Source organism: Ascaphus truei, chromosome 3 (assembly GCF_040206685.1).
Source record: "Ascaphus truei isolate aAscTru1 chromosome 3, aAscTru1.hap1, whole genome shotgun sequence".
Taxonomy (NCBI): Eukaryota; Metazoa; Chordata; class Amphibia; order Anura; family Ascaphidae; genus Ascaphus; species Ascaphus truei.
The window spans coordinates 370,623,208-370,767,386 of NC_134485.1; the positions used below are offsets into that span (position 1 = coordinate 370,623,208).

At 41.4% G+C, this 144,179-nt stretch overlaps 1 protein-coding gene across 2 annotated transcripts; it reads left to right on the forward strand.

Moving 5' to 3' along the window:
• Positions 1–12,276: 12,276 nt before the first annotated feature.
• FLT1 (fms related receptor tyrosine kinase 1) lies at positions 12,277–108,734 on the forward strand. 2 transcript variants are annotated; one of them, XM_075592190.1, is made up of 13 exons: positions 12,277–12,785; positions 29,587–29,683; positions 31,577–31,812; positions 36,297–36,421; positions 42,583–42,757; positions 42,847–42,983; positions 53,286–53,463; positions 53,979–54,096; positions 66,565–66,743; positions 66,906–67,062; positions 93,642–93,765; positions 97,374–97,482; positions 106,171–108,734. In XM_075592190.1, the coding sequence occupies exons 1-13, from the start codon at positions 12,725–12,727 to the stop codon at positions 106,572–106,574; spliced, it is 2,100 nt and encodes a 699-aa protein (XP_075448305.1). In that variant the 5' UTR covers positions 12,277–12,724; the 3' UTR covers positions 106,575–108,734. The 2 variants fall into 2 exon arrangements, with proteins under 2 accessions (XP_075448305.1, XP_075448306.1); XM_075592191.1 differs by having other exon boundaries at positions 12,279–12,785; positions 66,565–66,734.
• The last annotated feature ends 35,445 nt before the right edge of the window (positions 108,735–144,179 follow it).

Here is a 144,179-nt window from a genome sequence, read left to right on the forward strand (position 1 = left end):
TTTACTTGCACATGCACTTTTAAGTTTATACTGTTTCTGATTTACTCACAGTATTGTCACTGATTTAGACATTTGATTTGCCTGTATTTAGGTTTTGTCCATTTCACTTTGGGTGATTAATTCAATCACGTTATGTCAATTATTATATTTATTTTTGCTTTTGCATTTTAGCTGGTATTTTAACCTGTTAGATCAATTGTGATCTTATAAAAAATATTGAATTATACTAATCCCTGGAGCTTTGTGGGCATACCTTTTTTCCGTTTGTCTTGAGATATACCCTTATGGGTTATCTCATGTAGGAGATTGTGGGGAGTGACTCCATTCGCCTAGCAGCAAAGGGATTGGTTTTTACATAGAATTCAAGACAGCACGAGCGCGTATTCTTGAATTTTGTTAAATACTTATACGTTTATCTTCTCATAAGCAAGGGTAATTTAGTTAATTTGTCAAGTTGGATGTACAGTAGCACAAGGTCCTTTTGTTCTATACATGAGGTCGCAATCCTAGTAGCACTCGTCTTGACACGAATATATATATGATGTGAAGGATTTGGGTTCTGAGCTTACAGGGGCTGTGTGTGAATGCGAGGACATCGTAATGCTAAACCCCTTCGGAGATATACATTACAGATATCGATACGTTAAATGGCGATAACGTATCGCTAAAAAATTAACAGAGTTCTGTGGATCTATCCCTTAGTGCCAGTTATATAATAAAAGATGAACAGAATGCTGGGTGATATAGGAACATAATGTAGCTTTGCTACTTATTGTACCACAGACAAGCTGAAAAATATACAAAGTCCTTCCTTTGCCCACTTGTCAACAGTGAAATATGTAATAACACTCAAAATAATACAATCCATTCAAACACAAGCTCTTTTTAACCTCTAATAAGAAATAAGCAAATTTTTCAGCTATAATCGCCACATATTGGCCGATTTCTTTGATCCACGGGTTTCCACGATCTTAAATCCGTAGTCGGATTTTAAGACCTGAAACATAGTTTTTGCGTGGTGGTTGCAGCTCGTCATCCTCTTCCTCCTCCACCACACAGAAAATATATTTCAGGTATTCAATCTGACTTCAGACTTTTCAAAATTTGTAAGGAACGGATTTAGGTAAAATAGTCTGTGGAAATCACATTCAGACAGGTTTGCTCATCTCTAACATACTGCATACTCTGCTAATACTGTATATGTATTGCCATGTACTAATACTATATCTGTCTAAATAGTATACCACTTGCATTGTAAGTTCTTTAGAGAAAAGATTTTTCTCCCATTTTTTTTGTATAATTGCACTTCTTCCCATTTCTGTACAATATATCCTTGAATTATGCCCGCCACTGGTGTGTTTAAAGCACTGTGAACATGGTCAGCAAGTGCTAAATAAATAAAAAGCATACATACCACTTACCATTGTGAACAATGGACTGAGCATAAACACTAGTTCAGGGTATGAGTAAGCAGCATATCCTGTCATAAAAACATCACTGCAGTCTTCTAAATAAATCAAATTATAAACAGAAAATGATAGAAGGCAACATAAGTCTCTGTTTAAATACACACTCTTTGACTGCTTCGGCATCCTTTAATAGAACACCTACTTTGACTGTATACTGTCTGCACATCTACTTGCTTTTTCCTTTTCCAGTGTATTTTATGTTTATGCGTTGGCTTCATCTCAATTTACCCTTATCTGTAAACAAAGAAGCCCCAATACACATCCAATATAGCACATTGTTTGATTCATTTCTATATGTTTTTTCTTCTTATAAGTACAGATTATTTAGTTCAATCTTTTGGCCAGAATATGTTCAGCCTGCAACCACATGAAGGTAGGCCCTTTCACTTGCATCTATATTCTGGAGACACTTCTATGGACATGTCATAAATGTATGGGGTGGCGTGATTGTTGTCTGTTTAGTTAACTTGCTCATAAACTTCGGAAATGTGTCTTGAGTCTACACTGAATGTTAGTTGCCATAGCTCAGTGCAAAAGCATATTTAAACCATGCTCATCCCGCTGCAGTATCTCAGTTCCCTTATACAACCTGAGTGGGGCAGTGAGAGAAGGTTCACCAGGCTTCATCTTATTTATTGCTAAATCTGGTCCTCCTACAGTACATGCTCCATTCCTTCATCTCCCCTCCCCTTTCCATTGTTATATCTAGGTCTCCTACACCCCTTCCTCATAACCCTACCCTACTCTCACAATTAGACACAATAACCAATGAAGATACTGTAACTTCAATATATCACATGAGGTGTGTGTGCATATATACATACATATATATATATATATATATATATATATATATATATTTTTTTTAAATAAGTTACATATTTTGTTGAACATTAATAAAAAATTAAGAAGGATCACACACACACACACACACACACACACACACACACACACACACACACACACACACACACACACACACACACACACACACACACACTAGAGGAACTACCAGTACTGCTGTTACCGGTTTGGCTACGTAGGATAATCAACCTGTACCCAACAGTATATAGCCCACACACACAACCCCAATACACTAGGTGAATGTCCCCAAAGTACATAGGGTACTCGGCACCAATATCCTTGATGTCCTTTCCCCAATGTCAGGGCCAACTGAAAAGTGTATGAAATAGCGCAATCCCGTGAACCGTTGGTGCACTTAGTGTGGTTCCTGTCCAGGCGCTCCAGCACCTGGGTACTGCCAAACAATAAACAGGGCTCCGCTGATCCAGCGACGTCATCATCCGCGAAGGCGTCCGCCTCTGCGTGGAGTGAACTCCGGTTGGAGGGTCTCACCTTTAAGAGACTCTATATGTAGGTGGTATGGTCCCAGACCATAATCACCGCATGGCATCTCAACGGTACTATATGCTAACTATAAGCAGCTACTGAGGAAATGTCCCTAGCTATGGGCTTTCTCTGTAGCAGGCACAATCTGATGTGAGTCGGGGCCTAGCTGTGGCCTAAGGGGTTATCTGGCCTTGTCTAGGAGCCACAGTGGAGGTAACGGGCAAGGGGGACCTGGCTACATCTATATATATATATATATATATATGTGTATATACAGATGCAGCGGCCGTTATTCAAACATTTCACAGGTTGTATACCTCGGAATACCCATGTCATGGCGCCTGATTTCTTCCAACCTTACCGCCTTAAGACGCGTGTTGACTCGTTTTTATCGTGTGCAGAAATTGCATTTTAGTATTCTGGTTTTTAAACACCTGCAAATTGACACAGTACCACAGTACTGTACACATTGCAATTCATTCATTTCTGCCACGGATACGCGAAGAATTGCACCTAAAGAAATCAGAATCCATGAAATTCAAACAAATCAACCGCGGTAAACACAGGCGCGAATGCCGCGTGGAATACAGAAGAGCACACGAAAACGGCTCTGTGAAATGTTCGAATAATGGCCACTGCATCTGTGCATATATATATATTGAAAAAGAAAACAATAAGCGCATCAAAATTAAATTATCAATACTATATATAAGTAAACAGTGACACAATATATACAACTGGAGGAGGTGCCACCAGTGACTACCTGTCCCTGATTCCAATGCTGCCAATTAGGTCCACGACCCCACCACATTCGAAAAAGTAGAATTGGCGTAGATGACCTAGTCGCAAAAGGATAAGACAGGATGGAGAAAAAAATATAATAATGTGATAAACAATTGTATGCCACACTGGAAATTTGAGAATGGAGAAACAGCTGATTTGAATCTCTAATGAGACAAAATGCAACCATATAAAATTTGATCCATGAGAATAATGTCCCATATGTCGAATTGGTTGGTTAATTCAATGGTAGATACAGTTAGTAGAGCTTTGTGTCGTTTTAATCAGTACAGAACTGAGGTGGATAGTGTTCTTCTTGAATTTTATTATAAAATAGTAACCAACATATAGGTGTAACGGGTTTCCCCCCCCCCCCCCAATCGCAGATTATACTGTGGGTGCGGAGAAACATACCATGTTACCATAGGTGTGGTGAAGGGGTGAAGATCATCGGGAAGCGCAAAACCATGTAAAACAGAAGAAAATTCCCTGATGGTGCAGTATTGTGATTGATATGAAAATAAATATCAAGGTGCAGTGTGCTAAATACTCACAAGTGTAGAGTGAGCAATGTTCCCATAAAGGTTTCTTTTGAATGACAGCCTGTTGGATCGGCAGACAGGTAAGTGGAATAGTAAGTGCTGGAGACCTTAAATGAATAACATTAACACGGACAGAGTGCAGACTGTATAAAATCTCTTTAAAAGTAAGTGTATGTGCAATGCACTCACATGGTATAAAAAGGGTAAAAGCGTTTAGATCACACAGGTCGGATCTCAGCAATGTATAAGCTGCTCTCTCAGTCTCCCCTCTGCCTCGGCGGGCGTGCGTGTCACCAGTGCGTCTCACCCAAACCGGAAACCGGAAACCGGAAGTGACGTCATCTGCTCTGGGGGACTCCGATCCTGTGGGAGTTTTCTCTCGTCAGCCTCACTCTACGCGTTTCTCCATAGGTGTGGTGCATTACCTGTTGGCGCTCAGGAGGGCTGAGCTTCCGCCACGGGGAACCTGGGGCAATTATACTAGGGGTACTCACTTACAACGATGCAGCGCCTCCACCTGCGATGGCTCCCACCAGAGGGGGAGTGGTTCCTCGCAGGACAATCACTAATAATCAATACTCACACACAATGATATATAATAATTAATACTATTTACTTTAGAACATGAGATAACACATATCATGACAATACCAACATAACCGGTGTCCCTCTCTAGAGGAGACACTTACCACTGCATCGCGCAGGATGCTTTCCCAACACCAGGTGATCCCACCCAGTGTCCATAGAGTCCCACCCAATGTCCCACACTCTTGTAGAGAGAAGCAATGGGTGACTGCGCAGTCACAATTTCACTAAGGGCCCGTTGGTGCACTTATGACTGTATGATACCTGCCGAGCACTCCGGTGCAACACTTCACAAAAGGTCAGATGTGCGATGAATCCTTCTGATCCCAACCTTGAGTTATTCTCTGTGGCCCCGACTTGGGCCCGAACTCCTTAACTGGAACCGCAGCGTCCGCTGACTACCTAACACTATAACAACGTGACACACACTGTGCTATAGGCCGTCCCTACAGCACAGCATCCTTAGGTGGCTTAAGGAAAACTCCTAGGGCCTGCGGGGTGCCTATCCTATGCAGGTAGGTCCCTGCACCCACCCTACTCGTAACACGGGCCCTGGGCCATGGCTCCCTGGATTGGTTACCGCTATGAACCCCCCAGTTGCCTCATACTACGCGCAACGCAGACCTGGGCTATGGCTCCCCGGACTGGTTACCGCTATGAACCCCCCAGTTGTCTCACGTCGCTTACCTCACTTAATTCCTGCAGCAACGCTCTGCAGACTAACCCTCAGCCCACTTGTCCCTTACTATTCCCCAGCTCAAGTGACAAGGGTCCCTAACACCAAGGGTCCCTAACACAGCAAGTGACAGGGGTCCCTAACCTGAGACTGTCCCTGGCAACACTCACTAACCTAGTGGGGAATCAGGGCTAACTTGGACCTTAGGGCCGCTGGCCTAGTGCAGGGAGTCCCTGACTCCTGCACCCTACCTCCTTCCTTGGGCTGCTCCTCACTCTGACTAGCGTGCTCCTAGCCCGCGAAATGTATCTCTTTCTGGCCCAGTGTAATCCTGCAGCCCTATTGGCTCCTATGAGGCACCTGGTGCCTGTCTTGCTATGCCCCATGGGAGTTGTAGTCCCATGGAGCCTAGAAACACATTGGGGCCGCGTGCGCGCCTCTCCTGCGCTTGCGCGAACTTCTAATGGCCGCCTCGACCTTTCCCTGCCTATTCTCGTGCTCGCGCGACTTCTCCCTGAATCTGGGACGATCACTGCGCATGCGCGATCACTGCGCATGCGCGAGTCCCTCTCTAATGGCGGCGCCCTCTCCGCCCGGCTCCGAGAGCGCCGGGATCCCCGTGACGCGCGTGCGGCCCTGGCAACCGGCCGCACGTGTCCCCAGCAACCCCCGAGCCGGGACCTGACCGCCCTCACCCCTGCAATCGCCGGACGGAGCCGCCATTGGACGCGACGGCCCCCGCGATTGGCAGCTAGGTGAGGGGGGCACTGTCTCGCTGGGGAGACCAGGTTACATCGGTAATAAAATAAAAAATGCAATATATGTGTAGCCATGTGTAAAATTGGTGTACAGATCTCTCATGCTGGCAGTAATCCTGGTAAAAAAGGCAGGGTTGTGATCATGGAGGTTTGCCCTCAACCCCCTGTGATGTGTCATATATGTAGCAAAGGAAGTGACAGCATGCTTTGTGTCCACTGTTAGTGACACAGAGGTGGGTCTTTCTGGAGCCTATATATTGCACAGCACTCCCTAAAGTTAGTAGTTCAGTACAGAAGTACAGAGTGTGTTCATACTGAGCCTGCAGAGTTCAAGGCTGAGTCAAGTGCAGTGAATTGCAGAGACTGACAAGCAGAGTACACACTGTGTCCAGGGCTCTGGCACAGCTGGTAGTCTCCCTTAGGGGAGAGGTGGAAGAACAACTTAATTAGAGGACAGGAGGAATCTTCTGAATGGAGGGCTTCTGCAAGATGCCGGCCGCTGTGATGGGCAGTCTGCCAAAAGACATGTCAATAAAGATGCCTATGAAAAGACCCTTCTTTCCTGTGAGTGGAGTTACTCAGGGAGAAGGTGCACCCAGGAGTTCCCAGTCAGAAACTCCTCCCTGCTACCGTAGGGATCCTGATGGGGTGGAGGCGCTGTACCAAATGTGAGTAGGACTCAGCACACTACCTCAGACGCCTGTCATGGTGATATCCCTAACCACATCAAGCGGGAGACTCAGGAGTCCTGTGAGCCAGCAGGTGCACCACACTACACAGACATGTAATTGGGACAGTTTCTCACATATGGGGGTCAGGATCAGAAGGGCCAAGAGGGAAACATCGTTACATATGCAATACTGAGAGAGGATCACAATCAATATACTGTGTGGAAAACTGTCCAATATAATTATGAAAGTCTTTAAAAAGACTTATTATGTCCTTGATGCACAATGCATGTCACATATATTGACAGATGTGGGTAGATATTAATCTCCGTGTGGCAAGAGAGTGTGGAAAAGACTTCCTAGATCCTTGTAGTACAGTCCATCTCACATATCACATACAGTGACCAATAATGTCAATCCCAGTGAATCTCCTTACCCTTCGTGATGATCTTCTGGATGGTGGGTTAAGGGCAAAAATGCTTGTTTGCAGTGTGATCTCCAGGGAGCTGTTTTGAATATAGGGGGAGGAGGGGAAGGGGCTATCCTGCCTCTCCTTCGCTTGTATTTTTATATTACATACACTCACTCACCCCTCTCCATGTAGTCTGTCTCGGGGTTCCGGATTGGAGTTTCTGGCGTCTCCAGACGCACAGCTTTCCTCTTACCAGCCCAACCTCACTCACCGCTTCCGCATCACGTATATATGTATACAAATCATGCATATCTGGCACTCCTGTAGTGACCTGGTGCTTATGTCATAAAAAATAATAAAGCATACATTACCAGCAAAGGTAAGGAGACAACAGCACTCAGAAGGTATAAGCAGCTATAAACTGTATTAAAGAAACTTGCACATATATCCAACATTTCGGTCCGCTGAATGGGACCTTCCTCAGGGAGGTGAGGACAGTCCGTTCAGTGGACCGAAACGTTGGATATATGTGCAAGTTTCTATAATAGAGTTTATTGCTGCTGTACCTTCTGAGTGTCTCCTTATGTCTCCTTACCTTTGCTGGTAATGTATGCTTTATATATTTCCTTTCCTAATGTCTGATTTTGCTGTGCTTATTGTATTATTATAACTCCCTGTACTGTATTCTTTGTGAAGCGCTGAGTACACTTTTGGCGCTTTATGAATAAAGATATATATATATTTATGTGTGTATGTAAGTAATCCTCCTTAATTGTTTATTAACATCATCAAAATATGTAACTTATTTGAAATGACCTATTTATAGAAGTGGGGCAAAAAATCAGCAGCAGATTTAGAAAGTAAAAGATTCCCATTAAAGACAATTAGATTGGGCTGGGCGGGGGAGGGGAGGGGAGGAGGGATTGCTAAATCTGGTGCAGTTTATTTGTTCTACATTAGCCCCGATTTTGCATATGCCCCAATATGTTTTGTTTTAAAATACTAAATATATAACAATAATAATGAATACCATCTGTTTTGGCTTAACAAGGGGTCATACAGATATTCTATTTACTAATATTAGTAACCTTAGTATTGCAAATCAAACTATTTGAACACTGTGCCACCCTTTCCCACGTCTCTCCCCTCCTTATCTTTTCCTTCCCTCCACCCTTCCCTCTGCCCACCGTGTCACCTTCCTCTTCCTACTTTTTTCCTTCCCATCCCCAGAAGATGTTTTTAACGTCAACTTCCTCTTGCTTGCTATTCCATCAGAAGTGTAACACAGGACTCTTCCTACCACCGCAAAACACTCTCCCACGCCTCCATTCTCCACTGCCACATTCAAAGGAAATGCTAAAATAGCAAAAATGTGTTAACTATACTAATTCTTCTAAGGAAAGGAACCTACTGGAACTGTAGACTGTATCCTAGATTCCTGGACCCTAGTGCTTAAACCAGTAATCACAATAGGAGGGGTGCTGACCATGCTGTATCCTATATGGTTGAATTAATAGGATCACTGAGATGTTGATGATTCTGACTCTTCTGTGTATGTAAATATTGGTATGCTTCTTTGGGATATAAAATATGTATACAGTAAGTCAAACCTCTCACATTGAATGAAGCTTTCTACAATTCGAATAACATATGCTGATTAATTCGAGCTCAGATAAGGTTTTGCTGACGCTGTGAAATGTTTTTATCATGACAGCAAAAGCCTAAATGTCCCAATACTCTTCTGCAAAGTACAAATATTGTGCTTTAACCTGTCAAAAAGACGTTTCACATTACATTTGGTTGAAAATCCTGAACTGCCTGAAATGCACTGACTTAAAATATAGTTTAATCTAAAGTTGCATTTAAAATGGAAACGCTTCTTTAAACCGTTTTACTTGCAACGAAATGGTTAATATCGCCTTACTAAAAGTGGGAGGTTTTGCGTTGCTTTTTCCATGCAATGATCATGATACAGTAAGTGGGTGTGAAGTGCTTCTCAACTGGAACAAACGCCATGCACGGTACTGTATGTGCTGTACTTATTCCCACTAATCGCGGAGGAGATAAGAGAATTTACAGTAATAATAATGTCTGAAACCAAAAGTCTGTTATTGTAGTGATGGCTATTTGTTTTATTCTTATCAGGATCAGAGTGTGATGAAAAAGAACAAAGCAATACATTCAGCAATGGACTCATTTAGACTGGTGCAACCAAACTAATACTCATTGTACGTTAGTTCAAATACAGGAACACAAGATCAGAGAAAAGTCCATGGTTTCAGAGATTGTGTGATTGCATTCAACATGTTATACGCACACATATCTATCTATCTATCTATCTATCTTTCTATCTATCTATCTATCTATCTATCTATCTATCTATCTATCTATCTATCTATCTATCTATCTATCTATCTATCTATCTATATATCTATCTATCTATCTATCTATCTAATCTATGTAATCTATCTATCTATACACACACACACACACACACACACACACACACACACACACACACACACACACACACACACACACACACACACACACACACTTGAATCGTAATAATCCTCCAATTCATGAATCAAATAACAGATCCGTGTGTGTGTGTGTGTGTGTGTGTGTGTGTGTGTACACAATCCCTGTCGCCGCTGACAAATCGCTGACCTCCTTATGTTGCTGTATTTGAACTATCGTACAATGATTATTAGTTTGGTTGCACAATTCTAAATTAGTGAACAAGTTGTAATAATCCTCCAATTCATTAATCAAATAATAGATCTGGTCATGTGTAGAATAATCTCATTAAAAAACAAGAATACCGCACAATCTGTGCCAATATTTACCCATGTTTACTAAACAAAGTTGTTTGTATCTGACAAGCAATTAGACATCCCTGAGTTATTCTGTGTATAATGACATCTCTGTACATAATACAGAGACTCCGGGCATATTAACTTTTTAGTTCTGAATGGGGAGCTTAGCCCCAAACCACAGAAAGGGTTCATCCAGCCTAAAAAGCACTTCCAATTAGAAAACCATGTCGCACTTTAAGCAAGATACCCTGAGCATAATGTACTGATGAGAAAATTCATATTTTCATAGGTCAGGTATCTCTATTCTTCATATCAACTGGACCTGTCTCCAAATGTTACAGCACTGGAGGTTTTCTAGTAACCAGAAAGATATCATGCACTATAATTTAATTGTCACCCTTTTGTGGAGATCAAAAGCCCTCTGCATGAGGAAAGTGTATTTTCTCAGGGATCTTTCCCCAGCACCATGTAATTGTTAAGAGGACAATAGAGTTGTGTGACCGTCGTGTTGGCACCAGATTTGTACAATACAGGAAACAGCATTTCCTTTCTGGGCTGGAAATTAACTTGGATCGTGCTTTTCCCGTTTTACTACTAATCCACACCGGGAAACGGGGATCTTAAAGACCTTTAGAAGTAACTATTGCATGAAGCCCCGTGGAGTAGTAAAAATTAGCAAGTTAGCAAGCACGAGAGCGAAATATTTGCAGATTGATGGGTGGGGCTAAACTATTTATACATTTATTAGCTATTGTCTTATCCCGGCACATACATTTATATGGACTGGCCATGAAGAAAAGGCTGGAAATCTGCTACAGCTATTAATGTTTTAGAGGAATGCAAAATGCAAACCACCACATGTAGGTTGTACAATGATGGGTGTTATGTTTTGTTAATATAATGTATGACATAATGTATATGACATATTTAAGCAACCACCTACTGTAATTATTTGATGTTAACACGGTCTGCATATAGAAAGATGTTGTCTTTTTAATTAATTGGAAAGAGTGGTCAATCAAAACATTTTGTCTGAGACAGTCTCTATTCAGAATATCCCCTCTGCTTTTCCCAATATATATATATATAATACATCCCCTCGTGTTCCTAGTAAAGCCAGACAAGACTGGGGTACAGTATATTCATATTACACAGAGAAAAAGACTATGCTCAAATTCCTTGATAGGAATCCTCTCACATTCATATCGATTATTAGACACTGCAGAGACATCCTTACCGGACTGTGAGTGTACTGTATGCAGCGCGGCATAGGTTTCATGGCAATATAATAATATATACAGCAATCTGGACAAGTAAGAGGGGTTATGAGTTAAACATAACGTAAAATATTCACGAATCCGTTTGTAGTATATTTTATACTAGCAGAAGTCTAGGTTGTGCTCATAGGTTGAACTCGATTTCTCATCATCATCTAATATGTAACGCTGAATAACTTCAAATATACATATATTTACAAGTAATGTAATATATGTCCTGAAAAACGAATGCTATTTATATTATGTCTACGTAATTAAAAACTAGTACCATATATGTGTACTAGTGAGAGACACACACACACACACACACACACACACACACACACACACACACACACACACTGTAACTACAAGATGACGTTATCTATTTACTATGATTAAATATGTTTTTTTTTTCTCGAAAGCCTATCGGTATAATTTGCAGTGACTGAGAGACAGAACCTGTAAAATACACCAGTTGTACAGTTTCCCTCCCCCCCCCCCCTTCATTTTCCCCTAAAAATCACGGAATTACTTGACTATCTAGGATTCTCCTTTATTCTGCCTGCAGTCTCTAGGCTGGTAAATACTGTATGCCCAATAACACATATCGAAGGTGTTTAATGAGCCTTAGAAGTGAATACTTCCACGTGTGAAGCAATAATGAGGACAGTACGCAGATTTCTTTGGTGCTGCTGGGAACTGCAGCCTGTAGCTGACAATGTTGTGTTTTTGTTTTTTTAGGAGAACTGTTCCGATCCCAAAATAGCAACTGTGCTTCTTTCTTTTTCGGTGACCCTTATTTTCAGCGACCCTTCTCCCCAATGGAGTTGAGCAATTCATGTTGCAGTGCAGCCCGTCCCTGATTTGCAGCAGGTCTCGCTCTGCCTGTGCTGAGCACTGCGCGATGGTCCTGCAGGGAGTGTGCACTGAGCGAGCTGCTGGCTGGGAGATGGCTCAGTGACAGCATGTTCTTTTATACCAAGAGCTAGGGACTTACTGCGGAGGGCGGAGCCCCCGGCGGCCACAGGACAGAAGAGGTTATATGAGGGGTGTGAGAATGTGGTTCTGCATAATGAAAGGATATTTCCCAGGAGTTCCAGCACATCATCCCTATCTTCCAGGAACCAGGATACTCATTGCCTCTCGCTCCCAAGAAGACACAGCCTTGTAGCAGAGGAGACATACAGTAAGGGGGCTGCTAAAGAGGACAGTACTGCTGGATGGTGCTCAGCGCAGGATACACTTTTATCATTCACACCTTGGGGACCAGAGAGGAGAGGGAATCCAAAGTCACCGGGAGCGCAGATCATCTTCATTTATTCTTACTAGTATTGACCTTTCCTTGTTGTTGCTCTTGTCTTTTGAATTGTGGGACATAGGGAAGGGTTAGGATTGCCCAGGCAGCAATGATACACAGTGTGACCGTGGCGATGCTGTGTCTGCTCTTTGGATGCTTGCTGCTAACAGGTAGGTGCACTGCTATTTCCAATGGCCACAAGTTTAACTAAGTTTCACTTGTTTTCAATGTTATTAACCCCTTGAGCGCCACAGGGGCCTGCAACACATTTCAATGCAGAAGAAGAGAAATGAGTGATCCTGGAAAACTGTATACAGTAGGTAGTTAATAAGGGCATTATTTGTCTATATATATATATATATATATATATATATATATATATATATATATATATATATACATACACACACACACACACACACACACACACACACACACACACACACACACACACACACACACACACACTATATATATATATATATATATTTGGCAAATTACTGTATGAGCATGATGATATAGACATAGTGTGTATATATATATATAAAAAAAAAAAAAGAGAGAAATTAAGCATTTTGTAAATACTGATATGCTCAACATAGTATGTACATATGGTAACTTCTATTAGTGGCACTCCCCAAATAGCAAATGATATATACTAATGAGATATACTATGTCTACAGTATATCATCATGTATATCATATATATATACACACACACACACACACACACACACACACACACACACACACACACACACACACACACACACACACACACACACAAAAAAATTTTTTTTATTACTGTACTGTAATAATACTGGTTCAAAAAAACACCAGTAAGCAGAAAAATAACATGGCTTTTAATACAGTTGCAAAAACGTAATACGATTTACAAAACAAAAGCATTGTTTTCCTTTTGGATAAGAAGGGTATTTTTTGGTATCAGATGGTTCTCAATAGATCCACTGTAACAGGAAATCATGTTTGATCTGGATCCCACAATTATTCACACACTTGCTCAATTTTCAGTAAATAGATTTGAATTGTGCTGGATTATTCCGTTTTAAAGAAAGCTGCTTTCTGCTTTGGGAATTTATATTAGTTTTCTTATGACTGAATCTGGAGGAAGTTCCATTGACTGGTGAAAACATACACTTGAATTCTGAGAAATTAGTAGTGTTCTGATTGGAGAACTGGATGCTTCTCAGAAATCAGGTGATCACCATAAAGCTGAATCAGAGATTATAAAGGTTAAATATGAATTGGCTGAAAGAGGGAGTCTAGAGTATTATATATCTTATCCTCAAAAAATCCTTAGGGTTTTGTGTGATGCCTTCTATTGTAACTATGGTTCTTGAGTATGTTTTGAGAATTCTACCTAATGAAGGACCCTAAGAGGTTGGAAAAGAATGTAACATATCAACTACTCGTTGGCCCAATAAAAGGTACTCCACTACCTACTACTTCTACCTCCTTTGTTGTTTTACCACATGGAAGAAAGAGTCAACACAGCTACCCATCCTTCTTTGCCTACCAACAGAAAACTGATCTCTTGAAGCCCTTATCCTGGATAAAAAATAGGGTGTTATTTTCCTTTGAGAATGTATGGAAATCTATTCTTTTTTAATGCTAATTACATGGATTGATACATGTACTGTAATTAAATGTGTGGCTGCAGATAGGATGAGATCAGAAATAAAATGTTCTACATTGCAATATTTTGATGAAACAGGTCATTTGTAGACATGGTTTAACCAGTCAAAATCAGTTTCTGACTTTGCCATTCAAAGTCCGTTCTGGGTGTAAAATTTGTCGATGGATTGTTACAGTTTCAATCCATGCGGATGAATCCAAAACCGCACTGGTGGATTTTAACAATCCATCCGTGGATCCCGTAATCCGTTGATGAATTTCCGTTGATGAATTTTAAGAATCCAATCTGCGGGATTCAATAATTCACCTGCAGATTGCTGAAGCCATGGATTGGATTCGTAGGCAAATCCCCATTTTGAGACTGATCTGCTGAAATCTACAGACGAAAGGAATCGGCCAATTTATGGCAGATCCACATCCTCCCCAAAAATGTGCCCATCTTTAGTCATTCGGTTGTATAACATTGTAACTGGTGGATGGCATTAATTAGTGAGCGATCTGTTAGGATGACAGTGTTGCTTATATGATATATCATTATCCACTGTATGTGATATGTTTTAAAAATTACAATTTCAAATCAGTGTACACTGTACTACAAACATAATTATAAACCAGAATGTAGCCTATTATCTATGCTCAGTGACAATAAGAGGGTAATATATCAATGCAAAATAAATTGTGTCTATGTACAGTCACAACAAACTTGTATATAGTAGCAAAGAAGGTTATACCCCCAGAGACCTGAAGGACGTTATGGTGCAATTTAAAAAAAGAGAACTTAAGCATTTTGTAAATACTGATATGCTCAACATAGTATGTACATAAGGTAACTTCTATTATTGACACTCCCCAAATAGCAAATGAATACACATGGGATACAATTGTAGCATGCTCAGATACAAATTATTCTCTATGTCTTCATTTTGCTTCAAAATTGCTGTGTTACATCACCCCTCAAGTGTATGCAAAACATTAAACCCATTCTGTATGAAATAGTAATTCCTGTCTTCTTTGAATAACTGTCCCTACTTTTAAATACGAAGTTACTCTATATTTCTGGTTTTACACATTATGGGTTGATTCGTTATATTCTTACTGCATTCAATGAACCCCCAAGTTAGAAATACAGATGTAGTTGGCTTCACTGGTCTCCCCAATACCCCAGCATACCCAATCCATAGGATTCCAAAGTAATGTTGCTGCAGCATTCTTCAGTATGCAGATGCATACCTGAAAAAATTAACCACCTCTGTAATATTATGTTGGGTCCAGTGAAATTGAATTAGATTTTTGCATTGCTATATTTACGATTGTCTTGTTAAATGCTACCTTAGTAGAATCATATTAAGACACAAAAGAGGAAATTCTAAATAGTTCAAAAAGGCCACGGAGGACATTTTCGTCTAGAAACGGCTTGGTTGGCCACTTCAGAATACAGTATATAGAGTAAGGCCCACAGAGAAAAAATATATATATATTGTAATGTACCCATTGATGTATACTGCACCAATGAGATGTGTGGAGATGTCCAGTTATGTTCTTGCAAAAGTTCCCTCAGTTTTGTTTAGTGACTTGTGAAGCTGCAAAACATTTGAATGTACTGTAGGCTATTGGTTGGTGCGCAAGGTAACAAATATGCATACTTCTCAAATATGTGCTCAACTTACCAGTTTCATAAAATAAAAAAAGCACCAAATGGTCATGAAGGTTAGTGTTAAACGTGTTCTCTAAATAATACATGTGTATTTTTGTATGAAGTTTGAAACTTTGCAAAATTGGTTGTTCAAACTTTGCCTCCTTTGGTGCCTCAAAAGCCATTCCATCACAGAGCAAAGTATTATTGTTTAACTTTTCATTTGCTTCTATCTAAGAAAACACTACCAAACAATATAGGATACTTGCAGATACTGTATACATTACACATCTCTATGTATGTTGTTTTGGTATACGAGAAAGTTGATGAGTTGTAATCTAAGTATCTATATACAGTATATGTACTGTATTAGTAAAATTGACCAGCATTTTCTATTTCTAACCATTTTCATGAAAAACAACCCAGCACTTTCTAAATCACAATAACAGTGGAATTTTAAGTCAGTCAACTAACTGATTTAAGTCAAATTACAGCTCATGTTTTGTTTTATGCATTTTTGGCAAATTATGTTTTTACTGTCAATGCAGTAAGATGGAAAATACCATAATTTTAATGTTAAAAACTAAAACCAACCATATCTGCTATAGATATATCCTCAGAATTTATGTCTAACCTAATTTACTCAGGGGCTTGGGTGCTTTATGACTTAGTAGCACTTAATAAATGCCCCCTAACTCCTCCTTCTTTTAAATGAACTCCCCAACAGCAAACCTGTACTCTCAACCTTCAACTCTAACAACCTCTACCTTTAATACGCAGTGTCTAGATCTTTAATGTTAAAAGCTGTCATGACATGTACTCTCTCCATGCCCCTTCCACACCAATGGATAGCCATGTGTCTCCAAATTGCCTTCCCCTGTTAGTAAATGAATTGACGTTCCCCATATCTTCAACAGTCTGCTTTCCAACTCCAAAGCCCTGAAACAGTTCATCTACAGTACTTCCTCTTACCTGAGATCTTGCCCATTTGTCAAATAAACAGTCTTGTTTTCCTGTAATCTATAACAGCCCTTCTATGACTCCATCAACACCTTCACATTTTTCCTTTTCCCATTTGATTTCCTCTAACATCCCTATGCGGATGATACTGATACCTATCTCCTATTCTTACCCATGTTTCCAGCTCTCCAAATGCGCATCACAAACTCTCTCTGCTTCTATCTTTTGCATGTCTCTTGACTACATTTGACTAGAACTTAAGTATCATAAGACACATTTCACAGTTACATTCTTCCTTCTCAACAACTAAACCGTTTGTCACTATTATTGACCCTATTGTCCTGCCTCACATGTTGTTTATTGTCATGTTGCACAGTTTTTATGCCTACATACTATATATATATTTATATATATATATATATATATATATATATATATATATATATATATATATATATATATCCATATGTACAGTATATGGTGTTGTTCTACTTAAGCTATCTTATTATGCCAACTTAATTTAAATTTCTCTATGCTTCAATAAAGCTTGAATGAGCGTGTGATATGTATATATTTTTACCTTTCTTTTCATTTTTCAGTGCTGTTGTCTTTTGGGTATATTTGATTCCTTCCCTTTGTGCAGCACAGTACACTTGAAGTCCTGTGCGTCTTAAAAAAGTTACATTGGACTCTGTCTATCCTCCCTTCATTGCTTATTCCCATATTGATTCTTAAGACTTTACTTTTTTGGAAATGCCTTCCGTCCCAAGCCTCATTAAAGTTACACCTTTTGCATTGTGTTTCAGATTGGCTTTAAAGAACCACTTCTTATTATCCAAGTCTGATCCTTATCTGATCTATGCATATTCTCCCCTCTAATGGTACTCAGTGGTACTCATCATGTACTCTAGATTTTGTATTAATTTCAGACAGTTTGGAATGTCTCCACCTTCCATTCTCACATTCATTTCCCATGTGTTATTATTTGTGGCCTACTTCCAAATACATTGTAAACTGCTCTAAACAGAACAACCTTACATATTCTATTTGTATATTCTAGTATCTTGTATTTATTGTTTGGAGATGGTATTATAGCTGGTACTATCAAGCCAAAATGTTCCTGCCCTGCAGTATATTTTGACTTCTTTTATGATCCACGAATTCCTTTTTTTGGATAGAAAAATATACCACTTTTTTTCTTTGCAAGGGCAGTAGGCTTTCTAATTTAGCTTAGCTTGAAAACATTATACATTAATTTTTTTTAGATCTTAAGTGCTCTCAGTGCTCTCAGTGCGCTCAGTTCCCTCAGTGCGCTCAGTTCTCTCAGTGTGCTCGGTGCTCTCAGTGCGCTAAGTGCGCTCAGTTCTCTCATTGTTTGGAGATGTTAATATAGCTGGTACTATCTATCCACAATGTTCCTGCCCTGCTGTATATTTTGACTTCTTTTATGATCCACGTGTAGCCATGCCAACTATGGCTACTAACCTGCCCTACTCCTGGCAGTAAGCCCTGTTAAAGCAGTCCTGCCAGCAGTCAATATGGGTTTTCCCCACTCACTGGTGCTGCACTTGAGTCACTCACTGGTGCTGCACTTGAGTGACAGGGGGAGGCGGTGACATCAGGCCTGAACATGTCCAATCATGGGACAGACCTGATGCCCTCTTCCTAGCTGTACTTAAGGGTGGTGCTGCTCCAACTTTAGCAGTGCCTCTACCCCCTTAAGAGAGACAGGTCACACAGCCAAGAGCCTGACTATTGGGCCTTCTCTTCCCTTCGGAGAGAGTGAGTGTGGACCGTACCTCTGTCTCTGCTAGAGGGGCAGGGAAGAGCTGGGACTGCTGCGGGTGCCCTTGGCCTGTTGTGATGGTCCATGGACCATCTTCCAGTGGGTAGCTGAGAGTGGGACTGCATTGGGCAGAAGATTGCTGTGTAATGCTGTTGGTGTACAGACAATAAACCGTTCCTGTTATTGTACCTCCGGCCCTGTGTGTGATCTTACTGGGGGAGAGGTTATCGGTTCTACCATGGAAGATCATCTCCAGTTCCCTGGAGCCTACGGCAGATGGAGATGCTGCACTGCTAAAGATATGTAGGGTATGAACCCCAGAAGCCTAGTCCTGTGTCCCCACATCCATCGGCGGTCGACTCAGCCTCCTGTTACCAGCAGGTATCATGCACTACACGACCAGTAATGGTAGAATCTTCCACCGGGTGAGGGAAATACCGTTACACACGAATACATTCTTTGGATAGAAAAATACACCACTTTTTTTCTTTGCAAGGATTGTAGGCTTTATATTATACATAATTTTTTTTAGATCTTAAGTGCTCTCAGTGCTTTCGGTGCTCTCAGTGCGCTGAGTTCTCTATGTGCGTTCTGTGCTCTCGGTGCGCTCAGTGCTTCTCCTAGTGAGAAGATTTGGGTTGCAGGAAGTAAACTGAAAATTCAAGACCTTTGCTCTGTATAACATTAGTCATATCTGTAATTGATATTGTTTATTCTGTTTACGGCAAGTTTTGTCTGTGTAATGTCTGTGTAATGTCTATGTCATACAATGTAGGACACACTTGGAATTGAAATGTTCACCTTGTATCTTTTGTGGTAAACACATTTTAAATAAATATGTAGACCATCCTCGAAAAATGGATTGCGGTTTAAACCGACAGGGAACACGGACACATTGCTCTGGAACGAACTACAGGCTCCCCTTGTACTGAAGGGGTTAAGGTGTCACATACTTGATTTCTGGTTCAGAATTCTGCACAAATGATAACTGAATGTGGGTGGTGGAGATTCTGAGACACAACGTCACAAAAAGGAATGTGAGTGTAGTTCGATATTATATATAACACTTGTGTTATCTTACGCTATAGGAACAGAAGTGGAGACCAGATTAATTTCTAACAGTGACCACAACAAATAGTCTTAACTAAGGACAAGGAAGGGGATAAGAAGACTATCAAAGGAAATAAAGTCCATGCCTACTGAACTGATGACAGTTCTCAAGATATCATACAGTATCTGCATAGTACCCTTGCACATAGTATGCATATTCATGTTCACTACATTGTTGTAATATAATAACCCCTTAATACCAAAAGCCATTTTTATGGCTGAATGTGCATGTTACATAATTGTTTTTTTTTTATTTACAGGATTTGGGTTAGAAATAGAAAATACCACAACTTTCTGATAAACATTAGCCCTAAAAGGGTGTCTCAAAGAGTGTCCCTGCTTAGAACCCCTGATACATTTTCCTTCAGGAGTGTCTCTGCTTAGAACCCCTGATACATTTTCCCTCAGGAGTGTCTCTGCTTAGACTTATATACTAGAGTTGCAGTAAAGTGAGAGCCAAATATTATATAGCACAGGGAAGTATTCACTGAAAATGACAACACCATTATTTTTTTATAGCAGGGTTGGCTACCTCCAGCCCTCAAGAGCAAGCAACAGGTCAGGTTTTCAGGATATCCCTGCTTCAGCACAGATGGCTCAGTCTTCGATGTATCAGGGGTCTTCGATTGAGCCACCTGTGCTGAAGCAGGGATATCCTTAAAACCTGACCTCAGTAGCTCTTGAGGACTGGAGTTGGCTAACCCTGCTATATAGTGAATGTTTTATTCCCAGATCTAGAACTTCATCAGAAATTTCAACAACAGAGATGAGTGCATGTGTTGAAATTTGCTTTGGGAATTTTATGGCAAAAGAAACTGGGGAATTTTGAGTTTAGCGATCTTTGACAATTGACAAATTTCGCCTCATTCATGAAAAATGTGCACATCTCTGTAATTGCTTCTACGTGTATGTCTCTAGAATTGTCTCTTTCTTGGAATTTGCAATGCACCCTGGGGATTACTTACTAAAGTCTCCCTGCTGCTAAACTGGTGCAAAACGAATGCAAAGTAACAGCACCAAATATATTAAAGGGAATAATCCCATTGTTTGCTATAAGATTAATTTTCCCAAAACATCTGGGCCTCCTTTATGTACTGCGTTTGCCCCAGTTTTGTAGCTCATACACTTAAGTAAATAATGCACATTGAGTCAAGTTGAGTGCATATATTCCAAAATAGTTTGCAATTACATTTTTTCACGGATTTGCAAAATCCCATGAAGTGGTGGAAAAAAACATTTTTTGCAGCATCAATGCATCAGTATCTGAGTATATGTGATGTAATAAATAAACATCTTGATGCATCACCTCTCATGCCTGATAATATCATTACAAATAATGAAGCATTTTGCATGAAGGCTTTAAAGGATAAAGTAAACATGGTCATGTATGAACATGTGTTAAATACAATTATTAGAATGTAACAAATGTAACCCTACTCACCCGCCTCTAAAGGAGGCCACATCAGTTCTACTATATACATTGGAAGTGCTCAGCCTTTCATACTTTTTCATGTTGCTGGGTAGGTAGGTGCAGGCTGGGCGTGAATAAGCATATAGAAAAAGGATGGGCGCAAGGAACTTTTGTAAAACATAAAAGGTGCTTAATTTGACATCAGTCTGTAAGGCTAAGGCCATACAGCCTTCGCCGGTGCGGAGACGTGCGAAGGCTGTGACGTCAACCGCGTGAAGCGAGCGTGTTTTCTGTCCATGGTGGACGTGCCATGGGGGGGCGTGTCTAGGGGTGTCACGGAGCTGGTTTGCCCTCATGGGGCGAACCGCTCACGTGACCTGCCTGTCGCATCAAGAAATAATTTTTCTTGACGCAATGCGCGCCCCTCCTACTTGCGCCCGCGCTGTCTATGGGTGTGATTAATGTCTTTATGTAATATGACCGTGCCCCACGCTGACACCTCAGTTTGGTCTGCGGCAGTATGGACCTGCCCTAAGGCTCCACAGGAATTGACATACATTCCACTTGACAGAAAACTTGTGGAAAAACATATTACTTAGCACTTCATCCCCTGGTAGTTCGCACTAATACACTGGGGAGGTAATATACTTGTTACCTGTAGTAAGGGATACATTGGCAGTCTATTGCATAGAGTTACTGATCCCCTATATCGAATGGGCCTTTCAGAAATACACTTTGGACTTCGAGTTTAGCAACCCACAATTATGTGCTGCATACTTCTTCCATACCAGTGTTATCAGGATTGCATTAGGAACTTCCTTTTCAGTAGTGAGAGCAATCTTGGATCCTTGCTACTGGCTACTGGCGCTTACTTAATGGAGCGTTTCTAACTAAAACAGCAAATGGTGACAGGACACATAATTATACACTTAACTATACACATAAACCTATTTACAGGACTCACAGTGAGGATCTCAGTCAGAACTCTGAAGAACCTGTATCTAGAACATTGGGTAGAGCTATATATAACCTTCTTTCAACCTATGGTGACATCACTGGTCACAATACACACTGAAGAAGGGCAGTACAAGAGTGATCCCATCCAGTTAACCCATTAAGGCAGTTAACCCCTTATAGAATTAGTATTCCCCAGAGGGGGGCTAGACAAACAATACAAATATTATAGTCAAATGCTATATTCTATACATTATGATAGAAGAATATGGGACATGCACCCCAAAACTAGTGCTCAAGTACTGCTGGCATAATAAAGTCTTGAAATCCTTTAAGTCATGGGATATGTGTAGCCGGACAGAGAAAACTGCATTTCATATAAATATCCAGGTCTCATAAAATAACGTAGACAAGCATACAGGCTGGGCTGGGGGGTAATGAATAAGGAGGAGAGCAGAGTTACCAAGTGCCCAACAAAAGTGACTAACCTGGCGCATTATGATAGTTATAATCACCCTTGGTTAGACACACAAAACATCCCTTGTATACCTAAAGCATTTGCTTTACTTACAAAAATAATTGCAACAGCCATGGGTTCTTATTCTGTTGAATGAAGAATTAGGTTCAGGGGTATATGGAATTATGATGTTGTTCTAACTTTTCAGTCTCTAAGTAAAAATAAAACCCAAACTAGCTATAATATTTCAATTCCACAGATCAGTACTGATGATTACGATGTGAAGAACCATGATACCCATGGGACACATAAATATCACTGGGCAGTTGTATTAGAACTACTGATCATACACTGCAAGTGTTACCATGAGTTATTCTGGTTTGAAGTCCAACGGCTTTACTACTGTGTCATTCCCCCCAGTGCAGATGGAATGGCATGTCTGTCAACAAAGCTTTGGAACCTGGAGATTGCAAACTTTGCTTGTTTTGTTTTCTAGATAATATTGGTCCATATAATCCTGGTCACGTCTAGTTGTATGACATGATGATTGGTTAGGACTGAGAACTTATTGATTGTTACATCAGTGAATTGCAAGTTCATCCAACACTGATGACTTATGTTGTCTTTAACATACAAATGTATCTTAAGGGATGTCAAATATAAAGATGAAGGATGGAAGCAAAGATTAAAATTGCTGTTGAAAGATAAAAGGGCTGTCATAGATATTGTATCCTAGGTTTTACACCTTTTTTTGGAGGAACACAAACTATTCTTCATACATGTTGTTACAAAAGATAGCTTACAGTTGATAGAGATAAGAACACTCCTGCAAAAAAAAAATGGAATACTAACCAGTGTGTGTTCTAAAGTTTAATTAGCAAAAACATTGGAACATTGGAAAGATACCAGGGGACAAACAGAGACTTTTTGTTGAACTTATTTTCGGTGCTTACACCATCACAAAACATAATGGGGTGCTATGTATTAAGGCATTTAGATTCCATTCTTGCCTTTTCATGATGCACCTCGGATCATCGGTGTTTCAATGTGTTAAATACTGTACCCTGTGTGTCTCAGCTTGTGTTTTCTTGGAGAAGTTAAAGCTAGAGTTACCTGTCACCCCTCCCCTCCACTCACTTCCTCTTATGCTGGTTATCAAAAACTTAAGCCAACAATTAACTTGACATAAACCCCTCTGTTTAACAATAGGAAAACACACACTTCTTTCTCAGATTCAGGCAAAAATGAATTCTTCGATGTTAACAATTTAATAAACAGATCTCATTCTCTTGTTTAATGAAAGCATTCAACTATAGTCTGAACATTTTGATACTGTAAGGAATACCCCTACATATATGCTTCAGTTTAGACAAACAAACTAAGATTTTAGGACATTTGTATGCAACTGATTGAAATTTGTCCCATATTGACGTTAGAAAAGAAACACTTGGTCCAATTAGTCTGCGCATTATAAGGAAGTTTAGTGAGCCATGAGATGTATGTTTGCTGAAATGGCTGATTGAAAACAATGGGCGTTTCTCCAGCTAGTGCATTTGGTATGTCCTCTGCAACCCACCAGTGGGAATAATAATGGCTAAAAGTGACAGATCCTTTAACAAATAGATCCTTAAAACAAGATGTGAAAATCCAGGTATTAAAATGACATACATGAAAATGTGATCACTAAAGAAATTACTTTTCCAGCACTAAAATATCAAACATGTCTCTCTCTATACACATGTTGCCCTCCTTGCCCGGCTCTAAAGGAGTTTACATCAGATGCACTATAAACATGGCTGGGCTAAGTCTCTCATTCCTTTTCAGGGTGCTGGATCCATCCAGGCTTGGTGTGAATATGCAGATAAAATAATGATTGGCGCCAGGAACTTTTATAGTACAAAGAGGTTTATTCACAGCCTTTGATAATGCTCGCCATACAAAATGTACTTCACTTCAGACATTTTAACTGCTAGTAAATAATATGCTTACTCTGAGCTGCTTCTCCCTTCTACACTAGGTAGGTACTTAGGCCTCTTTAGGCTTCATTCCCATGGCAGCTCTCACCCATATGCTGGGGAGGTCCTTATGCTTGTGTCCTTTAGTATTGGTTAGATTGGAAATATCCTTTATCGCATCAATAGTGCCCAATCTCACGGGGCCACGGTGGTACACTCTGCTTCTCAGGGATCAGTATCCACTTACTGTCTACTGCCCACCTCGTCCATGCATATTGGATAAGGAGTTTACTAAGGACTTGCCGGGGGTACCATTTCGATTATGGTCTGGAGCTACTACTCTGAGAACTCCTACTAAGAACATGCTTTCTCCTCTTACTGAATGTGAATAATCTTGGTCCATTACTATAGGCGCTAACTAAATGGGGCACGTTCCCTAACTGAAAACAATAAAGGTGATAAGACGCCCTTAGAACAGTACATATAGCCAGTGTTCGACAAACCTATACATTTGCTCGCCCCGGGCGAGTGGATTTAACCCCCGGGCGAGTAAATATTGGCCCAAGCAGCACACGTTTGGTACTAGGTGGCGAGTAGATTTTTTTGTGTGGCGAGTAGATTTTTTGGTGATTTGTCAACCACTGCATATAGCGATTCACTTAAGAATATTTACATGACAGTGAGGCTATCCCCCAAGTGCCACTCCTGAGGAACCTGGTTCTAGAATACTCAGGGAAGCTATATGTACCCTTTCATCTCGTTATGATGACATCACTGGTCATGAGAACTACTGGGGGAGTGGCTATCCCTTCTGAAAGTCATTCTTCATCACATGATGGGGAGAGGGGCATTATCCTGCGTGAGCCCATACAGTTATCCCTTTAAGGCTGTTAACCTTTTAACTGAAATAGTAGGCCCTACGTACTTTACATTCTAAATACACAGCATATCATTATTAATGAAAAAACCTAAAGGGCATTGAAAAATACGTTTTAGGATAGATATGGTTTAAGGCACAATTAAAACTGATAACATAAAGAGATGCAAAAATGGTTCAGAAAAAGAGTTTCATAATACTAAAGAAAGTTAAAATGCTCTTAAATGGGAGATGGCTTAGGGGCCTTTATGTAGAGTTCTGATCAAGCTGTTTTCGACTGAAATTCCCAAACGAAGTCAATGAGGGACTTGAATTGGGAGTTTCTTTTCTAGTATTAGAAACCAAAGACCTGCTAGTTGTGATAATCTATGATTAAGGTAAGTGTGCAGTATTATTAACTTTATACAAATGTCAGAAAAAGCCATGCAAGTGAAGGCCACTCATCATCAGTTTAGCAATAGAGATAATCAATTAGATTTAAAGAGAACTGTGATACCTGAAGAATTAACATGCTATTCTATTAACATTCATTTATAGAAAGCTATTGACTAATTAAAATGTGATCAAATCATAATCGGCACTATTGCAGTCTAATGAATAACCCTCCCCCCCCCCAAGAGTTGAACTACTTTTAATGTCTTCTTAAGACATTTGTCCTAAGCTTTATGTATTTTGAATTTTGCTCCAACTTAACTTTAGCTTTTATTTAGAATACATTTTTGTGGTTAGCAAAATGAATGCTGTGATGTTTTTTGCATCAGGCATCTCTGGTTTCATTTGTTTGATTTGTGATCAAAGCAAGCATCATAATAGTTCATAATATCTCAGTCTCTGCTGAAAATCTGGTGCAAAAAATAGAACTAATTTAATCAATTAAAATCCCTTGTTTAATAGAATTGTTTTTCTTTGATCAAACGGGGGCTGTTTTACAGTTTTTGCATCAATGTTGTTGTGCAGGTGAAAGATTCAGAAAAATAGCTTACTAACAACTTATTCCTTTTTGGTTACATCCCACTGGAATGAGCTGTGTGAATTGTACTATACTATATGCATTATACTCACTGGGCGAATGTCTAGGAATACCAATGTTATTGCAATGTACAAGGGTATGGACATCACAGTAGTGTGTGGTGGCTGGAGAACATTATTAATAGTCACCGATCTGCAACCTTTTTGGAGAGACTAATTCTATAGATAGAGTGGTCTGGGTGACCTGCCTCCCTTTCCTTTGGTATTGTAAATACAGGGCCACAGACAGCTTCCCAGGGGCTCGGGACTAGAGTTTCTACTACCACCCCCCCTCCCAGGGTCAGCAGCCTTGCAAGCCCCCCTCTCTATCTCTCACACCTTCATCTCTCTGCTCCCTCTCATCCTCTCTCTCCTCCTTCTCTCCGCTCCCTCACCTCTCTCCCACCCTCCCTCATGCCCCCACCTCTCTCTTTCTATCCCTCACAACCTCACATCTCTCCCTCATTCCCACCTCTCTCCAATGCTCCAAAGTTCTCTCTCTCTCACCTCTCTCTCCCACGCCCCACCTCTATCTCTCATCTCTCTCTCCCATGACCCCACCTCTCTCAACTCCCTCTCCCATACCCCCACCTCTATCTCTCACCTCTCTCACCCTTGCCCCAACCTCTATTTCTCATCTCTCTCTCCCATGACAGCACCTCTCTTCACATCTCTCTCCCACACCCCCACCTCTATATCTCATTTCCCTCTCCCACACTCCACCTTTCTCTGCCATGCCTTACTTCTCTCTCACCTCTCTCTCCCATGCTCCCACCTCTTTTTCCCTCATGCCTGACCTCTCTCTTTCACATCTCTCTCCCACGCCCCACCTCTCTCTCCCACCTCTCTCCCCTGCCCCCAGTTCTCTCCCACCTTTTTCTTCCCCTCCCCATCTCATCTCCCACCTCTTTCTCCCATGCCCCAGCTCTCTCTCCTACCTCCCTCTCCCATGTCCCCACTTCTCTCTCCCTCACACCCTAACCTCCCTTTCCCTCATGCCTCCATCTATCTCTCACATCTTTCTCTCCCAAGGCCCCCTGTCTCCTAAATAGCTCTCCCAGTCCCCCGCCTCTCTCTCCCTCATGCCCACACCTCCCACTCTTTCCAATCCCCACTCCCTCTCGCTCATGCCCCCACTTCCCCACACAACACACCCCATCTCCTGCTCTCCCTCCTATCTAGCTCTCTCAGGCCCCCACTTCTAGATCTCCCACATCCCCACCTGTTTCTCCCACACTCCCACCTCTCCACCAATACACATAATAACTCACTCCCCAATACACATAATAACCCCGCCCTCCCCAATACACATAACCCCTCCTCCCCATACATATAATCTCCCTTCCCCTAATACACCCCTCCCCAAATTCATACAACACCCCTCCCCTAATACAGATGTAGCAGAGTCCTCTTACTCTGCCTCTGGTGCGGGGAACTGCTCCACTGCCAACTGGTCAGCGGACCGGTAGTCGGAGAAACTGTAGGGCACACATGCGCAGTATCAGCAGGAGCAATGGCCATCTTGGAAGTGCGGAACCACAATTCCCAGAAGCCTCTGGACGAAGTTACAGTGGCCACCTTGAATGGCTCCGCATGTATTGTATGGGAAAGTACAAGTCCCAGAATGCTTGCGGAATGGCGCCGGGGGCTTTCAGGAGACTGAACCAGAAAGGAGGGTGCTCAAGAGGAGGAGGATATCCTCTGGGACAAGGAGCTAGCGTGCTCAGTCATGTGGGAACCAGGACAGGAGAAGGTAGTGTCCAGGGAGCAAGTGGCTTCCAGGGCTAGGCCTAGATACTGCCCCTTAGGCCCCAGATAGGCCCTGAGCCAACACAGTACAGTATTGTAGGGAAGGCCCCAGATAGGGACCCTCCCATTAATCTGTAGCAGCACTACTGCGCGGTGGATGGACATCCATGCAGCGGACTGCGGCCTGGGACCAGCACTACACCTGGCAGCAGACAGAGGCACCCTTCCGGCTGAACGTTGCACCGCGGACCGTGCACGGGACAAGGTGTGAGGGTAGTTGTGTTGGAGGCCCCCCGATCCAGCACCCTCCTTTTGCTATTCCCTGGTCACACCTGAGACCAGGAAGGTACCCACGTGCACGACACATCACAGGGGGGGGTAGCGCTACCTCACACTTGGGTGGGATTGCTGGTACTGACACTGGGGATTATTGGTGCCACAGTACCCTCAGTACTTTGCGGGAACCACTCTGGGTGTGGGCTACGGCCTTGTACTGTTATATTGTATTGGTGTGATGTACTGTTATATCCTGTTACAGTAAATATGAGTTATAAGATACATTGGTTGTGATAGTATTCTTGCTATTGTATTGGTTCCTATAAGGAGCAAATCCCGCCTACGCTGGGATCCTCATAGGTGGAGGCGCTGCACTAATTGAGAGAGCTCACCCCATGCTCCCAGGAGTGGAGGCTAAGGCCTCCTGTGAGTGTACAGGTATCAGCAGCACATGTAATCGCCCGCGGTTTCCCTGGGCATAAGGAAAGAGGGTTACATACATAACACATACACAGTGTTGATCAGTTGGGTGTGACTTCCAGTGCGAACATGGAGGTTGGGCCTATACGGGAGGCAAGGCCGCAGCAGCTGAGAAAGGCCTGCTGCAGTGAGGGAAAACTGGGGCCCAGCAGCTGACCTCTGGCCAGTCCCATTATCCAGGTCCAGCCAGGTCCCCCACAGCGGCCAGGCCTGGGACAATTGTTCCAGCCCTCCCCCCCCCTATCAGAGGCCCTTATTGAATCCAATTCATATAGCGTTGTTTTATAAATTATGTAATAGAAGGACTGCTCATTCCAGAATCAAGCAAAGTGGCATTACTTTTTGAGGGTTTTTGGACCACTACAATAATTAAAATACAAACAACTTAGAAGTCCCATCCCTACAGTATATGCGAAGATGGTATAGGAGCACAGTATTCTTTTTAAAATTGGTCCTTGGATGCACAGTATACTGTATGTCACAGAAGGCATGTGAACACATTTCGCACGTTTGATTTACCGTATTGAGGGAATCTATGGAAAGTGTTCCATTGAATCTTAGAAATACCTACTGTAGTAAAGAGTTATTCATTATTTATCAAACTTAACGCATAAGGTTATAGCATGTTACATACATTCAGCTGTTCTCTTTTTCTTTAGGTCATAGTTCTGGATCAAGATTAAAAGCACCTGAGCTGAATATAAAAGGAAAAGAGCTAGTTGTACAAGCAGGCCAAACGATACATCTCACGTGCAGGTAAGACATGGCTTACAGTGTTACTAAGCACTATAGCTACCATATTTAACATATGGAGAGACACCGGTAGTCAAAAAGGAGCCCACCTTAGATACCTTGGAGATATGCTAATGAGATACGCAAAGTATATTTAAATGACTCGCACCCCACACTTCCTAAAATGATTTCCATAAGAACTATATTGACATGTCTAAGGCACCTTGTGAGGAATGGGGTATGGGTTTCAGGCTGACAGGATCAGAACCCACAGCCTTTGCTATCCTGGGTAGCAGCTCTAGTAGTATGAGCTTCGGCTGCTGGGTAGCACCACTATCACAGCACACAGCACACAGCACACAGCACACAGCACACAGCACACAGCACACAGCACACAGCACACAGCACACAGCACAGAGCACAGAGCACACAGCACACAGCACACAGCACACAGCACACAGCACACAGCACAGAGCACACAGCACACAGCACACAGCACACAGCACACAGCACACAGCACACAGCACACAGCACACAGCAGTTGGGAGTCTAGTAAATTTCGTAGCAGATTTGATTTCTGCAAAACTGTTGCCAATCTCTACTTGTTATGCCAATATTGGTGATATTCACCACTTCTCATACAATGATCAACTTTAGAAAGAAAAGCACCTTAATTCTTGACAATATTGGGGTCAAAGGTGGTCTTTCATTAGAATATTTTTGGCTGCCAATTTTTGGCAAACTTTTTATATCTTTTTTTTCTTTTTCACAAGTCTTAAATGTCCAAAATTCAGCATGTTTATGAACGTATGATAGTTTTGCCCATCAGCACTCTTCCTCATGAGAGAATCTTACACTAATGGCCACATTTACTAAATGATGCTAAGCTACCATATTTAGTTAAAGTAGTAATCCACATTTTTATTTTGTCTTTAATTCTATGAACCATGGTTGACACTGTTTCTCAGTGTAGAACCAAGGGTTCTCTCTATGCAGGACCACTGCTGTCTTTCAACTACAGTAGGAACCTCCTGGGTTACATGATATTCAGCTTCAGCATTAACATGTATGCAAGGAAGTCGAGTCAGTTGTTCAATGCAAACCTTTCACCTAAGTCCGCAAGCCTCAGTTTCTCTGTCTCTGTCTCTGTCTCTGTCTCTCTGTCTCTGTCTCTCTGTCTCTGTCTCTGTCTCTCTGTCTCTGTCTCTCTGTCCATGTCTCTCTGTCTCTGTCTCTGTCTCTCTGTCTCTGTCTCTCTGTCTCTGTCTCTGTGTCTCTGTGTCTCTGTGTCTCTGTGTCTCTCTGTCTCTCTGTCTCTCTGTCTCTGTCTCTCTGTCTCTATGTCTCTCTCTCTCTCTCTCTCTCTCTCTCTCTCTCTCTCTCTCTCTCTCTCTCTCTCTCTCTCTCTCTCTCTCTCTCTCCATATTTCAGTGTATGTATGTTGTTTGAATATAGATTCTATCACCCTAAGTTGTCAAAGTTTGAGTGAAAGTGTTGAACTTTGCTTTAACTTTGAGAAATCACAAACTTTTAGCTAATTACTGGAAATTTGAAGAAAAAAAAAACATTGGCGAAATGAATGATGTCAAGTTCACACAAATCTATTCAATGGCCACCTTGAAAGGGTTAAAGCCTTCTTAAATAAAACAAACTTTCAGAACCAGAGGATAACAATAACAATGTAAGGTCCACAGTACAACTATACTATAGCACAAATATATTACTACACAACTAAAGTACAGCACAACTATACTAGAAGACCCATTAGTTCATAAATCATTTTTTTTTAATGTACAGTATGACTGGACAGAGTTGCTGTTTGTAGTATCCCTGCATATTTAACTACTTTTCTGTCAGAAGAGCCTGAAACAAGTTGCAAAATATCGAACAAGTCTCTTACTTGTCTATGTTTTGCAGGGGTGGGAAAAAAAATGTCTGGATTTTACCTGCCACTCTAAGCAAGGACAGCAGAAGGCTGGACATTACAGAGAAAGCGTGCGAACGGCATGGAAAGACAGTTTGCAGTGGGAGCCTGACCTTGAGCGGAGCTCAAGCAAGTGACACTGGATTTTACAGCTGCCAGTATTCCTTCTCATTGCCAACTGCTCCAAAAAAGAAAAATGTAGCGAGTTCTATCTATATATTTATTACAGGTAAGAACGAACCACTTTCTATAGTTTGAAGGGGGACCGATCATTTTAAGACGTACTTCTAAAATACTAAAAAGTATGTGAGGGGTAATTTGGAGTTGAAATCTACACCAGGTCATACAGTACTTGAACTTGGAATATTTTTTGCCGAAAAATGCAGCTCTCACAGCTACTGTGTGATGCTTGATCTTTATTGGATCGGTTTCCTTTAACAGTGAAGTACTTTCTGCGTTGAAAGAGTCACTCAGTAGTAATGTCACTGCCTTTGAAGTGGGTGAATCTAGTTCCTCTCCGAGTGTCAACTGTGCTTGCGTATTTAGGGCAAATTCCCTTTATCTTCCCGCATCTCAGGCAAGGCATTAAAATTAGATCATTAGGTCTTCTGGGCAGGGGATGGTTTGCCTATCAATTCTATATACTACGCTGCGTACACTGTCACTGCTATGGAAGAATACACATATTATTGTTGGTTGCTAATTATATCCCTTTACAAAGTCAACATTTCTGAAATGAACTGTTTGATGTATGGCAATTATTTTCTCTTTTCTGATTGCATCCGTGTGAGATTAAAGAGAGCTGTTAATCGATTATCATACATTTAATAAAGATTGCTAGCTAGATAGGTTTACTCCCACTCAATGATACAAACATTTATAAATAACATGACAAATGTTCTTTCAATCAGATGAAAGAAGTTCTGATCTGTTAAAGTCACTTTGACATATATAGAATGAGGCCCTTTGTTGCAATAGCTTAGAGGTTTTTTTTCTTATTTACAGCTCACCTGAAACTAATAGCAAAGCAACTGAATCAGGCACACAACACTATTGTTCAACACCTACAGTACACGAAGGACCAGAAGCTGGTTAGAAACACATGAGTTTTGAAACTTTGAGTATACAATGATTTATTGATGATTTGTGCAAGAACCATAACACTTTAGAAAAAGGGCATTAGTTTATTTTAGTGTGTTTATATGACTTTGAAATGACTGAAAGCTGGGTAAGAGTCTGATGGTGAGAGGTAGGGAATTCCAGAGAGAGAGTGCAGCACAGGAGAAGTGTTGTGAGAGGAGGTGATAAGGCAAGAGGAAAGGCGGATGTCGTGGGCAGAGCATAGGGGTCATTTAGGTATATAGTTGGGGATGAGTGCTGAGATAAAAGAGGGACAGCATAAAGAGCTTTGTAAGTCAGAGCTAGGGTTTTACATTTGATTCTGGAGGCTATGGGAAGCCAGTGTAGGGATTTGCATAGTGGAGCAGCAGAAGTATAGCGGTGAGGGAGGTAGATGAGTCTGGCGGCAGCATTTTGTATGGATTGGATTTGGGACAGGCAGACATGGGGAATGCCAACTAGGAGAAGGCTGCAGTAGTCAAGGTGGGACAGGATCAGTAAGTGAATTAGAATTTTAGTTGCGGTATGGGTGAGAAAGGGGTGTATCCTGATACTAATTTGGAATGTGTAGATGGCCGGACTTTGTGAGGGACTGAATGCGAGGAAGGAAGGAGAGATCAGCGTCAAAGACGACCCCTACAAAGCAGGCTGAGGTATTGATGAGAATGGGATTTGTGCCGAAAATGTCTAAGATAGTGTACCCGAGTACTCCTTTTATATTGTAAAATATAAACAATGATTGAGATATGAAATAAAAATAACAAAGAATATTGTTCCATTAAATATGAAGTGTATTTAAAGATATTTTATCAGTGAGATACATCAGTTATACTGTAGTAGTATTCTCAATGCAGATAATATGGGTATAGTAAAGCATTTTTTCCTATTTACTGTTCTCCATTTAACCGTGGAATGCATAAGGTTAATGCTCCCCCCCTCAAATTGTGGAGTAATGCTGCAAAGTAAATGAATGCTAACCCTACGGCCCATTATTACTAAGCATTGCTATTTCATAAGACAGGGAGGGAAGACACCTTGTGACTATGACACCTATATGACACAATATGATATTTATGGCTTTAAGGTGTCTTTCAGCTACAGAAGGTATCTTAGGGAATAGAATGGCCTAGTAAATAGAAGCCAATATATTATGTCAAGCAATACACTGCAAATATTAATTATCCCCATACCAAAGCACATACTTCAGTGATCTTTAAAAAGAAACTTGGTGCAATATCCAATATTTTTGTGCTTCCATATAATAAATTACTCCAAATGCATGATTACTAATACATACAGTAATTCATTGATAATTCATTTACACGGAAACTTAGATTCAACAAAGGGAGTTCCTCTTTTCCGAGCTATTGTTTCCTTGTTGAAGTGGTGGCTAAATTACAGTCCTTGGCTGAACTTTTGTACCCCTATTTTATCCCTTGGCACTGTTGTCTTCCTGTGGGCCAGACATCCCCTCTGGAAGTCTCTATGGATAAGGAAGTAAAGAATTGGGGAGGATACGTGTGTGAAGTGTTATCCTACTGGCTTGTATTGGCTAAGCGCATATGCAGGTTTTGATGAACTTTAGGTAAAACTTGATGAGAAAATGCTACTGGAAACCCCACTTGACTTCTGATCATTTGGCTGTTGTAGTGGAAGGATGCAGATTCTTTATATCTTGACATCTTCATATCTGATGGCGTCTACTGTTCCTGCACCAAGTTCTTCTGGTTGTGTGTATTCATTTAAATAAATATAGAATTCTTACTGGATAAAATTATCTCTGTCCCTACACTTGTTTAGATATGGCACAGAACTAACCCAATTTACGAAAGTAGAAGATGAGTTCTTAAGACTCCATTGACATTTTTATGTTAGCATTACTTTAGGGAACATTTCTGATAGACTTTTATGTGATACAGTAAGCCAAAATAAGCATTGACCTAACTTTTCCCCACTCACGTGCACTGACAGTAATAGCTGGCTGCAAATCACTGTATTTATGGCCTACATGTATCTTGAATTTCCCATTGCCAGATTTCAATATGATGTTTCATTACAGTATGGGGCCCTATCTGCAGCTCATTAAGCATCAGGAACGTGTATACGCCAAAGATCCAAGGCTTCAATACTACAATTATTTTGTTTTTTCGATTGATTTATTAATGATGGTCTGAAACTTCATATTAAAAGTATTTTCCCATACTGTCATTAAACAAAGGATATTGAGTTGAGAGCTGAGTGGTCTTTGGAAGAATTGGAATTTGGCATCAGAGAGTGGTGACAGTGTGTCTGCAGGCAGAGACTTCAGAGCAATTCTTCCTCAACCTTGTAGTGATATCTGTGGTTGAATACAGGAAATTTCTCTGCAACACTTGAAACTTTTGGAAATTGTTTCTTAATTTCATGACATGAATGAATATGCCCTAAGGGAGTAGTAATCAGTTTCACAGATGTAAAAAACTAGTGACCTTTTCACGCATCTACAGTACCAGCCCTGTAAAACAAATTGCTTATTTTTCCGTAACACTGCTAAAGTTTATTTCCTCAAAACACATTGGAATTATAATTTTATAAAGAACAACATTTTACTTTGTACGTATTTTGGTGATATTAGTACTGTACCATGGATACTATTGCTTGTGTTATTTGGTAGAGAATTATACACCTTTTTTCATAAGGTCTTGATGTATTTTTGATGGATAATTGATTTAAAAAACAAAACAATTCTCCAGTTGAAAAAGAATGGAACTCTATCATCCTGTTTAATAGCTATGATTAATTTTTGAGGACCATACTGACGAAACATCCCAAAACTTTTTTTCGGAGAGATTTAAAAAGATAATGCGTGACATGCATTGGCGTAACTTTTTTTTGAGGAATGTAAAAACAATACATTGAACTTATTATTTTGTAGTCTTCCCCATAAATACTCCCCATAAATACAATGAGTTTGCTAGTATGGTGAAGAGAAATAGATTAAAAATAGCTATTGTAACTGAGGCCCAGATCAACAAAAGGTTGCTAAACTTCTGCCCACCGCAACTCTCGTTCACATGCATGGGAGTAAGAAGAAAGAAACCCCTAGGGAGGTTTGACTGTGATTTGCTTCTGTTGCACCGAGGATGGACTTTATGTCCCTTTTCTGCTACTTGGGAGTAAAAACATGCTAAAGCTTAGCACCCTTTTGTGGCTCTGGGCTTGATAAGGAGGGAGAGGACAGTGGTGAGTAACAGAGCTGAAGTAATAGAGCCGAGGAAGGGGATCAATCCAGGAGCAACCATATGAAGGTATGGTTGTCATAGGTCCAGTGGAGGGAATCTCTCAATTCCTCCTCCAAATCCCTGATGAATTATCCCCTTAAGCTTCACATGGTTTGCCTGACTCATAATACATGATTGTGAATCAATTTCTTAGTATCTTAAGCCTTCAATACTATTTATTTCTAGCATGATCATACTAATATGTGAATAAACTGTATATTATAAAAGCAATGAATAATTAACAACATTGTCAAATTAGTTTCAGTGGGATTGAAGGTGGTTCTGTTTTGTTTTAACTAAGTGTCAAGCTTTTATAATCTCTCCCTTTTCACAGATGCAGGCCGTCCATTTGTAGAGATGCATAGTGACATACCAGAGATAGTTGTCATATCTGAAGGAAAGGAGCTGGTTATTCCTTGTCGGGTGACATCTCCAAACATTACTGTTACTTTTATAAAGGTAAGCAAAAAACCCAGCACAGATTGCCTACGTTTATTAGAAAGGTTAAAATAGCATTGGTGCACTTAGTAGGGTACTTTCATGGTAATGTTTCACCTGGCCTCCTGATGCATTGTTAAAGCTTGAACGACCACTTGAAAGGTTCCTACGGATCCTAGAAGACACTATCGCCTTTGTTACAGCTAAAATCAGATTCAATTGCCATAAGGAAACACAGAGAGGAGGACATAGGGGAGGGCTCTTGTTAGAGATGTGCAAAATGGTCACACAAGTTTTCAAAACTTTCAAATATTGAGCTTCCGTTGAATTGGACAAAAATGATGGCGAGAAAGACAGGGGGGCAATTTATTCAGCCGAGATATTTTGGGGAATTATTATTTTATTTTCACGTAGATTTGCATCTTGCTACAATCATTACACCCTTATCACATGTTCAAACTCTACTAAATCGTTTTTTCGTGTTTTGACGCTCTTTGTTTTCGGCTCTGCGACGCTGTTCGATATGCAAATGTTTGCATGCAAATGCGACAAACTCCCAAAATGACCTATTTGCAGGCTATTAGTTAACATCTGAGATTGCGTATCACGCCTTATCTTTCTCTCACTCACTCGTTCGTTCGCTCTCCCTCTCCAGATAAATCCCTATTTCCTCTCCCTGAGGGAGTCATATTATGGCCTACATCTTATGTAGAGATAATGTGATTGAAGACAGCGATACTGACAGATTTCTATCCCTTCAAATTGCATGCTGAGTTTGCATTGACAATATTGGAGATGAATGGACAGGGCCCTTAAGATGGTTTCACAGTGGTTAAAATTTTTCTTAAAGTCTCATTGTCAAAGAGGCCAGGAACCCAACGTGCTCGAAACACCGGCAGCAACAAAGAGTTTAGTAAGTTGATAGGCAAATATGACTTCTTTAGCAGTAATATGTGGCCAATACTGAAGATACATTTCTCATCTTCAGTCCCATGGATGCTTTGTGTTGTCCACATAACTTTGATGTAAGAAGCTAATGTTCTTGTTCCTTAAGTGATGAACTCTGCAGCTGGCAGAACAGCTCAGAGTCATTAGGTCTGTATCCTGTGTTGACAGGATTTCAGAAGTTTTCATTTTTAGTCACGTTTCTCACATCCTAGTCACATCAGCTGCATGTTCCGTTCACTTGGTACATCCCTTCAAGGGCTAGATCCACAAAACGCTGTTAAATCAGGACTCATAATGTGTTGTTACCTAAAACAGGAACGGACGTTATGTTCCCTGAGTTAACATGGGATCCTCAAAGCTACTTATATACAAACACAGTGTCTGAACTACATCTCATTTGCAGAGACTTAACGACACATTATTGTAGTGTAACGGGTATTCCCCCCCACCCAATCGCATATAGTGTGTGTGTACGGGGAACCTAATGTTACCTGGTGTGGTGCATTATACCTGTCAAGCTCACAGGAGGCCTGAGCCTCCGCTAGTGAGAACCTGGGGTGAATCTCTGGAACGTTCTCGTCGGTCAGCGCCTCCACCTATGTAGGATTCTATAGGAATGTAGAATGGGCCTAGCATAGGAACCCACCCAGAAACCACATACACCAGGGTTATGGCTAAAAGGTTTACTGAACGAGCAAATAACACCACATCACATCATATTGTATAGCAACACAACACAGAGTATCATACTTTCACAGTGCAAAATCATCAGTATGCACAACGATATATATGCCACCCTCAGCCACTAGCTGGCAGCTATAACCTTGCCCCTAACTGGGCTATAACCTCCTTACACAGTATCCCCAAAGTCCTTGTACCCAAAGTCCCAAGAGTCCCACAACCCCATCCACGTGTGGAACAGCGCTGCCCACTAAGATGAAGTGTATAGGTGGTGCACTTGGTGACTTGGATAATACCTGCCCGGTGCTCCTGCTACCGGGTGCGCAGATGACCTTTGCTTGGAATCCCTTGCTCCAGGAGATGATCCAAGATGCCTCCACCTCAACGGTGGGTGGCTCCCGCATGGAGTGATCCACCTTTATAATGTATCTTATCTCTGCTAACGCAGAGGATGTATTACCTTCACAGCAATTGCCAGGATAGTCACGGTTCCTGGCTGGACCCTCACTTGTCTAGGTTCTACAGGACCCTGTCCCTAGTCTAAGGGGAGTCCCTGTAGTAACCACAAGCTGAGGTGAGTAGGGCCTAGCTGGGGGCTAAAGGGAGACTTCTGGCCTAGTGCAGGAGGCTACTTTCCTCCCTGCACAATCACACCCTCCCCTCTCTGTGTCCCAGCTCCTAACTGACAATCCCTGTCTTCACACAACATTGTTGCAACTTTGCAGCATGAGAATCTGTCAGCCTTATTGGCTGTCTGGCTGCCTGTGACCAGGGTGAAAGTGCAGTCCCCGGAGGCCTTGGTGGCTCTCTTTAACATTGGGGCCTCGTGCGCGCTGTGTAATGGCCGCCGCCGCTGCTAACTGCGCATGTGCGAACTGGGGGATGTCCCTGACTATGGAGCGCCTCTTCTCACTCCCTGTAATGGCTGCCGTAGCGCATCTAGGGCTATACTGCACGTGCACGAGCTTCCGCGTATGCGCAAACGCACACAAAATGGCGGTGCCCTGTAGCTGATGTCGGCGGAAGCCTCCGGTGACGCGATCACCCCTGCAACTGCCCTCACGCTGTCGCAGGTGAGAGAGAGAGGACCGAATGTCTGGGGAGCCAGAGGGGACCTGGCTACATTAGCATAATGTGTTACCTTCACTCTTTTAGTGTGATGTTATGCTAGACTTGGCTTTTGGGGTTTTGCTGAAGTAGAGAGAGGAGAGGGAAATTATGTTGGGAAATAATGCTATGTTATTTTAATCATGGAAGGAAAAAAGCACAGAAGCGCACCAAGGTTGAAGAAACATGTATTCACAAATACAATAATAATGCAAGCTGTAACTTACATGTAAGTAATATTGGTAGTCCAGTAGAAAATAAACAGTCAGGGCTCCGTTTTTATCACTGGTCTGCTCCAAAGGTCTGGGGGTGGGTCCTGGGTTAGTATGTGTCCGTCCCGCGCGCTGGGACACACTGACACTACAATGTTCCTGCACCGCTTCCGGGTGTCGCGTCTCACTGCGTCACTCGTATCTAGCATTCCTCCCTGTTGCCACACCTCCGTAAACCTCTCAATGAAGCTAGCTATGTGTACTAAGTACACAGAGCTTTTCAAAAGCAGCCAAATAACAGATTGCCCATGTTGCGGAGTTAGCTTAGTCTCAAACGGGCAATCTGTTATGAGACGCGACACCCGGAAGCGATGCAGGAACATTGTAGTGTCAGTGTGTCCCAGCGCGCGGGACGGACACATACTAACCCAGGACCCACCCCCAGACCTTTGGAGCAGACCAGTGATAAAAACGGAGCCCTGACTGTTTATTTTCTACTGGACTACCAATATTACATACATGTAAGTTACAGCTTGCGTTTTTATTGTATTTGTGAATACATGTTTCTTCAACCTTGGTGCGCTTCTGTGCTTTTTTCCTTCTGTGGCTGGTCCGCTGGTGGAGTATTCCTTTCGGTGGACGCTGCTGGAGGAGGGTTGCCTCCACGCAACAGGAGCTGCAAGAGGAAGGAGTAAAGATCACTATAGGAAGCTTGAGCGCAGATTGACTATTTTCTGACTTATTTTAATCATGCTTAACTGTGGCGTTACACCCATCCAGACATCGCAAAAGCCCTATCTCATTGTCTAGACAGGAGTAATGCCAAGTTAAGGTACAAATTACATAGCGTAACGTTCAGCTCCCGTGTTCACCTTAACATACACTGGCGACACAGTTTATTACACTGCGGCCAGATCCGCAAGCCGGGAGATTTCCCGGCTTGCTAGTGGCCGCCCCTCGGCGTGCCGCGCGTCATAGACGCGCGGTCACGCGTCTTCGGGAGCGTGCGCCCCCTGCACGCGCGTCCAGGGGCTCCCCGAGGGAGCCCTGGTGTCCCGCGATCGCGGGACAGCGGCAGGGGGTTCCGGGGGACCCGGCGGACCCGGCAGCGGTAGGGAGAGCGCCCCGATCGGAGGGCGCTCTTCCGCTGCTTCGGCGCGCGCCCGTCACTCTCGGCCGCGCGCCAGGCTACTGCTGCGGCACAGAACGGGCAAATGCTCGAATAAACTGTGCCGCAGCAGTACTTTAGTGAACATGAAGTGTTATGATGATACCTCATTTGCATACAATTTGCATATCATTATCACTAATGTCTGTTACAGTTAACCCTACGCTCTTTACTGGAGAAAACACTGTTAGTGTTAACACGACGTTAAGTTAGGTTAATGCCACGTTAAGTGACTTAGCAGAAGTTTTTGAACCTGGGCCCAAGTAAGTTTGGTAATGCAGATGTACTTGTGAATGCAGAGCAACGGAGTAACATTTTCCCAAAATAGTAACACTGGAAAGCAGTGAAATAATTTGTGTAATCTTTGGGTGCGCAACAGCTACAGCGATGACATGATCATAAAGCATCAGATCAGCTGCTTGTTTGTTTGTCCTACATGCGGCAAGCAGTCCATGGGGCAAACTAAAAGGTGGCTGCGAGGTCTGGTCTCTTGAGAGGATGTTGTGGCTTTCTAATGATGATCCGTGGCCATGTTTGTAGCTCTGCTGCCAATATTTTGGGGGGTTTTGTATCAAAACCGGCACAAAAATATGACAAATATCGTAGGTATCGGGAAGGCTCTGGATGTCTGGGGATGATAGAAAAACTCCAAGGAACGCTGCCATTCAGGTAGAACAAATCCCTACTCCCCCCCCCCCCAGAAAATGGGGGAATTGCTGCTTTCATTTTCCAGTAGTAAATACAATCAGTGTTGACATGGTTGATAAAAAAAAGCTCCCCTGTTCAGAACATATGACATACACCTTCATGAAACTGATATCCGCAGCTTCAGGTTTCTTACCTTCTCAATCACTACCAGTCTTAAACTCTGAGTGCCCTGTGCAGAAGATTGCACTTAGAAGTATATACAAGCTCTAAGAATAGAATTTGTTGTTCCTTTTGTGGACATACGTGCAATTGTTTGCATGAAAAGCTTGCTGATTGGAAAGATTAGAGGCAGAGACCAGCAGACGACTCCCTTTAGCTGATGTATATATTTATACATATGGGAAGTGGAGTCCTCTTAGGATATGCTAAATTTATAGCAAGATCTTCAGACTACCATGTCTGCTGAACTCTTGCACTGCTATAGAAACTGCTTTCTGGAGAGAATAAGAGCACATCACTCTTCACTTTTTCTATGAGCAGCTCATTAAGAGCCTATCGTGCATGAACTTCAATGTTTCCCGTTTCTTTTCATTACTCTCTATAGTAGTAGTCACAGCAGAAATATATATTTTGTTCATTCATTGATCAATTCAGTTGTCAATTAAAATATTAATTGATAGTTGTTCTACAAACAGAGAACTTTTCATTATTATTTGTATTGTTATATGTGATATAATTTATATTGGTTTGCATTCATATATTTTTTAAATGTATATGTACGTTAGTATTTATCCACTGAATTGTTGATTAGATAATTGGTAAATTATTCAGAAAAGTATATGTATTAGTTTCCTTAGTTGTATATATTCAATATGCATGTGCACTTTTTTAGTATTTAATGCACTTTAATATTCTTTAGGTTGTTATTATGTGAGTATGCACTTTAGTATTTTATGCACTGTATACAGTAATTAGCTAAGTAATTAGGATTTTTGTATTTCCTAGTACTTTATTGCATCCATGATTAGCATCTAATGGGTTAAACAAGCTGTTTGGGGTTGTTGCTCATCACATCTGCTCTGGCAAAGCGACATGATGTCATGAAATGTACATGTATGTTTTATCCTCACCATATATTTGTGATCCATGAATACACCTACTCTCTACTGAAGACTGCCAGCTTGATCCATAATCTTCTGTTTCGAAGTAGCACAAATGGTCAATCATCTTTAATGAAAGCAACTGACACAGCAGTTATAATACATGGAGAATCCAATACAGTATGTCAATGTAAAAGCTTAAATACACAATGGAGATACCAAGTAGGCGCGTATAAATAAAATGCACTTTCTCTTTATCATTGCATCCCTACTTTTTATTTTTGAGTTTTACTTATCAATTTCTTCCATAAATTTTAGAACTACGTGTACAGCAATGAAATACTTACTCCTGATGGAAAAAACATTATTTGGGACAATAAAAGAGGCTTCATCATTCCAAAACCCACATACAAATTTATTGATTTATTGAGCTGCGAGACCACCATCAATGGATTTGTTCACAGAACAAATTATTTTGCAAACAGACAACAATGTGAGTATCATTTTATCCATATAATATGAAGTTGTTATGTCATTGTTGTTCTCTTTAAAACATCATTGTTGTTTACTTACTATTTGCAGCCAATACAATCCACAATTTGCAGCTAAACGTGTCGAGCACTGTCAGATTGTTGAGGGGAGATGCCCTTTTCATTAACTGCGCTGTTACAACTGAGTTGAATTCAAGAGTTGAAATGCAATGGAAATATCCTGGAGAGGTGAGTTACCACTGGCTTTGTCACAGAGGTACTGTAGTTGTATGATAAGTAGAGATGGGCTGAAGGTGTAGCTCAGTAGTAATATCACTGCCTTTTAATCCTTTAAATCCCAATGTCAGCTGTCCTTGTGACCTTGGGCACGTTCTCTTTATCTCCCTATGCCTCAGGCACCAAATTTAGATTGTAAGCTCTACTGAGCAGGAACTCCCTGTGTCTGAAAACTTCTATGTACAGCGCTTTGTACACTGTTGGTGCTATATAAGGAAAACTATTAATAGGAGATGCGCCTTAGCTCTGGTGTTTTGGTTTTGCCTAAAGTCTTTTGGTTGTAGGTCCTAGCTCTGTATTCTGATGATTTTGCTTTACTTCCTTCAAATGTATACAGTAGCATCAACGTCTGCAGTCCTTGTCGATCCACTGCGGGATGAAGGCCTTTTGTGCATGTGTGACAGCTTCATATTGAATAGGTGTTAACTTATGGGTCTTCCGGAGTCCCGGCCATACAACTGGGGCAAATCTCCAACAAAACCCATCCCAATAAATTTAGCAAAACATTCCATTTAAATCGAATGATGTTTGTCTAATAAAACGTCTAAGAATAGATAATATATATCATTTTATTATCATAATAAGTAAACAAATGATGGCAGTGTAGACTTGTTTCTGAATAGTATTTTGTTAAAAATGTATTATTCAGAGCATGTTTCATTAGGAATTGTATAATGAGATGCAAACCTCATTTATGTACATTGTATATTAAACTTGCTGATATAACCGGCGTTGCCCGGGCGTGGAAGGGCAGGGGGCATGGTAGGGGGAGGGAGGGAAGGGGAAAATTGCAGGGGGAGGGAGGGCAGGGGGCAAAGGGCAGGGGGAGGGAGGGCAGGGGGCAAAGGGCGGGGGGCAAAGGGCAGGGAGGGCAGGGGGCGGGAGGGCAGGGGGCAAAGGGCAGGGGGAGGGAGGGCAGGGGGCAAAGGGCAGGGGAGGGAGGGCAGGGGCAAAGGGCAGGGGGAGGGAGGGCAGGGGGGGCAGGGGGGGCAGGGGGCAAAGGGCAGGAGGGCAGGGGGGCAGGGAGGGTAGGGGGGCAAAGGGCAGGATGAGTCAGGGACGCGTTAAATAAGCCATTCCCCTGCGTTTACTCACCTTGCACACGGTCGCGCTCCTCTTCCTACGGGTACCGGCCGCCCTCCTCTTCCACCTCGGGCTCCTCAGCGGAGAGGCTGAGACGTTCCGGTGAGGAGGTGCTGTGCCTTTCGCGGGGAGAGGCGGAGACAGCCGGAGAAGCGCCCTCGGGGACGGGGAGCGGCCTATGTGAGGGCAGAGCCGCACAGTGCGTGCTCTGTGTGTGTGTGTGGGGGGGGGGGGGGGGAGGACAGGGGGCAAAGAGATCCGTGGGGATGTGAGAGCGCCGGTGTGTGAGTGTGTGAGTGTGTGAGTGTCTGTGTGTGTGTGTGACCTTTGGCCCGTCACTCCGCCTCAGGCCAATGAGAGGTGTGCGGGGGCGGGCGGGCGGGCCAAGGGAGCCATCTCATTGGCCTGAGGCGGAGTGACAGGCCAAAGGTCCAATGTGATTGCCGCTAGGGACACAGGGAGACACATACAGACACAGACACATAGAACACTTTGAGAAATATATAGTAGATTAAAAGCATAAGAAGTCTTAATGACCTCAAATCAGCAGAACTTTTGTAGCAAACAATATTAATATCAGCTGCATTGGGCTTCTGGATCTGGTAGTAAATGTCATCCTAGTCAATGGTATACACTGCATCGTGGCTTGATGAATCCTAATTCATTCCTTTCTTTCCTAGTGATATGTATCATGTTTATTTAACCCTTTGAGTGCCCCAGGACATAGTCACTGCATCATTGGGACTGGCACTCTGGGGGGGCCCCAGGACCAGGGAAAGATTGCAGGCACATAGCGGCCCTGGCATTCCTGCAGTAGCCCTACTCCTGCAGCGTCACGGCATCATTGATGGTGCGGCATCATGTGATATTGTGTTGTCATGGCGATGCATTGCCATGTGACATCACATTGTCATGGCTACGCGTCACTGTGACGTTGCAGCATCATTTGATGGGTTGCCATAACAACGTGACGCTGCAGGAGGAGATGCCACTCCGAAGAAGGTAAGGCCCCATGCTGTCACCCGGCAATCAGTTTAATTCTTGTGAGGAAGAGCGCAGGCCTCTGTTATCAAGACCCCTTACGTGCACCCCTCTCTCTCTTCCCCCCTTACATGCTGCCTTCTCTTCCCCCCCCCCTCTCTCTGTTCTGCTCACTCACTCACTCACACAGACCCCCCCCAACAATCTTACCTTAGGGTGAGAAGGTCTCTTTAATGCTGCTCCGGTCCACTGCTGGTCCGGTGGACTATGCAGCTCCCTCCTCTGGTCAGGGCACTGACAGGAGGAGTGAGAATATGAGACAGTGTCCACCGGGCTGCTGTATGGGGAGCCACAGCACCTGCTCGCCAGAGAAACCCTGATCGCCTATAACCCTGATATGCCCAGAACGTAGTGACGATGTTATGCTCAAAGAGCTTTTTTTCCTGAGTTTGATAGTGTCCTGTGTTCCCATGGAGCAGAAGGAGGATTCTTGCTCTTCCATTTCTTCCAAAATGGCCACCACTGTCACGTGACCACACTGTGCCAGAGGGGCCGTGGCACTTGGGCAAAAATACCCCTCTGACTCTCAATGGGTTCATGCAGGAATTGAATCCATTTTTCCAACAGATTTTGTTACAGAATTTAATCTGGGAGTTGACCTGTGTTACTTTTAGCTCATCCAATAGGAAGTCTTAGTCATCCCTCTGATGATGCTGCAGCTTCCTGTCTTGTAGGCCTGAAGAACCCTCAAGACTTTGTGGCCATTTTAATTTCTCTAAAGGGAGAGAAAACACAGGCAACTAAAAAAAAAAAAAAAGCGTGTTTCAGCTCCTAAGGACCACCTGGTTTGAATTCTGTGGAGAAAAAAATAAACAAATGAATAGGTAAAAAATAAAAAAAATGAACAGGTGATATTTCTGCTTTTAAAATGCTCCAATTGTTCGATGCTCTGAATTGTGAATGAACAATAATTCCATAGTCACCCGGAGTGTTATTGTGATTTCTAACAGTGTTCTGTTGGTTTAAAGAACAAAACAAGAATTAGGGGGTTAAATTCTTCTCATACTTTGCATTCAGTTGTTCGGATAGTCATTGATTTGGCAGTGAAAGAACATACAAGTAAGAAACGATTTACATTAGAAATACGTTTAACTGGTTGGACGTCTGCACTTTTCCCACAAAAATAAGGGAGATGCATGAAATCTTTTAATTGTTTACAACATTCGTACTGGGTTTGCTGATATGACAGAAATCCGTCATGCTAGAACAGACGGGACCTGTCTTCTAACATAAAAAGTCTTTCAGTAAGCATTCTTTCTCAGCACATGTATTCCAAGGCTGGCAGACAGCAAGGCACCCCATCCAGTTTGTTCAGAAGAGTCATTATAATCCCGTTAGCCAGCATCTCATTTGTCAGGTGACTGATCTGCTATACAGAGTTTATTTTTACCATAGGAAGCTTTATTGAAAAGTTTTATATATGTGTATTCTTTAAAAAAAAATCATATTTATACACAGGTGTATTTTGAAATAAATACAAATATATGTAGAGATAGTTTTATATTTCATAAGTTACTGAGCGCACATTATTTGTGCTGTTTTTGTTTCTTTACAGTATGGGTGTTGCCATGTGTAAGGCCGCGGGCATGGTCAGCGCTGAGCCGCGCTGAGCCGCGCTCACGCTTACCAGTGAGCCCCTGCAGCCGCAATGAGAGCGGCTTTAGCAATGGCTCGCGCACACTTCCGCAGGCGTGCGGAGGTGGAGGAGACAGTCAGATTTAAATTTGCGCGCTGAGGGGAGCGGAGGGCCGGTCACGTGAGCGGTTTGCCCAATGAGGGCGAACCAGCTCCATGACGTCACAGCACTGGCCCGTCCCCAGACACGCCCCCGGACGGCGTGCGGACTAAAGCCAGGGAAAGCTTTCCCTCAGCCTCCACGCGCCTCCAGTCCCTATGGACTAGGCCTAAGACAAAAAGGTAGGGATGTGTGTTTACTTGACCAATTCCTAAAACAAAAATATAAAAGAAAGGACCTTAAAATTCTAGAGATAGGCCAAAAAATGGAAGCATAGTGGTACCAGTGTATCAGATACATAAACATCTAATCTTCTAAAAATCTCAATGCATCCAAAAAGAAACACTACGTGGAAAATACTGGAAAATGCAAAACGAAGAAATGGCTTATCCGATGCAGGACAGTATCTGATAAAGGGGTTTGCCCCCCGAAAAGTCCTGTTTGTACCTTATTAGGGTTACTGCCAATCTGTTCAGATTTAGCTATGTTTTGCTGCTAATACATTGACTTCACATTAGTACGGCCTTTCATGTCAGCATAGTTGTGGTTGTGGTTGAAGACTTGGGAGTCTCTGGGGTTTATTTATCAACATCACCCAGCTGCAAACCAGAGGGCACCACTGATGCAAAAAAACTGGACCAGATTTATCAAAGCACAAAAATAAACATTGGAGGCTGTGCATCAGTTTCCCAGCAAAAGAATTTGGGCAAAACGTGCAAAGAAAGAAGCACCAGATTTATCAAAGAGTAAAATCCAATCGGAAGGAATTGAGATGTTTTTCTTTGATAAATCTGGTGCTATTTTTGTCTACTACTTTTTTCTTTGCTATAAACCCTTATTGCTTTCTTTTGATATATTCAATGCTGTTTACGTGTTCCAGTTGTACCCAGGTTATGCAGTTGGGGGACTTTGAGAAATAGACTCGTGTGAAACAGGGCACAAACAGAGTTAGATTTTAAGCTACTACCGAGAGGTACTTCTATATAATATATAGCATTGGTGGCCAACTTCAGTCCTCAAGGGCTACCAACAAGTCAGGTTTTCAGGATATCCCTGCTTCTGAAACAAAATATGATCGAGTGGACTACCGCTTGCTATGAAAAGAAATTGGGGAACTCACCAGAATTGAAGGTTAAAAAAGTCTTTAATGAAAACTACATAAAATGACAAAACTCCTCCTCCCACATGTTTCACGCCCACTATGGCGCTTTGTCAAGGAGTGTGCACTGGAAGGCAACAGTGCAATTATATACCTATCCCACAACACAAATTTAGCTGCTGGTAATTATCTAAATGACACATCTATACATGTAATTAGATCAGATTTAAATGATAAAGGTCAGCATTGTCATTCATAAGCAAAAAAGAGCAAAAGAGAGAAAGAAAAAGAAACCAACAGAAAAAATACCATAGATGTATCATAACGAACTTGATCAATATTGTATCTAATAAAACAATGATCAAGAATGAATAAAGTAATTAAGAAAACTATTGCATGCAGTAATGAAGTCTCATGAATAACAAATCAAAATATAAGACTTCATTACTACATGCAATAGTTTTCTTAATTACTTTATTCATTCTTGATCATTGTTTTATTAGATACAATATTGATCAAGTTCGTTATGATACATCTATGGTATTTTTTCTGTTGGTTTCTTTTTCTTTCTCTCTTTTGCTCTTTTTTGCTTATGAATGACAATGCTGACCTTTATCATTTAAATCTGATCTAATTACATGTATAGATGTGTCACTTAGATAATTACCAGCAGCTGAATTTGTGTTGTGGGATAGGTATATAATTGCACTGTTGTCTTCCAGTGCACACTCCTTGACAAAGCGCCAAAGTGGGCGTGAAACATGTGGGAGGAGGAGTTTTGTCATTTTATGTTGTTTTCATTAAAGACTTTTTTAACCTTCAATTCTGGTGAGTTCCCCAACTTCTTTTCATATTAAGCGGTAGGCCACTCGATCATTTTTAGTTTCTGTTGCTGCCTGGATCGGAGGACACCATCGGTTTCACCATTGTTGTGGGAGGAATGGATTAGTGGTGACACCTTGTGAGCGTGCGGCTCTACACCACTTCATTTGGAAGGAGACGGGGGTAAGGTGAAGCTTCTCAGGGGGTCACACAGCCTGGTGGGAATCCAACCTCTCTGTAAGTACCCCGCTACTTATACCTTGCTTAACCCCTTCGTTTTTCTCCCCTCTCCCTGCATCTATACTTATATGTACCGGACATTGCCATTATCAATTTAAAAGACTGTTATTTGATTTCACTTACCTTTTTGCTTTTGGAGCTGATATTCGTTTTTTTTTTTGCTCTATCCCTGCTTCTGCACAGGTGTTGCAGTCGAAGACTGAGGCACTGATTGGGCCAACTGTGCTGAAGTAGGGATATCCTGAAAACCTGACCTCTCGGTAGCCCTTGAGACTGGAGTTGGCCACCCCTGGTATATAGTATAGAGCCAGTTGTTTATGTCGTTTTTAGCCGAGAATCCCCATTGACTTCAATAGAGATTTGTGGCCGAAATGGTCCAAACGGCTGTTTCGGACTATATAGAATAAGGACCCAGGAAAGGTATTTTCATTTTGCTTGTCGAAGCTTCAAGATATCAATAATGTCTGTTAAGAGATGGTAAACAATGCACATTATAATCTGATGTATGTCTCTTGCTAAGGATTGTTATCAAACATAAGAAACTTAATTACAGGCCTCTTCTATTTAGAACATCCATAAGTGTAAAACAATGAAAATTGTTGAAAGTACAGTCATTTTTATGTTTCTCCCTTTATCTTATTGTGTATATATATACAAAAGAATGCTGGGTGCACACGAGCATAAAGCCTTAAATAAAAAATATACTTAACAGAGATTCAGGTGCTCACAGATAGACAGGGAACACCAGCCCGTCCAGTAGATATACAAAAAAACAGAAATTCCGCAGCACACACATTAGAAAAAGGTAATGTAATAGCACTAAATCATCAGGCAATCAAACATGCTCCAGAGCAACGTACGTTTCAGACCATAAGGACCATATGGTCCTTTCTCAAGTTCAAGTTTATATATACAGCTCCACCCCGTTATAGCGCGGTCCTCTGGGGCCACCCGATCCGACCGCGCTACAACCGGGGAAGCGCTAATTTTAAAAAAAATGGCTGCCGCGCGCCGATCGGGAGGAGGGGGGAGAAGGGAGGACGGGGGAGAAGGGAGGAGGGGGGAAGAGGTGGAGTGAGGCGCCGGCAGCCCTACACGTCCCCTAGCAGCCACCATACTTCTCCCAGCATTCCCCGCACTCCCCTCAGCAGCTCCGCACCATCCAACCACCGATCCCCTCACCAATCCTCCAGCCTCGCACCGATCCCCACACCAATCCCCCAGCCTCGCACCGATCCCCCCCCCAGCCTCGCGCCGATCCCCCCCAGCCTTGCGCCGATCCCCGCACCAATCCCCCAGCCTCGCACCGATTCTCCCCCCCCCAGCCTCACACCGATCCCCGCCAGCAGCCCCACGATGCTCCAGCAGCTGACACCAAAGGTAGGGGGTGGGGTTGTGTGTGCTGTGTGTGCAGTGTGTTGTGAGTGTGTGCAGTGTGCTGTGAGTGTGTGCAGTGTGCTGTGAATGTATGCCGTGTGCTGTGAGTGTGTGGTGTGTGCTGTGAGTGTATGCAGTGTGCTGTGAGTGTATGGTGTGTGCTGTGAGTGTGTGTAGTGTGTGTGCAAAAAAAAAACCAAACCTTTTTTTTAATTCGGGGTCCACGCTCAAACCGCGTTATAAGCGATCCGCGTTGTAGTGGATCGCGCTATAATGGGTTGATCTATATATATATATATATATATATATATATATATATATATATATACGCTTATATCGCAATGTGATTCTTTGGACCCCAAGCACCGCGTTATAACAGGGTTGAGCTGTGTATATATATATATATATATATATATATTATATATATATATATATTGTATGTTACCGGTTCCAAGAAATCAGCAGAAAGCACTCAGGTAAGGTTTATTAAATTAATTATTTGTATTGAAACAAAGCGCAAAAAAATCATATTTTTTTGTGCTTTGTTTCAATACAAATAATTAATTTAACAAAATTACTGAAGTTGATGATTTTGTGGAAGTCTGCTGATTTTGTGGAAATGGTATTGTACATTTTGATATTACTTTTATGGGACATGCACCAACCTTTATTGAAAGACTATTGGAGTGCTGGCTGCTTGGATTTCTCTATACTGTGTGTGTATATATATATATATATAAAACGCAATACATTACAACGCGAATCCGCTTATAACGCGATGCAAGCGTGGCTCTCAATTTTCGTATTTATGAATACTTTACAGTCCGATTATTGGTCTCTTAAATACTTTATTGTACAACGCGATCCGCTTATATCGCAATGTGATTCTTTGGACCCCAAGCACCACGTTATATGTTACCGGTTCCAAGAAATCAGCAGAAAGCACTCAGGTAAGTTTGTTAAATTACTTATTTGTATTGAAACAAAGCACAAAAAAATCCTATTTTTTTGTGCTTTGTTTCAATACAAATAATTAATTTAACAAACTTACTGAAGTGCTGTCTGCTATTTTGTGGAAATGGTATTGTACATTTTGATATTACTTTTATGGGACATGCACCAACCTTTATTGAAAGACTATTGGAGTGCTGGCTGCTTGGATTTCTCTATACTGTGTGTGTGTGTGTGTGTGTGTGTGTATGTATTTATATATATATATATATATATATATATATATATATATATATATATATATATATATATATATATATACAGCTCAACCCCGTTATAACGCGGTGCTTGGGGTCCAAAGAATCACATTGCGATATAAGCGGATCGCGTTGTACAATAAAGTATTTAAGAGACCAATAATCGGGCTGTAAAGTATTCATAAATACGAAAATTGAGAGCCACGCTTGCATCGCGTTATAAGCGGATCCGCGTTGTAATATATTGCGTTATAATGGGGTTGAGCTGTATGTTTAATGTGCCCAATCTCAAATGTAAATGATGACACAGTTTAATACTATGGTTTCTTGCCACTAGAGGAATGTTACATATGTATGATATTGTAAATAGGGCCATATTTACTAGGAAGATACTAAGCATTACTGCTTAGTAATTACGGCACATTGGGCCGATGCCTGTTAGATGCTTCTTTGTTGCTAGTCCTGATGTAGAGAATATCATTACATCCATCGTTTACAAAGCCTCCTAAATAAATCAATATTGTTTTATTGTGACAAACTTTCATTGGTATTATACAATAGACTACTTTATGGGGTTTATGAAAGAGTAAAAGTGGGTACTATTATACGGAAACTCCCATTCAAGTCAATGGGATAACCCCATATGAACAGACAGCCAAAACGATTTTCTGTTTTGTTTCACTGATGGAAGATAAGAAGATATTAACACATACAATATTGTATATAAGTATATGTATGTCTTTTATTAGATGCAGTGGTGTGATACAAATGCATCTTAACCTAATTCACAACATTTTTAATGGTAGGCATATGTAGATGTCCAAATTATTAGCACAGAAATAGGAAACAGAAGGGTTAATCAAACCTGGAACAGGCCAGCACTAAGGGGTAAATTGTATATACTATGAAGCTGAAGTTCTTATGGCTTTTGGTCGAAAATCCCTATTGAAGTCAATGGGAATTGTGGTCCAAAAAGGATGACCCATACTGCACCGACACACTTTATTCGAGCAAATACCCGGTATGTACCCGGCAGATACCTGGAATGCGCCGCTCCTCACCTCTGACAAGCCCCGTTGTGTTTGCCTTCCCAGCCTGGGTTCATGCCTGGCTGACGGGCGGCTGATCTGTTAAATGATAATGATTAGGATTTAATAGGCTGCAATGCTTCGCGTGTCTACCAGATGGCATAAATTCATGAATTGTAATGCAGTATATATATATATACTGTGCAGTATTGCAGCCAGCGGGAATAAAATGCTTCAATCCCTGCTTGGAAAATACCTCAATGCACTCGGGCAGAAAACAGTCACAAACCTCAATACACCCGGGTATACCCGAATTCGTGGGACTAGCCGAGCTCGAATAAAGTGTGTCGCCAGTGTAAATCACAATACCTAAAAATACTGATGATATTTTGATACCATGGACAGAAGCCATTCATGATTAAAAAGGATTCTATGAGAAACGACGCCATCTATAAGTTATCACTCGAATATACTTAAAATAACATAACAATGTATGCAATCTGTTTGCCTGGAACAAACTCCTTTCCACCACCAAATTAGGACACTTAACAGTGAAATAAGTCTACCAAAACACAATATTGCCATTTCTTTTGTAAATCTGTATTTTGTATTTTTCCCTAGAAATTTGGCAGAATTGCTTCTATAATGAAACGAATCGATCAAAGAAACCAAAATGCAAACATCTTCTACAGCGTACTAGTTATTAAGGAAGTGCGTGACATTGACCAAGGACAATATATTTGTAATGTGAAGAATGGCCCATCAATGAGATCAGTAAACACAACAGTTCGTATTCATGGTAAGAGCTTTTATTTAGGTCAACATTTTACTATGCAATGCAGTGCATCTGCTAATAGTGTTAGCCATTGACTGTATATAAGCATAAACTTTTTAAGCAAGATCACATTTACTCTTGACAAATACTTTGCATTCTGGAATCTGACTTAATTAAATGCAAAGTGCCAGTATAAAAATAATTTGGGATCTGTATCTGGAAGACCTACTGTACAGAAGCCATTTGAGTTGTGTCTTGTGGGACTACGGCTGCATGTGGTCCCAGCAAACCACCGCTAGATTAAAGAATGCAGGAGTAAGCGCATGGCAGCGAGATCAGTCTGCATTTGCAAAAGAGGTCTTTACTGTGGTCCCATAGAACATAATTCAGACTACATCTGTAAGCATATGAAAAATAGGAAATAGTACATTAACCAAAAAAGACCAAGTCCCAGATAACATTTGCTCTTCCTTTTAACATCTCTTAATTGACTTAATTTGACGTTTTATAAATAGATGTCATTTTCAATTTTCCTTTAGGTAAGGCATTCATTAATGTGAAACCCCAAATGAAAAGTGTCCTAGAGGCGGTGGCGGGCCAGACGTCATATCGTGTCTCCGTGAAAGTGAGAGCCTTCCCTTCACCTGAGGTTATTTGGTGAGTTCAAAATTGTAACTTCATTAACATTACTTGGCTCTTTTTCTCCAAAAATCCACGTAAGTAAAGTACCTAGTAACTTTGCTGCTGATCTTTTCCTAGAAAATGTTGCTTCAGATATCGCCAGCATTTCTCAGTCATAGGAAGAAGCATGAGATAACCTGTGAACTTAAGATCACAGCTAGGATCTCCCTCCACAAGCCTGAATATATCATAGAAATCAGCATCCTGCATTTACGAAAAAGTAAAAAATAAAATAAATAGTGAGTTCTTAGTAGCTTAATTTAGGCAATGGATATAATCTGTAGGCATATGTTTTATTGATGGAATACAACTGTGTACAATACTTGTATTCAAAGTGTTGAAAGAATTTTTACAACGTACACTATTGATTCCATGATTAGTGACTACAGTATTCACTTTTGCTAAGTAAAAATTGGAAAGTATACTTCCCTTTATAATTTATAGTACAAAGGGGGAAAATTGTTCTCAGATAGAATCAGATTTGGTATCAACTGATTGCTCCTAACTTTCTCATGAAAGTTATGCCAGGATTACAAAAGCTAAATTATTCTACTAATTACCAAGTAATATTGATGATCTGTGTTTTTTGTGTCGCTCTAATAATAGACTCGTACGGACACCGTCATTTGCATTGTGCAGTACTTTTTTTGTTGTATACCTAAATTAACTATTGTAGTCAGTTCTTGGCACCAGTACAATAAAATCTAAAATTAAAAAATAAGCATCAACCCACCTTTAATAAACAATGTTATCTATTGTTGATCTAAAGTTTCTTAACAGCATTACATTTGGTTTAATGTATTAACCTGAAACAAAGGTTTGCGTGAGAGATCTAATTAGGAAAACAATAATTATAGAAGCAATTTGACGTCACTGCACATTACATTTTTACTTTCAATTCCTAAAATAGAAATAGAAGAAAGCTAAATACTGAACTTACTCTAGGTTCATGGACACAACTTCTGTAAAGTCCTCCAGAGAGAACTTTGATACAGGACTTTTATAGGTTGTAAAACTCAGTCCCTGCTTCTGTCCATGGTCTTATCATGTACTGTAGATTGTAAGTTTTATGGGACAATGGTGTTTGTGTAATGTGCTGTGTACAACGAATATCTGTCAATGCTGCATACACAGAATAAAACATTACATATTCACATAGATTGTAAGCTCTTGGGTGCAGGGACATTCCTAATGTCTGAAGCACTTATTCCCATTGTGTGTTATATTATTATGTCCCTTGTGTTACTGCTGTGTAGCGCTATGTAGATGGCGCTATATAAATTAAGATATACATATATTATCCATACAGATAGGGTCACATTTATAGAACAAATAGGTGATAGAAAATAATATGGCAGCCTTCTTATTGGTGTTAAAAGCAAGATGCCAGTGCCATAATGTCAGTAATAATGTCACAAGGTAGTTTACATCGGTGCATATTAAAATCGGAGCTATTTAAGAGTCTCCCAGCTGCAAAACTGGGGTAACACGGGCAAAGGGACACCAGATTTGGCAAAGCACAAGAAATAACATTGCTTTATTTAAGGGGTGTGTTGCTTTGATATATTAGTTGCGCCACCTCCTGCAGAGTGGAAGTTACTGCATTCATGTTGCTGCTTCTCTCTCTATTGAATATGCCAACATCTTTTGTTTTCTGCAGTGTTGTATTGCGAGTGTGTGTTCTTGGAGTGTGCTTTTGGCATTTTGGCGGTTAATTCTGTTGGTGAACAGCAGGTTACTGCCAGAAGCACCAAATTCAAATTACATGTCTCTGCAATCTGTTATTTCCTGGCTGACTATGGTAAAATAACCATGTCCCACAAATTAATAAAATAGAAATGAGCGTTGAACTGCCATTCACATATTTGATGGCCACAAACTTTTTCCCATGCAAAGTTGCTAGAGGTCAGATTAATAACGGTTAGGAAAGGGATTCCTGAAAAATAGATCATTTTATTTTCCACAAATGTTCTGAATTCCTTTCACTAAAAATATCACAAGTTATTTTTATATATGCCAGAGCATAAGTTCAGCCGGCGAAAACAAAAGGGAACGGGATGGTTGAAGTATTTGTTATAAATAGTACGACAAGAAGAGAAACATTTGTTTGCATCAGACTAAATCTGCACATTATTTATATTACAGTCACATAAACTCTGCACACTACTTTGTAATCTGGAATCTGATACAGATGCAGCCACCAGTATTAGATCACCTGCATTGGAAAATCTGGGTCAATTTCCCAATAAACTGCAACATTTCTGTGAGATTTCTGCAGCCAGACTAATGGCCCATCGGATTAACACAGCGGGGGTCCCTGCTGTCCCATTCAAACTGAATGGGACTGCAGGGCCCCTTGCTCTGTTAATCTAATGGGCCATTAGGAATCTCACATAAATGTTCAAGCATTTACTGTGAGATGCTTTAGTTTTTACCCAGGCAAGTGATCGGATACTCGTGTCTGCAAATAAATAAATAACTAGTAGACATCTTAAGAGAGCTGTGCATAAACAAATGCCCACAAACCTCAATGAACTGAAGCAACGTTGTAAAGAAGAGTGGGCCAAAATTCCTCCACAACAATGTGAGAGACTGATAAAGTCATACAGAAAACGATTACTTCAAGTTATTGCTGCTAAAGGGGGTTCTTTCTACAAGCTATTGAATCATAAGGTGTACTTAGTTTGTCACACATGGCTTCACCATTTTGGATTTATTTCTGTTAAATAAATCATGACACAGTGTAATATGTCATGTGTTGTGGTTCGCCTGAGGTTGTATTTACCTAATTTTAAGACCTGCCAAGGAACAGATGATTGTTATTATGTCCTGATATGTAAAACCATAGAATTCAAAGAGGGTGTACTTTCTTTTTCACACAACTGTGTATATATATATATATATATATATATATATATATATATATATATATATATATATATATATATACAAACACAGTGTTCGACAAATCACTCAAAAATCTACTCGCCGAACCAAAAAATCTACTCTCCACCTAGTCCCGCCCCCGCCCCCAACTCCGCTTTAAAATAAAATATATAAATAAAATACATTTAATAAATTCCTAGTCAGAACAACATTCGTTTTTGACATAAATGTATTTATTGTATTACATTATACTACAATTAGTCCTTGTTACGTGTGTGTGTGTGTGTGTGTGTGTGTGTATAAATGTTGGATCTAGAAATAAAAGCCAGATGTGAATGACTAGTTTCCTGAACCCCTTAACCAGTGTCTGGATGTCCCCGTTTCACAATATCTAAAGCAGCAATCCCGCCTGGGATCTTACCTGATCCGCAGTCCCTCAATGTCCAGGTACCTCATTCCCGCAATGTTATAAGTTGGAGGGGAGGTGTTTTCTACCTGTCTTCTGGGTTAGAGGGGATTCCGATGTCTCCCGTCTGAAGCTTGATAGTCAAATCTGGAAGAAAGCAGTATAGGTTATTTTGGTGTAGTATAGGACAGTTAAGATATATAGGGTAAATAAGATATCCAGATACAGAGAGGGGAGAGAGAGACAGAGGGGAGAGAGAGAGAGGGGAGTGAGAGGGGAGACAAAGAGAGAGAGAGGGGGGAGACAGAGAGACAGAGAGGAGACAGAGAGAGAGGAGACAGAGAGAGAGAGGAGACAGAGACACAGAGAGAGACAGAGAGAGACAGAGATACAGAGAGAGACAGAGACAGAGGGAGAGGGAGAGGGAGAAGGAGAGAGATGAGAGAGAGACAGAGAGGGGGGAGAGAGAAAGAGACAGAGAAGGGGGAGAGAGAAAGAGACAGAGATGGGGGAGAGAGAAAGAGACAGAGATGGGGGAGAGAGAAAGAGGCAGAGAGGGGGGAGAGAGAAAAAGACAGAGACAGGGGAGAGAAAGAGACAGAGACAGGGGAGAGAAAGAGACAGAGACAGGGGAGAGAAAGAGACAGAGACAGGGGAGAGAAAGAGACAGAGACAGGGGAGTGAAAGAGACAGAGACAGGGGAGAGAAAGAGAGAGGGGAGAGAAAGAGAGAGGGGAGAGAAAGAGAGAGGGGAGAGAGAGACCAGAGACGGGGGAGACCAGAGAGAGGGGAGACGGGGTAGTCCAGAGAGAGGGGAGACGGGGGAGACGGGGGAGACCAGAGATACAGGAGACAGGGGAGACCAGAGAGAGGGGAGACAGGGGAGACCAGAGAAGGGAGACGGGGAGACCAGAGAAGGGAGATGGGGGAGACCAGAGAGAGGGGAGACGGGGGAGACCAGAGAGAGGGGAGACGGGGGAGACCAGAGAAAAGGGAGACGGGGAGACCAGAGAGAGGGGAGACAGAGGAGACCAGAGAGAGGGGAGACAGGGGAGACCAGAGAGAGGGGAGACGGAGGAGACCAGAGAGAGGGGAGACGGAGGAGACCAGAGAGAGGGGAGACGGGGGAGACCAGAGAGAGGGGGACGGGGGAGACCAGAGAGAGGGGAGACGGCATGACTGACTGGGGGGGTGACTGACTGACTGGGGGGGGGGTGACTGACTGACTGGGGGGGTGACTGACTGGGGGGGGGTGACTGACTGGGGGGGGTGACTGACTGGGGGGGTGACTGACTGACTGGGGGGGGCGACTGATTGGGGGGGTACCTCTGGTGTCACACACATGCTCCCATACACACATACACATTCTCCCATATACACATTCTCCCATATACACACACACACACACACACACACACACACACACACACACACACACACACACACACACACACACACATTCTCCCATATACACACACACACACACACACACACACACACACACACACACACACACACACACACACACACACACACACACACACACACACACACACACACACACACACACATTCTCCCATATACACACACACACACACACACACACACACACACACACACACACACACACACACACACACACACACACACACACACACACACACACACACTCTCCCATATATATACACAAACACACTCTTCTGACACAGGGATCGGGGGGAAGTGGGGACATCCCCGCTCCCATCTCCCGCCCCGCTGGCTGAAACAGGGATCGGGGGGAAGCGGGGACCTGAGGGGACATCCCTTCTCCCATCTCCCGCCTTCTGACACGGGGATCGGGGGGAAGCGGGGACCTGAGGGGACAGCAGCCGCTGTGTCCCTGTCTATCACTGGCACTACGTGACACGGCCCCTAACCTATGGCCTGTCCCTGTAGAACCACAAGCTGGGGAATGAGGATCTATCTGGGACCTAAGGGGTTAATGGCCTATCCCGTCCCCCTAGCTCTTCCCGGTCCTGACTCTAACTAACTACTACCACTCGCAGCACTTGCAGTAACGCACTGCCACCTACTTGCTACCTGCAGCTAACGTACTGCACTAAAACTGTGTCTGCCTGTCAGAACTCACGGCACTGACATCCGTGACCCTGACAAGACAGCACACTGACACTAAGGGCCGCGTCCCTATCTTGGGCCGTCCCTATTCAATTACCCACTAACCTAGTGGGTAGTTGGGGCCTACCTGGGGTTTGCACACCTATCTGGGTGCAGGAACTGCACTCGCTCCCCGCACCCTTCCTTCCCTCACAGCTCCCCGGCTCCAACTGACTAGTGTGCTGCAACCACGCGAAAATGTATCTACTTGCCTGCCTGGAGATCCTAAGCCCTATTGGCTCCCTGGCATCACGTGGGCCGCGGAAAGGCTCCTGGGACTCGTAGTCCCTATCTAGAGCCTTCCCTGGTAGGCTAGGGCTTCGCGGGCTTTCTCTACACTGTCCTGCGCCTGCGCAAGCTATCTGGGGCTGCCTCAACCTTTCCTGGGCTGTTCTCCCCCTCGCGCTACTTCTCCCTGGCTCTCGGGACTTCCTTGCGCATGCGCGATAACTGCGCATGCGCGAGTATCCGGGCAATGGCGGTGCCCTCACCGCCCGGCTCCAGGAGCACCGGGAGCCCGGTGACGCGATCGCGGCATTGGCAACTGGCCGCACGCATCCCCGGCAACCCCCGAGCCGGAGCCTGACCGCCCTCACCCCTGCAATCAGCTCGCGGGGCCGCCCTGAGACTCTGCGGTACCCGCAATCGCGCTCGAGGTGAGGGGGGTGCTGACACCTAAGGGAGACCTGGCTACATCCTCCCCCTGGTGAAAAACCCAACGCCCTCGCTTGGGGAACGACATTACGCGACATAATTTTACACAATGAAAAATTGCATTGAATAAAAGGTACACTCAGCAGGGTGACTTTAACCTCACTGAAACATGGCATATCACACCCAACAATACCCGGCGCTAGCTGAGACCATTTGTGGAGTGCCCCTAATGGATCAGATGGGGGTACCTCACTTTTTCGTCTGTGAGCCTCCCCCAGAAAAATTTCTTGGGGAGCACGCTCGAGGGTTACAGTAACAGGATTCTTGCTATTCCCTCCCCCTGGTGGACGGAATAGTAGCATGTCTTTTAACCGGGCCTTTACCCGGTTATCTGCGGCATGGATACGGTAGACCAGGAGGCCAGGACCTTTCCCGCGGTCCACTACTTGGCGAATGGGCCGCTCCATTTTGGCCTGAAAGGAGGCAAATTTCCCTAAATCCTTCTCCATTAAGTCCTTGTCCCTACTTACTTGTGAATCTTCCCTTGGGAAGCAAGCAACTGACAATGTCTCTGTTTCACCCTGCAGGGGGTAAAGGGTAGATACCTTACCACTGCGGCGATTCGCTGTGGCCAACATGTCCTCGGGGACGCTGTCAGTTCCCACCTCGGCTGTCTTGGGACCTGTCCACAACACTTCTGGGACAGTCCACTCACTGTCTTGAAACTCGGGAGCGTGGGATTCCAGTCCTGGGACCATTTGAGGTGGAGCGCACGGGCTCTCACTCAGATCCGGAACTTTAATTCTGGCCTTTTTCACGGTCACCTCCATCGGAGCCTGAGGGGAGTTAGTAGGTTCCTCACCACTCCGCTGGCTTGCGATGGGCTTCTCTTCATCTGGAACACGATCAGACAGGTACTGGCCCACTCGCACCACTGGACAGCTACCTTCTAGGAGAGACACCTCCGCCAGGATGCGATGCCGAGTGGAGCCATTCGCCCTAGTGACCAGACTTAAGGAGCTACCGTGCACCGCGGTCACCTGGAGGCTCACACCCGACACCCCTGGGGCAGTCAACTCACCCTTGTCTTCCTTAGCAGGTACTGATCCCACGTCTGGGACCGATGGTACCTCAGTAGGCCGGACTGGCTGTTGTAGGGCACACGGGCCCTCCACAACCTCCACAGCTGGTTGTTGTTGGCGGGAATCCCTGAGTAACTTCTCCCTGAATACAGACTTAACTTCAGCACAACTCATAGTGATATAGAGGTCAGGCTCCTCCTCCTCCTCCTTTGCATCACCGCTGGGGTGGTTCGCTGGTAGGCGCATCGCCACCGATGGTTCGCTTGGCTGGTTAACCTCAGCTTTCTCTGCGGGTTCAGTAGCACACAGCAGCATGGGTTTTAGAAACTGTGCCTCGCAGCAGGCACACTTGGGACCCCAGGTCTGTTTGCCACCTGGGAAGTCACACTGGTCACAAACACATCTTATACATCCGTCATCAGCCACCACTGCCACCCGGTATTCTATTGGTAGCCTAAAGGGGTTAAAGTCCATACCACCAGATAGATTCAAATCCTTTTGTAGGCACGGGCACACAGGAAAGGGTATCTTCCCTCCTTTTGTCCACCATGCTGCATACAACTGAGGGTGGGTTTCTCTGCATTCTGTACTGTCTTTGGTGGGAACAGCGGTTGCCGATGGCTGTTCACCGTGCTTGCTCCCCCTGGTGGACTGTAAAGGGGGGCACGCTCTATCACTGAGTGACTCGGGCTCTGCACTGAATCACTCACATTGCAGGGGCGGAGCTCTGATTTTCCCGCCAGTCCCGGACAGATTTCTGCAACCTTTTTCTGAACAGCCTGGCAGTCAGAAGCACGTGTGCCATTTTGAGTTGGCGGGAGCCGCCATTTTAGGTGGGACTCACTGTTAGCATTCCCTGCTGCAGGAGCCTCCATTTTAATTACAGTCCTGTTAACTACACTGCAGCTTTTTGCTTAGATCATGAGACAGTCCCCTGCGGAGGACTCAGGTAGGGTTAATACATGGGGAACAGTCTCTAAGCATATGTCACGCGTGGTGAACAGGAGATAGGCAATCCCCCGGCCGTCAGTATCCAGCTTATAGTCTATCACCCGGGCGGTGGCCAATTCCGGGCAAGTTCTTACTTGTGCGTGCATTGTGGATAAGGCCGTATCATTGGATACTCCTGCCACTACAAACACGCGCCTTGGGGATAATTGCCGCGCTAAGGCCCAGTTATTGACGTCTTGCTGTGATGGCACCGACATGATGAAAAATATGAATTGGACAATTTGAAAAAAAATGGAACAGGGCACCCCAGGTCGATCTCAGCAGCGCCTCCAAATGTAACGGGTATTCCCCCCCCCCAATCGCAGATATATTGTGGGTGCAAGGAACATACGGTGTTACCAGGTGTGTGGTGCGTTACCTGTTGACTCACAGGAGGGCTGAGCTTCCGCCACGGGAACCTGGGGCAATTATGATACTATGAGTAACCACTTACTCGGTGCAGCGCCCCCACCTGCGATGGCTCCCACCAGAGGGGGAGTATTTCCTCGCAGGACAAAAACAATAATCACATACACTGTACGTATAATAACCAATGTCTTTTACTAACGTGCAAAGCAAACATGTAACATCAATACCACCATAACAGGTGTCCCTCTCTAGAGGAGACACTCACAACTGCGTCACGCAGGACGCTTTCCCAACACCAGGTGATCCCACACAGTGTCCATAGAATCCCCACCCAATGTCCCGCACTCTGGCAGAGAGAGGCAATGGGTGAATGCGCAGTCACTATTATACTAAGGGCCCGTTGGTGCACTTGTATATGTATAGTACCTGCCGAGCACTCCGGTGCTCGGAGCTGCAACAGCTCCGCAAAGGATCAGTCGTTCTGGGATCCCGTCTGATCCGGTCCGGTGAATCCTTGCTTGGGGTCCCCCAGGGGAAATCCCACCCTGGAGATAGTCTCTGGTCTCTGGGTACCGACTTGAGCCCAAGTCATCTCTAGTGGAGCGCAGCAGCCGCTGTGTCCCTGTCTATCACTGGCACTATGTGACACGGTCCCTAACCTATGGCCTGTCCCTGTAGAACCACAAGCTAGGGAATGAGGACCTATCTGGGACCTAAGGGGTTAATGGCCTATCCCGTCCCCCTAGCTCTTCCCGGTCCTGACTCTAACTAACTACTAGCACTCGCAGCACTTGCAGTAACGCACTGCCACCTACTTGCTACCTGCAGCTAACGTACTGCACTAAAACTGTGCCTGCCTGTCAGACCTCACAGCACTGACAGCCGTGACCCTGACAAGACAGCACACTGACACTAAGGGCCGCGTCCCTATCTTGGGCCATCCCTATTCAATTACCCACTAACCTAGTGGGGAGTTGGGGCCTACCTGGGGTGTGGGTACCTATCTGGGTGCCGGAACTGCACTCGCTCCCCGCACGCCTCCTTCCCTCACAGCTCCCCGGCTCCAACTGACTAGCGTGCTGCAACCCCGCGAAAATGTATCTACTTGCCTGCCTGGAGATCCTAAGCCCTATTGGCTCCCTGGCATCACGTGGGCCGCGCAAAGGCTCATGGGACTCGTAGTCCCTATCTAGAGCCTTCCCTGGTAGGCTAGGGCTTCGCGGGCTTTCTCTACACTGTCCTGCGCCTGCGCAAGCTATCTGGGGCTGCCTCAACCTTTCCTGGGCTGTTCTCCCCCTCGCGCTACTTCCCCCTGGCTCTCGGGACTTCCTTGCGCATGCGCGATCACTGCGCATGCGCGAGTATCCGGGCAATGGCGGCGCCCTCACCGCCCGGCTCCGGGAGTGCCGGGAGCCCGGTGACGTGATCGCGGCCTTGGCAACCGGCCGCACGCATCCCCGGCAACCCCTGAGCCGGAGCCTGACCACCCTCACCCCTGCAATCGGCTCGCGGGGCCGCCCTGAGACTCGGCGGTACCTGCAATCGCGCTCGAGGTGAGGGGGGTGCTGACACCTAAGGGAGACCTGGCTACAAAAGCAAGGTTTAACTTAAAAACAGTGTATATAAGAATGTTATCTGTGACTGAAACACCCCCCCCCCCTGTGTAGTATGCGATTTATGACTTGAGGTGTTAAATAGTCCCTGAATGTTAGTGATGTAAGAGTGTGTGTGTGTGTGTGTGTATGTAAATATAAATTTGTAGAGAGCCCACAGTGTGTACAGCACTTTACAAATGTGTGTGTGGAGTGGGAGTGTATATAAATGGTGTGGGTAGGTGTGGAAATGTAAGAGGCTGTAGCATTACTAAAAGTGTGTGTAGATACTATGTGGTCCCTATTAGTATATAGGGATGGAATTACATAGAGTATTTGTATGTGTAGGAGACAGCTGTGGGTGCATACATATAGCGCAGTATGTATAGACATGGCCTTTACCACTCATGGGAAGAGAGTTCTCTCGTGTCAATAGTGACTCATAAAACTTCGGTCTTGGTTTAGGCCATTGCTAAGTGTTCCGAACAGTTGCATAAATTTTTATTCATGCAACCGTCTCTCTTTCGGTGTTCTAAGATTACCTTTGAGTATGGCTACCTTCAAATAGTACATCTTATGGCCAGAGTCAGATCGACAGGACTCTCTCTTGTTCCGTGTGTGATGCTGTGGAGAATGCAGATTCATTCTCTTGTTTAGCCCCTGTCCCGTCTCACCTATGTAGTAGCAGCCCCCTGGGCATTTCATGCACATGATGAGGTACACGGCATTGCTGGAGGAACAGAAGAACCTTCCTCTGATTTTGTACTCCAGATTCCTGTGTGGTATTTGTATTGTGCCCGCTGTGTGGAGCATTGTGCAGGTTTTGCATCATAAGTCCTGGCCAGGGCTGTCTTAACAGCATTATAGTCCCCCGGGCAAAACAGTGCACTGGGCCCTGCCAGCTCTTAGCTACAAGTCGTAATTTTTCTCCTTCTACCGAGTTAGCGGGAGATTTGAATGTTGAGGCGGGTGATCGGAAAATTTGTGTTAAATACTGGTCTGTGCATAGATTAGCATAGGGCCCCTATGCTCGTGGGGCCCCCGGGCAACTGCCCAGCGTGCCCATGCGTTAAGACGGCACTGGTCCTGGCATGGTCTTGTCCCACATTCAGTTGTACTGTTGGATACTTTACTCCTTACCATCATTTTCTTGAGATTATGAGCTTGTCTGTATGATAATAAGGGTGTTTCAGGGAAGACCTGTTACAGTCTTGTATCTTCCTGGAGAATGGGTTGTAGTTCCCTGGTGATCTTGCGTAGGGCTTCTAGGTGTGGCTTACATGTGACCACCAGAGGTACCCTGTCGCTTGTCTCATTCAATGTACCATCGCCGGAAGAAGAGATCAGAGATCTCGAAAGCTTGCACAAATAAAATCGTTAGCCACAGAACAGTATCGTCTATTCATTTTTTATTATTAAAGCTCGGCTAACACTCTACCGATATCTTTATGTGTGTGTGTGTGTGTATATATATATATATATATATATATATATATATATATATATATATAATACTGAGTTAAGTTATGGTGAGTAAAAAAAGTGACAAAAACCCTCCACAGGAAAGCAAACCATGTTAAAATGGTTTTAGAGGCAAAAAGTGACACTGTGTGCTCATTTGCATGTCATTTCCCAGAATCCCTTGCTGCAGTGGAAGTGCTGTATGCTGGGTGATAATTGGGAAAGGCGGGGTTGCAGACCTGCCTAAGACATGCAGATGAGCATACAGTTGTATTTGTATATATATATATATATATATATATATATATATATATATATATATTTAATACTGTATATATACGGTATATGTATACACAGTTAAATAATAATTTACCCTAATGTAAATATTACCAGTTACTGTAGTCTCTTTAAAATATGTAATAATTACCCAACTATTATATGATAGTTTAATTTTTTTTAAATCACTAGTTTATAGACATCATGAGGAAATGTTACACAGAATGTAATTTAACAACCTTATAGAACACTGTTTTTCTATATCCAAAATGGAGCAAGGAGGAAGGTCCTTTTGGACTTATATTTCTAAGATGATATGGCAATCTGAGTCATATAATCTTAAAAATAACAAATAATTTTGTTCTGGTAGCATTTCACTGATGTATCCAATCTGGGTCGTCATGCTTAAGTATTACATCAATAATGTGAACATATTGTTACTGTCTTTATAGTTTCTATATAAATTGCTATTAACTATATTTCAAATAAGATCATTGCAAAATATCCATGTCAAGCCCATGATTTAAATTCCTACTACTTACGATGCATTATTAACCTGTTCCATTTTTAATAGGTTGAAGGATGACTTACTTGCTGCAAAAAAATGTGCCCGGTATATAGTAAATGACTATTTCCTAATTATCAAAGATGTTGCAGAAGAAGATGCAGGAAATTACACAATAATATTACGATTAGAACAATGGAATGTAACAAAAAAACTAACAGTGACGCTCATTGTTAATGGTACGTACTGTAAGTACATTTTGTAGTGGGTGTACAATGTCATGTATTTTGTTTTTGTATTCCCTCTTTGTACCCTCTAGTTTCTTGACTCACATAAATATAAATGGCTTGCTGTTTATATGCTCCTTCATAGATATTAATTAATTTACATTTTTTTACTGGATATTGCAGTGAAACCACAGATTTATGAAAAATCAGTGTCTTTCCAAGAATCTCACCTCTACCCTTTGGGCAGCAAGCAAACCCTGACATGCACGGTTTATGGTGTCCCTCCTCCTTCAATAACATGGGTTTGGCACCCATGCAGACACAATTATTCCAAAGCAAGGTCAGTTTTTTTTCAGTTCTTTTTTTCATGGTTAATTCTTCTTATGGTTCTAAAAGTCATGCTCTGATGTGCAACCTTCTGTCTGCTGGCAGACTACTTATTGACCTTTTCTGTGAGATAATTAGAATTCTATGATACAATAATAATGCAAATAAGTATGCATAATTTATGGAGTAATTATTTATGTCCCTTACCTTGTCTTTGGTGCAAATGACGCGTCCACTGAATACAAGGTAAGGGACTTTGCATAGGCATCACGCGATCCTCAGCATTTAATTTAAATGCCTTGGGGAAAAGCGCGTGGCCTCTGCAACTGCCGCACCCCTTTGAAAAATGTTGTGCCTTTCCCCAGGAGGGTGCGTCCCCCAGTTTGCGCACCCCTGAACTAAAGAAAAAAATATCTTATCCATAGGGATCAAGGATTATATTTACTGAGTGGTGCTATACCATAGGGTTATTTATCAAAGTTTGTCTGTGTCAAACTGGTACAAACAAAAAGCATAATATTTATCAATTGAAAAGATTTTATTGCTTTTATGGGATTCATTTAAAAAAAAAAAGTCTGGTGCAGTATATTACATAAGTAAAGGGAAGAAGGTCGCTAATTTCTTGCTAATAACATGAGGTTCACTAAATAGGGAACACGTTATTTTTCTTCATATTAACTGCAATCCTCAAAGCTAATGAGATGCAAGAATAACGTGTGTTAGAAAAATGACCATCGTAACATTACCTGGATGAACGGGGATTATCGTAGCATCCACACACATTCATCTTGTGTATATGTTAATAATAATAACAATAATTATAATAGCATGTTCTTGTATAGTGCTGCTAGTTTTACGTAGCGCTTTACAGAGACATTTTGCAGGCACAGGTCCCTGCCCCGTGGATCTTACAATCTATGTTTTTGGTGCCTTAGACACAGGGAGATAAAGTTACTTGCCCAAGGTCACAAGGAGTCGACACTGGGAATTGAACCAGGCTGCCCTGCTTCACACTCTCCATGCCAGTCAGTGTCTTTACACACTGAGCCACTACCTCTCCTGTTGCCAATCATTTGCGCATATAGGGCCATATTCACAAAAGGGTGCTAAAGATTTATATAGATTTTGTCCCATTTCACAGATTATTCGCACCCTTTTCATCATCTGTTCCATATCTTCTGATTATTATGGAATAGTCATTTATTCATACCTAGTTTGGTGCTCTATATATAGCGCCATTTCAGTGACTCTCAGTGCAAGCTCTGTCATCAGATGGAGACATTTCCCAAGTGGATACTTCTCAAGGATAGGCTTAGTTATTTAATTTTAAAGATGGTGGAAGCTCCAGGTGTGGCTCCTTCAGTGGATGATCCCATTGTTGATCCTGCTATCCTGCTGTAAGCATTTCGCAAGAAGGGAGAAATTAATGTCAACTAATCTCGGTTTTGATGATCTAGACTCTAAGGATCTAGAATATCTCAATAACTTGATCTCCTTCATTGAGTAAAGTGATACAATTCCAGAGACTACTCTAAAAAATCAGTCACTTCACACCTAATCAGGAACCATCAGAATGAACAGTAAAACAAGCTATGAAGGGTGGAAATATAGTCCGCCAAAAAACTGAGAACTACATGACCAAAAATCTCAGACTCTTAAATTATAGCAAATGCTATAAACCTCTGGAAAGAACCCCACTGAAAGATTCTCCAGAGAGCTAAGTACTATCCTAAAAAGTGGTCTAGATAACAAAGTTATCAAAACAGGAATTCAAATTAATGAATGTGAGGAATCCCACTATAGTTACCCTCTATAGCATCCCCAAAATCCATAATAAACCCTCTAAAAGCACCTGGTAGACCAATAGTATCAGGTATGGGAAATCTCATAGAAAAAAACAACATCTATATCGATAGGGTTCTGAGAAATTTTGTCACATCCCTCCCTTTTGTATGTCAAAGACACAAAGGATGTCTTCAAGCTTATGTAGGATTTCGACATAGATGTTGATACACTATTAGCAAGCTTTGATGTGGAATCTCTTTACACAAGCATACACCCTGACATTGGCATGATAGCGGTTAAACATTTCCTGTCATCAAGAAGTCTACATTATAAGGCACATAACGCCTTCATCTGTGACCTCCTCAATTTCACTTTAAGGCATACTGTAACTACTTTCTGTACAAGTGCTTTCAACAAATCCAGGGAACAGCTATGGACATTATCTGTGCCCCCACCTATGCCAATTTATATCTCGGCTGGGGGGAGGAGGTTAGCGTTTTTCCAGAGGCCAAACATATTGGTGTATGGATCCGTTACATCGACGATATCTTGTTTCTCTGGGAGCAAAAAGGAACTGAGTTAATGAACATCTTAAATTCAAATAATCATAATTTATAATTAACTACAAAAACCAGTGACACATCATTACATTTTCTGAATATCACCATCACTAAGTCAACTGATGGCCCTCTGATTACCTCTAACTATAGAAAACTCACAGCCAAGGATAGCTATCTTAAAGCTGACAGCCACCACTCACAACCTCTTATTCATGGTATTCCAACTGGCCAGTTCTTAAGGATACATCACAACTGCTCTGACTTTTTAGATTTTAAAAAACACAGACCACGAAAATAAGGTTTTTAAAGAGAGTATACACTAACACCCTAATAAAAAAAAGCGTACCATAGAGCTCTTAAAACCCCTCGTGAAACTTTTCTTGAAAACAAAATAAAAGAGGATATTTGAAAAGAAATCAGATGCATTGTGACTTACGGTACAATAAGCAATGGGGAGAAATTAATATGATCATGAGCAAACATTGGCACAAACGTACTAACGATGACGACCTAAGAAAGGTGCTAAAAAATCGATCCAGGATTGTGTGGAGACGTTATAAAAACTTAAAAGACCTACTGATACAGTCATTTTTCCAGATGGGCAGTGACCGGTAACTGGCTACAAAAGCAGATGAAAAGCTGCTATAAATGGCATCGCTGTAAACTATACAAACGGGTGAATCATCTGATTAACCCTCCAGGCGCTCAGAATATAGCATAGTCCTGCTGGTGAAAGATAAAGTAAATCTTCTAGACCCAGGCTATACACAACCTTAGTGTAATATGAAGAAACATATAATCATTCCCCCCAAGCGGCTCGCCACGATCACTATGAGGTTGGGATATGGGACACTCACGTGTAAGTCCTTGTAGTAGTTAGTAAAGCCTCTGCGGGTCTTCCCAGTATGATATACCTGCTTCTCCTGGCTGAAGTCAGGGTGTCTCTGCTCGTGATCTGTGCTCATCACCGCCAACCCAATACCCGCAGACGCGGAGGGCGGTCACCTGACCGGCGGCCTGAACGGTACTTGCTGATGACGTTACGGCAGACTCGGTGAAGGAAACCGCAAGCCAGCAGGAACTCAGCGTGCAGACGCTTGATGCAGCAATGTGAAGGAACTTCTCAAGGAGAGAAAGATGCGTCGCACAGCACAAAAATAGTAGATGAAGGCTGATGTGGGATAAAAATAAGCTTTATTTGCACAAGGTGCAAGCGAGTCCTCTTAACCTTGTGCAAATAAAGCTTATTTTTATCCCACATCAGCCTTCATCTATTTTTGTGCTGTGCGACGCATCTTTCTCTCCTTGAGAAGTTCCTTGGCATCGCTGTAAAGCCTGTGAATTTGTAGTACCAAGTAAAGCCTTCACCAACTGGGACAATACGAGGCCATACCAACTTCCACAATTTATCAACTGTAAGACAGAGGGGGTCATTTACCTGGCTACCTGCAAGTGTGGCCTAAGGTATGTGGGCAAGACATGCAGGCAGTTCAGGAGGTTTATTTTAGAGCACATTGGTGCTATATGTAATCAACTTGACACCCCTCTGTCACATCACATTAGAGGAAGACATGGAGGTGACCCCAACTTCCTCTGATTCAGGGGATACATCACATGCCACAGAATATTAGAAAATGTAACAGGGACAAGACCCTTCTGCAAAGAGAAGAAAAGTGGGTTTACACACCCTGTCCCCAAACAGTATCAATGAGGATTTTATATATATCCCCTTTTTATGAACAAAAAACCTTTTCACGGTTCGGTTTATTTCCTCTGTGTGCTTCTCGTCAATTACAAATGCAATTAGGCATACTACTACTGAATACACTAGTCTTTGGGTGAACACTGTTCATCATACTAGTTATAGAAACAAGGAAAATATTTAAGGATAATACATTTGTAAGAAACACTTTTAAAAGTGATCATAGCTGGGATCCATGTAGGGTTTTTAGCCTCAGCCATTACTCAGGGCCTCTCTGGTTCCAACGGCAACCACAAAGTACAAATGGGCTATCTGAGACATCACACTCCCACCCCGAAAGAAGCTGTCATGCACAGCAAAACATATGTCGGTTCTGCACTGGCTGTTCTCAATCAGCGGTGTTCATTCCAATGGGTATCTGTAACGTGTCTGCTTATCCTTCGGCAGCAGCTGCATCTAATAGTAGTTATTGAGTGCTATATAGCATTTCTGGTACTGATTCAGGCTTAGATGCAGAAACTAGTTTATCAGAGCTATCCGGCTCACACTACCACTCGATATCTCTTTTCCCCCTCCCCCCCCTGCTCCAGACACTTATGTGAAACAGCTCATCCATGCAGGGAATCTATCCGGTCACAAAATATGGGTCTGCACCGGATGTTTTTCAATTCTCTGGTGTTTATTCCCACGGGAATAAACATGTCTGCCTTTCTTCCACCGGCAGTGTTATCTTTCAGCTAGTAGCATTTGGAGTACCATTTAGCATATCTTGTACTGATCTGGGCTTAGACACAGAAACTAGCCTATCAGAGCTACCCTGCTCACACTACCACCCGATCTCTCCCTTTCCCCCTACCCTGCTCCAGGTATTTACGTTGAGCAGCTCATCTATGCAGGGAATCTATCCACTCACACGGCTGCTATACAGGGGGTTTCAGTCACATGTAACTCTGTACTATATCATCCCGCAGCTCTGCATTCCAAATAGGCAGGTCAGTGTATTTACTTTGAAATAGGTTCATCAAGGCTAGTAACTTGGCACCAAACACAATCAGTAGCCTAAGAGCTGCCATTCCTAATATAATCTGGTACAAAATCTCTGCGCCTAACGGTATATATTTGGCCATAATCATTCTGTCTATTTCACTGAATGTAAGACTACATTTTTTAATGATCAGCATTTTCCCCGGGGCAGGAACAGCATGACTCCTGCCAGTGCATGACTCCAATTCTGGCCTTAGACATTAATAAAGAACCAGAATAGAAGCTGTGTACAATCTGAAGTGGCCAATTGCCTCCTCCTCTCTAAGGCTCTATAATGTTTGATGAGTCTGATAAACTCTGATTGGCCTTGGAGCCAACACTCAACTCACCATCACCAATACCCCCACCACAAATATCCCCAACATACACATCATACACACCACAAATATCCACACCACCAACACCAACATCCTCACTCTCATCTCCAAAATCTGCATCAAAAACACCTCGATCTTGCCCACAAACATGTCTGGAGCCTGACTTCCTTTTATACCTACTAATTGCTTGTCACACAAATATGTGCTTAAATAATTGTTTAACGAGAACACATTGTAGTTATAATAATATGAATGTGGTGATTTCACAACTAGGATGAAATAAGTATATTTCCATTTCAATTAATCCCTTGAGATTATTTTAATAATGTACTTCTTTACTTAAAAGTGATACCGGCGCCTAATAAGTCCAATTAGGTTAAAGTCCTGGAATTCCAGTTGGAATAATTCAAGTTCCAGAATGATGATTAGCAGTTTCTCAGTCTAAGGGTGACCAGATGGAGCTCAGAAATAGAAAGAGCAGTGTCCCAGTCTTCCGGAAAGCCAAAGGATAGCAAGTAGTTGACCCAGTGGAATCCAAGCAGGAGGCAGCATGCGATGACTGGAACAGGAGGCATAGAGTATTTTGCATGCATTCAAAGTACTCTATGCCTCCTGTTCCAGTCATCGCATGCTGCCTCCTGCTTGGATTCCACTGGGTCAACTACTTGCTATCCTTTGGCTTTCCGGAAGAATGGGACACTGCTCTTTCTATTACTGAGCTCCATCTGGTCACCCTAAGACTGAGAAACTGCTTATCATCATTCTGGAACTTGAATTATTCCAACTGGAATTCCAAGACTTTAAACTAATTGGACTTATTAGGCGCCGGTATCTCACTTTGTTTTTTCCATTTCTCTGATTGTACTATCAGCATTCTACCAGGCTGCCCAGCACCCCATAAGGGCTCACCCTCATATAGGGTTCATTGATTGTTATCACCAGATCATTAGCGCTAATTCTACATCACCTTTTTTCCTCTTCTTTACTTAAAAGTAGTATAATACTTATGCACTTAAGGTATGTATTAACAATATAGTGATGTTTCTATATCGCTGTTGTTATCATCATGCATTAGATAATCTTAATTTATCTGGAAGAAAATGAACTCAAGCAGTTAAGTAATTGTGGGGTTAATAGGTGTGTATGTTGGGAGAAATATATATTGATTGGAAGAATTGAAACATGCATGATGGGGGCTGGTAATTAGAATAACTGGACTGAGTGACCTGTTTAAGACAAATAATGATGGGGATTTCATTCCACTAGCTTTATTTACTGAGTTCTTAGTATGATTTTTATGACACCTGTAAGAATGTATGTATCTTGTGTCACAAAATACCTGTCAAGACCTTTTTTACTAGACTAGTATCTTTTAACACATGAACGTAATGACACAATTTAATATGCATCTGTTGCTGTGGTTCAGCCATTTATATTTTCCACCATATATATGTTAGTGTAACATCTTATGTAAGAGTTAATCATACACTCAGTCCATTCATATGGGTTCCACTCACAACCTTCCCTTTTCCATTGTTGGTAGAAATAACGCGCTCCACAGGGTTTGGATGTGAGTAAGGGCAGCTTTTGTCTGGCGCCAAATGTTGTAGGACTATTCCCATGCGTTAACAGTAACGGAGGTCTGAGGATCTCTGTAGTTGGATAAAGGGCTCATTACCATATGATATTTATATGAATAAGCCTAACATGTGTTAAAATGTATGGTTCCCTTATTTTTAAAGGAAATAGCTGAACATTGTAGCACTAAGCACCTTCTGGGATATGCGTTACAGATATTGATACGTTAAACATAAATAATGCCACGTTAAAAATGTATGATCTACCCCATCGTTTGGTAAATAGACCCCATTACGGCCTATTCAAGTTAATTGAATGGCTCTAATGTATCTTATGGCATAGCACCGCTCTGTAAATATGGTGCTAAATGTATTCTTTTCCCATCTGTACTATAAATATATGCTTATAATAAGTTATTAGTCAGGATTTGGGCTCAGGAATATAAGACATCCTGTAAAAATCTAGCCATCTGATTGTAACTTGTCATCTACGTCAAAGGAAATAATTTCTGAGCTGGTGCTAAGGTATTGTACTGATGTCATTTTGAAGATTTTTTTCAATACACATAAAACAGCCCCAAAGAACAGGAAAGACTGTATCTTTAGGCACAATTCTCTGATTAAGGGACTTATTTTATAGCCACTGAAGCGGCTGAGCAGACCGTTTCCAGCTAAAATTATTTCTTGTTGTTACTTGTTACACATTTTAAAAACATTTATAAGCATTTTATCTTAGAAAAGGAATATATATATATATATATATATACAGTGCTCGACAAACCCACTCGCCCACTCGCCAGCTGCGATCGGAAATTGGCTCGTGGCCAGTAACATTTCCCCTGCTCTGCAAAAAAAAAAAAAAATCCCCTGCTCGGAAAAAAAAAAAAAAAATTCCTCTAGCTGATTGGCTGTGACGCGGGATGGAGCTGCCAGGACTTCAAACTGCCCTTCCTTCTCTGCACGGGTGAGGGAGAGGGGTGTGTGCGTGCGTCTGCTCCTCCTCCTCCTCTATACTGAATATCCTCCTGTATAATTGTGTCAGCTCCTGCAATGATCCGGTCATGGAGGATTTTGGACAGATGTTGGAGGTGGGTGGAATGAAATGCAATATAAATACACTGTTTCTCCTTCCCCCCCCTCTCCCGCTGCCCGGGCGGGCTGGGAGGTAATGGCGCGGGTGTTTCTCCTTCCCCCCCCCTCTCCCTCTGCCCGCGCGGGCTGGAAGGTAATGGCGCGGGTGTTTCTCCTCCCCCCCCCCCCTCTCCCGCTGCCCGCGCGGGCTGGGAGGTAATGGCGCGGGTGTTTCTCCTCCCCCCCCCCTCTCCCGCTGCCCGCGCGGGCTGGAAGGTAATGGTGGGTGTTCCCCCCCCTCTCCCGCTGCCCGCGCGGGCTGGAAGGTAATGGCGCGGGTGTTTCTCCTTCCCCCCCCTCTCCCGCTGCCCGCGCGGGCTGGAAGGTAATGGCGCGGGTGTTTCTCCTTCCCCCCCCTCTCCCGCTGCCCGCGCGGGCTGGGAGGTAATGGCGCGGGTGATTTTCCTTCCCCCCCCCCTCTCCTGCTGCCCACGCGGGTCGGGAGATACTGTAGTTGCGGGGGTGTTTCTCCCCCCCCTCCTGTGTGTGTTCCCCCCCCTCCTGTGTGCGTTCCCCTGTGTGTGTGTGTGTGTGTGTGTGTGTGTGTGTGTGTGTGTGTGTGTGTGTGTGTGTGTGTGTGTGTGTGTGTGTGTGTGTGTGTGTGTGTGTGTGTGTGTGTGTGTACACGTGTATATGCAGGACACTAGAGGTACCCCCCCAGTTTGTCACCCATCACACCAGTTACCCAGTCACCCATCCCACCAGTCACCCATCCCACCCAGTCATTAATCCCACCCAGTCACCCAGTCATTAATCCCAACCAGTCACCCATCCCACTCCCCACCCAGTCACCCATCCCACCCCCCACCCAGTCACCCAGTCATTAATCCCACCCAGTCACCCAGTCATTAATCCCAACCAGTCAACCATCCCACCCAGTCACCCAGTCATTAATCCCATCCAGTCACTAATCCCACCCAGTCACCCAGTCAGTAATCCCACCCAGTCACCAATCCCACCCAGTCAGTAACCCAGTCAGTAACTCCACCCCCCACCCAGTCACCCATCCCACTCCCCACCCAGTCACCCATCCCACCCCCCACCCAGTCACCCAGTCAGTAATCCCACCCCTCACCCCCCACCCAGTCATCCAGTCACCCAGTCAGTAATCCCACCCCCCACCCAGTCAGTAATCCCACCCAGTCACCCAGTCAGTAATCCCACCCAGTCACCCAGTCAGTAATCCCACCCAGTCAGTAATCCCACCCCACCCAGTCACCCAGTCAGTAATCCCACCCAACACCCAGTCACCCCCCACCCAGTCAGTAATCCCACCCAGTCACCCAGTCACCCAGTCAGTAATCCCACCCCACCCAGTCACCCAGTCAGTAATCCCACCCAACACCCAGTCACCCCCCACCCAGTCAGTAATCCCACCCAGTCACCCAGTCAGTAATCCCACCCAGTCACCCAGTCAGTAATCCCACCCCATCCAGTCACCCAGTCAGTAATCCCACCCAACACTCAGTCACCCCCCACCCAGTCAGTAATCTCACCCAGTCACCCAGTCAGTAATCCCACCCAGTCACCCAGTCAGTAATCCCACCCAGTCAGTAATCCCACCCAGTCACCCAGTCAGTAATCCCACCCAGTCACCCAGTCAGTAATCCCACCCAGTCACCCAGTCAGTAATCCCACCCAGTCACACAGTCAGTAATCCCACCCAGTCACACAGTCAGTAATCCCACACAGTCAGTAATCCCACACAGTCAGTAATCCCAAGAAGTCACACAGTCAGTAATACCACCCAGTCAGTAATACCACCCAGTCAGTAATCCCACCCAGTCAGTAATCCCACCCAGTCAGTAATCCCACCCAGTCAGTAATCCCACCCAGTCAGTAATCCCACCCAGTCAGTAATCCCACCCAGTCAGTAATCCCAAGCAGTCACACAGTCAGTAATACCACACAGTCAGTAATACCACACAGTCAGTAATACCACCCAGTCAGTAATACCACCCAGTCACCCAGTCAGTAATCCCACCCAGTCACCCAGTCAGTAATACCACCCAGTCAGTAATCCCACCCAGTCACCCAGTCAGTAATCCCACCCCCCACCCAGTCACCCAGCCAGTAATCCCACCCCCCACCCAGTCACCCAGCCAGTAATCCCACCCCCCACCCAGTCACCCAGCCAGTAATACCACCCAGTCACAGTCAGTAATCCCACCCCCCACCCAGTCACCCAGTCAGTAATACCACCCAGTCACAGTCAGTAATCCCACCCCACCCAGTCACCCAGTCAGTAATCCCACCCAACACCCAGTCAGTAATACCACCCACCCAGTCAGTAATACCACCCAGTCACACAGTCCGTAATCCCACCCCGCAGTCAGTCACCTCCACGTCAGTCAATCACCCCCTCTCTGTCTCTCTCCTTCTCCCTCCCTCTCTCCTCTCCTCCTCTCCCCCTCTCTGTCTCTCCCCCTCTCTGTCTCACTCCCTCTCTGTCTCTCTCCCTCTCTGTCTCTCTCCCTCTCTGTCTCTCTCCCTCTCTGTCTCTCTCCCTCTCTGTCTCTCTGCCTGTGTCTCTCTCCCTCTCTGTCTCTCTGTCTCTCTGCCTGTGTCTCTCTCCCTCTCTGTCTCTCTGTCTCTCTGCCTGTGTCTCTCTCCCTCTCTGCCTGTGTCTCTCTCCCTCTCTGCCTCTCTCCCTCTCTGTCTCTCTCCCTCTCTGTCTCTCTCCCTCTCTGTCTCTCTCCCTCTCTGTCTCTCTCCCTCTCTGTCTCTCTCCCTCTCTGTCTCTCTCCCTCTCTGCCTGTGTGTCTCCCTCCCTCTCTGTCTCTCTCCCTCTCTGCCTGTGTGTCTCTCTCCCTCTCTGTCTCTCTCCCTCTCTGCCTGTGTGTCTCTCTCCCTCTCTGCCTGTGTCTCTCTCCCTCTCTGCCTGTGTGTCTCTCTCCCTCTCTGTCTCTCTCCCTCTCTGCCTGTGTGTCTCTCTCCCTCTCTGCCTGTGTCTCTCTCCCTCTCTGTCTGTGTCTCTCTCCCTCTCTGTCTGTGTCTCTCTCCCTCTCTGTCTGTGTCTCTCTCCCTCTCTGTCTGTGTCTCTCTCCCTCTCTGTCTGTGCCTCTCTCCCTCTCTGTCTGTGCCTCTCTCCCTCTCTGCCTGTGCCTCTCTCCCTCTCTGCCTGTGCCTCTCTCCCTCTCTGCCTGTGCCTCTCTCCCTCTCTGCCTGTGCCTCTCTCCCTCTCTGCCTGTGCCTCTCTCCCTCTCTGCCTGTGCCTCTCTCCCTCTCTGCCTGTGCCTCTCTCCCTCTCTGCCTGTGCCTCTCTCCCTCTCTGCCTGTGCCTCTCTCCCTCTCTGCCTGTGCCTCTCTCCCTCTCTGCCTGTGCCTCTCTCCCTCTCTGCCTGTGCCTCTCTCCCTCTCTGCCAGTGCCTCTCTCCCTCTCTGCCTGTGCCTCTCTCCCTCTCTGCCTGTGCCTCTCTCCCTCTCTGCCTGTGCCTCTCTCCCTCTCTGCCTGTGCCTCTCTCCCTCTCTGCCTGTGCCTCTCTCCCTCTCTGCCTGTGCCTCTCTCCCTCTCTGCCTGTGCCTCTCTCCCTCCCTGTCCCTCTCTCCCTCCCTGTCCCTCTCTCCCTCCCTGTCCCTCTCCCTCCCTGTCCCTCTCCCTCCCTGTCCCTCTCCCTCCCTGTCCCTCTCCCTCCCTCTCCCTCCCCGTCCCTCTCCCTCCCCGTCCCTCTCCCTCCCCGTCCCTCTCCCTCCCTGTCCCTCTCCCTCCCTGTCCCTCTCCCTCTGTCCCTCTCTGTCTCTGTTCCTCTGTCTCTGTGTCTCTCTCTGTGTCTCTGTCTCTGTGTCTCTGTCCCTCTCTCTCTGTCCCTCTCTCTCTGTCCCTCTCTCTCTCCCTCTCCGTCTCTCTCCCTCTCCCTCCATCTGTCTCTCTCTCTCTCTCTCTCTCTCTCTCTCTCTCGATCTGGATATATTATTTACCTTATTCTGCTTTCTTCCAGATCTGATTCAAGTGTCACACGGAAGACATCGGAACCCCCCCCTAACCCAGAAGACAGGTAGGGAACACATCCCCTCCAATGTATAACATGGCGGGAATGAGGGTACCTGGACATTGAGGGACTGCGGATCAGGTAAGATCCAAGGCGGGATTGCTGCTTTAGATATTGTGAAGCGGGGGCATCCAGACACTGGTTAATGGGTGCAGGAAACTAGTCACACACACGTAACAAGGACTAATTGTAGTAAAGTATAAATGTACTACAATAAATATAAACTTATGTCAAAAACGAATGTTGTTCTTACTAGAAATTTATTACATTTCTTTTTTTTAAAAACGGGGTTGGGGCGTGGCTATGGGCGGGACTGGGGGCGGGACTAGAGGCGGGGCTAGGTGGCGAGTAGATTTTTTGGTTTGGCGAGTAGATTTTTGGGTGATTTGTCAAGCACTGTATATATATATATATATATATATACTCCACCTACACCTTTTGTAAAGCGCTTTATACACTGTGGGCACTTTATAAATTTATATTTACATACACACAGACACACAGACACACAGACACACACACACTCTTTCATCACTAACATTCATGGACTATTTAACACCTCAAGTCATAAATTGCATACAGCACAGACGGAGGGATAGGCTTCAGTCACATTTAACATTCCAAGATGCACTGTTTTTAAGTAAAATCCCTGTTTGCTTTATTTGTAACATCGCCAGAAGTAGAAGAGATCAGTTTATCTCGAAAGCTCGCACAAATAAAAGCATTTTGCTAGCCACAGAACGGTATCGTCTATTAATTTTTTATTTAATATATAAAAAATAGTATATATATATTTTATATATATAGTCAGATAAAGCAGTTGGCACTCCTGTAGATGCTGGTAGGCTGCAGGTGCGACAGCACTCTGTTAGAAATACTTCAAAAACGTGTATTAGTGATATGAATATATATATATAAATAAAAGCAAAGTTAAAAATAAATACATATTATATATATATATTGAGCATTGGAAAATCCCATTATTTATATTGTTGTAGAAAAAAAACCAGATTAAAATAAGCAAAGTTAAAAATAAATACATATATACACACACACACACACACACACACACACACACACACACACACACACACACACACACACACACACACACACACACACACACACACACACACACACACACACATATTCAGGAAGGTCCCATTCTGTAGGACCGAAACGTTGGGTTTCTGGATGTATTTTTGCTTTCACTAATACACTTTGATTTTCAACATTGAGTGCTGTCTCTTGTTTACCAATCCTTGGAACGGTAACGTATAACTACATTCTCTATATGGGACGTGCACCTGTGGCTTACCAGCACCTATTGGAGTGCCAACTGCCTTATCTGACTATATATATATATATATATATATATATATATATATATATATGTTACCATTCCTGAGGAAGGTCCGTTTTGAAGGACTGAAACATTGGACTATTTGATGTATCACTGTTATCACTAATACACATTTTTGAAGTATTTCTAACAGTGCTGTCTCTTGATTGCCAGACCTTGGAATGGTAACGTATGAATGTGTGTGGTGTGTGTGTGTGTGTGTGTGTGTGTGTGTGTGTGTATATGTATTTATTTTTTAACTTTGCTTATTTTAATCTGTTTTTTTTCTATAACAATATAAATAATGGGATTTTCCAATGCTCAATTTTAAAATAGGAACTGAGAGACATTGGCTTACACAACCAATTCCACATTATTATTGGAACATGACATAGGGTTTTAACAATTAACTAGGTTGCCTTTAATCCTGTTATGTACTTAAGTATTTTACTGCATGTACACTTTTCAAAAAATCTATTTTCCAAAACTATTTAACTAAATGAATAAAAAAAAGAAAAGCTGATGTCTATTTAAATTGCAAGGCCGCTAGGGGATACCGAGCATGCAAGGCAAGTAGCTGTCTAGGGTGCTGAAATATCAGACACTTAAATGATACACACACTTATTAACACTTCAAGGAAAAGTCACTTTACTTTCATCCAATACTTTGTATAAACTATGTATAAATTGATAGAAGAGGGCACTATAATTACAGCAGTTTATTTAAAAGTGTAATTTCTCCTAAGCATTTGTGTTTTCTATATGACACTACTGTATATTGATCACTCTTTAAATATAGGCAAACAAAAATAGTACTTGTTTATGCAGATGTTGGAAACTATCAAAAAATAATCATTCATGTTGGGAAAAGAAAGAATATGTTAATAAATAGAAGTGTGCTTTTCTACCATGGTGCATTGCTGGGAGTGGAATTACAACTAGGCATAGCATGGTAAAATAAGCTCCATGTACAGTAGGTATACTTTTCAATATGTACAGTAAGCAATATCAATATGTTATAAATTACTCATTTAAATATGAATAGCTATGTGATATTATTGAAATAATGTATTTATAGTAATCTAGTTTACAAACCTATGAAAAAAAGGCATGTATTAGTTGGATTTAATAGTAAGACATATGGCTAAAGGCATAGAAAGCAGAGCATTTCCAGACAGAGATTTCATACAACTAAAGAAAGTATAATACTTACATTAACAAAGTTAAGAAACCAAGATCATTAGCAACTTTCATTCTGAAGGAATACGGTATTTATCACACTAAACTGCTGTGATGCAGATTACACAAATATCTGCCACAGGGTTGACACTCTGGGAGAGGGGGAGGAAGCAAAATGAATAATGATTTACAGTAGATAGATTGGAATGGTCAAGAGTGGGACAACTTCAATTTAATGCCAATAAGTGCAATATATTGCACATGGATCACAAGAATCCAAAATCAGAATACAGGATCAATGGCCCTATAATGACTATAGAGGGAAGGAACCTCATTATTAAGGGAGTCATTATTTCAGCTTACTTAAAAGTAGGCAATCAATGTAACAAAGTTAGGTTGTACAATAAGAGGTATTATCAGCAGAAAGAGATTAGTAGTAATACCACTTTTTAGATCATTGGTGAGACCTCGTCTAGAGTACTGAGTTTAATTCTGGAGATCATATCTCCAGAATAGGTAAATTAATTGGAGATTTTGCAAAAAGGGCTACTAAAATTATGCCTGATCTACTGCACAAAACTTGTTAGGAAAGACTAATGGGCCTTACTATGTTCATCTATTACATAAGGGAGAGTGGGATATGATGCAAACTTTAAAGTACATGACGGGTTTCAGCAAAGTACAAGAGGGAAACATGTGTAGGAGAAGTGCTAGAACAAGAGGTCATGCCCTGAAGCTGGAGGGTTGCAGGCTCATGGGATATGTGAGGAAGTACTTCTTCAGGGAAATGGTGGTGAATTTGTGGAATAGCCTCCCAACAGGTTCATGGGGTCAGTACAAATATAAGATATTTCAATAATGCTGGGGATAGACATAAGAAATAAAACCATGGATCAAATAGTGCTGTCAAAACCTATATTTGTATGGGTCAATGTATCAACGCAGTAGTGATGCAACGCACTAGCAAAAAGATTGCTCCAAAATGTACTGTAGCTAAGAAAAAAAATCCTATTGCATATGGTGCAATTGTTTGCCCCAGATTTCCACAATTGTTGCCTTAATGCATATCCTGAAAGTTGCTGCAGTTCTTGCCAGCTTTGATTTACGGTTGAAATCTGGTGGGTGAAAGTAGGAAAAATCAGCGGCTTTGTGCATTTTCTTATCACTTTTTCTCCGCATCAAAAAAATCCACCAAGTTTTAAGGGATGTAAATATTCCCCCTTAACAACGTGTCACATTTGTTAACAAGTTTCATTCATTTCATCCAATAACAATGCATTACATCAAAGAAAGCATTGCATTAATACAACGCTTTACCTCTTAAAAGTTTAAATCAGACTGAGCAGCCTTGCACTTAACTTTAGAGGCAAATTCATTGTTCAGTTCTACTCTTAACTTGTTTGAAAGTTTATTAATGACATTTCACCAGAAAATATGTTGTCAGGAAAGTGGACGTGAGTCAGGTTAGTAAACCAAACTGTGCCATGGAAGGAAACTTGTGCTGTATATTTATTGCTGCTATACTGTTTACTATGCGCTACAGCTCTATCATGAAGGTCATTTATAATGCTGCATTAGTACTGTATACAAATGTCATGTAGTACACGCTTGCCCCGGAAACTTTTGTCATTTAGTAGTTATAATTATAACATTCTATTGTGTTTGGCATGCTGTCTGCAAATGGCAGCAGAAGTTTAAAAAATTGCTAAGAATATAGGGAATGAAAGAAGCGGAGCAGCTCGAAGACAGTGTTAAAGCAAAGGTTGATAACAGTGGCCTTGTCCAGAATAGGCCATGGGAGTTTTCTTATCTCCCTTTGGCAGGAGGTGCTTTGTGCTTCCTGTGCGAAATCAGGAGCGTACGCTGCTTTCCTCTTGTTGTTTGGCTTCCTTCTCTATACAAGACTGTTCCCAGCACTGCTGTTATCTTTGCATCTTCAAACATGGCACAATTTACTTCCTTAAAAGCTTTATGTATTCTTAAGGGCCGAGCTATATCCCCCATCTCCTTCAAATTCTTTGTTAACTCCTTCAGTGACAATGAACTTATCATGATGGCCCTTTATCACTAAATGGGTTAAGCAACTTTACATTCAATTTCCATTCCCCATCCCCCCCCAAACAAAATAGTGAAAAAAAAGTAATTTCTGGAGGAATAGACTTTGACAGAGTAACCATTTCCCTGCAGAGAGCTAGCAATGCAATGCGTTGCTGGCCTCTCTGGCAGCAGAAGGGTTAACACATCGCAAGATCCCAAGTGTAGAATTCCTCCAAGGCAGGGATGGGCAACACCAGTCCTCAAGTGCCACGAAGATGCCAAGTTTTAAGGATACCCCTGCTTCAGCACAGGTGGGTCAGTCAAAGACCACCTGTGCTGAAGCAGGGATATCCTAAAAATCTGACCTATTGGTGGCCTTTGAGGACTGGAGTTGCCCACGCCTGATCTAAGACCTTTGAAAGAAATGATTGCGGGAGCTGTAAGCTTCCTGTTACTATGCAAAGCCAGATTTACGGCTTTCTTCCTCTCCTCCTCCTTTTCTTGGTTTCTAATATTAAAATAGAAATGATGACTTCTGCTAAAGTCTATTCCTCAATTAATGGTAAGAGAAAGAAAAACACGGGGCGACAGTCAAGGACAGGCTGGCGGAAAGTCGGAAAATAAATATTCCCAAATCATTTTTTTTTTGGCGTGCAAAGTACACTTAACCTGCTCACTGCCAGAAGTGGCAGCAATGCATTGCAGCACAGAGGGAGTTTAGCTACATGCTAATGAACATGGTATAATGCGAATGTACTGTACATGTTTAATGGTTATGCTGTTCATTTTATTAAAATATATCTATTGTTATCTAGATTTTAATTTGATAGTAAAATACTTTTATGTTAGTTAGTCACCTCAATTTCTAAGATGTATTAAGCTGTAGGTTCTTTGGCACTGGTAGACAACAGGGGCAGTGCAAGAGAATGGTTACCTTTACATAATACCCTCTCTCAGTGCTAGTCCAATGAGGAGTGATGGTGACTAATTTCTAGAAGTGCTATAGCAATATGACGATTAAATAAGACAATTCAAGTACAAAAAGATTGGTGCTACCATCCCTGAATTCCTATTACAGCATGTGATAAACTTGCCACAACTACTATCTTAGGTATGCAAAAGTGTGTACAGACATACCCCACATTAACGTACGCAATGGGACCGGAGCATGTATGTAAAGCGAAAAGGTACTTAAAGTGAAGCACTACGTTTTTCCCACTTATCGAGCCGGTATTGCTATTCATCACGTGCAGACAGGCGCATGCGTGAGCTGCCATTTGCCTATTGGGTGATATGTCCTTACTCGCGAATGTACTTAAAGTGAGTGTCCTTAAACCGGGGTGTGTGTGTAGATAGTGGGGTCCCATGTTAGTCCATAGATAAAAACCATTTCTCGTTAAAAAGAAGATGACGGGGCCTATGTATAAAGTGTCAAAAAAAGCTATTTTGTCATAAAAAGTGACGCACAGAAGAGTAACAGATTCATGCGTCTTGGTGCGCCAATGTGTAAAACCGATCGATTGTGATGCGTTGTGTGGCATGGGTGTCACCTTTATCTTAGAGGCTAGCGTTGCACACTTATGCAAATTACATGTATTAAAATAATTGGAAGCATGCACCACTTTACTGCGCCATAAATGCATACAAAAAAGTCTTGGCGTAAACTGCAAATGCAAATAAAATGCAAATTATTATTAATGCATCCAACATGATGCACATTATACCAAGGGTAGTGGCATGCACTCTTTCCATTTCTTTAAAATAAATATATTCTTTACATATAGCCCCCCCCCCCCCCCCGGTATCTTGTAATACTGTAGCAAACTGATGTTACAAGAGAGTAGCAATCTTTCAGGACCACTAAAGTCCCTTCTCCAGACTGATGTTACAATGTAGTGCTGAGTCTAAGAAACCATTGTAAAACATACTATTATACAGTATATAGAACATTTAAAAAGTTGATATCAATATACATGCAGACCTATCCAGTAACCATAAGGCACAGTATAACATATTTGTTGGATTATTATAAAGACCGTTCTTAATCTCCTGGAACAACCTGCCACTCTTTGAATGATTATATAATGCTTGAGAATCTTCATATTAAGGTATCTTAGATCTGATCTCATGTATTAAAAACGATAGAAATAATTATTAGTTAAATTACTAAACGTTTTGAAATGGGAATATGCCCCTCTCTCTTCATTGCCTCTATATATTTCACTGGCATGCCCCCTTCCTTTTCTGCGGTGCAAGTTTGGACCACCTGATTTCTTCCTACTTTACCATGAATAGGCCCTCATTATCTTAGACATAGATCTAAATACAGGGATGTAAGGACAAAATGTAATCCTAAATAAGGATGTCACATTGCCACTACTAGTCTCTGGTCAGTTATGCACCAATACATAAATAATTTTTTTCTGATAAAAATTATATTTGTATCTCATCAAAGAGGAATCATTTGAAAACCTTTTCTTTCCTAGTAGCAGTGTTAATCCACTTGGAATAGTAATACTTATTTTGGACAAGTAAGTATTTGTAGGACAATCTTTCTAGAGTTATGAGCTTTTCTTCCGGGCACACATTACTGATCAACAAGGTTTTTCTAAACTTGCAAAGAACCCATAACAACAATAATAATAATAATATTAATAATAATAATAACAAAAGCATAGTAACAGCATGCCAAAGTATAATGCATGGTGGGTGGCATGATGGTTTTATATTTATTTGAATAACTTTGTCTAGAAATTATTTAACTAAACTATAGAAACTGACATTGTAGAACTAGCAAATAATTGCAACACTGGACACAACAGTATACCATATGCAGCAACAGTATACCATATGCAGCAACAGTATACCATATGCAGCAACAATATACCATATGCAGCAACAGTATACCATATGCAGCAACAGTATATCATATGCAGCTACAGTATACCATATGCAGTAACAGTATACCATATGCAGCAACAGTATACCATATGCAGCAACAGTATACCATATGCAGCAACAGAATACCACATGCAGCAACATTATACCATATGCAGCAACAATATACCATATGCAGCAACAGTATACCATATGCAGTAACAGTATACCATATGCAGCAACAGTATACCATATGCAGTAACAGAATACCACATGCAGCAACATTATACCATATGCAGCAACAATATACCATATGCAGCAACAGAATACCACATGCAGCAAGATTATACCATATGCAGCAACAGAATACCATATGCGATTATCATAGTGGTAACATTTACATCCAGTTTTGTGACTTTACTAATGTTACTTTAGGATAACAGCTGCTTTGACAAACAGAATAAGAAATTGTAAATACGCAATCATTTCCTTTCACCTTTTCCAGTGAGCATATTTGAAAAGAGGGTGCCTTCTGGTAAATTACGCTGAGTAGTTTTCAAGCAGAAATCCAATCTGTTTTTTAAAATTACAGTTTTGAAGCACGGGGTCTCCGGAGCTGAACCATGTTCATTTCAGCTCCAAGGACCCCCTGCTTCCATAGATACTTATCTCCGAAGGGGGTGCCAGTATCACCTGAAATTTGCTACAGTTTAAAGCCCCCGGTCACATGAGCCAATAGGAAGCCACACTGGATTACGTCACGGCTTCCTATTGGCCCGCAGGGCCCGGGAGCTCTGAAAGCAGCCATATAGTGAACCCTGGAGTGACTACCAGCACCCACTATGGAGGTAAGTACCTCTGGAAACAGGGGATCCCCGGAGGTGAAGTTAATGGGGTTCAACTCCGGAGGCCCCTGCTTCAATCCTTAATAAAAAAAAACAGATTAATTCTTTTAACGCTTGTATTGCCTCTTCAAAAGTTATATGTCCATTTGTAGGAGAAACACTCTTGTTCAGCTTATAGTGAGTGGGATGATGCAAAACAAGTGAATATTTGGATAGCTTGGAGGAAAAATTTGCTGTTCTAATGCACTCAGAATCCCATAGTTATAATAAGTTCAAAAAGAAGATTCTAAAACAAAACTTTTAATGATGTAACTACAATTATAGGCTAAAGCAGTAAAATTCAGGGCATTATTGAAATCCCTGCTCTCTGATTAGTTAAAATTCCAGGCATTATCCAATCAATAATGGGCTGGAATTTTTGGCACCCTGCCAAGTTTTTCAACCAATCAGCTTTCAGTTCTCATTAACAAAGAGTGATATCAGCTCTTAGACAGGGGAGGTGATTGGACAGGAGGCAGCAGCAAGGCAGTGACGCCTCCCCCTCCCTGCCTGAAGAGAGCTCCGCACAGGAGAGTGAGGGGAAAGGTCTGTGTGTCTGCTGTGTGTTTTGTGGGTGTAGAGGGGGCAGCAGAGTCTGTTTTGTTGGTGTGTGTGTCTGTTGTGTGTGTGTTTTGTGGATGCAGAGGGGGGTCTGCAGTGTGTGTTTTGTGGGTGGAGGATGGGTGCAGAGTGTTGTGTGTGTGTGTCTGCAGTGTGTGGGTTTACAGGGGGAGCTGCTGGTGTGTGTTTTGTGGATGTAGAGGTGGCAGAGTCTGTTTTGTAAGTTTGTGTGTCTCTGCAGTGTGTGTTTTGTGGGTGCAGAGGGGGGATACTGTGTGTGTTTTATGGGTGGAGGAGGGGTGCAGAGTGTTTTTTGTGTGTTTGTCGCTGCAGTGTGTGGGTTTACAGGGGGCTGCAGTGGATATAGAGGGGGGGCTTCTGGCGTGTTTTGTGGATGACAGGGCGCAGCTGTCTGTTTTGTTGGTTTGTGCGTATCTGCCGTGTGTTTTGTGTGTTTAGAGGGAGCTGCAGTGTGTGTCTTCAGTGCGTCTAGAGGGTGGAGGAGGGCTGCAGAGTTTGTTTTGGTGTGTGTGTGTCTGCAGTTTTGTGTATTTACAGGGGGCTGCAGTGTGTTTCTGTAGGTGTAGAGGGGGGGGGGCTGCTCTGTGTGTGTGTGTGTCTTCTGTGTGAGTTTTGTGACTGTAGGGGGTGGAGGAGGGCTGGAGAGTGTTTTATGGGTGTAGGGGGGGGGTGGAAACTGCAGAGTGTGTTTATGTATATAGAGGGGGGTTGCAGAGTGTTTGTGTGTATAGAGGGGGGCTGCAGAGTGTGTGTATATACAGGGGGGATGTGTGTATGTACAATTTCCATTTAATAAACGTGCAGTAAAATAATGTAGATGATCATGCTGATAAAAATCAATATGACTAAAAAAGTGTCTACAAAAGTGTCTATCTTTTTATGAAAAATTAAAAATAAATAACATAAGCCTACATTTAGCCTACAATAGTAATAATCCCCTCAGAACAGGGCATTACTGGCCAATAATGCCCTGGCTGGGTTAAAGTCCTTCGGCTTCGCCTCGGGCCTTCATCTCTTCCAGCCAGGGCATTATTGGCCAGTAATGCCCTGTTCTTCTGGGATTATTACTTAAATATACACACAATGAATTTGTGCTTACTATCATGTGGAAGTTATGTACCAATTTATCTTATGTGGAAAACGTGTACTGTTGTTTGGCTAACAAATTACATTTATCAAGGAATTGGTACAATTAGATTTTTATTCTTTGATAAATCTGGTGCAGATTTTGTTTCCACAGAATTGCTCTAGTTTTCCATCTAGAAAACATAGAGTAGGTAGGTACAGAACATGGCATCGATAGCTATTTTGTGATATTTAGGGACTAGTATGATAACTAAGTGGGAGTATTTGAAAGCATTTATAGTAGTATACTTTTCTCACGGTGTAAAACAAAATAGATTTAAAAGTAGTCTTTGGTGAAATCTATCAGGGTTCAAACTGTTCTTTGTTGTAATTTTGGCCCCTTTGTGAACAAAATGTATTTAATTGCTGCTGACTCATGGATTGAGGTGATAGCACTGGGAAGGATTTCTCACTCCATTCATACGTGAATCCAGACATAGACAACTCCTTCCTGGTAACTTCATTGTGCTTCCACCGGAATCCCAAAGGAATCATTGGGGAATTTCCATATAGTTTCCCCTTTCATAAATTCCATTGATCCTTTGTGCTGACTGTGTGCATTTAACAACCAAAAGGTCATAAACTATAGATGTTAAGTGTTCCCCAGCCAATGCTATAACAGGTTATTGAATCTAATGAGTGTTAATTAAGTAATAATCCCCGAAGAACAGGACATTACTGGCCAATAATGCCCTGGCTGGAAGAGTTGAAGGCCCAAGGCGAAGCCGAGGGACTTTAACCCAGCCAGGGCATTATTGGCCAGTAATGTCCTGTTCTTCGGGGATTATTACTATTATAGGCTAAATGTAGACTTTTTGTCATAAATAATAGACACTTTTGTATAGTTAAATAGATTTTTTTATTAAAATAAAATGGTAAATACATGAAACCACCTCTATATACGCTTAGCTGCAGATATCTATATCCACACACTGCCGCCCCCTCTGTGTACACACATACACACACAGCAGCTCAACACACACACACACACACACACACACACACACACACACACACACACACACACACACACACACACACACACACACACACACACACACACACACACACACACACCACACACACCACACACACCACACACACCACACAGCACCTCTACACACACAGCACCTCTACACACACAAACACACACCACACACACAAGCACACACTCTAGACACACAGCACTTCCTCTACACTCAACACAGCACATCTACACACACACACAACACAGCAGCTCTACACACACACAACACAGCAGCTCTACACACACACACACACACACACACACACACACACACACACACACACACACACACACACACACACACACACACACACACACACACACACACACAAACCCTGCTGCTACACACACATGCTACACCCATAAACACTGCTGCTGACACACACACACACACACACACACAGTAGCTCTATACACACACACACACACACCAGCTCTACACACACAAACTGCTGCTACACATACAACAGCACATCACACACACACAAACACTGCAGCCACAACCAAAAATGCAGCCACTTACTAAACTTTGCACTCTCCCCCCCCCCCCCCACCTCTACACACAACACAGCACCTCTACACGCACCCCCCCCCCCCACACACACACACAACACTGCACCTCTATACACAACACAGCACCTCTACACACACAACACTGCACCTCTATACACAGCACCTCTACACACAACACAACACCTCTACACACACAAACTGCTGCTACACACACATGCTACACCCATAAACACTGCTGCTGACACTGACACACACACACTGGAGCTCTAAACACACACACACAGCACCTCTACACAGATATACAATACAACAGCACAGCACACACACACACTGCTACTGACACACTCAAACACAAACTGCAGCCACAAAGAAACTGCAGACGGCCACTTACTTCTTTGCAGACTCCCCCTCAATTCAACTGAATCTGATCAGAAAATCTCAGTCAGCTCGGGAGAGGGAGGAGTCAACCCGTGGCTGATACTTCCTGACCAATCCCCTGCCCTGTCTCAGAGCTGTTACTTCATTCAGACGAATCACCTGCCCTGTCTCAGCTGTTCTGAAAGCTGATTGGCTGGAAATAAACACATTGAAAACTACACATTGCAAGCTGCTTAAATTCCGGGCATTACTGATTGGATAATGCCCGGAATTTTAACCAATCAGAGAGCAGGGTTTTCAATAATGCCCGGAATTTTACTGCTTTAGCTTATACTTTGAAACAACTTGTACAAGCAAAGAACAACTCTTTATTTGAGCTATTGTTAGCACTAATAAAGTATACTTGATTTATGCAAATTGTGAGCAAGCAAAACTAGTCATTAGACAAGGTTTTTACATGCAGTATTTATAACTAGCAAATAAAGGCATTATCTCAGGTTAGTGTGTTTTGTCCTATTACTATTATATTGCAGGTACTTACAGGCAAAATGGTAATAGCTTGTGTAGTATATCTGTATATCATGTTCCTGATTATTGATAGCTTGCTTGTATGCAATATATTTCATCAGGGGTAGTTTGATAATAGTCGCCTACCATTGTTAAATAGTGTATGGTTGACATAGTAACACCTAGGCTCAATCAAGGCAGAAACATACAGAACACCTACAAGCTCAAATTGAACCCCCAAAATACCCACAACATATATATAAGCATATAAGTTTCACAGAGGAGTGCTACTGAGCATGGCAATTTATATTTAAAACCAGAGACATAACATAAAACACAGACAAAGCTCAGTGCACATCCAGAAAAACGTATATACGGTACAGTGCCTAAATATACATGTATAAATTTCTAATAAATAAAATGGTCTTTTAGTTTAACATTTTGGCCAAATTGTTGTAAGCCCTTGAGCCAAGCTTCACGGCAGACCACGTTTCAAGGGTCCCTACACTAATATAAATTCTTAATAACATGTGCATTGCCAGGAAGAATGATTTATAATAAATCTGTCAATATGAGTTGCAAAAGTTCTAAGTCTGATTGAAGCTTTTATTAACCTGTACATTACCAGGAAAAGCACTCTGTAATAGATTTGTCACAATCACACTGCATGCAGGCAAGTTCCCCTGATAGTTGGAGATGCCATGGAGTGAGCTTTTAACCATTTAAATGTGGGAGGGAGTGAGCTTCAATTGGATAGGAGGTTGCCACCCTCCAAAACAGCCAAGACTAGCTGCACAAGAATTATAAAACATACAGAACACCTACAAGCTCAAATTGAACCCCCAAAATACCCACAACATATATATAAGCATATAAGTTTCACAGAGGAGTGCTACTGAGCATGGCAATTTATATTTAAAACCAGAGACATAACATAAAACACAGACAAAGCTCAGTGCACATCCAGAAAAACTTATATACGGTACAGTGCCTAAATATACATGTATAAATTTCTAATAAATTAAAAAAAAAAAAAATGGTCTTTTAGTTTAACATTTTGGCCAAATTGTTGTGAGCCCTTGAGCCAAGCTTCACGGCAGACCACGTTTCAAGGGTCCCTACACTAATATAAATTCTTAATAACCTGTGCATTGCCAGGAAGAATCAAGGCAGACCAATAATATATTAGACCAATATATAAAACAATGGGTACTGTGTTCTATACTATATGTGCAGGTCAAGACTTTAGTACTCAACATGAAAGTTTACAAATATATAAAAAGAGGAATTACTGTATATATATATGTAAAAAAAAAATTGAACATACAAAGGTATAAATTTAAAATAAAATAAATATATTTTTATATTTCTATTCATGTTTTTTTTATATATATAATCCCTCAAATATTTTATCAAAATACAGAAAATATTAAATAAAACAAAAGAGAAACTAGGTAAACACTTTTAGTAAATCAGTTTGAGGATGTAGACAACTATGTGGATCCTAAATATATTGATTTTAATTAGTAGATCTTGCCGAAAGAGCATCAATTTCTTATGCTACAGTATCTCTTGCAATTAGTAATACATTTAATTTGAACACAACAATTCTTCATACAATAGATGTAGTTTGTATATGACCTTTCTTCTGAAGATGTTACTGTCATCACCACCTTTTAAATACTGTATGCAAGAAGTCTGACAATTAATATTTGATCAGAAATTACAAGACAAAATCGTTAGTTCTGTTAGATCTTTGCAAAACAGGTTAAAGTTGTTAGAATGCATTGGTACAATTAACCGTTTGCAAAGTTACTCATCATCTACAGTATAATGATAGCATTAGTCAACATAAGCATGGTTTACTAATGGTTTAGCACATTTAATAATGTATTTAGCAATATGTAGTTATAACACATATAATGTTATTGAAACTTGATATTTTATTTATTCTAGAGTACAGTATATAGCTCGTTTGCTTGTATGACTGTTAGTGAAAAGTAGTGTAAAACAATCTTCTTCTTTTCTTTGTACAGGTGCGACTCTCGCACAAACGACAGCAGAAATTCCTATTTGAGTGTTGCAAGCAACAGCAGCAGTTTCGGAAATAGGATCCAGAGCATCATAGAACGCACACAAATGATTGAAGGAAAGAACAAGGTACAGCAGCAATCTCACCTCTCCAAAAACTGTATATAATATCCTATGTTTCTATATTTCTGCCATTCCTGAAGAAGCCTGGGAGGTTAAAAAAATTGTAACATATCAACTGCAGTATTTATTGGTCTAATAAAAGGTGTCACACTACTGTACCTTCTTCTTCTACCACCTTTGTTATATTACTACCTAAAACAATATACTTGTGTGTATATTTTACAGTAACTAGCAATTGATGTGATGCAGGTTACTTGCATGAAATCTAAGTACTTCTTAATGTATACTGCAATTCAAGGGATCTATGCGGATATGTATCAAAGTTTGGCTTCAAAATTAGGGCAGAAAACAGCTCCAGAGTTGTCAAATAAAAGAAACTCCATAATTATGTAACATAAATAAAGGGTGACTAAACGCTCCATTTTCTGCTTGCATTTTTGTCAACTGTAAGAAAGCGTTTCTTACATACAGTATGACACAAATTAGTAGCCCAAAAAGTTTACACTACCTCTGATACAAGATAAAAAAGAAACGCACGGAGATGTAGAGTTTGATACATCTCATTAACATCTGTGCTGTGCGGCATGTACTGTAACTTCTCCATATCTCCTGCTGTTGACACTACTCAAATTGCAATCTGGAGCCCCACGGTGCACAACGTAGAACAAAGACCTTCATACATTGATGCAAAGAAACAAGATACAAATGCTGCAATTTACTCCAGATTTGCCTCGATTAAGCTATTATAAAATATATTAAATGTAAACAAGCAAAAGAAGCGCATGCACCATAGTACCACACAACTTTATAAAAAGGCGATAAGGTGCACTCACAAATATGACTGGATTTGACTAATACTAATCGTAAAATAAAAAAAATACATAATTATATTTAATTTAAAGTGTATGAATTAGGTATGCTACACAACCTACTAAAAGTCCTTACAGACAACGAACTACTGTGTGCACCATATGTAAAAAGTCCCATAACTAACTGGATACACAACACACACATTTCGTACTTCTTTTTAGCCCTTACATTTTGAAGCAATAAACCATTGCAAAGATAATTAGTACATGGGCCCCTATATGTTTAAGGTAAAACATTTCTATTGATTTTAGTGGGATGTTCTTTGATACACCTGCTCCAAAATTGTACCTCGTTTGTCTGATAGATAGACCCCAATAAATGTATATTAGCAGTATCATATCACACTGAAAAATACAATGTAAACAGTGCGTGTCAGAATGTTACTGAAAGATAAGTTTGATATGTATAATATATTTATCCCAGGCTATTTCTGCAGGGGAACAGAGTTCAACAATTTGTTCTAAAGATCAACAAAAAACTCAAATGACTAGAAATGTGGCTGGGATAGTGAGTGGGGGGTGTCCCGTGCTTTTTCTGCTACATGTTCTTACTAGGGCTGGATTCTTTATTGTTATTATAAATAATTGTTTCCAACGCAAACAGTTAAAACGTTTCCCCCCTACAAAACTGTTACTTTATCAATTTAGTAAATCATAGTTTATAGATGGAACAATTGTTCTCTATTTTCCACCAATATGTAATTGCATTATAATTCAGTTTGTGTATTAATCACATTGTTGTATGAGAACATCTTGGAGAGACAGGGATGACACTCACCCTAAACAACTATGTTGACTGCTAGATAAAAGTAATATCTTTATTATCCCTTTATTTTAAAATGTTCTCCATTCTGAATGTTGATAGCTGCCACTTTTTGTTAATTTTACTGTAGTCACAATTGTGACCTTTTCACTCTCGACTGTCTAACCTTGAATTCATGTCGTTTTGAGTACAGGAAACATGTCTTATTATTACTTACTAGTTGAAGCCATAGAGACATGACGACAAACTGCTTTAGCAACATTTCCGCTAAGTGCTCTTTAAACGCACGTTGAGAAACCTGAGATGTATAATTAAAACAGTCAATGTCACAAGTGTTGATACTTAGTCATAAAATATCAACTTCCACTTTTCTTCAATGATTCAGTTCCCACACCCAAGCCATTTTTATTCTCACGTTTGAATTCCGTATTCATCGGCTCACTTTTTCACACAAGCTAATTTTAGTATCGAGTCAATACGTGACCAAGGGTGTAATACATATGGTGCAGCTACTGTCAATCAGCGAATATGTCCCATTGTTGGTATTCTACTTCAGATGGTTAAAGCATATCTAGTCAAAGAACACCACTTGCATGCTGGCATCAATTATTGCTCTGTAAAAAACTGTGCACCTTGTATACATTCTCATTGAGTACAAACCTTTAGAATGAAGCATAAAAACTTTAATGCACATATCACCATCTCAGCACACACACGTTCTTAACCTCTGTGCTTAGTTGTCACTAATATCTAGAATGGATGAGAATGGCTCATACTGTTTTTGTATCACTCCAACTATACCCTCAGAAAAATCCCCTTTCTCTATACTTACGGTTATGCTTGGTGCTACAGCACAATTTTTATATCAGGGCTCCACTGCATGTGTATTATTTATGTCCTCACAATGTATGTAAAAAATCTAAAAAATAATAATAGTGGGTATAATGACACAGATTCATAGAATACACATGATAGATAATACAACTGTAAATAAGCTTCTATTTTGCAGACGTTGACATTTAAAAAAAAAAAGAAGAAACATACATCTTAATTCCATTAAATAAAGACATTTAGGCCGAGATTAACTAAACTGCCATGTGGGAAATCGCATCTTGATCTGGCATTAACTGACATTTAAATCACATTGCGCCTAAGTGAATTCTGGCCTGAGGGCTTTATTTACTACTGTCAGTGATACCGAACCATAATGCTCTTAATGGGCCATTGCCACATGGCTTAGCACTGTTCAGTAATGGCTCTAACTGCTTTGCAGAATCAGAAATGTGTGAGCATTCTTTTCACCCAATTCAATTCTCTGTGAAACGTTTCCCCAGCCTCCAAGTGATAATAATGTTGCCAAATGAGTAAACGTTCAGTGAAATATTGCCCAACAAACATGGAGTGTATGCCAGATTTATAGTCTCAGCATTAGGCAAATCTAGCGATTTTAGAGAATTTCACAAGTCTATTAAATGAAATTGCAGTGCACATTGACGGATCGCCTGCAAATTCTGACAGAGCCATGGCTTTTTTCACAATTTAAAAGCACTAAATTCACATGGGTTACCCCCTCATGCGAAAGGTTTGCGCACATCTCTATGCGGGACAACTAACCTGTTCAACAATTGATGGAGGAATCAAGCTGTCCCCTGAAATGTTGTGTCATATAAATCTGCTCATATAAAAAAGTGCAAACATGGGTTTTATTTAAAGATCATGATATTCCAACACCAAGCAAGATTTAGAGGGGTGAATAATGCACTTGGCTTTCTATGTTTTTTAAAATTGGATTAAGCAGAGGATTTGTGAATTTCTTTACAGTTACAGTAAATATCCCTGCACACACCCTCTTTTATTTCCTTCATATTAAACCATTAATTCAATTTACATATATCTGTATATGAATATTGTTTTTTTGTTGTTTTTTTATTTAAAAACAGGACTGTACAGTGTGAGAACTAATAGAATCTTTATTTTTCCAGACTGCTGGAATTCTGGTTATAGATGACTCCAGGGCCTCTGGAATTTACACCTGTGTGGCTTCCAATAAAGTAGGAAGTGACAGAAGGGATATCCGGTATTATGTGACAGGTAAGCAATAAATATACATTTTTGTTAAGAGAGGCTTAAACTAGCAGAGAGAGTGACACAGACATAGGGAGGCACAGCGGCAAATGAAGACATGTCATTATTAGATCATTTTATTGGATTAAATATTGATTTCATTGAATTAATAATCTTGCCTTATCTTGTAATTAGGCAGAGACAAGCTGTCCACTACGTGACTTGTCTCAAACTAATTAGTTCCAGTCCAGGTTAGTTTCATTTGAGTTGGGTAACTGAGGCTGGATAATATTTTTTTTAACAATATCCGACTGTCTCATATATATTTAACTCAACCGCAGCAGTCAATCATTTCCAGTTGCTAACCTGAGCTAACAGAACATCCTTAATTGGTGGCTTATAAAATACAATTATACATTTATTCTATAATAGGTTCTTAGGCATAGATAAATTAAGATAGAACCATCTGACCAGTATAACAGTATATATAGGTTGAAAAATGATATATATGTGTATATATATATATATATATATATATATATATATATATATATATATATATATATATATACACACACAGTTGTGTCAAAAAGAAAGTACACCTCTTTGAATTCTATGGTTTTACATATCAGGACATAATAACAATCAACTGTTCCTTAGCAGGTCTTAAAATTAGGTAAATACAACCTCAGATGAACAACAACACATGACATATTACACTGTCATGATTTATTTAACAAAAATAAAGCCACCATGGAGAAGCTATGCGTGAGAAACTAAGTACACCCTTACTGCTTCCATAGGAATTAAGATGCTAAGTAGCAGACAGGTGCTGGTAATCAAATACCCTTGATTAATTGATCATCAGCAAGTGTGACCACCTCTATAAAAGCCGAAGTTTTAGCAGTTTGCTGGTCTGGAGCATTCAGGTGTGTGTTAACACAATGCCAAGGAGGAAAGACATCAGCAATGATCTTAGAAAAGCAATTGTTGCTGCCCATCAATCTGGGAAGGGTTACAGCAGAGACTGCGACTATTCTAACACAAACCAGTGGCAATCAACAAAAAGACCCAGGTACACCCAGGTACATTCTGAATACATGCCTTAAACTAGCCCCAGCATTTCTGCATTGATTAATGGCCCATCAGATTAACAGCGGGGGTCCCTGGCAGAGTCATTCAAACTGAATGGGACTGCCAGGGACGTCTGTTGTGTTAATCCTATGGGTCATTAGTCAATGCAGAAATTCCTTAAACTTGCCTTAAAAAAGCCCAGCACATACCCAACACATACCCAGAATGTAACCGGGCTAGTTTAAGGCAAGCTTTAGAATAGTCGTGGTCTCGTCTGTATAAGGCCATATCCAAACAATTTAAAGTCCATCATTCTACAGTGAGAACGGTTATTCAAAAGTGGAAAACATTCAAGACAGTTGCCAATCTTCCCTATATTTGGGTAACTTGGTTATAGAGAAACAAACACATAAGAAGAATTTTTGTCTTGTAATAAGAAAGGAACATGTAAACCATTTAATAACCTCCTTGCTGAGGAGCAAACCATGAAGTTGATTCACAGAAGATCGATCATTTTTTAACATTACATTATCTCCATTTAACGTATCGATATCCATAACGAATATGCCCAAAGGTGCCTAGCGATGTCCTGGCATGCCCCTTAAAAATAGCAGGTCGATACATTTTAAAAGACGTTTTGATGACTCATACACAAATGAGCAGTTTACCTAACAGCGGAGATCCTCAGACCTCCGTTAATGTTAGCACATTGTAATAATGCTGCTATACTTAGCACTTTTAAAAAGCAATCTTACCACACAGCTAACCTGTAATAAGTACAAATGAAGGCAGCAATTTATGAGGACAGTGGTTCCGAACGCCACGAATATAGAAACATAGTAAGCTAAAGTTCCTCTCTGCACTTATCAATTACCATAGCACAGCGCTTGATTACCAACGGTATGTTTTCCTTTAAGATACACAAAGACGCTCAGTAATTAATTTACTCTTGCGTCTTTGAAGAGGCAATATCTTGCTAAATTAATCACAATTATAAGAAATACATACTAAGGCTGCGTGTTTATGAAGACAGTGGTTTTCGAACGCCATGAATATGTACTCAGCCAATACAACATCACACTAATGTATTGCCAGAGGGTCATGTAGCGCCAACACGTTACTGAACCATAAACGTTGAAGTTGTATTATTGTGCTGCTCAGCGCATTCAGAACTCCTGATAGGGGAACCAACCTCAGAAAGCAAGCAAATCACTTTCCAACCTTTAACATTGTTGACAACCCTAATCGCACCATGAGATATTTTGCTGCAATTTAGCCTACTTGTGTTACAATTGATACGAATACAGCTAAGGTGTTCTTGGGACAGAAATACATATAGATCCCATAAGAAAGAGGGCACCACCCAACAATCCTATGAGCAATCTGCCATTTAGAATATTCTAGGTAATTCATACAGAGACATTAGTTCTCTCAGTGCAACTATTTAGCCAGCAATTCAACACAAAAGTGTTATCAACTATCCTGACAAACTAGAATAACTCTTTTTTCGGATAATTGGCAGTTACATATCAGCAGTCATTCTTTTAATAAAGGGTACAAAGCATATTGTTACAATTATAGCCAATTCGTAATACAAATGATCAAGACCTATACATAGTGTCAGAACATATTTAATTATGATCTCAATTTATTGTAATTCACCTAAGAATGACTCGTTCTGAGTCTTTTTTTTAATTAATTGTGTTTTTCACAGGAGATTAGTGAGCCCAGAGGTATATTAATTTTCTTATTGACAGAACAGGCTATTCTATTTCAGACATCGTAAAGCATACAATATGCTATGTCTGAGTTCAAACAATCAACTCCTGTCCACCAATTAGGCTAACTACCTAAATTGCACCTCATATATATTTTTGAGGTCTCTCAAAAAATGACTATAACTGTGTACTAGTCCCTATACTAATTGCCTCAAAAATAGGAGCTATACAGTCCTTTTGAACATTTATGTTTGGTCTATCTATGCACACCTTATTTTAATTACTATTTCAATAAAGAATATATATTTTAATTTAAATCATTTACCCAATTAGGTAAACGAGTGCTATTAGAACTGAGTTCTTTTTCTTTTTTGTATATATGTTAATACAATTCTCAGCCAAGCACCTTATCTATTTCAATACAAGAAAGAATATAATAACTGCGCCAACTGTGATAAAGTGGATTCAAAATTTCAGTCCTTCATAGAGTGTGATCCTGCTGCCAGAGTTTCTTTCAGAGGTGATTCACCAACCTCTGTATAGAGTCACAGAAAGAAAGGGGGGGGGGATCCTCCGGCGCATAGTTTCACTCGTATTCCGGAACACATGCAATGTAAACAGAAACAGGGACCACAATCAGGAGTGGTTAAAACACAATGGTATAACGTGTGTAGTTATATGGGTAGCACACTTACATTAAAACAACAAGTCTCCAAATAAGGAATGGCGAACACTTCTTGATGTTACCTCATAAGTGTGTAGAGGCCCTGATCCATAAGCTGTTGCTAAATGTTATACAGCTTTCACTCCCATGCACATGAATGAGAGCTGATATGGGGCAGTTTCTCATCCTTCGGTGGAGCAATTCCATTTAGAGTTAACTCTCATTTTCAATTATGTCTTGGGCACTAAGTTACATTCATTGAAATGTGGCTATTTCTAACATACAAACACAATCCCCAGCAAGCTCTGGCTGTTTCTAACATGATTGCAATGGCTAACATCAGAAGTCTGGAATGCATTTAGGCAGGAATATGAAAGGAAGATTAAGCGACACAGGTAAATAGGAAAAGCAATGGGGTGATTGTTAGCAGAAGAAAGAGCAACAAGAATTATCAGTGAATGTTAAGACTATATGCAGGTTGGTGATGTGTGTTGTATTATCACTTACCTGGTCTCTCTGCATCCGTGGAGACAAGGCCAGGTAGTTCCAGTACCTGGGAGGTGGCTATAATGGAGCAGACCTGCTTCTCCATCCAGTTCAGGTGTAACGGTACAGGTGGTCGGTCCCCTTCCAGTACTCAATAGAAAAAATGGGTAAACCCAAAATACCGAGGCTACAACCAGGTAGTAGAGAGCACACCTTAACCACTTGATTGAAGACTGACACCAGCGTATATAAGAAAATAAAGCTATAAATGCCTCCGGTATTAGCTTCAGGGAGTTTGGGCAATGATATAGCCGGATAGAGGTACAGAGGGACACCTCCCAAGGGGGCGCCCCTAAGTAAATCACAGCCCAGTAACCAAACGCCTCACCTAACTCCCCTGAATACCGCGTGGAGGTGAAGAGCCCATCGGTACTCACGAAAGCTGTTCCTGTTGATAACGAAGATCTTCATGCAGCTTGCTCCCCCGCTGTTGCTGGCGTCGGCGTGCTCCAACCGGAATAGACGTCACAGGAAAAAAGTTAGGTAGTCCGTGGTTCACAGCATCTTCAACAGCCAACGCATGGATATAAAAAACTTTATTGATAGCTAGTAGCAAACATCAGCACAGACACTCTGACGCGTTTCGTCCAGGCTTGGACTTTTTCAAAGAGTGAGAAAGTCCAAGCCTGGATGAAACGCGTCAGAGTGTCTGTGCTGATGTTTGCTACTAGCTATCAATAAAGTTTTTTATATCCATGCGTTGGCTGTTGAAGATGCTGTGAACCACGGACTACCTAACTTTTTCCCTTCCAGTACTCCATGCCTGGGCTATGTGGTCAGCCAATTGTTTCTTAACTTTACTGTCCACACAGCACTTCTTCAGCATATCAAGGGTTTGGACAGCATTCCCTAGAGCATTAGCGTGCTCCAGCATGCGCCCCCAAATATACTTGGAGTAGAGATACCCCATTATTTTTTAATGGTTTTCCACTACTCCATTTATTAATATTTTTAGCTTCTCATTGTTACTTTTGAGGCTTCTAATTCTGCCAGCCTCAGCAGCAGGAGCAGCCCCAGCACTACATGCTGAAGCCTGCTCAGTCATCTCCACTGTTTTGCAGTTGAAAACAACAGAGCTCTGTGGATCTACCCCTACGTATTGTAGAAAAGTGGTTCAAAATTGACGAGGCTCAAACTGAACAGCTCAGTTTTATACCAATGTTGTCTTCCTGAATAGCTTAATCAGATTTTTCAGGGGGCGCGCGGCGGTTGCAGAGGCCCTGTACTCTTCCCCAGGGCATTTAAATGAAATGCTGGGGATCGCATGAGGCCTCTGCAACTTCTCCGACCTTGTCTTCGGCAACGCACCATGTCAACATGATGTCACGTGACCCAATGGCGTCATATGACGTGAAGATAAGGAAGGAGGGGGGCGCGAGTCGGGTAGGAGAGCAGGCAGGGGCGGAGTATGGGGAAAAGTTTGCGCACCCTTGATTTAGATGACATTAGTAACTGTGCTGTTTTTATTTCCCAGAGTAGCTTTATAAAGTGGATAGGTTCTTAAAAATAATCCTTTTTTTTGTGGAATGCTCCCACTATGCTTTAGCAATACAAAAATATACGCTCAATAAATTCCTGTCCCACACAGCATACAGTTGTTCTACATTGAAATTAACTTGTATGCTTCACAACTTTCAACCCATATTTCATAAGCAACACAAGAGCACATTCACTAAATGGTGGTTAATGAACCCTACATCTTAAGACAATTAAAGTAACTGGGATTCATCTGCTTCTTATAGCTTCTTCATTTTAGAGAATAAACTCTACAACCGCATTATACATAACATTAGCCTATTCGTAACTGTTGCAACCGTTATCGCATTTCATGATTAGTTAAATGTCTACATTTATGAGGCTGCAGCTTGTAATACACATAGTGATATCACTTTCCGAAAAATATAACAAACACTTCTCCTTTCTTGTATTATATTTATATTGTAATAGTCATACTTCTATAGAAAAGAAGTACTGACCTTTTTCAACAGGAAGCATGTTTTTTTTATAGATCTGATTGTTTAAAAACAATCTTGTATGTTTCATTATTATAATTAAAATGTTACAATATATATGTAATCAGTTTTATAGAGTGAGTATGTAGAGTAATATAGCGTCGAAATTCCAGTGAAACTCTTTAAATAATAATCTTAGATTTTATTTTAAGAATTTTCTCACCTAACTTATTATATTTGATGAAGATCTGACATGAGGTTGAAATATTGGTTGAATAAGTGCATTCGAATGGCAATTTCCTTTACAATTAGCTAACATGCATACAGTTCACACATGGCATTTCCATTTCACAGAAAATATTTAAGACATGCTTCCTGAAACCAGAAAATACCCCAGAACAAAAGTTTCATATCCTTGAATATTTTCACATCCTTCAATACTGTTTTATTTTTTTCAATGCTCACTGCATCTTATCTCCTTTCTGATCTCTTTTCTGAAAAATCTTTCCATATTCAAGAAACGCGAGAGAGTTTTAGATTATAAGATTCTTTCAGCAGTGTATATTAAATGTTGTACTGTACTGTGGCATATGTTGTCATATTATAAATAAATACAATATAATGATTTATAATCCTCCCTATCATTATTTTCTATGATGTCCATAATTTAAATGAAAAAAATAAAATACTTACTGTACAACTTCAGAAAAAAAAGTGTGTGTGTGTATTGAAGCTTCAAAGCTTTTCCATACTGTTTCTAAGCACATACAATACCAATATATTCATTATGTACTTGTTAACTTGCAGAGTGCCATCAAGTGGTATAGTAGGTTATACCATCTACTGTTACCATATTGTATCATGGAAGAGATTTGTTTAGCATGCTTGTGATTCTTCATAAGTTGTATTTTTTACCATGAATAAAATGTGGAAAGGTTTCCAGTACTCTCCTCACCTTATATTGTATTGTGTCTTCTGCAAATGCAGTTTAAATAAAATCTTGTGTCAAATTTGCCCTGAAATTAATTTGATACCGTACATCACATCCATAGAGTATAACTTGTACCCAGTAATGCCACTGCACTTAATGATTTAGCTTAATCTCAGCTTGCAATATTTTTCTAACTAAACTCCATAAGTGCCCAGCCATTAAGAAAACGATCAAATGGTTTCATGATGGAAATATATTCAACCTTTTTTGGTTACATTGCAGGGAGGAGGCATGGCAAAGTGGCAAAGTGGCAAAGTGGCAAAGTGGCAAAGCTACAGTACACATGAATCATACTCCTGTGTATTATAATAGACAAGTGACTCTGTGATCCCCCCACAAATCAATATGCTGCTTACTCTGAAAGGTTTCAGCACTGCAGCACAATTGAGATGCATAAAGCGTCAGTCTTTCTAAGCAAGGGGAAGAATAATATATTAAATAGGAGCCAATGTGTCTCAATTAGTTTATTTTCTGAGATAATAGTAATAGTTGCTAAGTCCCTTTTGATACTATAGTTGCCCCTCTCCTTTGGATATTGATCTTTTAACTGGTGCACCACAATGTGTGCCAGGGTTTCACCTCAATTATGTTTTTACTATACAGTATGCGTATGACATTCTGATGTAAAATTCTTTGTAACTGAGTTGTCATGAATATATAATAGGCTCTCTATACACACCTTTCTAAATTGTTTGAATGACTTATTCCCATTTCATCTGAAATATTGTATACAAAGTACATCAAACTGAAGTAACCTATGTGAGCTACCTTTTTTTTTATTAGTATTGTTTTGCTGGCACACAGCATGACTGTGGGTGTGTTTGCAATTACAGGGTGAAACAGGAACAACACAGTCTTATCTCCCTGGTTTCCCAATGTCACTAAACGCATTTTATTTTGAGATTCCTGGTGGTGCTTGGCAAAGATAAACAAAATCTTCTATCAGGAAACCTGGGAGCTATTTCCACAGGAAGTTTCAAATCACTTAAGTAAATACAAGCATTACAGTGATTTCAACAATTGGTGTTAGGTGTAATAAGCCAGAGGGATGGAACTTTGTGTAATTATTTGTTTTGGGTCCAGAAGATTTTTGCCAATGCCCTAAGATTTATGCAGAACTAAGGGTGTTTAATTGATGACGTCAAGGAAATTTCCCAAACATAAGAAGATTAAAGCAGATGAAGCTGGGTTATTCTTGATATCATGTTGTCCTTGAAATTAAAACAAAAATGTCTGTTATGCGTTGCTGATTCTCTGAGACTTCCTTGATTTCTATTTCAAATGTTTGTTCAGTTTATATCAAGCCTTTGTTTGTTCATATTGGGACACATTTTTGTTCCTGTAGGAATTTTGCTGACACAGAATAAAGAAAGCTTAAGTGGTTAACATGGTTATACTGTACATATATTGCAGATCATTGAGTACAGCAATAGTGCTATAATGAGCCTGATGGTACTTAATTAGTTACGTACTTTTATTGTTATGTAGTATCCCATAATGCTCTATTTTATGTTCAATACAAAAAACAAAATCCAGCACTAATCATGCATGTGTTCTGTATAGAACACAACATATAGCAGAGGATAATCTAATACAATAGGTGGTCATCTTATCATAACATTTTAATAATCCCTTCATGGTAAATACTAATTTTTTTTTACCATAATATTTAGAATGAATGCATAATAAATAAAACAGACATGATGGCAAATCTGTATCATATTTAGACATGTTTGATATGAAATTTAAGATGTTTTTGGTTACTTGCAGATGTGCCAAATGGATTTCACATAACCCTGAACAAAGTTTTGAAAGAAGAAAAAGACTTGACATTATCATGTTCAGTCAACAAATACCTATACACAGATATTACTTGGATTTTGCTTCGGTCAGTTGACAACCGGACAATTCATCATAGCATCAGCAAGCAGAGGAACTCAGTTACAATGGAGTACTCTACAACTCTGACTGTTACCATGAAGAATGCCACTCAGGCAGATTCAGGCACCTACGCCTGCAGAGCAAGAAATATCTACACAGGGGAGGTCCTTCTGTTGAGGAAAGAAATTGCAATCAGAGCTGAGCACTGCAACAAAAAGACACCTTTTTCATGGACCTCTAAATTCAAAAGGAGAAAGAGCAATTGTACAACAGAAAGTAGTGTAACCCATTAAAGGACTTATTCAAAGTTACAGCGGTCTCAGATGATTGTGGATAATTATTGAAGGTACTGAATATGCTTCCTGGAAGTGTTGGAGAAAAGGCAGTGGACATGTGAAGCAGTGGGTATAAGCCAATGTTTAATGTACTGTTGACCTGTCAATTGTATTAGGAGGAATTCGTTCTCCTGAGAACTTTCTGTCAGTCAGGTCAGTTGGACAGGTCAGTCAGACCAGTCCAATAAGGAAATTATATGGATTATAGTTTTGCAAAGGCTTGCTGCAATTTTGCTCCAGTACTAAAACTATCCCAATTTTTACCTGCATATAGTACTGAAAAAAATGTGGCATTTTCATTAATAAATCTAATTGTATTTATTAATCTGGGCTGATTAGAATTTTGACAACTCTTCATCTCAGGAGTTCAATAATGATAATCCAAAATTGGGTTGATATAATATAATCTGTGTTATGTTTCAACAGAAGATTTGAAGACACACAATTTACAGAACACACAAAATATCACATATATTGACCCAATGTCCTGTTTTTGATCATTTTACTACGTGCTTCTTTTTGGTGTTTAAACAATCAATGGTGACCAGTCAATGGTAATGTCTTCTTCTGCTTTTAAAAATTAGGAGCAGTTCATTTATCTTAACCCCTTTGTTGCCAGAAGGGCCAGGGCGGCAGTGTGTATCATTGAGTTGCAGGCCCTGCTAGCAGCAAAGGGGTTTTAAGAGACAAGATCCTGAAAAGCAAATTGAATTATTATTGAATTTATGTAAAACCCCACATGCAATATTACACATTATCAGTCAACGTGGGAATTACCATTCATGCGCCAACTTAATTTGCTTGCTAGTCATAATGCACCTTATACAGTACATTGAGCTGCTATGTTAAACTTTCAGTACAAGAGGACCTGCCATGTGTTGAAGGTTACAGTAAGATGAAATCCAGGGGAGCATATCTAAGACTTGGAAGTGGAGCAAGATGTGCAGCAAAGTGATTTAAGGCAATATGAATATTATTTTAGCATCAATAGAAAGTAGCAGTTTCTGATGTACTTGGAATGAAAATGATTGTGGTTTATTGAATGGTGTTTTTGTCATACAAGAGCAGTGAATTGAGAATGTCAGATGCACACTATGGCATGGAGTGTAGCAAAATGCCAACAAGTAGAGAGGGCTAAATCTTTCACAGGCCTAGGAGAACTTGGAGAATTTCGCCCTTTTTACTTCACTAAAACTTTGCTACAATCCAAAGGTTTGTAACAAGTTCACTCAATGCTAAAAAGTCAACAGGCATTGAATTAACAAGTCACAGGGCTGCTATTTTGACACTTTGTATAAGCGAAATAGCGAAGTTTGAACAATTTCGGCTGCTTTGCGGTTTTGCTTATTTTTGGAAAGTTTAGAAGCAAATCTCGGTAGATTCTCACATTTCTACTAACAAGGTTGCACTATCTCCAATTAATAACCAACACAATGATAAATTGAGACAGAAGCAAAGTAAAAATCAAGACAGAGAATCCAAAGGAAAAGTTTAAAATGCAGAAGTAAAATTCTAATAATTTATTTGTAATCTTGTCAGTGCTACAGTATACTAAGCTTTTCTTATTTCATACTACTTTGTATTGGTTATACAATGGCTTTCCAACAAATATCAATTAAACACATACTGATTTGTGTGTGCAGCTGTGTGTTTGTGTGTGTGTATATATATATATATATATATATATGTATATATATATATATATATATATATATATATATACACATACACACATACATATAGAAACAGTCTCAAGGCATTATCATTACCAATTCATTTTCAAAAATAAATTGTAGTCATGAATGGAATATCAGATGTCAGTGGGCACAATATATGTTTTAAATGTTGCCCTGCTATAATTGTGTTACTAATGCAACATAATTTGTACTTTATTTTTTGGTAATTTTGATTGCTTTACGGAACTGGCTGTTAGTAGAATGTGTACAACCTTCTTCTTATCTTCATACTTACCATATTTATAGTTTTTGATGACCTACTGACTGTATGTATAAATCAAATACAGACGAGCCAACGAGTATTCTAAAACTTGCCTTAAACTAGCCAGGTACATGCTGGGTACATGCTGGGTACATTTCAGTGACATTTCTGCAGAGGCTAATGGCCCATCAGATTAACACAGCAGGGGTTCCTGGCAGTCCCATTCAGTTTGAATGGGACTGCCAGGGACCCCCGATGCTAATCCGATGGGCCATTAGTCTGTCTGCAGAAATGTGTGAAATGTTGCAGCATGTACCCAGCATATACCCAGCATGTACTTGGATCTTTTTGGAGATTGCCCCAGGTTTGTTTTAGAATAATCGTCTGCATTACAGTATATACATACAGTATTTAAGATAAAGAAGTGAGTAAAGAAGAAGGATCACCCCTAAACCATGAATGTGTGTGTGTGTGTGTGTGTGTGTGTGTGTGTGTGTGTGTGTGTGTGTGTGTGTGTGTGTGTGTGTGTGTGTGTGTGTGTGTGTGTGTGTGTGTGTGTACTGTTTTAATGATGTACTGTATATAAAAAAATCTTTTGTTTTGTAACTCAATATCTCCAGTATTATAGTACTGTAAAAAGTCAACAGATAATTCAAGCAATCTATCAATTTTATACGTCAATGGTTTGAACATAGTTCCTGTTTTAATATTTTACAGAATATTTGATAAAAAAATAAAGTAATTGAGAAGAATGTAAACAGACACATCTTACAGTAGTTAGCATAGCAGCATTTTTATGGCAATGTGTGAACTACATTGTCTACTGCCATGTGGAGTGAAACTGTCTTGATGACCTCAGCATTACTTGCTTAGATGAATTAGCTACAACCTTAGTGTTGATTACCAACGAGGTGCACTCAAGTCCTGTTCTCTTTCTATAGGCTGTGTAAGCAGTGATAGCTGCCACCAACCTGCCATGCTGTATTTCACGGGTTGGCTTTCCTTGGTATAGTTCCCCATCCTTTGCGAGCAAAGGGTCTACTGTAAATGGCAAAGCTGCTTTTAACTAATAAATGTTACTAAGAGCAACTGCAAGAATGCATTGTGTGGCAAAGTTTGTTTTTCCTAACCTAGCCTTCACTGCTGGTTTAAGAGAACATCAGCATAACTTTAATGTCATTTATATGGGATCATGGGGAATCTATAAATATCACATACTTCACTTGTTTTCAAGTTAATTTACTTAAGGCTATGGTCCAAAATAAACAAGTCCTTAAATAGAACATTTTTGGAAAGGGGACAGGAAGAAAAGGATTGACAGAAAGCAGAAACAGCGTAGACACACACAAGATGGGATTCTTCAGAAATTACTAATTTGGGGCATGACTTTATGTTTTTCCAATAAACTACTTTGTCACCCAGTTATAAAATGTGCAGAAACACAAATAATGTGTTGAAAATATGATTTTTATCTACGTCTATACTAATTTTGTGTTGTGACAGAAAGACCCTGTATTATCCTACTGATTCAATTATTGTTTTTGTAAATGTTATACAGTACCACTAAAATTAAAGGTTCTGTGTATCAAACAAGACTGTATCATCACCACCATTCAGTGGCTCAGTAATGTTACTCTTCTTAACATTTTTTTTTTTTTTTAAACTTGATGCATTTTACACTGGTTATTAGAGTAGATTGACACCAAATCAAATCTTGTGGATAAAGTAATGTGTAAAAAGTGGAGACGTTTTACGTGAATTGAGATTACCTTTAAAAACGTTAAAATATACAGTACCTTCCCTCATTGACTCTTGAAAATAGTTCTATCAATTGCTGATAGGGAAGAGCAAATGCCAAGGACTTCAGTACGTTGACATTAGGAGACATATTATGATACTATAATAGTCTTTGCAGGAGCAAAAGTGCTTGTTTGCAAATTAAGCTGCCAGTCTGGAATACTGATACATAAAACCTGAAGTGCTATCAGTGGTAGCTGATGTTGGATCTACAAGTACAGTATTTAAAAGATGGAATATGTATCACCAAACAGCTCTCAGTTGTGAGATGCCGGTGTAAATAAGTCACATTTCACAACAAAGAGCTGGTGTTTTTTTTTTTTAGATAATGCCCTTTATTCAATTTTAAATCTATGCAGATATTTTCTAATTCCCAAATAACAAATATTATCAGTTATATATGCAAAATATTGGCCCATCATACTTAAAATACTGTACTTGAAATTATTTGCTAAAGTATGTCGCAAGTAGGAGTCAATGCGATTTACGTAAAAAATTTAAAATAAGATTGTACACTCTGTAAGGTCACCAAAAATGTTCTGTTCGATATTATAAATATTAAAGACCCATGAAGCCTACACTGTGAACTGGAAAGATAATTTCCATTAAATTAATACAGTTGTTTATATTCATTCTATCTAAACCCATAAAACGCTATAACTTATTTAATTTGAAGTGTCAGAAAATACTTATTTATGGAGTAATAACAGGCTGAAATATATTAACATTGTTATATATATGCACAGTATTACATGTACTTATTTCAGGGTCTACATATTGCAAACAACTTATGTAACAATTTATTGTTATTCAACTGGTAACATATTATATATATATATTGTATATATTTTTCATACTTTAAGATGCCATTTTTTTAATTAATATTGAAAATTGTATTAACGGTTTATAGAATATCCCTATTTTTGCACGTGTTTCCGAATATGATATATGTCTACTGGTTTTGTAATCTGAATTTCTTAAAAAGATAAAATTTGGATTCTTATTAAAAATTATAAGCGGTTTCCTTTAGTCCTGATTTTTTTATATTCCATTATTCTTTACATAATAAGTTGCATATTAAATAATGGTTGTTCCTCTAAAGGCTTACATTACAAGTGCTCAGCATCCACCCATGATTTACAGAAGTCATAACACAACCAGACCAGAATAGTTACAAACAAACAATGTGTGGGTGCATTTGTGCAGAGATACAATATGACACCAACATCTTCTAGTTGTGGACCCACCAAACGGTTTCCTCTCTTGGGTTTCTGGACTGAGGTCCCACGACTAAACTTGCCTTTCACATGGGAATTGCCTTTGTCAAGTGCGAAAGAGTAAACAATGGCATTTCCTCGCAATGTCAGTTTTATGGATACGAAATATGTTGGGAAACAATCAATAACCTGGAAGTTGTCAGATTGCACAGGATAATGTATTTAACATTTTTACCTATATTGTAGTCCGGTTTTTGTCGAATTCCCAGCCTGACAATACCAAAAAATGTTTTTTTTTTTTTTTTTTGTGGAAGGAAAAATATTTAAATACTGGAATTTGTATCAATAGCTTTAAGAAACCCAAACTTTCCCATGGCTGCTTTAACCCCCTTCAAATTTGCAACATATTATTTCAATGCAGTTGACATTTTATTTTAATAGGCGAACAGTATTTCAGTATCTGGTGGAAAAATAATCTTTCTATATAAAAAAATACTATTTGGTCTGGAGTGCAGGGAATCTGTGGTGAACTAATCAGCTTTTGACTGGAACTTCGTACATATATCCCTGGAGAGGTACTAAACAAATGCTGCAGTTAAATATATAATAATGTATGGACTTTCACAGAATCCTTCTCTTGACTATTTTTGTGATGAACTGTTTGGGTTGATGCTACTGTTCTATTTTTAGAGACATGAAAAATTCGAAGTAAATGCATCTGGTCACGTCTTCCAATGTGGAAATATGCACCATGTCCCTAGTTACGAGAATCTGTCGGAAACATCTTTTCCTTGGTAAAAGCATCTGAGGACTTGAAATAGAAAATACCAATGAGTGAACGCACCAGCATCTTTACTGCTCCTATGCACATTTCGTTCCATTACCCTTTCAGTGCTGGACGGGGCACGGGCCACCGGGTAAGCCACAGCCAAATGATGGCATCTGAATGATCATATCGTCACGGCATTGCCACAGAAGAGTACGATCTCTTCTTCCATTTAAACCACCTTCACCAATCTGAATGTGATGACCACTACAAATTGAGCAAGACAGTGATGATATTCATTGACCATCACAAGGGCCACCTGAGTGCCAGAGCTCATGATGTTCAGTGAATGTCATCAGGGCACTGAAAGAAGTTAAAGTGGCTGTTCAGTGTAGTGGGTCAAAATTGTTTTAATGGGCTTCTTTAGAAAGATTCAATCACCTTTAAAGTAACTGTGTTACTTTTGTTACATCTTGACAAAAGTGCATACAGTATTATTATTTAAGTAATAATCTCCGAAGAACAGGGCATTACTGGCCAATAATGCCCTGGCTGGAAGAGTTGAAGGCCCAAAGCGAAGTCGAAGGACTTTAGCCCAGCCATGGCATTATTGGCCAGTAATGCCCTGTTTTGAGGGGCTTATTACAATTATAGGCTAAATGTAGGCTTTATACATAAATAATAGACACTTTGTGTAGTTATATAGATTTTTTTATTAAAATAAAATGGTAAATACATTAAACTACCTCTATATATGCTTACACGGCAGCTAGCTATATCCACACACTGCCGCCCCCTCTGTGTGTACACACACACACACAGACACACACACACACACACAAACTCTGCTGCTGCTACACACACACATACAACACAACAGCACAGCACACCACACACTGCTGCTTCTACACCCATAAACACTGCTGCTGACGCTGGCACACCCCACACACACAGCACAACACAGCACCTGCACACACACAAACTGCTGCTACACACAAACTATGCTGCAGCTACACACACATACAACACAACAGCACAGCACAGCACACCACACACACACACACACACACTACTGCTGCTACACCCATAAAAACTGCTGCTGACACACACACACACACACACAGCAGCTCTTCACACACACACACACACACACAGCTACACACAAACTATGCTGCAGCTACACACACAACAGCACAGCACAGCGCACACACACACACACACACACACACACACACACACACACACACACACACGCTGCTGCTGCTGCTGCTACACCCATAAACACTGCTGCTGACACTGACACATACACACACACACACACCAGCTCAACACACAACACAGCAGCTCTACACACAGACACAAACTGCTGCTACATACATACAACACAACAGCACACCACACACACACACACACACACTGCTACTGACACTCACACAGAAACTGCAGCCACAAACAAACTGCCCTCCCTCCCCCTTCAACTGAATCTGCTCAGCCAATCTCAGTCAGCTCTGTTCACAGAGGGAGGGGGAGGTGTCAACCCCCTGATACTTCCTGACCAATCCCCTGTCCTGTCTCAGAGCTGTTCCTACCTTCTGACCAATCCCCTGCCCTGTCTCAGAACTGTTCTGAAATTTGATTGGCTGTAAATAAACATATTGGAAATATACACATTGCAAGCTGCAAAAATTCTGGGGATTACTGAATGATTAATGCCTGAAATTTTAACCAGAGAGCAGGGATTTCAATAATGCCCGGAGTTTTACTGCTTTAGCCTATAATAATGTTTATTTGTAAAGCGCAGCACGGTACAATGGGGTATGGAGTGACATCAATTTAATAAATATATGTGTTGTTTTCAGTCAGGAACACTGGATTCAAGCATATTAGCGTGTTATATTTAGATTAGACTAATGATGACTTCATAATTACTTTGTAAATAAAAGACAGATAACAGCTCACAATTTGCCTGTGGGTGTGAAGAATGACAAACATGATTATCATAAACATGCGCTAGATAAAGATTGTAACAACTTTCCAAAGCATTTATTTTACTATGGCAATATAAAAAAAATACTGATACCTTTCCATTTTTTTAAATTAAATATGTCAATCAGCTACATTTAACTTATAAAACATACCACTATCCTTAGCTCACATTCATCCAAAGCCGAACTGTCCCTATTAGGAACAGATATTATTTGCTTTGAGTTTTACAGGTACTCACAAAACAAATTATTTGCAAAAAACGCATAACAACTTGAATGGAGCATCACAAGTAGGGTATTCTTATGCCAGAAAGTATTTTGCATACAATTTTCTTTGACGTTAGTTTTTCTATAATGTTGGGCTTTTAATGGGACGTTAACACAAGGTAATGGTATGATATTTTCTTTAGTCCAGCTTTACCATTAAATGTTATTTAACTAAGATTAACGTTATGTTAAATGGCCGGACAGTCTAGGGAGTTTGGGTCTATTACGTTTATAAACCCACCTGTGTCTTTCCAGACCTGCACTACTCTCACTGAGGCCCTGCACACACTGACTGAGGCCCTGCACACACTGACTGAGGCCCTGCACACACTGACTGAGGCCCCGCGAACACTGACTGAGGCCCCGCACACACTGACTGAGGCCCCGCACACACTGACTGAGGCCCCGCACACACTGACTGAGGCCCTGCACACACTGACTGAGGCCCCGCGAACACTGACTGAGGCGCAGCACACACTGACTGAGGCCCCGCACACTGACTGAGGCCCCGCACACACTGACTGAGGCCCCGCACACACTGACTGAGGCCCCGCACACACTGACTGAGGCCCCGCACACTGACTGAGGTCCCGCACACTGACTGAGGCTCAGCTCACTGACTGAGGCCCCGCCCACTGACTGAGGCCCCCCAACTTACTGAGGCCCCCCCACTTACTGAGGCCCCGCACACACTGACTGAGGCCCCCCACATTAAGGGAACAAGAGACTATCTGTGAGGATTCTTTACATAACTTTTTAGGAAGAAAAGACTCTGGTCTAAAAAGACAGTCTACATTTTGTCCCAATTTCCTTAGAGGCCATGCCATAGATACCTTTCAAGTATCAGTTCAGAGAGATCTGAGACTCTTATCACAAGGCATCTCTACAATGGGTACCACTAGACAAACCACTGCCAATCTTACCCCTGCCCAGCGTGATGCATTAAGAAATATACAAAATAACAACACCATCATTATCAAAAAAGCTGACAAAGGAGGAGCGGTAGTGGTGGTCGACTATGACTATTACATCAAAGAGGCCTTACGCCAGCTAGGTGATGCGGATTCATATGTGTTATTAAAATCTGACCCCACACTTGCTTTTGGACGTGAGCTTGATGAACTTTTGGATCTAGGAAGAATACTTCAGGTTTTGTCAATCACTGAGTTCGAATTCCTGAGGTGTAAATGCCCCGTTATCCCAATTTTTCATCATCTACCTAAAATTCATAAGTCTCTCTTGGCTCCACCAGGAAGACCCATTGTGTCTAGCATAGGTTCTCTAGGTGAGAACCTCTCAATTTATGTTGATCACTATTTACAGCCCTCCCCTCGCATCTTCTTGATACATCTCATGTACTCTCCATATTTTCAGATTTCACCTGGGCACCTCAATATTTATGGGTCACACTAGATGTGACCTCACTTTATACCAGCATTGCACATACACATGGCCTTATCTCTGCACGTTTCTTTCTGGAAACTCAGTCAGATTTATCACCAGCGCATATCACTTTTTTATTAGATAGTATTTCTTTTCTTTTGACACACAACTATTTCATGTTTGCAGGGAATTTTTATCTCCAAACACGCGGCACAGCAGTGGGAACATGCTTTGCCCCATCATATGCCAACCTGTTTATGGGTTGGTGGGAACAGTGCCACGTGTTTGGAGATGGGAACCCCTTCAGACATCTTATAGTCACTTATCACCGTTATATTGATGATTTGATTTTAGTATGGAAAGGCACTATCACTCAATTGCATGCCTTTATTTCACACCTTAATAAAAATCCCTTTAATCTTTCATTCACTGCCCAGCACCATCACCATCACATCTCTTACCTTGATCTCTGTCTTTATGTTGATCTTAATATGAGAGTACATACAGATATCTACAGAAAGCCCAATGCTCGTAACACCATATTACATGCCAAAAGCTCTCATGACAAGAATCTTTTCAGAGGCATACCTCGGGGCCAATTCTTACGCCTTCGTAGGAACTGTTCGAGCATTGAGGACTTTGAAATTAGATCACTTGAGATGATTGAGAGATTCGAGGCGAGGGGTTATGATCCTTTTATTCTCCAGGAGGCCTATCTTAGTGCAAAGATGGAGCCAAGAGAGAACCTTATAGGTAAACGGGGAGCAGTCTCCTCTACTAAACTCAAAAAGAATATATCTTTTACCAAAGTTAATGACAATCTTCCACCGTTCTTCATTACCAGGTTTAGCAACCAATCATATGACATCAAAAAAATCATTAAGAAATACTGGCCCATACTAGCAACTGACCCTCTTCTTAAAGACATGGTGACCCATGATCCCCGTGTGGTCTTTCAAAGATCCCAAACAATGGCCAATTTGATTTCCCCTAGTGTGCCTAGATTAATTTCTAAACCCAAGTAATTATTTCCAAACTTGGTTGGTTGCTATCCCTGCCACCACTGTAAGATGTGTAAATATCTTTTGAAGACTAAAACATTTTCAGGGTCTGAGAACACTAGAGTGTTCAAAATTTTGTCATGTATCACTTGTAACACTGACCATGTGATCTATATGCTCATGTGTGGTTGCGATAAACGGTATGTGGGATTAACCACGCGGCCGCTAAAGCAACGCATACTTGAGCATATGGGATTAATCCTCAGGAGAGACAAACTGCACCCGGTCTCTAATCATTTTGACATATGTCAAAAGGGAAGTCTGTTGAATTTTAGATGTGTTGCACTGGAGTCTGTTAGAATGCACTACAGAGGGGGTGATAGAGCCAATTTGCTTCACAGACGCGAGGCATTTTGGATATTTACACTCAACACCTTAGCACCCAATGAGTTAAATATTGACTGGGACTTGAAGAGTTTCCTTTAAGGATATACTATAGTACTATACGCATTTGGCACATATAATGTGCTCCAATAGATATTACTGTATCAATGTATTACCTTATATCCCACCTTTTCTATATACCCCCCCTCTGGTCATGCATTTGAACAGACTCCAGTATCATTTTGTAATCTTTATCGGTTGCCAGGGTGATTTATTATTTGAAATTCCTGTATGAGGTTTAAACGTATTAGAGACTCAGATGGTTCAATATTATTATGCGTCCACTTACCTATTTATTGCAATATTATTTTTATTGCAATTCCATGCGAAGCTTTGTATGTTAAAATTTATTCCTATACCAGTGAGTTAATTATTTACCTATCCACTTTGATAGGCTTTAATCATTGGTTAGTTAATCATTACATATGAGGCATGACATGATGTGGTAATATTTAATTGGGACATAACATCAGGAATCATCTTTGTCCAAGATGTATCTCATTCATTCATTTGTTTATTTTCATTTTTTGATCACTATTAGCTTTCTCTTTTCATTTGTATATAGTATATATATTCATTCTGTTTTTTTCTTATTCTGTTTTTCTTCTGTTCTGTCTTGTTTCTTTACTATCTGCAAAACAAAATCAAGTGGTTATTTATATCAGCTGTTTGGCATGACGGGGAGTATGTTAAATACCCAGGACCTCCCCTTACCCAGTACTCCTTGAAAAAGCGCCATAGTGGGCGTGAAACGCGTGGGAGAGTTTGTTACTGTCTATTTTTTGTTTTTATGTAGCCCAATAAATTAGTTTTTAACTTCTCTTGCTGGTGAGTTCTTACCTTTTTCCTCCTGGAGCGGATGGACCACGGATCCTTTACCTTCTCAGTCGTTGCTGCGAGGATCAGCGTTCACCACCGGAAGCGGAAGCAGCCGCATACACAGAGGGAGACGCATCTACAGGACTGGAGCTGGAAGGAGGAAAGCAGAGCGGTGGTTTTGTGAGTCGCGTGGACTCCACACCGGGCGGTCAGCCAGGGCCAGGGACTGAGTGAGTACCTCTTCATCCTCCCGTTATTAGCCCTCTCTTGCGTTGCCAGTTGCTCCTTATTACAGTCCTACCCGACTTACTTAACCGGTGTCAACTCCATTCAAATGCTTTCACATTGACTTTGCCCTGCCTGGCACCGTTGTCTACATTCTTTGAGCTCTTACACGGTTAACTTTCCTATCTGAGGCCCCGCACACACTGACTGAGGCCCCGCACACTGACTGAGGCCCAGCACACTGATTGAGTCTCAGCACACTAATTGAGTCTCAGCACACTAACTGATGCCCCGCACACACTGACTGAGGCCCCGCACACACTGACTGAGGCCCCGCACACACTGACTGAGGCCCCGCACACTGACTGAGGCCCTGCACACTGACTGAGTCTCAGCACACTGACTGAGGCCCCGCGAACACTGACTGAGGCGCAGCACACACTGACTGAGGCCCCGCACACTGACTGAGGCTCCGCACACACTGACTGAGGCCCCGCACACACTGACTGAGGCCCCGCACACTGACTGAGTCTCAGCACTCTGACTGAGGCGCAGCACACACTGACTGAGTCTCAGCACACTGACTGAAGCTCCACACACTGACTGAGGCCCCGCACACTGACTGAGGCTCAGCACACTGACTGGGGCACAGCACACACTGACTGAGGCTCTGCACATTGACTGAGGCCCCGCACACACTGACTGAGGCTCAGCACACTGACTGAGGCTCAGCACACTGACTGAGGCCCCACACACTGACTGAGGCCCCCCCACTTACGGAGGCCCCGCACACACTGACTGAGGCCCCGCACACTGACTGAGGCCCCGCACACTGACTGAGGCTCAGCACACTGACTGAGGCCCCGCACACACTGACTGAGGCCCCGCACACACTGACTGAGGCCCCGCACACACTGACTGAGGCCCCGCACACAATGACTGAGGCCCCGCACACTGACTGAGGCTCAGCACACTGACTGAGGCTCAGCACACTGACTTGAGTCCCCGCACACTGACTGAGGCTCAGCAGGGAAGAACAGATTTTTACATTTGTGTTGAAGAGAGCCCAGGTCCCTAAACCCACCAGCCCTGGGACAGCAGTACCAACTGCCCACCTCCCCCTGTTATATGCTGCCCATCATGGTCTTTTGCAATTTTTTTACGAGTTGTTCGGGATCAGGGTGGCCTCTCCTCTTCCGGTACAGACAAAGAGCGGTCACGTAATCCATTAGTGCCAGAGGGTTTGTGGCTAAGGGAGTGGCAGAACCTTCTGGCACTGAATGGGTTAAACTGCCGTAGTACTGATTGGAGAGTTATCACACCGAAACTCCCATTGACTTTAATGTCAGTTTCTGTGCAATCGTGGCCCGGTGGGAACAGAAGCTCTATAAATTCTCCACTGTTTACTATCATGTATTAAGGATGATCCGAGCAGGCACAGAGGGCAGCATGACAAGGTCCCTACATTTCTTTTCTAGAAGAAGGTTGTCTGTAACTCTATACAAACACAGTCCTATGTGGCAATGAAAAATGTTTCGTATATTACGTTCTTTCAGCACCCAATAATTATAATTATTATTATTTGTATAATTACGTCTTAAGGTAACAATAATACTAACCAGTTCTAGAAGAGTTGTTAAGACTGTAAATCTACTAAGACACTTTGAGCTATTAGTTTTGTGTTTCCTTAGAATCTGTCCTTTGGCTTTCAATGATAGTATTTCATGTCATGAAGGGATAGTGAATTCATGTTTTTATGAGCAGGAATGTTGAAAACATCTGGAATTATGCCCAAAACTACGATAGGCTTCAGTTATTTCATTATAACACACCTTCTTCCCGCAACCAGAGAAAATATTAGGATATGATTTTTTTTTACCCAGCCATATAATTTGTGCCCTGTATGTATGTATGTATGAATGTATGTATGTATGTATGAATGTATGTATATCTTTATTTATATTGTGCCATTAATGTACATAGTGCTTCACAGGAGTAATACACGTGACAATCACATAAATAACAAATAATATAAATAACGCATAATGGGAATAAGTGCTTCAGACATAAAAGTAACAGTTAGGAAAAGGACTTTCTGCCCTGAAGAGCTAACAACCTAATTGGTAAGTAGGAAGAACGTACAGAGACAGTAGGAGGGCCTTCTGGTAAGTGCCTCTGCAAGGGGCCAAGGTTTATGAATGAGGTGTACAGTATCAGCCACGGAGCTACTCATATGCTTCGTTAAGGAGGTGTGTTTTAAGGAAGGCCTTAAAGGTGAATAGAGAGGGTGCTAGTCGGATATTGAGGGGAAGGGCATTCCAGAGGTGTGGGGCAGTTAGCGAGAAAGGTTTAAGAAAAGAATACATACCACTGTAAAATATGAATATTTATTTTGTGGAACCTTTTACCAAAAGTACTTTAATAATGTTGTGTACAGTATGTACAATAATACATTCATTTTGTACACAACTTTGTCTCCAGCAGAATATACGGTGGAGAGACCATAACATGACACCAAGCAAAACCATGCAATCCAGTACATAGGCACATCATTATTTAGCGGCTTTTTTTAATACTTAAATAGACTGTGAGGTGTTTAATGGAATAATACTGCTTAGTAAATATTTTCCGATATCAAAACCAAATTAACCTGCACCAGAGACCATATTTTTCAGAGGCCTAAGAGAACATGGTGAATTTTACCCTTTCTAGTTCACGAAGTGCTTCAATCCAAACATTTGTAACAAGTTTGCTTAATGCAAAAAAAAGTCCATGGGCATTGTAGTTTTGCTTAATTTTGCTTACTTTTGCTTATGAAATTCGCTCAAACTTCAAATAAGAAAACTTTAAAAACCAAAAACGCAGGGTTGCTATTTTGCTGCTTTAATCAAGTGCGAACAATTTAGGCCATTTTGCTAGCATTTCTGTCTCCAAAGGTTCAATTTGAAAGGAAATATTTGTGGGTTTCGCAAACTGTTAGACGGACTAACACATCTCTACCAGAAATATCAATTAACAAATACTCCCTAAGCTTGGATCTTCAATGAAATATCTAAACAACCTAGCAGGGCATCAAGGAGGAAACACATCATGAATAAAAGGGAAATCCCGCGACAGTACGGAAACCTCCCAGATATTCACACCACCGATGGACACCGGGGACACTAAATTGGTAACTTTTTACATTTTTATGTATTTTGGGTGATTGCTATATTGTGTATGTATAGCTTTTTCTTTAGTGTTGTATTGGTCTATATAACAGAGTAGACTGGTTATGTATAAAGCACTTGTTACAATTTATGTTTAGCTAATAAAAATATCACTTGTGACCACGTTCACATGTCCCAGACAGGAGTATATCCACGGTGGAGAAAAGCGGAGCACAGCAAGGAAAAAAACGATGGGGCTAAAAGCACAGATGAAAGTTAAAAAAAAAACAATTTATTGGTGGGTGAACACATGGAGGACGGCGTGGGGGTACCTCTGATGTGTTTCGCGCTGAACAGCGCTTTGTCAAAGTGAGAGACCCACCAATAAATTGCTTTCTTAACTTTCATCTATGCTTTTAGCCCCATAATTTTTCCTTGCTGTGCTCCGCTTTTCTCCGCCGAGGATATACTCCTGGGTATCACTCCAGCTGGAAGCCCGTGGAGGACGGACCACACGATCTGTGAGTAGCACAACGGTGTAATGTTTACTTGGGGGTGACTCATTCAATATAGGCTTCTGGTGGGAGGTCTCAGATCTTGTAAGTGGGTATTTGGGGAAGGAGATACCATTACAGGCATAGGTGGCCTGAATGGAGGTGACATTCTGTATGAGTGCTCTGTGCAATTCGGGCTAAGGTGCTGAATGGCAGAATGAGCACGAGCTGAGGGTATCCCTCGTACTCTTGGTGGATGTTGGCAAAGCAATCTGGCTGGGTTTCTAGTTGGGATTAATTGTTATATTGATTATGTATGTTGTTGTTATGAATAAAGCTGCGACCTTTTTTTCCCCCCAAGAAGTTGTCTGGTGTTGTTATTGGGAAGGGAGAGGGGTCCAGCTTGAAGCATGGGTAAATCATGTCTGAGATGTGAATGTGCACACAAGTGATATTATTTGTTTGCTACACACTGTACAGTGTACCCACCAAAACTTACTATGTAATTTTATGATTATGAACTGATAGTACTGTATACTGTCCCGGCCAACTTTATTCTAAAGCTTGCCGGGATACTGTAAATGCGGGTCTTTTCTCCGATTTGAACGGAGTTTCCCACGCGGCGGCCGCTTCAACAGATAAGCGCTAATGGCGCTTATCATTGAAAGCGCCCGCGGCGCAGGAAAACTAAAAAAAAAAAACGGCACGCGTCGCGTCGCGTTTAAAAAAAAACCGGGGAGAAAGCCGCATGAGAGTAAAGGCGGCCGCCACTGTATATAGATGGAGATTATGTTGTTTCCCTTATGAGATAAGATATTTAGTACAGGCATACCCCGGTTTAAGTACACTCACTTTAAGTACACTCGCGAGTAAGTACATCTCGCTCAATAGGCAAACGGCAGCTCACGCATGCGCCAGTCAGCACGTCCAGAACAGCAATACCGGCTCCCTACCTGTAACGAAGGTGTGCGCAAGTGGGGAGACTATAGAGCCTGTTACAAATGTCTTATTTACATCAGTTCTGCACGTATATGACGATTGCAGTACAGTACATGCATCGATAAGTGGAGAAAAGGTACTGCTGCACTTTAAGTACATTTTCGCTTTACATACATGCTCCGGTCCCATTGCGTACGTTAATGTGGGATATGTCTGTATATGTTATACTGTGAGTTAGAAAAGGTGAAGGGAAACACAAAATGGATGTGCCCCCTAAAAGAATTCACTTAAATGCACACCATAACAGTGTAAAAAATTAGCTTTTAATAAATTTACTTAAAACATATATTACCAAAGTAATGTGTAATGTGAATTAAAAATATATTAAATCAACACTATCAGGCAACCTTGTCGTCAGTTATAAGTTCATACTATCCCAGTTAACCACTTAATAAGGGTGGGATATGGAGGACACAGGTTGCTAGGAGTCAGGGTGTTAACCCCTCTGGAGCAACGGTGAGACCCAATAATGGAAGTGTATAGATGTACACAAGTGAGTGGCCAATGGGTTAAATGTCCAGCTACCTTGCTAGATCAGCCAGCACTGCGCACTATAATGGAGACTTTAGTGTGTTAAAATAAGAGTGCTAGAGTGATAAAGCTGGCAAATGCAGTGATAATGGTAGTACATACACTGCAGCATAGACCTGCCAGACACGGCAGTGCTGTGCAAGGAAAGCAGGCACACTCACTATAAAATTAAAGGATTAAATAAATAACTAACTAATGGGATCAACACAGTTAGAGCCAGGAGACTACTGACACTACATTAAAACAGCTCCAAGTAGGAGACTGACAACATTGCGCGTCCATGAGATAAGATATTTAGTATATGTTATATGTATATTTAGTATATAGTATATAGTATATATATATTTAGTATATGTTATACTGTGAGTTATAATACAAAATTAGTGGTGGTCTTTTCTTCTTTCCTTTTAATTGTCACACTTCGAAGCACACATTTTATTTTATTCTAACTGTAAAATACAGCAAGTCACGTAACAATTCTGAATAGTATATACCTGTAGCACATGGTGTCAGCACCTCCAGACATAGGGGGCTTCAGCATGGCTGAAGGGGGTCCCCACTATGACAGTCCTTTATCTCTCTACCACTACCTCTCTATATACAGACTGCAGCAGAGCCAGAAGTACAAATGAGGATGTTCTGTATTACAGTAGCCACCAGTAGCATAGTAGCATAACACCAGCGTATGCTCAAATTTGATAGGGTAGATCCCTGGCTTCTGGATGGTACTGGCATGCGGGTAATGATGAGGCCTGAGCACATGTCGAACTCCCTGCCAGGATGAAACGTTTCCAACACATCCTACCCCATGCTGGGGCAGGCTGGAACAACCTTGAAGGTCTCACCCCTAAGGGGCTGAACTTCAATCTATAATTTAGGCACTTCCTTCCTGCTGCTCAAAGGTGGGGGGGGGGGGCGGGGACAGTATCTGTACCACCATTGACTATCACAGATCTCCACTCCTGTAACTCAGGAATTCAGCATGAGGAGGGGGAAAACCCCATAGGATAGCCTGTCATTGCTACATCTTATTAGAACTTACATGACAGGGGGAGGTAGAGGGCTAGCTAGACCAGCTACCACTACAGTATATACCTTTATTCAAATTTTTTATATCACTGTACCAGTGCAAAATGTAAAGCAACTACAGTACAATAAAAGAGGAAGGATCTCTGGATCAACTTTAGCAATATGTCTAATTTTATATACTACAGCTGCGGCTAAGCTTATTCTAAAGCTTACCCGCAATTGTTCAGGGCTTTTTTTTTTCAGCCGCCGAACTTTGCCGCGCGCCTGCCGCATCTCGCGGCCGCACGCCGGCCGTTTCTCCATTCAGCGCTAATGGCGCTGAACAATGGAAGCGCCTGCGGCGCCAGAAAAAAAAAGCCCGCGTCTGCACGCAGTTTAAAAATACCCACGGAGAAAGCCGCAGTAGGTTAAAGGCGGCCGTGACTGTACTGTAGTACAACTCTTTTGAAGGTTTAACAGTGTCAAATATAAGTGTAACATAGCCTCCCGGCAGTTACTTCTTTTTCTGGGCTTTTCCTCTGTCAGTCCTGTTAGAGCAGACAGTGGAAAGGTTAATTCCTTCAAGAGGTCTGTATGTGTATTTCAGCCTTGAATGTTGTAGTAATATTCGAGGGAGGGCCTTGCAACTCTGAGGTTGTCAATCAAAGGGGTGGATATTGGTTGGAACGCTCCCTGCTGTGTGTGGGCCAATCTGTATCCAGCTTTGGCTTGTAATGAGTCAGAGTTAGAGACACTCCCCTGAGATGTTCCAATTGGGACATACCTCCTAAATTAGGTTGTCAGTTATTCAGTTAGTCAGGAGTGTGAGCTGAGATAGAGAGGAGACAACACATGAAGAAAGCTGTCTCTCCCTTCCCCCCATGCTGAGGGGAAGGGTGGGGGGAAAGAATGTCATGTTTCTAGTCAGGGCTCTGAGCTAGGAAGAGAAAAGGACTGATCATGAAAGACTGTAGTGATATGCTGTACACTTGTCTGCAATAAAGCCACCAAGAAAAGACATTGCTGTGTGGCTTCATGTCTCTGGGTATGAGGAGTGTCAGTGAGGGTGTATCCCCTGAAGACCCCATATGATCCTCACTGGCTGGAGGCACTGCACCATCTGGAGAAGCAAAGTAATCTGTTCCCCTGTCCCTGTCCTGGTTCTCCCCACACCACCGCGGAGCCCTCAGCCCTACTGTTACCAGCAGGTTGCAGCACCATTACACCTGAAGAAACCAGAGAAGGAGAGTACCCCCCCCCCCCCACCACTCCATCTCACTTAGGGGGGGGGGGGGGATAAAAGGGTTACATAAGAAAGTTGAAATTGTCTACAACTGAAACCAACCTCTTGACGAAGACGTTACAGCGTCTCTTTCCTTAGGTCTGGTTAATTTAATTGACACAAGAAAAGATGGTTGAATGCAAACATCTTATTTTGTATACAACTGTTCCTTCCTAACCCCCTTCTGAGATCCCTCCCCAAATGATATGTCAATGAAAAGCACCTTTTTACGGTGATACTAGCATTTTCATAGCAGCAAGTTAAAGGCAAACCAAACATCTGCAATACATCTTGCGTAGCCCTCCATGTACTTGCCTCAGGAGTAGCTTGACATACAGTTTTATTGTCTACCTGGTATACGCAAAATGTTTACAATAGACTTACATACAAGTTGAAAAAAGACATATGTCTATGCTGTTCAACATTTGTTACATTTAGCTGAAATATATACACACACACACACACGTAGGCAAAAAAAAAACACAAGTGAAACATTATTGAATTATGTGTCATGGAGACAAAAACAAATACCTTCTTTACTCGAGTAATAGCAATCAGATTTCTCTGTAAATAAACATCCTTCCAATGTTTACTTATTTATATATCGATGTATACTTTCTTTACTTTCTAAAAGATGTTTAAACTTTTTTTTTTTTTTAAAGATATCTATTATATCTGCCCCCCCCCCCCAGTCTCCATTAGTAGTAAATTCCCCATTTTTAAATATCTTTGCTGTAAAGTACCATTTCCTTTGCTGCTGGTAAAATGACATTTCTTCAAATCTCAAGGGATGACCCCATGTCATCTGTGCAGTCCTTGAGATGAATAGTTCCCTTGAAAGTTCCTTGTGTTGACCCTGAACATATTTGTAAATCATTATCATATCCCTTATATTCTAATGTAAACAAACCTAATTTATATCAAATTGAAATGTAACTTGGCTATTGAAGTTAAAATATATTGCCATCATGATAACAGTTACCATAAATGGCTTGCCATTTATATACAGTGTGTGTGTATATATAAGATAGCACTCTAGCGTACAAAAGTATCAAAATTTATTAAACACATAGAACAAAAAATCTAATTAAAAAAAGAGCTGCAGTGTCCACAAAGGCTGGTAAATACTGAATACTGATAACTGAAATACACAAAGCTACAAACATAGGCATAAGTATATCCAGCAAGTAATGAACATACTAATCTAACAGATAGTAGCTAGTAAATGAAAGCCAAGATCTGAGATGGGGCTGAATGTGCCAGATGTAGCTAAGTGAAAATAAGTGAACTACTGTGTTTAAGGGCAGAGATCCAAACCCTGAAGTGTGGAAGCAACAAAGTTGCCTCTTGACACTTGGACCAGCCGGTCAAGAATACCACAAGTAATAGCTCTAGAGTAAATGCATGCATAGGTAAATGCACAGACATAAATTAATAAATAACTAAGCACGTTGTAATTGCGTACACAGAAATGCAGCAGAGTAATAGACAGATGTCAACAATAAATGCTAGACAGTACTTAGCACTGGTCCAAGTGAAAATGAGCAGTAGCTGGTCATCTGCGACTGAAACGCTGGTAGTAAGTACAGATGGGTGAAATCGCCACAGTGCGCATGCTCCATGAGTAATATGAGCGCCAAACTTGAAACTGCAGCAGAGGGAAGTAAATCAGCCTTGGACACTGCAGAATCCTGGACAGACAATGGAGCCCCGATGCGCATGTTTCGCCACCTGCTTCGTCTGGGGGCTTAACGTAAAGGCTAATTAGAGCCATATATATATAGTCGCAGTTGATGTGACGTGGATGTGACGTGGATGTAATCAAGAGAGTGAGTCAGCTGGAAACACCTCAGTCTCCAGCTGACTCAGTCTCTTGATTCTCCAGGATTGTGACCATGCAGCAACCTTAAGCCTATTGGGAACCATGTTAAAAATGGTTTTGAAGCAAAAGGTGACACTGTGTGCCCATTTGCATGTCATTTCCCAGAATCCCTTGCTGCAGTCGAAGTGCTGTGTGCTGGGCGATAATGGTGAAAGGCGAGGTTGCAGACCTGTCTAAGACATGCAAATGAGCATACAGGAATATTTCCATTTGCTATATATATTTAAATTTTATCATGATAAATATATTTCTTCAGGAGGGTGTTTTAGTCTCATTATTTAACTACAAACTGATGAATCTGATCATATACACCAAGATAATTATAACTGGTTATTTCCATTCTAAACATTTACTTAGAGCTGAAGTATTTTTTTTATGGACGGTGTAATTTGTCTCCATTGTTTAGTCAGTGGTACTTTTCTCCTAACCATGTGAGCTGTGGAGCAAGAACTAGCTAATCAGAAGGTGGCAGCTTCATGTAGTTCAGAATCCATATCTTCTCAGGTTCCACTCGAGTTAATGAACATCCCCATTCAGAACTTCAGTGCAATATGTTGCCGTCTGTCAGAATGTCTCTTACTACTTACTGTTCAAGGATACAAAAGGTGAATGCATCACATATACAAAAGAAAAGACAAGTAATTCAGTACATCCCAACATCGTCTGTGCGCACAGCCTTGGGGAACGGATACCACCGGAAGCCATAGATCAAGATCCAGGAGGGAGTTCTTCTATACGAACAGGACGTCCATCCAAACAAACTCATGAGCGGATCTTTGTGCTGGCCATGAGAGGAGAGCAGCTTTACGCCGTGTGGTAACATGTACCTGACATGTAATGCTTGAAGTAACTTTATTGGATGTATGTGCAATACTTACCCTCATCACATTGTGTAGTAAATTATATTATATGAACAATGAGAGTTGTGCACTGTTTTTTGTTTCTCTATATATGTACATACTATAAATCATGTTTTCCATAAATGTGTGCAGACATTGTAATATATTCAGGTTTTATATTTGATAACATAGTTTGCACTACATACTGTATGATACATTAAGCATCCACATACTGTACTGTATAACTGAATAATGTGGCCACATTACTGTAAATTCTAAACAGATACTATGCTATATTAATCATGTGTTTCACCCAGAATCGTGATAGTGTATGATATTTTACAGACTGAAGCAATATTGGTGTACCTGGACCTTGTATGGTTGTGAATTTTGTCATACAATATTTTACCTGCTGTAACCTTATTAATTATGTATAGATGGCAGCCTACTTATACCAATAAGTAATTGTTAATGGTTACATCTATTCTTCAGCAGTAATTGCTTGTGTGTTGAATTGCTATATTTTATGCAGAAAATGAATCACCGTATTTACTAAGCCAATATTTGTTGGAGTTTTCCATGAAACCTACTGTATATGAACATCGGTGGTACAAAAAGCTCTCATATTAATGTATATTACAAAAACAGCTTTACGCTAATGAGTACAGTCAGGTCTGCATATATTTCTGAAAATGCTGTACCTAAAAAATGTACAGTACAGTATGCTACCATAATTAGAGGCTTTTCTCTATCAAAATTCCACACTGCAGTCAATGGGAAACTTCAGCCCCTTAGTGCATCAACATTGATTACAGTTCAATAAAGTTGCTCTATGTCTATCCTCATCAAAAATGTCATTAATGATTAATCCTGTAATCATGTAATAAAGTGGTGACATAAATGTGTAGCCTCAGCTAGAACATATATACCATGTTAATAAAACATGAAGAAAACCATACTATAAAATGAGGCAAACAGTACTATAATATGAAACTCTTGAAACTTGGGCAGGTAAATGGCAGATGAAGTTTAATATACAGGTAAATGTAAAGTTATGCATTTGGGAAACATAAATAAACAGGCGACTTACAAATTAAATGGGGATACATTGGGGGGATTCCTTGATGGAGAAGGATTTAGGAGTGCTTGTAGACAGCAGGCTCAGCAATAGTGCCCAAAGTCATGCAGTAGCTGCAAAGGCAAACAAGCTCTTATCTTGCATTAAACGGGCAATGGATGGAAGGGAAGTAAACATAATTATGCCCCTTTACAAAGCATTAGTAAGACCACACCTTAAATTTGGAGTACAATTTTGGCACCAGTCCGTAGAAAAGACATTATGGAACTAGAGAAAGTGCAGAGAAGAGCCACCACATTAATAAAGGGGATGGATAATCGGATTTATAAGGAGAGGCTAGCTGAATTCGATTTGTTTACATTAGAAAAGGAGGCATCTAAGAGGGGATATAATAATTATATACAAATATATTCAGGCACAGCACAAGGAGTTTTCAAAAGAACTATTCATCCCACGGGCAGTACAAAGGACACAGGTCATCCCTTAAAGTTGGAGGAAAGGAGATTTTACCAGCAGCAAAGGACAGGGTTCTTTACAGTAAGTAGTCCTCCAGTGCATAGACTCAGTTCACATCCCTGACAGGTATAAGTATTTTGAGTGTTTTGAGTATTTTAGTACTTTACTTTCTGTAGGTTTACTAAGAGTTAATATAATAAGTACCTATTTTACTGTATCAATACCTATTTTTGTCTGTGTTTGTCTCTCCCCACATATACCTGTCTGGGATGATGAACTGAGTATATGCACTGGAGGACTTCTTTCTTTTATACAAGCTGCTTTTTGGAGTGGTTGGAACACCTCCTTGGACTGCAGACACTGCAGATACTGCAGATACTGCAGACATTGTAAAATCGATATTTATATATTTGATATCTTATTTCTATTCATCTCTGCATTTATTGTACCCTGGTTGTTGGTTGGCGTTACTTTTTTCTTTTTTATCTTCTTTACAGTAAGGGCAGGTAAAATGTGGCATTCATTACCCATGGATACTGATTGCAGATACAATAGATATATTAAAAAAAAGTATTTATGCAACATATTTGGTTAAGTATATCCATCCTGCATTATATATTTTCTTGTGTTTGGTCTCTTTTATAATCTTAAATGTTTTCTACTTTCTCCTTTTTGTAACTGGGAAGTGCTTTGAGTCCCATTGGGAGAAAAGCACTGTATAAATAAAGTTATTATTATTATTATTTATTTTGAATATTTTGTTACTAGCATACAAAAACAGAGTCATAAGTTTTGAAAAACAAATGAAAAACATAAATATTCTTTGGGATGAGGCATGGTTGATCCCTAACATTGCATGCTTGGTGTTGTGCTTACATACTGTAGGAGATGTGTGCAGAGGGATGCAATGGAGACCGTTTTTAAGGTGAAACTAAAATAAGGCTTTATTGCGCCTGTTCCTTTAACACGGCAAAACATTAAAAAAAAACAAAATAAAGGCCTACTCTGCTTTGGAGAATATCTACACCTTTACTCCAGCCCTCTCTAACTGGGTGGGAAGCTAAGCTAATTACCATCACAACACACACACATCAGTCCAACAAGAAAGTATCTTATCTGTCCTTGTTGCTATAGGGGAAGGCCTCTCTGCTCTCCTGGGTCCGCACCCTTGTGTGCTATGGAAATGTCCGTGTCCAGGTATAGAGGTCTTGTTCCCTTGTCTTGCTGCCAGCATACAGTACTTCTGTGTGCATCAAGACATCTTTTCCTCTAGTCAGTCCAGTTGGGGACTGAGGAAATATCCTTCCTGTTTCTTAGATCAGGCTTTTTCTAACAGTCCTAATCAGCCAGGTGGAATCTGGTTGATTGCCTGTGCAATTAACCAGCACACTGCTGGATTTAGAGACAGTTTTTTCTCAACAGTGATAAGTCCCTGTTGCAAGGGTATTTTACTTGTTGCTGTCTTCTTATATGATATGTAATTCTGGACTACGATTGTGATGATTGCATGAACTGAAACGTGCATCTTCTGTAAGCGTTTCCGCCTAATGGGGACATGTCCATACACAGGGGCCTATGAAGGTGATGTATGAAGGCAAATTTGGAGCGAAATGAAGCATATTGAGTCAGTTTCATCTTGTGTTTAGCTGCTTCAATGTATCAAGATCTTTGCTCCAAGATTTGCGCAATTTGTGTCAGCTTGCGATTTGAGGAGTGTCAAAATTAGGAGTTACAGGTATGAAAGAGTTACATGATGCAAAAATGTTTTCACTTGTATTGTCCTCAAAATATCTGCCTGGTCTGAGGCGGCATAAACTTCGCAGGATAACAATTTGCGGCAAGTGTAGGCAACACTTTGCATAAAAGTTTACAAAACAAACTTATTTTCACACTTTCTCCACATTGTTACATCTCACCGAATGTATTAATGCAAAGGTGGTGCAATTCGTGGGTAAATAAATTGCACCAGATTTTATGAAGACAAAAATCCAAATTATTTCAATGGGATTTTTCCGTTTGATGCATATGAGGTACATTCGTTATCCCAGAATTGCACCACTTTACTTCACAGTACCGATATTGTAGTTATATAAAGTCAAATCAATATACTTTTTTTTATTGTGGTGGCCCAGCAGTTACTTTAAGCATAGTTTAAGATAATAGGAATAGTCACATTAGTGGGTATCGAAACCCAGACTTCGCAAATTCATCATTCAATTAGAGCTGAGAGTGTAAGGTCACCCTGTGTTTGTATGGACTATTGTCTTAAACATACACTTGGGGCAAGATCCTCAGGAGTCCGTTAAATGTTTTATCACGACATTACCTCCATTTAACGTATCAATAGTTGTAACGCAAATCCACACAGGGGATTGGCGTCACTATGCCCTCTCGTTAAGCTAAAAAATATAGTATCGTTAACTTATAATGGACGTCTGGCTTTCTCCTAGCAAATCATATGCTAATGAGCGACTAACCTAAGAACGCAGATCCACAAACCTACGTTCATGTTAGCGCATGGAAATAACGCTACAATAATTAGGTCACATCAAAACCTGCCGTTACTCACATTCAGACTATCATTATTATAGTGTTATTTCAGGGCATAGCCTAAAAGGAAAAGGGGTAGGTCTTAAGTTCTATCCAAATTATTGTACCGAGTGTAGGATTTAACCCTTTCATTACATGTCATACTAATATATATATAGAGTATATATATTATGGATCATATACTGCACCGACACACTTTATTCGAGCAAATACCCAGTATGTACCTGGCAGATATACCTGGAATGCGCCGCTCCTCACCTCTGACAAGCCCCGTTGCGTTTGCCTTCCCAGCCTGGGTTCATGCCTGGCTGACGGGCGGCTGATCTATTAAATGTTAATGATTAGGATTTAATAGGCTGCAATGCTTCGCGTGTCTACCAGATGGCATAAATTCATGAATTGTAATGCAGTATATATATATATACTGTGCAGTATTGCAGCCAGCGGGAATAAAATGCTTCAATCCCTGCCTGGAAAATACCTCAATGCACTCGGGCAGAAAACAGTCACAAACCTCAATACACCCGGGTATACCCGAATTCGTGGGACTAGCCGAGCTCGAATAAAGTGTGTCGCCAGTGTAAATGTCTGAAACACATCAAGAGATGCATATGATGTGTCATGTTCATGTAATAAACTGTACTATGTTTTTTAGTGATTAAAGGGAATGTAAGATATATTTGTGTGGCCTAATATGTTATGTAATATTGACGGTATTAAGTATGTGTACAATAATGTGTCTACATATCATAACAAGAATTACCAAGAGACAGAAGTTGGGAGCTAAACTTTTAATCCCACACAGTTACTTCACTGTGCGTGAGAAATAAACGCAGGAAATATATAACAATATATATTACAATGCAACCAGGGGGACGTTGTGTCCTAGTCTATATCTGAAATATAATAATGTTGTATTCCTTTGTATCAAAGAATGTAAGCTCTGTTTTGGATTTAAAAAAACAACAGACAATAAAAATATGACTACTATAAAAGAAAAACTATTTTCTAAATGCCATATAATTTATTCTTCTAGTGTACCAGAGAACAGCTACTGTATGCAAGATTACTTCATATGTTTTAGATGGATGACTTTCTGCCCAGCATTGTTTTAAAGTGTACTGTGTTATGCAAAAATATAACAAGCCATTCTTTATGTCTTGTTTTATTATCCATGTTGTTTATAAATAGCTTGATCTGCATTTTTGAAGTTGTCCTGTGTGTGTCTGACCTATGACAGTCTATCAAACAAAGCAATTAAATGAGTAGCATGAAAGATCTGGGGGGAAAAAAAGATTTAGGAATTAGTCAGGAAGGAAACTGTCTGCTTCTCTATTTCCCTTCAGAAAAAATGTTATTCTATACTATACTATAGATACAACAATGTGTTTTTTTCTGTAGAACATAATGAATGGGGTTTTGGTTTATAATGGTTTCTTAAGATAATAACTGTGCCTGTGTTTCATAACGTTGGCATCCAGTCCAAAATTAAAGTGGTTCAAGGTAAGAGCAAAATATGCGAAATAAATATTGCAGTCTCTGATCATGTCAAAGTTGTATATTGTGTGGTCACCACTAATAGTAAATATTCATTTGCATAGGAAACGTGACTAACGTTTCACTTTGATCAACCACACAATTCTATGAACCTTCAATGACCACACATGGCCCTGGCCCCTGGCTATGTCCAATTTCTCTCAGGCTTGCCCTCTGCCATTTCATCCTGTTTGTGTTTCCCATTACGTCACATGTGTTCGTTATGCTTCCTTTGTGTGGAAAACACTTTTTGATCTTCCCACTGAATTGGGGGGGAATAGAAAATATAAAAAGAGTTTTTGAACTTTGCTATTGGGAATATTTCTTCTTGTAGAAAACAGGAGCAGATGGTGAAGAGTGGGACTTATTTTGTTATTGTCCCCTCCTGCCATTATTGTGTATTACATGCCCCTTATTACAGAAGAAGGGTTATCAAGTGTCTAATACTCAGTGGAACATTCATTTTTGTCATGTCAAACTCTGTTGATGTCGAGGACCACTTTATAAACCCCTTACTATAAAGAGTGTTTCAAATGATACATTTATATCATACAGGTGCAGCTGCCATTTTTAGACAACTTGCCTTGGAAAATCTGTGGCTATCTCGCAGTAACTTGTGAGATGGTTCAAAGCAGGCTGAAATGGCCCATCGGATTAACACATCAGGAACCCTATGTTTGAATGGGACTCGCTGCCCGGTAGGATTGCACAGCGTGAGTCCCATTCAAGTGCAGGGACCCCCGCTGTGTTAATTCAATGGGCCATTAGTCTGGCTGCAGAAATCTTGTAGCGTTACTGCGAGATAGCCACAGATTTTCCATGGCAAATAGTCTAAAATTGGCAGCTGCAGCTGTAAGTGAATTAACCAATGCTCTTTTTTGTATGTGCCTGATAGAATTGTGCTCATTTGCATGTCACTACCCAGAATCCCTGGCTGCAGTGGAAGCATTGTATGCTAAGAGATCATTGTGAAAGACAGGGTTTCAGTACTGTAAGAGACATACAGATGGGCTCACAAGTGGTATTTTTATTTGCTGTACACAGTACGGTGGAGGTATTTTTTGTCACTTTTTTACTCACCATACCCTATATAGGTTTTGATAGAATTCTATTAAATATATTTAATGACGTCTAATCGTAAAATAAGTCACCGACTTTAAATTACAGAACATTTTTTAGTAGCAGATAAGCAAAGTTTACCTCTAATAGCAGCTAATGTACATTATTTTGAGCGGATGCTTGGTGTCTTTTGTTGACTGTGCACGTACAGATGCAGCAAAATGTACACTCTCAGTGACTGTGTTTTAGAGCGGCTAATGTGGCTGGAGCGAGGCAGCATCGCAGCTACAGCTCTCACGGCCGGGAGAGCAGTAAGTTTCCCAGAAGGATTAACATAGTGGGGTACTGTCTTCTGAAGGGGACTCACACAGTTAATCCTACCAGGCCAGCCACCAGTCTGTAAAAGCTGAGCAGAGAGAAGCAGTCTCTATCTGTCTCCCTGCACAGATTTTACTGCAGTTCTCTGTATTTTTATTATTTATTATTTTTTACGTAGGATTGAAGCAGGGGTCTCTGGAGCTGAACCACATTAATTCCACCTGCTTCCCGAGGTTTAGATCTCCATAGGGGGTGCCGTTACCTCCTGCAAGTTTAAATATCCTGCTGCACGGCTCACATGATTGGACATTTAAACAGCTCCGAGATCCCGCAAGACTATCTTTCCTTGTGACCACAAGGGGGCCGCGATCAGGCTGCAATCGTCTGTATTTTCCCTCTGGGTCCCGGTTATTTACAGTTAACAACACAAGTGAAGAAACAAAGTGCAATAGGTCGGCGCAGTGATAAAAGGCATATAATAGTGCCGTCAAATAGTGAATGTACCATAGAAACTTTCAATAAAGTGCAAAGTGTACAAACATATAGTGACTAAATTCTGTGAAACAATAAATACATTTGCTGCTCAAAACCCTTTCAGTGAATGGTCTGTTGACTCCACTTCAAACGATGATTGCCTCAAGGTGTAGGGGAGCGCAGGTTCAATATGCAATCAAAAAACAAATAAAACATAGTGCAAATAAAGTTCATAACTTGAATGTGTTCTTAAAAACTCTGTGAAGTGGAGACTCACGTGGTATCAATCTAGATAAGGTGCTTCAGAGATCAGTGGCAATGGGCTTGACTCTGGTATCTGAATACTGGAACTTCAATAAGATGTAATTGAATGCGGTGTCACTCAGGGGGATTTCACCAACCAGGATAAAGAGAAAAGGACATCCATAGCATAATCTAATACACTAGTTAACAACACACACATATTTACTAAACAAAATCAAAACTCCATGTCCACTTACATCACATATATGCAGTACTTAATTTAGGCACCATGTATCTTCGAAAACATTTGTCTTATTATTTAATTGATTAAAATGATATTCTAGGTTAACTCTTGATGTAACCAGAGCTTTTAGTAAGGCAAGTGCATCACATTGTCCAGATATTTTACATTTTATTGATATTAAAATTGCAAATTTTGCTTGACCTTGTAAAAAAAGAAACACTGTCATTTCTTTTGCTAAAACAATATTTCACATTAAAATTAATGAGACTCAAAGAAAAAAAAGTAAAGAAAAAAAATGTCAAAATAAAGTCAATTTAACCTATTACATTTCAGGAAAAAAAAAAAAGATTTACAGTCACAACTTGACAATAAAAAGAACATGCAAAGCTTATATCATGTTGCAAATGTTGTTAAAAATGTATTTGTGGCACAAATTAAATGTGAAATCCACCACTGTAGGTCTGCAGAGGTGGCTTGAATAATGACTCAAAATGACCTAACATTATTTGGAACGCCCAAATGTTCACGCCATTAAAATCTCCATCCTTAACACATACATTATTTTTTTTAAATGATCCACTGTTTATTTCATGTGTGCTCTTCACCTGTCTGTAAACAAAGAAGCCCCAATGCACATCCAATATGACAAATTATTTAGTTTATTTCTATATGTTTTTTTCTTCTCATAAGGATGGGTCATTTAGTTCAATTCTTGGGCCAAAACATATCAAGCCTTCAACCATGCAAAAGTGTAATCCTACCAACAGGTTCCTACACTACCAATGTTATACTTTTGTATCCACTGCATACAGAAAAGAAAAAACGAAGCATTGATAGTCAATAGCACGGGATGCGGAATATATATATGTAGCCTTTTTACCCCCACCCTAAGTGAGATCTTGTCTGCTACTAGTGTCTTTGATGTAAGATGGTGCATACCTGTGAGGTAACGGGAGGGCTGAGCACTTCCGCGGTGGTGTGGGGATTCTCAGGACAGGTTTACAGGGTACCTTTGTTCATGGTTGCAGCGCCTCCAGTCAGTGAGGATTCTCTGGGATAGTAGGATGGTCCAGACTGACACCTTTCTTTAGCCCAAGACAGTGACTCACACTTGCATATCGTTCCATGGTATTTATAGCAATGGTTAAGATCTTACAGCAGGTACATCCCTTTTCTTGCTTCCCCTTAGAAGGTCACTTCGCCTTATGGGAGCAAGGAAGTTGTTGCTCACTCCACAGGATGAGGAAAGAGACACACCCACTTTTGGGAGAGAGACAGTTTATATACGCTGGGATTTGGCTTGCAACCCTGCCCCATAACAGGACAGGTCTGATACTGACAGGTCATCCCAATCCAGCATGTGTCCCAGCCATTACCTCCCCCAGGCTGAAACTATCTGGCTGTTGCTAGGCCGCCCATGGATACATTTACTACATCCAAGGCTGCAATAACAACTAGGCCCACAGAGGAATTAACCCTTCCAATGCCTGACCCTAGCAGGACTTAAACTGTTAGGAACCAGAGGAAAAGGGTAGTGGCCAGAGGCTAGGCTACATATATGTGGTGCCTACAGGGTTAAAATTTAGGCACACTATCTGTGCGATGTGTGAACTACAATGCAGTTAAAATTGGTAAAAAAAACAGAAGTGCACTAATGTCAGCGACATCCATGGCAGGGTCTGGTTGTTCTTGCACCCAGCCTGCAGTTCCACCGCTCCTCCTCCTGCTTGTTCTGTCAAGGAAATTTCCAGACTTTGGAATCTGATCCTCTGCACCTGTCTTCTGTCTCCAGTCTGCCATTTATAAATCTCCCCTTTTTTGTCCATTCAGTATTTGTATGTATATTTTTATTTATATAGCACCATTTATATTCATAGCGCTTCACACCAGTAATAAACAATAGGAAGGCGTGTCCCTGCCCTGAAAAATTTACAATCTCAGTTCCTGTTTATACTGGTTGCTCCTGTTCTTGTTTCTAGTTCCTGTTTCCAGTTTCAGTTCCTGCTCCAGTCCCTGTTCATTTCCTTGTTCCCTGTTGCTGCTACTGGACCTCTGCTTGTGACCTTGACTATGCCTCTTGCCACCTGCCTCGGACTTCTGCATTTGTACCCTGACTACAAACCTTGCTGCCTGCCTTAATCCCTGTTTGTGACCCCTTACTACGTCTATGTTACCTGCCCTTCTGTTCCAGCCACCAGGATCCTACTATGCACTATCGCCCATTCCTCTCCATGAGTGTAGCCATTTTATGTCAGTGATGTGCGGTGTGGCCTGGAATGTAACAGAGCATTAATCCCAGATATGGTCGATGATGTGATTATCAATAAGATACTAGGAGCAGCCTCTCCGTGGGGACGGGCCCAAATAAAGGGATTTTTTTTTGTTATAGTACTTTGGTATAGTACTGCATTACTACTGTGTATGTGGGATGAAGGCATTGATTCTGCTCGTCTGCTTTATAGTATTGCAGCGAGGGATAATGAAATGTTGAATATCCCAATTGGTTGACACTGCTGCTGGCCCTAGCAATTCCGTAAATCACACTATCGTAGACAAGGTCCAAGGGTTCCTACAGGTAGCTTAGGAGGGAGCCATTGTCGAAGAATTTTGTAATGAGATGTACTCCAAGGCACCCACTTCCTCTATGAGACTAAGCCATAATCAGGACCGACCAATGCCAATATCTTTGGGCAACTAACAAAATTGTGCCAGATGGTAGGCTGGAGTGACTATGGAAGGACCATGACCATTCAAAGTTTATTTTAACAGATTTGGATGATAATAATGCAATATGTACGCCTTTAAAGAATAGAAACATAAAATGACATGGCCGATTATATAAACTTACAAAAATGGCACCCTTGCAAAGTATAGCTAGAACAACAGCTTATCTGGCAGTTTTTTGCAATAATCCATTGTGGCATCTAGTAAGTGCTCTTCCTAGCACTTCGAACTCCGCCCTCCTCTCTCGTGATGCGTGACGATGTCAACTGTGAGATACAGTATGTGCTGATTTTCCCAATGCATTTCGTGTCTAGCAACTTGATCAGGGGTTTCCCCTGAGAATCAGCACATATCACACCGTTGACATCGATATGCCCCCGCATCATGCAATAGGAGGGCAGCGCTCAAAGTGAGATCAGAGGAGCACTTACAAGATGCTAAAAATAGGGCCTGTGGGAGCCCAACAACCACCCCTCTTCCTTTCAAGATGAGACCCCTGGAGTGTCAACTCCAATGGGCTGTCCTCCTTGTTCGAGTAGACTCTTTGCTGGCTTAACCGGGCTAGGATCATTCTGCAAGGAGAGTCCATTGGTATTGCTGTAGTCGCTGCCCTTCATGTTGAAACATAAAATTGCACTATTGAATGGCCAAGCTCAACCCGAAAGTTTGCTATTCTCTCCAGTGACCTAGTGTAGCCAGTTTAGGGGATTTTGGTCTGTGACTACCATAAAACTTCTGCCATAAACATAGGGTTGCAATTTCCTCAGATCTCATACAATTGACAAGCACTCCTTCTCAATTGTCACATATTGGACCTTCCAATCTAGCAGCATCCTACTGAAGTATACTACTGGAGCATTACCCCATCTTTGATGCTTCAATGTCGTTAGTAGAGGCATCGGTCTGCAACAGGAACCTCCTGCTGTAGTCAGAGGCCACAAGAGGAGTGCTGGCTTAGATATGTTTTAAGTTCTAGAACACATCCTCGTATTCCAGAGACCAGATCACAGTGCGAGAGAGCCTTTTGCATATCAGGTCGGTAAAGAGCTTTGTGATAGTACTATATTGGGGCACACATTTTCTATAATAACTGAGTGTACCCATTAAAGTGAACATTGCCTTTGGGTGCAGGGAATTAACCACTGCACTATAGTGGCTACATTGGCGGGCTTGAGCTTAAGCTCTCCCCCGCCTACACTGTAACTTAAATGTAATATTTCTGCCATGCTGATTTGAGACTTACAAAAAAAGTTGAAAAAGCAGTGCACAACCAGGAGAAAGGGTCTAGTGAAAAAATTACTTTATTTAGAACATGATTAAAAAATAGGAGTTACGCAGCTCTTCTACGATGTGATAAGGGGGTTGTAACAGGGACTTATCCCTATCTAAAGAAATCTGCCTCAGAGCTCTGAATCCAGCAGAGAGCTGGTTTATAGCAGCCACTCAATTAGCCAGGCTCCAGCTGAGAAAAAGCCTCATGTAAGAAACAGGGGAGAGATTTTTCCTTAGCACACAACTGTGCTGACATGAGGAGAGAGTCTTGAGCACACAGGAGGACTGTGTGTTGACTGCAAGACATGAGGGGACCAGACCTCTATGCCTGGACACAAAGATTTCCTTAGCACACAACTGTGCTGACCAGACTGATCCTGTATATGAAAGCCTGCAGCTGGAGAACCAGATAAGACTTTTTTTTAATATATTGCTCCCTGAGAAACATACTATATGTTTTTGGGATTGAGGACTGTCTTATCCAGTTAGCCACAGATAGTTAGGGCATATACGTACTGTCTAGTTATTCTCCAAAATGGAGTAGGTTTTCTTTTATGTTTTGTGCTGTACATTGTTTAAAGGAACAGGGTCAATAAAGCCATATTTTAATTTCACCCTAAACGTTCTCCATTAGCATACCTCTGCACACATCTCTTAAAGGGGTAATTGATCAGACTTCTCTCATATAACAGGAAGCAGAGAGCTTTAGAACTACGGTAGATAAGCTAATGTAAAAAATCCATTAATTAGAACTAAAACATAATTAAAAAAAAAGACTGCTGAAGTAAGCCTAGAATTGGTGGATCTACACAGATAGCGCAAAACATTATTAAATCATAAAACAGATAAAACTATGCTAAGAGAAGGGGAACAAGGCAGACACATTATTAGTTATGAAGCTGAGAAAAGAACAAAGCAGGTTTTGTATAGATTTATTGAGAACAAAAGAAGGAGGAATTACATTTGACTAAAAGCAGATAAAAAAGGAATTCAGAAAGTTCTACTCTATATGGCACAACTTGCCTTCGTAAACAGGTGACAACTTCAAAGAGCAGATCACTGCCTACAAAAAATACAAATTACAAAATTAGATTAAAAAAAGCAGTGGATTCGCTGACCCAACAAAAAGAGATGAAAAATATAGAAGAAGTTCTCAAGTTCATGCCAAGGGGCAAAAGCCTGAGACTGGACAGTTTCTACCTTAAACATTACAAAGAGTATTCAGACATACTAAACACACACATGTGAGCAGTGTTTATTTCAGTCACAACATCGCCCTCCTTGCAGACACAAAAGCTAGAGGCACATGTTACGTTAATCCACAAGGGGGATAAGGATCTGCTTCAATGTGCCAGTAACAGACGAATCTCATTACTGAATGTGGATATGAAGACAATCCAGACCAGCGAGTGAAGGGTAACATGACCCTTGGCCCAAGGATCTGTGGAGTGACACATGATGAGGAGAAGAAGGGTAGGGTACTTAAGGGACAGTAGCCCATGATCTACCTCTCTCCTCGGCGAATACTCCCCAAAAGTTTCTCATCAACATTGGATCTAGTGACTGAGGTGATGCAGCAGTGAGATGGCCAAAAAGAGTGAGTGAAGCGGTGGTGGCGAAGCTGAGAGTCAGACCAGTAGAGACAGCATGCCCTTTTCTCCAAAGCCCCTCCAGCATCTGTCTGATGCCCCACGGAATATAACTTTAAGCCTTGCAGGGGTGTAATACCCCTGCACCAGCCCCCCCCAAAGAGTGGAACCTGGAATTGGAGGAGGAAAAGGGGGGGGGGGCATATATGATTTGGGATATAATGAGCACCTCATTAATATCAATCACAACCTTTGAATGTGTGTACAAAGTGTTGTATCAGGGGTATTACACCCCTGCAAGGCTTAAAGTTATATTCCTTGGGGCATCAGACAGATGCTGGAGGGGCTTTGGAGAAAAGGGCATGCTGCTTTTGTATATGGTGGATTTGCCCAAAAAGTAAGAATTTTTGGAAATAATTATTGGGCACCATCAAGGAAATCACGGGGGTAAAAGTCCCAGATTACCCATAATTGGTGCTCCTCAATAAGGACATAATTCATAACTATAACCTCAAGAAATCCTTGATGTTACACCTGTTGAAAACAGCGAGACATGCGAGACATGCCATTCCACTTCTGGAAACAAGCAAACAAGCAATATCCCAAAATAAGACATTTAGATGTCTAGAGTATGGGACACGTACAATGGAGAGGCTAACTCATGTATGTCAGATATACTGGATACATTTGAGAATATTTGGGAACCATTGTATTGTTTCAAGAAACCATTGATACCCTGAGTTTTGCGAAGAGCCCAGGAAGACGCAGTACCTGCGTTCATGTTGCCAGGTAGGGAAGTATTTGGAGTATTCCACTCTCTCGACAGAAATTAACATGAACTTGAGTAATTAATAGAATAGTTATTAATAAAAGCCAAAGTCACACACACAGCCCTCCCTAGCTAAATAGAGCGAGTACAGAATTGTGCCTCCCAAATATATAATTTGTATTGTTTTTATTTTCAGTTATTTATTTTTCACTGTAAATGCTGTAATTTAATGATGTCATGTTTTTCATTTTGCTTTCCGTTTCTCCTGCAATGTAACTGTATCTTCCACTCATTCAGATACCGGTGATGATACCCTATAATATGAAGACATTACCATTTACCTTTTAATTTCTGTATGGATATTTGAAACTTCCTTAATATACAGAGAATTTGCAACAACAAAAGGGACAATCTAAAACCACTTAATTATTCAATTTTTATCTAGAAAAATCCACATGCTGATGGCTTTAAATTCCTTCGTCCTGTGGCTCCCTTACTTGCAATATTTGGGATCCAAAACCTATGATTCAAGCCCTCCTTTAATATTTTCACAAACTTTTTATTAGGATACTAATTTAGCCAATCCAACATTTTTATAAAGACCACTGGTATCCATGACCTTCTGCCCAATGTTTCCAACTGCTGGCTTAACCCCGACTGACTTCCCTTGCCTAACACACCTGGTTGCTGAGTACCTCCCATTACAAAATGAGCACTAATGTCTACATTTACAACCTTGCCTGCATTTACAATTCCCTTCATTAAATGCCCAGCAAAAACCTAAGACTGACAGCAATTCCTGGTGATGGGAACTTTGGGCTCCCAACAGAAATATTGAAGGCCTCTGTGAAGTCATACAGTATGCCAAAGCCATAAATGTAAATCTTTAGATTCACCAACTATTTTGCTTATCAATTGCCAGCGTATGGTGAAAGGCTTCATCATTACACTACCACACATTACCACCAGATGTTCTAAAGGCCACACAGATAGTATCAAGATATTGAAATAAATCAGATTTCTCCCCACCCACTTCAAGGGTGTTTTTTCGATTTACCACCAGCATTAGCATCTTTTACAAACCCAATACCTCTTTGAACAACAATTTTAGCATGAACCATTTTTCTTAGATGCTTGTCTTTCATCAACACCCTCCTGAGCCTAGAATGAACCCCTTTCTCATGGGACAATGTGGACTAAGGCGCTGATAGTGAGTCACCAAATA

What these genes read in the sequence shown, in the direction of transcription:
- FLT1 (XM_075592190.1), top strand. Translation starts at nt 12,725, where the DNA reads ATGATACACAGTGTGACCGTGGCGATGCTGTGTCTGCTCTTTGGATGC. An exon ending in CCTTCACCTGAGGTTATTTG is followed by an intron (nt 54,097 to 66,564) that starts GTGAGTTCAAAA and finishes CATTTTTAATAG; the next exon opens with GTTGAAGGATGACTTACTTG. An exon ending in CATTGTTAATGGTACGTACT is followed by an intron (nt 66,744 to 66,905) that starts GTAAGTACATTT and finishes TGGATATTGCAG; the next exon opens with TGAAACCACAGATTTATGAA.